Consider the following 142,083-nt stretch of genomic DNA (forward strand, 5'->3'; position numbering starts at 1 on the left):
TAACCCTTTCCACTCAAATGAGTCCATTTGGAATCACTAACATTTCTGTAATCTCTATGATTTGCCTGATGATTCCATTTGGTATCCTTAGAACTAGTTTTCGTTCTTTACCGATAGAGTGCAGCACCTGCCAGTTCCTTGGCCAGCTGTTATTAGGAAGAGGATTGTTTCGTTTTTTTGTTTCTCCATGCTGTCTCTATAGCCTTGTGCACCCATAATTGTGGAAAATTATTAACAAAATTCAGGTCAGAAAGGGTTAACTGAAATAGTACATTATGCAAGGAGCCTATGAGCCTATAATGGTAGTAATTAAGACGCGAGTATGTTTATGAAACGAGCGCAAGCGACTTTCATCATTTTCATACGAGCGTCTTAATTACCATTATAGGCAAGTTTCATACGACTTTTTATGCTGGACCATATTTCTAACTTGAAATTATTCAGAAGTATTCATGTTATTCTTATCTGACTGGGGAAGCGGAACTGACCTTGTGCAATATCTCGTAAGTTGTGAGATGTGCGCAGACGCGAAAGTATTGATTTTTTCCGAGAAAGAAATGTCATTGACCTTGATATAATCTAGAGAGTAAAATAAACATTAATCTTGATATAACTTTGAAATTGATTTAGACATTGAAAAACGAGATGACAAATTGAATTTATTTGAATATTATTTACAATTAACGCTAATTATTATAGTAACAGAACATAACCTTCTGCGACAGTATTGGATTTCCAGCCTCCGTGACGTTTCGCTAGTTGTATTTCGATTGCATATCCGATAATAATCTATACTTGCGCTTTTATATTGCTACAATGGTGTTTTCTGATTGGTGGAACACCTGAACTTTAATGAATAGGTGTACTTTATTGAGGTCCATTAAAAGGCTAGGTGTACTTTATTGAGGTCCATTAAAAGGCTGCTATCAGATGTATAATTACTACATTTCGGCATGGTCGAGCATAAATTAATATTATACATTAACCTACAAATTTAAAACTAGAATTTTTTTTGCTGCTACATCCAGTGCCTTCTCGTGATGTAATGAATAACGACATGCACTCTTAATTTTAAGCAAAATAGACCATCTTATCAATCAAATTACTGAGTTAAGTTACATGGAAATAAGTTCAGTGAATTTACAGATTATGGTACTTACTTTGCATATTCTTCGATGAGCTGTGTGATTTTTTGCTTATCCTCTTCACAGATGTTTGTGATGCGGTATTTTTCCTCTATTTTATTTCCTGTGTTTCCAAATGCCTTTTGATCAGCACTCATCATCAGTGTCTGGTAACTGCATATTGTGATTTCTACTGAAACATTTCTGTTCATTTGTAACACTCATCAAAACCCAACGAATTGAAGAACAGAGCATGAAATGTCATTTGCAATGGAACTACCAATATAACATCTTATTACAAAATAATAATTTATTCTGCTTGCAAGGCAGTTGTATTTTTATTAAGAGGAATGTTTACACAATCTTTTTAAAACATTAATTTTCGGCAGCTATTTATAAATTGAAAGGAATAGGAGTTTCTGTGCAAGGTTATCATTACCTCATTAACAAGAAAATGATTGGTTAATAAAGGAGAAAAATTCTTCTCGGCACCGGGAATCGAACCCAGGACTCCCAGTTCTACGCACTGGGTGCTCTACGTCAAGGCTTAGTAGTAGAGCACCCAGTGTCTTAGAACTGGGGGTATCTGGTGCTGTTGATTGAACCTCGGAGTAGATCAGTGGTAGAGCACCCAGTGCGCAGAACTGGGGGTCCTGGGTTCAATCCTTGGTGCAGAAGCGATTTTTTTCCCGTTATTAGCCAATCATAACCAAATCAGATAATTCTGCAGGTCCAGAAAATTAATAATCTTTATAATTATAAAGAAAATGAATGTAAGTCTTTTCATTTTTTTTTTTAAATTACTTATGCAAACCAATGCGTTTCAGTATAAACTGTTTATTTTCAACTTAAATTTCGGAAGAGCTAACTTCAGTTTCAGAAAATGTAAATTCAATATAGGAAATAATACCAAACTCATAAAGTCAATTTAGGATTTGAAGGTGTTTCTCATTGTTTCAACTATATTGTAGGCTAACATTATATTATAGTCGCGACGCTGTTATTCCCGGCGTGACTCCTACTCTTTGCTTACGTCTTAGGAAGTCAAGGCTCTTTAAAGTCTAGGTAGATAGTATCGTTCGCCGTTTTTGTTCTTTCGTTGTCGAGCTACCAGACGAGGAATCTATTTGCCACACCGTTAAACATTATCATGTCGTAGCTCCTATGATAATAAATCAAACGCTCTGTAATTCAGCAAATAATTGAGCGGCAAATAATGTCCTCGTGTGCTTTCTGCGAACGCCAACGAAAGAGCCAAAATGGCGGACGATTATATTAAGTATTAATGCTAAGTATAACATCCCTCTCTTCAATTGGTCAGTGACAGGTTTATTTTTTGGTGCTCGGAGTTCTTTACCAAAATTTACATATCATTTTTTAAAACAATGATCAATATCATCTTTTGAAATTCAAAAAATCATCTCGCAAATTCTCAAAGATTCCCTGCAGATTATACAATTTCATTTATACCACTCAGAAGGCCTTAATTAAGGATATGCTAATTTTACATAAAATCTTTTATTTATCAGTATAATTTTATAGTCATCTTCTAAGATTTTATTTTATAATTGGTAATCAATGGTGCTTAATTATTACACTTTATTTTTACAACAATATTCATATTTAACTAATTATATTTGTTTGCTATTAATTTCCGGATCCTCGTGGTCATCCTTAATTAAGGCCGGATGAGATTTTTTTTTCTCTCTCTCTCCAGCCTTAAGAAATGAATAACGTCTTCATCAGCGAATCACAAGACCCACACGTTTAAATGTAGCCGACCTGCAACGTGATTGGCTGCCGGAAATTAGAGCGACGGGACTATATATATATATATATATATATATATATATATATATATATATAAGTATGTATGTATATATATATACATACATACTTACAGTATATAAACATGTTACTGTTAAAACCTGAAATCCATCAAAACCAGTTTCAACTAGTAAAAACTAGTTTTAAAAATGTGGATAGGCTAGATAGGAAGCGAGTTTTCGTAAGATACGGAATCAATGACAGGTTAAGTTTGGTTTGTTTAGGCTTTTACCAAACAGAAACCTTAAACTAGTTTTTACTAGTTTAGACTGAATTTGACGGATTTCGGGTTTTAACGGTAACATATAGGGTCTATTATATAATTTATTTAGGATAGCAATGACAAAGGAAGCTTTTAATAGAAAATGGAGTATCTTCTGCGGATTTGTGGGAAAAGAACTAAGGGAAAAACTAGTCAAGTGCTTTGTGTGGAGAGTGGCACTCTATGGAGCAGAAACATGGACATAATGACGAAGTGAAGAGAAACGACTGGAAGCATTTTAAATATGGTTATGAAGACGAATGGAGCGTGTGAAATAGGCTGACAGAATAAGAAATGAAGCTGTGCTAGAAATAATGGGTGAAGAAAGAATAATGCTGAAACTGATCAGGAAGAGAGAAAGAAATTAGCTGAGCCACTGGCGAATAAGAAACTGCCTACTGAAGGATGCACTGGAAGGAATGGTGCACGGGAGAAGAGTTCGGGGCAGTAGAAGATATCAGATGATAGACGACATTAAGATATATGGATCATGTGCAGAGAGTAAGAGGAATGCGGGAAATAAGAAAGATTGGAGGATGCTGGATTTGCAGTGAAAGACCTGTCTAGGGAGAAAACTATGAATGAGTGAATTAAATTGCAAAGGTTAAATATCGGTTCTATCAGAGTTTTTGACCCGATCAGAGACTGAATCCTCGGTCTTAGTAATTTCGTAGTTTCTAGTACCTCAATTGGTAGGGTACTGATTTACGACAACAGCCGACCGGAGTTCAAATCTCGGCAATAGTGGTGTTGTATTTGTGGACAAAGCCAGTATTGTGACCGTTTTTCTCGAGGTTCTTCTGTTTACCCCCTCGTTATTTCTCTAACTCTCGCTACAAAACTCTTTTTATTATAATCTCCGTCTCGAAAAATAGGGCACCACTTGTGTTTGCGTGACGCCAAATCGATCGCCCGCCATAGCGGGTGTTCCCCGCGGTCTGTCCAAAACCGTGCCGTAACGTTTCGAGAAATGGAGGCCAACTCTGTGTGATCTGTGAGGCCAATTGTACGGAGAAGTGTATTTCCTTTCATTTGCTGATTTTTTTTCTTTGGTACAAAGGAAAGTACAATTTTTTTGGTCCAGGGAAAACACTAGTACTTGTCTTTATTCGCTGTTCAAACACATTACTTATTTTAACTTGATATTTTGCAGCAACATCTACTAAGTTAGCCAAGCGAAAAAAAGTGTCTAATTAAATATTTTTCTCGCTATACAGAGTGATTCACGAGGATTTACCATCCTTTACGGAGCTTATTTCCGAAGACATTCTGAGCAAAAAAGTCATATAAACATTTGTCCTAATCTCGATATTTTCAGAATTACACTAATTTGAAGTTATTTGTGAAATACCATTATTCTTGAGTTTTAAGGGTAAAATAATATTATAGAAAAATAATTATCTATACAGGAGTATCATTTCTTTAATTTGCTAGTATTCTGAAGTATAAATGTGTTGTGAATTCCATAATTGCTTCGTACAGATATTGTTTTCGATTTTTTACTACAAAATTACATTTTCTTACGTATTTATTACAACAATTGTTACAAATCACGCCACTCTGGTAAATTCTTTAAGACTGTACATTAGGATGCATAATTAAACTGTAAAGAATCAAGTTCCTAAAGTCGTATGATTTGTAACAATTTTTGTGACAAGTGCGTAAGAATGATGTCATTTTTAGTGCAAAATTGAAAAAATCTGTACAAAGCAATTATTAACAACACATTTTTAGCTTCAGAACACTAACCAAATGAAGAAATGACACTTCTGAACTTAGTTCATTCTCTATTTGTATTATTTTTTTTACCCTTAAAACTAAAGGAAAAAGGTATTTTACAAACAACTTCAAATTAGTGTAAGTCTGAAAATATTGAGATTAGGACAAATGTTTATATGTCATATTTTTTTTACTCAGAAAGTTGTCGGAAATAAGTTCCGTAAGGGACGGTAAATCCTCGTGAATCACCCTGTATTTTAGAATATCGCATTAGTACAAAGACTGTGCAAATAAAAAATATTTAAAACATATTTTTTTATTTATGGCATAATAGTAAATAAATACATAAATAAAAAGATATGTCCCGTAGACCAAAAATAAATAATTAAATGAAGCAATAACGACATGTACTTACGCAATATTCTGAAGTTGTTTCTTTTTTCTTATCAATTATAGTTTATTTCTTGTAAATCTCTTTCCCCAGTCCATACATCCCTTAACATACCAGACAGTCCCGGATTTCAGCTTCCTCTCCCGTGTTGTATAGGAGATGTTCCGGAATTTGACAATTTTTTTTTAATTGTTGAATAATTAGTAAGCGTTGTAACAATAACAATTTATCAATAATTTGTCTTTATTACTACGAGACGTAAATGAGCTTCTTCACAGAACCTTCATCCTAGACGTGTTATTGTTGCAGGAAGAGTCCAATCCAGTAGCGGTGAGGAAAATATATTCCACAAGGTTCAAGTTATAATAATATTCATCTAAGTTTTCAATCCAAATTAAAAATAATTAATTTACTACAAAAAAATTGAAATATCTTATGAGCAAATATCTCTGTACTACTTCTTCACAAGAATTTTAAGTTCAAAAACAAGTTTACTGGCAGCTCACAAATGTCGCTTCATGCGATTAATTGCTTATGTACCAAAACTAACCTAGTATACCGGTACCATCAAAATGGATTGTTAACATGAATCAGTACATTTTTGACAAACATAAATTTGAACTCCTAGTGTATGCAGAAGTAGGCTAGCTACTGTATTTTAATTCAGAAAATCATTACATTTTGACAAATAAAACTTTGAATTCTTCTGTATATGTAGTTACTTTAATGGAGAGAACATTACATTGTATAAAAGTTTCAGAAAAAAATATTATATTGAAACATTACGTGCTTTTTAATGCTGATATACGGAAAACTTACTATGGCTGAATTTTTACGTTAATCATTCCACATGCTTTGACAGTATTCGCTTCGTAACATCGGTAATAATACAGTAATTATGTGATATCTGACCTTTATTCTAGTGATAGGCTATGTTTAATCTTAATAAATATGTTAAACGTGTAGGTAACGGTAGTACAAATACTAATATTTACCTGAACTGATAAAAATATAGCCGTTACAGCACGATGTTATATAATAACCACTGCCTGCTGGATCGCATCCTATAGCTGCGTAAACTGCCTGCTCAATCAAAGTTATTTTGCCGCTAGATGGCAGGCAGTGCCCACCACTATTAACATTATCAGTATATAGCAATATTCTTGTTAAGGCAAGGGTCCATGTGACCTGGAAGTTATAATGACATGTGTCTTTATTGACACCACGAAATAAATAAATAAATAAATAAATAAATAAATAAATAAATAAATAAATAAATAAATAAATAAATAAATAAATAAATAAATATATGCAAAGTCCTTACCTGCCACCTAGCGGCTACTCGCGCATAAGCGTTGATTGGGCAGGCAGTGTAAGGAGCCATAGGATGTGATCCAGCAGGCAGTGATAATTACTGAAATATTTAAAATTCTTTCACAAATGACAAGTTTTCTTCTTCTTTGTTTCTTATTTCCTATTTTTTTTTATCTTCTTCTCTTTACAAAATACAGACCTAATCTTAGGAATTGTTTATCTTCAGATCCAGAATTCTTTGCATTACAAAAACAAGGATGATGATGATGATCGTAATAATAATAATAATAATAATAATAATAATAATAATAATAATAATAATAATAATAATACTGAAGACATTACGTACTAAACAAACAATGTTATACGAAATCTTTATATCATTACGTAATATTTGCCATTTATTCGTAATAATTTAAAGTATATATTTTTCAAAAGAAGATTTTAATAGAAAAAGGAGCATCTTCTGCGGATCTCTGGAAAAATAACCAAGGAAGAGCCTAGTAAGTGCTTTGTATGGAGTGTGGCATTGTATGTGGCAAATACATGGACATTACGACGAAGTGAATAGCAACTAGATGGATTTGAAATGTGGATATGGAGAAAAATGGAGCTTGTGAAATGGACGGAATAAGAAATGAAGCTGTGTTGGAAAGAGTGGGGGAAAGAATGATGCTGAAACTGATCGGGAAGAGAAAAAGGAATTGATTGGATCACTGGTTGAGAAGAAACTGCCTACTGAAGGATGCACTGGAAGGAATTGTGAACGGGAGGAGAGTTGGGGGCAGAAGAAGATATCAGATGATAGACGACATTAAGATATATGGATCATATGAGGAGACAAAAGAGGAAGGCAGAAAGTAGGAAAGATTGGAGAAAGCTGGATTTGCCCTTATTATTATTATTATTATTATTATTATTATTATTATTATTATTATTATTATTATTATTATTATTAAAAAGATATTCCATAACAAATTCCCATCTTCCGCATTTCATCTCTCGTGTTTCCCAGTTCTGATGTTACATTCGCTCTGTGATTGTCGAGAATGACGTAAGACGGTTAGTTCTGTATTTTGCCGATACGGTTGGACGTCTAGTCACGTAATAGTTCTCTACTTTACCACATGTGCACGAGTACGTTTGTCAGTGAACAACGAAGTTTCCATGTTTTGTGCTGTGCTCCTGTTATTGTAAGTAATAATTACAGTGCTATTGTAAACTGAGAGTTTGATAAAGTAATAATATTTGTGTTATTTGTGTCTGTCTTTTTGTATAGTGTCAAACATTTCAGTAAAGCTTCTTATAAATTGTAAACAAGGAATTCATGTGTACCCATAGCGATTCCTCGTGCATTTGAGGCTAGAACATATGGGGCATCATTAACTTATCTTAGTATTCCATAAAAATTATGCAGATTGAAATTGATTATTGATTTAATCCAATGAATTAATTTTACGTTCATAAACAGGCATAAGTAATACACACGTGTATTTGTAAACGAAAAATATGAACCGAAAATATCTTAACAATATATTTTATTTTCGAATACCCATGAAATAGGCCGAACAGATGCATTACAGGAGCCACCCATCACACATTATACGCAAAAAAAGTCAGCGGAAGTAATGGTTCGATTAGCGGTTTTAGCATTCGATATTCGATAAGCATTAAATACTACCAAATTAAAAAATTAAATAACTTTTAAACAGTTTATTACTACTGATGTGATTTTAGTCAATTTGTATTATATTTTTGGCTCAGGAAAAATATATTTCACTATTACTGCCGTTTACTATTACGTTTGAGATGGGCAGGGCATGTAGCACGTATGGGCGAATTCAGAAATGCGTATAGAGTGTTAGTTGGGAGGCCGGAGGGAAAAAGACCTTTAGGGAGGCCGAGACGTAGATGGGAAGATAATATTAAAATGGATTTGAGGGAGGTGGGATATGATGATAGAGAATGGATTAATCTTGCTCAGGATAGGGACCAATGGCGGGCTTATGTGAGGGCGGCAATGAACCTCCGGGTTCCTTAAAAGCCAGTAAGTAAGTATTGCTGCCGTTATTTCCATTTTGAAGTAGGCTACAAGTCAACAATATAAAACTGACTGTTAATTTAGAAGTTGGCAACATAATTTATGTCGATTATAACAACAATACATATCGATAGTAGCATTCATACCATTCAACCAATAAGGAGATTGGCCCCTATAATGTATCTGTGCCATGCCAATAGGTTACTGCGAAATGAGCTACCTCTGATTGAGGTTATGGCTTATATATATATATATATATATATATATATATATATATATATATGTATATATACAGGGTGTTTCAAAAATACGGGGCATAATTTCAGGTATGTATTTCCCACATGTAGACAATCAAAATAGTTCATTACAACATGTGTCCGGAAATGCTTTATTTCCGAGTTATGGCCTTCACAACATTGAAATTCACCGGAACGTTTTTCTTTCCGCAGGTTTTTGCCGTCAAAGGAGACATTGAGAGGGCACTCTGACAGTTCATTCCGAGGCGAAGGTTACATTCAGTGTTGTGTAGGTACTTGGATCGAAGGTTTCCTGATCGATGGATAGGTAGAGGTGGCCCAATTGCTTGGCCTCCACCCTCACCTGATATGAACCCTCTCGATTTCTACTTGTGGGGCCATTTAAAATCATTCGTTTATTCGTCTCCGGTGCCTGATTTGGAATCCCTTCGGAATCGAACTGTGGCATGTTCTGAGGACATACGCAATACTCCTGGAGTTTGGGATCGTGTTCGCAGGTCAATGAGGCATGGATGTGAGGTCTGTATTCAAGCAGGAGGTGGACATTTTGAACATCTTCTATAATGACAACGACCTGCGGAAAGAAAAACGTTCCGGTGTATTTCAATGTTGTGAAGGCCATAACTCGGAAATGAAGCATTTCCGGACACATGTTGTAATGAACTATTTTGATTGTCTACATGTGGGAAATACACACCTGAAATTATGCCCCGTATTTTTGAAACACCCTATATATATATATATATATATATATATATATATATATACATATACACACATATATACACACATCAGTGGCGGCCGGTGAGACATTCTGGTGGTGGTGCCAAAAATGAAAAAAGTTGTACGCAAATTACCCTAGTGAAATTAATAATAACAGTTCACGTTTGCATTATATTAAATAAAACACATTAATTAAACCAGCTATTTTACCAGGTGTACAGTTAATAATGTATCTAGTAACAGTTACTATAACATTTCTGAAACTAATAACGGAATTTACAGATACAGATAATCAAAACTTTCACAGTATTGTTAGTCAAGTACAAATAACTTTTATAACTAGTAAAATTACTGGCAAAAACACACGAGATAAACAATAGCATAGATAATAAACAAACACGTTTGCACTTTATTTAACAGGCCGATGAATCCAAGGCAGCGGCCTGAATAACACATGTTCATGTCCTGCACAGATCTCATGTATCGTTAACAGAAGCATCAATACTGTAGCAACAGTGTAGCGATATTTAGTTGCCGCAAAATAAAACAAATATTACACAACATTAACAAACAGTTTTACATAATATGAAAAAAAATATTTATCTTTCTAAAAAGAACCATGACTATCTCTGCGTTCAATATAGCTAAATGGATAATAATTTACACATTCAAATCCAAGTTATGTGCATTAGTTTTGAATTGGCAAAATTACATTAACATTTGGCGCGGAACTCTAACTCATAGACAAATAACGTCTCCAACAACCCTGCCATCTAGCGAAATTTCTGCATTACTATGCTCTAGCGGGCGGAATATTAACTACTGAGTCAAATTGAATTCGGCTCAAAGTCAGCCATAAGAAACGCATATAAACTAGAAGCAGTAGCCTTTTGTACAGTGTTATATGGACGCAGGTAGTGCCTCAGCGAAGTGGCTCCAACGTTCGGAAAAACGCTGCAAGAGTGCGTCCGGATATGTGCGCGCTCGTTCAAATGAAATACGAATAAAATGTATAAACTATTACAACTGCTTTCTAGGATATTATTTTTGTTTCTTTCATTGGTGGTGTCATGGCACACTGGCACTACTCCAAAAGCCGCCCCTGATCTATATATATATATATATATATATATATATATATATATATATATATATATATATATTATCAGGAAGTACATCTTACATGACGATATGTTGTGTCCGAGAAAGAACGATTTTACTGAACTACAGAGCGTTTGCTTACATAATGTAGGCGTCGAGCATACGGGAGACGGTTTGCCACGTATTTAAATGGCCTTCGTGTTGGTCGCGCGCCGCCCTGTGAACCAACATCATGTAAAAGCGAATGCTCTGTGTGTTACTAGCCAGAGATACGTGCAGTGGAGGGAGAAAGAAACTGCCAACCCTACCCCATCACATTATCTCCTGGCTTAGTTGCCTTATTGATATCACTTCTGAGATTCCAACCAGTTTTCGGACCGCTGACTAAACATACATACTAAACGAGCAATTAGTGTATATTTGTACATTTTATCTTGAAAACGGGCGTAAGAATTTTAATCGAATGGGGTGAACAAATAGTTTTCAGGTGCGTGAAAGCGATTTAGTTAGGTCTAAAAAATTTTACTAAAGTATTGAAAATGTAACTAGAAGTTATAACGCTGTGTTGTTAACAATTTTAAAAGTATTACCGTGGTTATTTTTGATTTGTTTAAATTCCACATCGCTCGAAAGATTGCAGAATAAGCAATGCCAATATTTGGGAGCACTTGTGCGAACATTTTTTTTTACAAATGAATCTCAACAAAATGAGGCGAAGACAGATTCTCAGCTATGAGAATAGTTTCCAACGAGACTGACATCGGAAGAATTATTTCTAGAGAATAAACACAGAAGTTTGCGCCCAGGTTACCAAATGGGATCATTCACAATTATTCACATAAACGCTGACATTAACATTGCCGTTAGACGTTAACATGAAAGTTTGCGAACTCCAAACTTTCATGCTTATGCTTACGTGATTTGCAAACAGAACACAATCGTGGAGCGCTGAAGTATACGACAGAATATGAGGAAATGGCGTCGTTGTTATGTTTCCATGGTTACGAAGTATCTTCGCGGTTATGTTTATGATGGTATGACTTTTTGGTTTTATGGTAACGTTTACATTCTTAAGTTATGCTTAATTTTCATTGTGAATGGGCCTTTACTTCGCCCGTGTCCCTGACATTCCTGGTCTAAAATGACAGGCGTTTCATAGTGTGATCATTCATAAAACATCAGACCTTAAAATACGTACATTATGACAAAATAGACCAAGGGAAAAAAGTAAATAGGGCGTTGTTTTACATGCTTTGTTGTTAAACAAAATAATATCAAAATATTTGCACGTATGTCCCTATCACTCTGTATATGTTAATAAAGGAATAAAAAAAAAGAAAGGAGAAACAAAGAGGGAAATGTGAAGGACAATGTAAATAGAAAATAAACATACAAAAGAGAGGGAAAATGGAAAGGAAGAGGGGGTTATATCTTTAGCTTATCGAATTAGCTGGAATTACATGGATACAGAGATACTCTTTTATCTTCCCCCTTTGTTTTTCATGGTGATGGGAATGTTATGTCATGAAGATGTTTCGATATCAGTTTGTTTGGAGTGATACGCACTACAGACGTGCACTGTTGTTCCTAACCTGCCTCAGTCTATATTACTTGTTGATTTTGTACAGGCCTATGTACAATAGTTACTGTGTGATGGGTGACGAGAAAATGTTGCGAATGTCAAGTTGCAATATTTAAATTTTCGAAGAATGTTACTGGTTTATCTCATACAATCACTTTCAGAATAACGTGCTATTTACAATCTTGGTATTATTGGAGATGACTTGCAATGATCTCGAATTTAGTTCCTGGTCTAAATGTAAATAATTAGTATTGTACTAGTGGGAATACTGAACGTGATACAAAGTGAAATACTGTGATTTATTAATAAATAAAACAGTTTGTTTATGGAAGCCACATATCTTACGGTAGGTTTTGTTCACATTTTTAATAATAATAATAATAATAATAATAATAATAATAATAATAATAATAATAATAAAAAATTATACAGGGTGATTCACGAGCATTTACCGTCCCTTATGGAGCTTATTTCCGAAGACATTTTGAGCAAAAAAGTCATATAAATATTTGTCCTAATCTCAATATTTTCAGAGTTACATTAATTTGAAGTTGTTAGTAAAATACCTTTTTTTATTTAGTTTTGAGGGTAAAAAAATATTACAAATAGAGAATGAACTATTCAGAAGTATCATTTCTTTAATTGGCTAATGTTCTGGAGCTGTGTTGTTAATTGCTTTGTACAATTTTATTTTTCAATTTTTAAGTAAAAATGATATTTTTGTTACGGACTTGTCTCATACGACTTTAGTAACTTGATTCTTTACAGTTTAATTATGCATCCTAATGTACAGTCTTAAAGAATTTACAAGAGTGGCGTGATTTGTAACAATTATGATAAATACGTAAGAAAATGTAATTTTGTAGTTAAAAAAAAAAATCTGTACGAAGCAACTATGGATTTAACAACACATTTCTAGCTTCAGAATATTAGTTAAGAATAATGGTATTTTACAAACAACTTCAAATTAGTGTAGTTCTGAAAATATTGGGTGCTATTCATAGATATTTCGCTAGCCCGCGCTACGAGCGTGCTAAACTAGCCCCGGCTATCGACTGATTACTTGTACAGGATTCATATCATATCATATATCACATCATATCATATATCACACATCACACATCATCACATATCACACATCACACATCATCACACATCGCTAACACTGGTTTATGAATACGAAAAACCTTAGTTTGCTGATCATCCACCGGAAGCCCGCGCTAAGAATGTCTGTGAATATGGCCCATTGAGATTAGGACACATGTTTATATGACATTTTTTGCTCAGTATGTCTTCGGAAATAAGCTCTATAATTGACTGTAAATCCTTGTGAATCATCCTGCATGTAATATATAATAATATAGATGGAAAGAAAAATGGATGCAATGTTTGGCTTGTAGTTCCAAACAAAGAAGAAAGAAAAGCTGATTTTCTGCACAGTATCACGGATACACAGACACTTAGAATACGCAATTTATGTGAGTGGAACTAGTTGTGCTAGTTTGAAGGTTTAATTTTTGTTTCGGTTTACAAATAGAGAGTATGGGTTTTCGTGAAACAATGTTTTCTGAAGCGCCGTTTAAAAGTTACGCGACAGCGAAGAAAAGACAGGTTTTAGTGGCATTTACAATTAATGAAATTATTAAATTCATTTTTTTCTCAAATACCCTTGCGGACTGGTTACATAATGTCATTCTGAACATCTATTGTACCGTCCTAGCAATCATTGTCGGATTCTGTCGAATGTTTCAGGTATGTCTCCGGCAAAGGTTTACTGCAAACATCAGGGCTGGTTTTGCTAGTGATCATTTGCTGGGACTTGTCATTTTGCTGCCCCGTTTGAATGGAGCAACTTACTCTGAGGTCCTTCGAACACGTTTCCACTGCTCGTGGAGCATGTATCCTGCTTGTTTTTCTTATCAGTACACAGTAGTGTTATATACTACAGTAGATCACATAAATGCACATTCAAATTCCTATGTATTCTACGGCATGACTTCTGATAATGACTTTGTAGAGTCGAAAACGTTAAAACTTATTAAACAATGTGTACAAATAAGTTTTAGTTATTTTGTTTCAAAGATAAGTATAGACGGACTTTGTTTAACCCAATTTAATATATTAACTGCTTATCGGGCTCAATATGATTTTTAAAGTACACAATGAGTTCACGCAGGAGAACATCTTTAAACATCTGCATTTGTACCAGAAATATACATAATGAGCTCTTATCATTTTTTAAATTTGGGAGCTTTTCATCAACACCTTTCAATAGGTCCTCCACCTAAATTTTATTTAAATGTTTTGATTTTAAAATTTCCTTCAATTCACCATCTTGTTTAGAATTCAGAACATTTTTCGCAATTATGATCTCATCAAACAAGTGAGATTCAACATTATTTGATCTGGTAGCAGTTTGCTTCGTAGTATGAACTGTTTTAAGAACATTTTATATGTTCAGAGTCGCCTTCAAAACTGTGCTGTAACCTTAGAGAAAATGCTGCTGCCTCTGTTCGGAAGCGCGTCCAACCAGACCAGTTGATAAAGCGTCGTAAAATAACCAACTTAAAAATAATTTGGAATACTTTATTCTGGGCCAAACTGTATATATAAGCGTATACTTTTGAAGACTCTTATGATATTATTTACCAGAAGTGTTATTTAGGAAATGAAAAATAATGTAGAATAATCAAATTAAATACGTCGTATTAAGGAGAGAACATTTAAATCATTACCACATTCCAAACTATGTTTAAACTGGTATGTTGCTGTTACATCTACTGTAAATACTCTTATATTTATTGAACGTCATGAGTGGTTTAAACCCACTTGACTGATTAGGCATACACTAAGAATTATTTCGTAACTTGTCTTCTGCATTGAATCCTGGATTATCGTGGCATTATCCATGTAAATAGGACTCTGTTTTAAAGTTCTTATCACAGCTTCAGATCTTTATCTTCACTACTGTAGTACTTGCTGTACAAAATTTGTTAGCAACAGTTAACAGAACCTCCTACCATGGTAAATGTCTAAGAGTTAAGACAAATGAAAATTACATACATAAAGCTGTAACTAATCCATTCTCATACATCTGTTTTTAATCGATTTTCATTTCATACGGAGCTTTGGTCATAGTTTTCTAACAATCCACTATGCGCTCATGTAGGTCTTAACAATTATCTCTGGTACAAGTGAAATTACTTTGTTTCAGAATTCAAAACCAAATAAAGGGAGAAAACACACGAGTAATTTATATTGCATAAGCAAACAAGCAATGAACAGTACTCTCTTAAAAAACTCACATTCCTCAAACATTTTACGTGAAAGGTAATTTAAATAAAGTTGATGAATTGTCAGTGATCATTTCCATAAAGTAGTTTTCGTATTATAGCAAGGATTATTTCTTATTTATATCTTGAAACTTGTAGGAATGTTATTTTTTGCGGAAAATAGAAGAATGTACATTACAAATAAGTTATGAGCATAGTTTGTACGAAATAGAATAGTGTATATTTTGTGTAAGTTATGAATATTTAAAGAAAATATAATCGTACCTATATATTTTGTGTAAATTATCACCTTTTTTCTATAAACTCGAATAGTACATATTTCGTATACCGGTAAGTTTTAAGTTATATTTGTACTTATTGTTAGAGGAGAAAGGGGTGAAGTTCGGTTTCCTCACGCAACTTTCAATTTGTTTACGTGATTTTTGATTCACCAATTTTTTATGTAGGTTATGTTTACTTTTACCGTGCTACTTTTTGTTTGTTGACGTGATTTTTAATCCACCAATTTTTGCTGTAGGATACGTTTGCTTTTACCGTGCTACTTTTTTGTTTGTTTACGTGCTTTTAATCCATCAATTTTTGCTGTAGGCTACGTTTGCTTTTACCATGCTACTTTTTGTTTGTTGACGTGATTTTTAATCCAACAATTTTTGCTGTAGGATACGTTTGCTTTTACCGTGCTACTTTTTTGTTTGTTTACGTGCTTTTAATCCATCAATTTTTGCTGTAGGCTACGTTTGCTTTTACCATGCTACTTTTTGTTTGTTGACGTGATTTTTAATCCACCAAATTTTACTGTAGGCTTCGTTTGCTTTTACCGTGCTACTTTTTGTTTGTTGACGTGATTTTTAATCCAACAATTTTTGCTGTAGGCTACGTTTGCTTTTACCATGCTACTTTTTGTTTGTTGACGTGATTTTTAATCCAACAATTTTTGCTGTAGGATACGTTTGCTTTTACCGTGCTACTTTTTTGTTTGTTTACGTGCTTTTAATCCATCAATTTTTGCTGTAGGCTACGTTTGCTTTTACCATGCTACTTTTTGTTTGTTGACGTGATTTTTAATCCAACAATTTTTGCTGTAGGATACGTTTGCTTTTACCGTGCTACTTTTTTGTTTGTTTACGTGCTTTTAATCCATCAATTTTTGCTGTAGGCTACGTTTGCTTTTACCATGCTACTTTTTGTTTGTTGACGTGATTTTTAATCCAACAATTTTTGCTGTAGGATACGTTTGCTTTTACCGTGCTACTTTTTTGTTTGTTTACGTGCTTTTAATCCATCAATTTTTGCTGTAGGCTACGTTTGCTTTTACCATGCTACTTTTTGTTTGTTGACGTGATTTTTAATCCACCAAATTTTACTGTAGGCTTCGTTTGCTTTTACCATGCTACTTTTTGTTTGTTGACGTGATTTTAATCCAACAATTTTTGCTGTAGGATACGTTTGCTTTTACCATGCTACTTTTTGTTTGTTGACGTGATTTTTAATCCAACAATTTTTGCTGTAGGCTACGTTTGCTTTTACCATGCTACTTTTTGTTTGTTGACGTGATTTTTAATCCAACAATTTTTGCTGTAGGATACGTTTGCTTTTACCGTGCTACTTTTTTGTTTGTTTACGTGCTTTTAATCCATCAATTTTTGCTGTAGGCTACGTTTGCTTTTACCATGCTACTTTTTGTTTGTTGACGTGATTTTTAATCCACCAAATTTTACTGTAGGCTTCGTTTGCTTTTACCATGCTACTTTTTGTTTGTTGACGTGATTTTTAATCCAACAATTTTTGCTGTAGGCTACGTTTGCTTTTACCATGCTACTTTTTGTTTGTTGACGTGATTTTTAATCCACCAAATTTTACTGTAGGCTTCGTTTGCTTTTACCATGCTACTTTTTGTTTGTTGACGTGATTTTTAATCCAACAATTTTTGCTGTAGGATACGTTTGCTTTTACCATGCTACTTTTTGATTGTTGACGTGATTTTTAATCCAACAATTTTTGCTGTAGGCTACGTTTGCTTTTACCATGCTACTTTTTGTTTGTTGACGTGATTTTTAATCCAACAATTTTTGCTGTAGGATACGTTTGCTTTTACCATGCTACTTTTTGTTTGTTGACGTGATTTTTAATCCAACAATTTTTGCTGTAGGATACGTTTGCTTTTACCGTGCTACTTTTTGTTTGTTGACGTGATTTTTAATCCAACAATTTTTGCTGTAGGCTAAGTTTGCTTTTACCATGCTACTTTTTGTTTGTTGACGTGATTTTTAATCCAACAATTTTTGCTGTAGGATACGTTTGCTTTTACCATGCTACTTTTTGTTTGTTGACGTGATTTTTAATCCACCAAATTTTACTGTAGGCTTCGTTTGCTTTTACCATGCTACTTTTTGTTTGTTGACGTGATTTTTAATCCAACAATTTTTGCTGTAGGATACGTTTGCTTTTACCGTGCTACTTTTTGTTTCTTGACGTGATTTTTAATCCACCAAATTTTACTGTAGGCTTCGTTTGCTTTTACCATGCTACTTTTTGTTTGTTGACGTGATTTTTAATCCAACAATTTTTGCTGTGGGATACGTTTGCTTTTACCATGCTACTTTTTGTTTGTTGACGTGATTTTTAATCCAACAATTTTTGCTGTAGGATACGTTTGCTTTTACCGTGCTACTTTTTGTTTGTTGACGTGATTTTTAATCCACCAAATTTTACTGTAGGCTTCGTTTGCTTTTACCATGCTACTTTTTGTTTGTTGACGTGATTTTTAATCCAACAATTTTTGCTGTAGGCTACGTTTGCTTTTACCATGCTACTTTTTGTTTGTTGACGTGATTTTTAATCCACCAAATTTTACTGTAGGCTTCGTTTGCTTTTACCATGCTACTTTTTGTTTGTTGACGTGATTTTTAATCCAACAATTTTTGCTGTAGGATACGTTTGCTTTTACCATGCTACTTTTTGTTTGTTGACGTGATTTTTAATCCAACAATTTTTGTTGTAGGCTACGTTTGCTTTTACCGTGCTACTTTTTGTTTGTTGACGTGATTTTTAATCCACCAAATTTTACTGTAGGCTTCGTTTGCTTTTACCATGCTACTTTTTGTTTGTTGACGTGATTTTTAATCCAACAATTTTTGCTGTAGGATACGTTTGCTTTTACCGTGCTACTTTTTTGTTTGTTTACGTGCTTTTAATCCATCAATTTTTGCTGTAGGCTACGTTTGCTTTTACCGTGCTACTTTTTGTTTGTTTACGTGATTTTTAATCCAACAATTTTTGCTGAAAGCTAAGTTTGCTTTTCCCATGCTACTTTTTGTTTATTTACTTGATTTTTAATCCAACAATTTTTGCTGTAGGCTACGTTTGCTTTTATCATGCTACTTTTTGTTTCTTTACTTGATTTTTAATCCAACAATTTTTGCTGTAGGCTACATTTGCTTTTACCATGCCACTTTTTGTTTCGTTACTTGATTTTTAATCCAACAATTTTTGCTGTAGGCTACGTTTGCTTCTACCGTACCACTTTTCGTTTGTTTACTCGAGTTTTGATCCACCAATTTTTTGCTGTAGGCTACCTTTGCTTTTACCATGCTACTTTTGGTTTGTTTACTCAATTTTTGATCCATCAATTTTTACTGCAGGCTACATTTGCTTTTTACCATGCTACGTTTTGTTTGTTCACATGATTTTTAATCCACCAATTTCTTCTGTAAGGTACGTTTGCTTTTACCATGCTACTTTTTGTTTGTTTACGTTTTTCTTGATCCACTTTTTTTTTTTTTTGTAAGCTACGTTTGCTTTTACCGTGTTACTCTTTGTTTGCACGTGATTTTTGATCCACCAATTATTTCAAAGATAAAGAGGAAAGGAGCTGGCTAACTTTCCCCATTTTCTCCTTACTTAGTTGTCTCATCAGTGATGCTTCATTGGTGTCAATTATGAGGTGCCAACCTGTCTTTGAATAAATTTCTGGGCCATGTTTAATAAATTCAAGATAATAATGAGAATATTCAGATAATTGAATTAATTCGGACCTGATGATAATGATGGTGCTTTTGTTTCCTCGCTTGATTGTTATGACGCAACTTTACATACAGTAGACAAACCCTTAAAAATGTTATCAATATTATTTACAGATCTTTGTTCGGAGCCTTTGGCTGCTGGAGATCGTAATGCTACAGCTGGTACGGACCGAACAGAAAATACAAAGAGATGCAGCTTGTGATCTAAATGCATTATGTGACCTCAGTCTCTTACATGTAAAAGAAGATGCTCTGAACGAAGAAGCCATAAAAATATCAGAGTGCTTACATAACAATATTGAATTCAGCGTTAAAAACTCGGAATTGTTAACGTGTGTAGTGTCGGATATAAGAAGAAAATTCCAGTGTGCGACCAGAGGAGATGAGAATGACAAAATGAGACATCTGTTTTGTGACAGTGCTTTAGAAAGTGGAATAAACGAGTCAAAAAGTGATTTTGGGTGTATTTTGTGCTTACTGACTCAGGTTCATTTGAACGTTGGTCACATATCTGACAATCAATCAGTGACTGATATTTCTGACAATCATTTGAAGCATATCGTAGAAAAGGAGAATTTCTATAAACTTATGTTTGTAACAAACTTAATATTGACACAGAATATCACCTATAACTACAGCCTCAACAACTGGATAGAACGCTTCTTCAATGTAAGGAATTGGGATACACATTACTTGAATAAAGAGACAGAAATACTTCTTGAGAAACTGCTAAAGAAATATCTAGGAATGGAATATTATACGCCAGACGATAACTTACAGACAGTATTTAATACAATTTGCTTAACTATAATAAGCATAAGCATAATTATCAATGGCGTGTTGTTACACATTTTCGTACGTAACAAGGCACTGCGAACTGATCAAAATTTGATGATCTTTAATTTAACAATCGCCAACTTGATCAACGTGATGGTCTGTTCTGTTATGTTTTTTCTTCCCTCTGTGTGGGTTGTCGATTGGTATCATAATGTGACGTCACTAAGCTATGCTTATATTATAAACATAACAATTGGAGTTTCCGCTTACTCTGTCACGATCCTCAGTATTCAGAGGTATATAGCAGTTGCCTCATTGAGGAGGGTTCATAACCCGAATTGCTGCATGTTCAGAAGATTCCGCCTTGGACTTATGTACGTGTCTTGGCTGTTTTCTTGCATTATCTCTCTTCTTGTATTGTTGTTATTTGCAACGTTCCCTACCGAAAATCATGTAGTATTTTCTATAATCGGTTTCTTTGTTTATTCATTCATCCCTGTCGTTGCGGTAACTTCTCTATCTGTGGCGGCTTCTAGACATTTGAAGAAAAGCATTTTGCTCATTCCTGGAGAGCCTGTAGGCATGGAAACCTTAAAACGCGTTCGTGCAAGAAGTGCCAATATGTTGATAGCCTCCAGTATGGTGTTCACTGCCGGGTATCTTCCGTCCTTCATGGTGGATGTCATCAGTAATAGCTTCTTTCAACAAACAGACATGATGTTTTTCTTCCTACAAGAAATGTCGGTAATTCTGTTGCTGTTGAACTCATGTTTCAACCCAATTTCACTTTATATAGTAAGCAAAACCTTTAGGTCCCATATAAATGGATATTTGTCATGTTGTAATAACACTAGGAAGCTGGATAGACAAATCACAGCTCCAAAAGTAAAATACAGAAAGACGTTGATAAAAGATCTCGATGTAATATAATCTACAGGATGATCCGTTTGGGTATGGATAAAATAAAAACACCGTAAAACATTTACTACTGAACTTCATTTGTTGAAACTTTGTGCATACAACACTGAAAGATGGGAGATTCCTCAGAGCTCAACATGACCCCCATTACGCACCCTGCACAACTCATAACGGTGATGCAATTCAGCACATGTCCGTTGTAACATAAGAGGGGTGATTTGTTGAAAAGTTTGAGAAATTTTTACTCTCAGATCATCAATGTTCCTGGGTTTCTGTGACTAGACTATGTCTTTAACAAAACCTCACAAGAAGAAGTAAAGAGGGGGTTAGATCTGGGGAGTTTGGGGGTCAAGCCAAGAGATAGCTGTTTCAGGTACTGGGTTTCGCCAGCGATCTCCTGCATGTTTTTTTTTTTTAACACAGAACCTGTTTCTACAAATGTTCGATAACACAACATTATGGAATCGTATTTAGGTACATTACACACATCATATTCACGTCGAAATTCCCTTTGAACTCTTTTAACACTCTCAAATTTAGCGTACCAAAGAACACATTGTGCCGCTGTTGATTTGTAGTAGCCATTTTAATCATCTACGATTTTCATTTATCCTTTCAGATTATGCATTGTTGATTGTCATATATGGAAACTCCCATCTTTTAATCATAATATAACCAGCAAGAAAATTTTCATATTATAATAATAGCTTTATAATAATTGATTAATATTATCCATACCCAAACGGATCAGACTGTATATTCTATACGATGTCTCGAAATGTGTCATGTCGATATTCACCTTGCTAAATGATGAAGTTAGTTACAAAGAGTCATCTTGGTTGGTGAAATGTTTGTCTTGAAGCCGTTGCTGGACTTTACAGGTTCAAATTCATCTGACGAAATGAATATTTTTGTGATACAGTTTTTTATAATTATTACTTCCTTTGGAAGAAAAATAAATATTCACTAAGGTACACATTTCTTTTTACTGTTCATTATACGTTCACCAGCATGTAATTTCTAATTTATACATTTTTTATTGTTATTTTTATCCCAAAATCATTTAGAACGATGAATATCATTAATTTTTGTTTCTAATATTTCTTAAAGCAGTATTTAATGTGTCATGTTAATTTTTATTTGTATTTATTTACGTATTTGTCAATAAATTAGTATTAAATTCTAACGAAAAAAACACAATCTAATTTAAATCTTGCCCACATTCAACCTCGCACATTTCAAGCGCAATAATTAACAATAGGTCCCTAATAGAAACAACTAAATTTCTTGGCTTACAAATCGATAATATATGTTAAATTGGAAAAATCATATTAAAGAAATTACCCCCAAACTAAATTCAGCATGTTTTGCGATTACATCTATGCAAAGGATAGTAAATATACTTTCCGTATTTCCAGTCGATAAAGAGTTTTGGAATAATATTCTGGGGAAATTCTACAGATAGTAACAGTATATTCATACTACAAAAAAGAGTAATTAGAATAATAGTAGGTGCCAAATCTTGGGAATCGTGTAGAACCATTAAAAACAACTACAAATAATTCCCATAGCTTGTCGGTATATTTTTTTCGTTAATAAACTTTCTCGTAAGTAGTCATGGAAACTTTGTAACTAATTCAACAGTTCATAGCATAAATACACGTCAAAAATGATTTTTATACTCCATCGGCAAGTCTATCGTGCTATCAAAAAGGAGTGCGTTATATGGCAGTAAAAATTTAGAAAAACCTCCCTATGGATATAAAAAATTAAACTCAAAACATAAGATTATTTAGGGTTAATTTAAGAAGTACCTAATTTATCACGTCTTCTAATCTGTAGGTGAATTTATGACATCCAACAACACTGAATTAATATTTCTGTCTTGTATTAAGTATTGATACTAACCCCTTGTGTTGTATCAGTATACTGTAAAACTCTTCTGTATATATTTCAACTGGACTGTGACTATAATTTAAGATTTTGTAGTGCTATCAAGATATTTTTTGACATATTCCATATTCTAGTTGTGAAGCGATGTACGAATACCATGGAATGTAAATAAATACAATACGTAAACAATGTTGAACAATGTGACCAACAGAACAAATTACCTTCTTACACAATTCACGCTATATTCCTATTCATTTGGAGTGATTTATTGAAGAATGCATTTAAGTGACTATATGAATGAATTAATGAATATTTCATCACTGTATAGGACATTCTTGAAGGCCTTCTATTTTCACTTCGCTCACATAATTTGATGAATGGTATGTGCTTACATTTCAGAATGAAATGAATTTTTTACCACAGCCTAGTATATACAGTCACGAAGCTTGAGTTTTGAGGGTGCTGGGAACAATTGACTGTGCCGGTACTATTTCGCATTGTCTGCAATGAGGCGATATTAGCGATCCTAGTGGTTAGCAACTATTTATGGATGCATATTTACTACGTATTGAGCTTCCGTGACTGCATATACTAGACCAGTAATGTCAATTAATGCCCACGGGAGCAAGCGCGCGCTTTAGAGCCCAGGAGAGCCTGAGCGCTTTACAGCGGAAAGGAAAGAGACAGACGAAAGAGATGATATATGCCGCTTGGTCGAGCTATATTCAGAGATGGCCAGCACTGATTCAATAGATAAAGGGAAGAGAACTTATTAAAACTGTATCCATATTAATTTTTAGATTTGCCTGAGAAGTATAAGTGCATTATAAGAATGTAAGTTTTAATTTTAATGCTCATTTTTCACAAGTTTGATTTTTTTATTCAAAAGAAATATTTTCTTAACTTTTCGTATAGAAAAGTGAAATTTATTTATTTAGTAGCCTTACAGAATGTTTTAGTAAATCTAATATACAGTATATACGTATTATTGAAGATAGTTTATTGAAAATTTTGAAAATATTCGCATAGAAATTGTTTGTAAGGAAATGAATTAACAAAGCAACTACTGTTACATCGTAAGCAAAAGATATGTGCCCATGTGTTGTAAAAATGTCAGCTCTATAGCTTCAGCAGATTTCGAGAAAATAATTTAATATTCTGATGATAGAAAGTTGCTCACAAATATCACCTTAAAAGCATAATGCGATAAGACTTTTGTTATGGAATATTAGTTACACTTAAAACAGATACAGTACCTAGGTAACTTTGCTTTGTACACTAATATTGTTTTGATTAGTTTATTGATTACTTTTGTAAGACTAAAGATACCATCAATATAAATTCCAACTTATCATGTCATACTCAATCTCTTTCTTTGGGGGCCTTCTATGCCCAAGGCTGCGGGTTCGATCCCGGGCCAGGTCGATGGCATTTAAGTGTGTTTAAATGCGACTGTCTCATGTCAGTAGATTTAGTGGCATGTAAAAGAACTCCTGCGGGACAAAATTCCGGCACATCCGGCGACGCTGATATAACCTCTGCAGTTGCGAGCGTTGTTAAATAAAACATAACACTTTTCTCTTTCTTTGGAATATCTCTTTCTTTATGAATGATGTATTTCATCCACTTAATACAGTATAATATTATACTACTATGGAATTTAAGTGAATATTCCTTCTTAACTCTCTATTATGTTATTAAGATTTAAAACACAAGTGCAATATTAAGAAATCAGTGTTAGTACTTTTGTTTTACAGACAATATAGATAATATTAAACAGAAAGAAGCCATATAAAAATAACGACATAAAATTTCACGTTCCGTTTGAAGTTTGTGCACCACTGTTTTCTTAATCCAACAGGTTGCTTATTCATATACACAACCCTTCCTCTTTCCGTACTTAGCGCTTGCTGCCCGCGCACGACTTCAAGGTCAGAAAAATGCGTTTGCTTTGACATCAGTGTACTAGACTGTGTTTTTACGACACCTGTGTCTAATTTAAGGTCAAGTCCAGTTACGATCTTGCCACATTGTCTGTTCCTTTTTTAAAAGGCTTGAAAAAACGTTCAAGATTGTTGGTAGATTTACTAACATTGGGTAGGCTATCTGTAGGCGGCTAAACACCAACGCAAACTCGGGAATTTTGGAAGATAAGCGAGATATGTCATGAAACATACTTTTATCTAATCTGCTTTTAGAAAAAAAACACCTTTGCAGCTGTTTTTACACTGTTTGGCTATAGTCACGGTTTTGGAGGATCTACATGTTACATTGTGTGTGATTATTCGTATCAGAGTGTCTCTTACAGCCACTTGGTGATGTACAAACACTACAGGGGCGCGTCTTCAGTGCCTGCCAGCACATCTGAGACCAACTAGGAGTCGGCCTGGGTAGCATAGTGGGTATAGCGCTGACCTTCTGTGCTCGAGGTTGCGAGTTCGATCCCGGCCCAGGTCGATGGCATTTAAGTGTGTTTAAATGCGACAGCCTCATGTCAGTAGATTTACTGGCATGTGAAAAAACTCCTGCGGAACAAAATTCCCACACACCGGCGACGCTGATATAACCTCGGCAGTTGCGAGCGTCGTTAAATAAAACATAATTTCAAATTTTTTTACCAACCAGGAGTAATTCAAGGAATGCGTGTGTTCCTAAGACGTAGGGCAGAGGGATTCATTACAATGAATGGATATTACATTGAGCGCCTTCTATGGATCTATAGTGATGAACAATTGCCCATATCTCTTAATGTATATGTGTTTTAGAACCCATGTTTATTAGAATTTATGTATTCTTTTGTTGAATACTACTTCTCCTCAAAATATTATACTTTTTATAACACCATGTATATAATTATTTATTTATTTATTTATTTAATCTGACATAGCTAAGGCCAGTAGGCATTCTCTTCCGCCCAGCCAGACACTAATTCCAATTGAATATAATTGGTTACATAGTTATTACAATATTTAAACCGTAAAACTACGTGAAAGTGAATGACGAAAGTAAAAGTATATAATGAAAGTTAGATAAGTAATGTTAGTGAGACAATAATAAATAATAGTAAGAAATAGTAATAGTATTAATAATAATAATAATAATAATAATAATAATAATACTAATAATACTTACTGGCTTTTAAGGAAACTGGAGGTTCATTGCCGCCCTCACATAAGCCCGCCATTGATCCCTATCCTGTGCAAGATTAATCCATTCTCTATCATCATATCCCACTTCCCTCAAATCCATTTTAATATTATCCTCCCATCTACGTCTCGGCCTCCCCAAAGGTCTTTTTCCCTCCGACCTCCCAACTAACACTCTATATGCATTTCTGGATTCGCCCATACGTGCTACATGCCCTGCCCATCTCAAACGTCTGGATTTAATGTTCCTAATTATGTCAGGTGAAAAATACAATGCGTGCAGTTCTGCTTTGTGTAACTTTCTCAATTCTCCTGTAACTACATCCCTCTTAGCCCCAAATATTTTCCTAAGCACCTTATTCTCAAATACCCTTAACCTATGTTCCTCTCTCAAAGTGAGAGACCAAGTTTCACAACTACAGTATAAAGAACAACCGGTAATATAACTGTTTTATAAATTCTAACTTTCAGATTTTTTGACAGCAGACTGGTTGATAAAAGCTTCTCAACCGAATAATAACAGGCATTTCCCCTATTTATGCTGTGTTTAATTTCTTCCCGAGTATCATTTATATTTGTTACTGTTGCTACCAGGTATTTTAATTTTTCCACCTCTTCAAAGGATAAATTTCCAATTTTTATATTTCCATTTCGTACAATATTCTGGTCGCGAGACATAATCATATACTTTGACTTTTCGGGGTTTACTTCCAAACCTATTTATTTACTTCAAGTAAAATTCCCGTATTTTCCCTAATGGTTTGTCGATTTTCTCCTAACGTATTCACGTCATCCGCATAGACAAGCAGCTGATGTAACCCGTTCAATTCCAAACCCTCTCTGTTATTCTGGACTTTCCTAATGGCATACTCTAGAGCAAAGTTAAAAAGTAAAGGCGATAGTGCATCTCCTTGCTTTAGCCCACAGTGAATTGGAAATTCATGTGACAGAAACTGACCTATACGAACTCTGCTGTACGTTTCACTGAGACACATTTTAATTAATCGAACTAGTTTAATAATAATAATGATAATAATGATAATAATAATAATAATAAAAATAATAATAAAAATAATAAGATAATTTAAGTATTTATTCTGTGATATATATAACCATTAAACATTGAGAAACTTGTAACAGCTACATTTGTTAACAAGAATTGTTAGAAAAATATGCCATTAGTCTATTCTTAAATTGAGTAGCTTAATATCAAAGACGGACATCTGACCTCAATCCAAATTTAGATAGCTGTGGTTTTTTTATACAATTATTCATGCTCTTTCCAGTTATAGTGAAACCATATGCAAACTCTAACACTACATTTATAAAATAAATTGTCTTAAATATTACAAAGAACACTGTGAATTAAAAAATTGCCTTTAGATCAAAACTATGGAGACGACAGATGTCCGTCTTTAATATTAAGCTACTCAATTGGTTTGATATCTGGCAGTGTCTTACATTACTCGGTAGGGAATTCCAAAGTCGAGGAACAGACACAGTGAAAAAAGATGAATATGAGGATGTTCGGTGGGAGGGAATAGAGGGTGTATGGAAAAGGCTCAACGAAAATTAATATTTGAGGAGAAAAATTCGCTCCGGCGCCGGCGATCGAACCCGGGTCCTTGGTTCTACGTACCAAGCGCTCTGACCACTGAGCTACGCCGAATTCAATCCACAGCACCGGACCGAACTCTCCTCCTACATCGTTTCCCTTTTGTGGCTTGACTCCAAGTTGGACATATATGTTGACGTTAATATTTCAAGTCAACTGCCATTATACTAGGAGCGCACTCAGCTGAGTGACTAATGGCCGGGATTCCGCAGTAAAGTGCACAGCAATCTTGGTCCTTGGTTCTACGTACCAAGTGCTCTGACCACTGAGTCACTCAGCTGAGTGCGCTCCTTGTATAATGACAGTTGTCTTGAAATATAAACGTCAACCCGGGTTCGATCCCTGGCGCCGGAGCGAATTTTTATCCTCAAATATTAATTGTCACTATAACAGATACTGTTCTGTTGGACCAATTAGTAACATCTTTAGTAAAAACTCAACGAAAATGTTTTCCAGAAAGAGAAGTACGGTGGTAGAATAGTGTCATAACACTCCGTAAGAGATGGATGATTTAGAATATGTAAATGTGCAAGATAATTGACAATAGTACATAAATATGTTGCCGGGAAAGATAACGTTCTCAAAGGGATATAGCGCAAGAAGCGGTAATAGAGCCAATATCCTACTGGGTATGACTAAATCAAAGTGAAAAATATATGAGGGTATTTATCTCATACACTTAGTCTGTGAAACCACGCTATATGAGCATTCATTTTTTAAATATGTTATTTTATGACGTTTTATGAAGGTGATAATGTCAGCGAAATGAGTCCAGGGTAAAGCGCCGAAAGTTACCCAGCATTTGCCCTTAATAGGTTGAGGGAAAACTCCGGAAAAGCCTCAACCAAGCAACTTGCCCCAACTAGAATTTGAACTAGCTCGATTCACAGTCAGACATGCTAACCGTTATTCCACAGCGGTGGACATGAGTATTCATTAGAAAATAATTCTTAGCGAAGGAATTTCGGAAAGCCTATGGAATTAAATTAATCACATTAAAATAATTCCTTCATTCATAATCGAATAATTTTCTTACCTTTGGTTAGCTTCAGAATTTCTGTAGACCTAACCCCCACGTTAACTTAGAAACCTAAAACATGTAAACATAATCACATCACACACTTTCCATTGGACTATATGGTTCTCTCGTTAAATTATATAATATGGTGATTTTAATAAATTGAGTTAACACATTTATTTACAGAATATACATAATTATTTACAGAGTGTTTAAAGAACTTTTGGAACAACTGTAGAATCCAAGCGGTACAGCAACGCCGACTATACTCGCTGCAAGTGACCGGGCCATACCGAGCCATGTGAAACAAAAGAGAAGCGATATGTTTTATAGCCAAACAAAATTTAGAACATAGAACTTCCGTTCTCGAGAACGCATGACGTCATTGTTCCACACTCACTAACTGATAACTAGAGGCGTGACAGAGAGGTAGATCATTTTACATTTTAAAATTCATCTGAAGTACCTATACTAACGTAGTAGGAATAGAACAGTGCTATATTACACTATGTAGAGTAAACCGTACTTCACAGGAGCAAATCCGTACATTTCAAGATACTCGAGACAAATTACTTAATTCCAACTCCAGTCTGACCGATAGGAGCATTTGGTTTCTGCTCACTTTGAAATAAATGTTGCCTGGCTATAGTAAAATTCGTAACTATATTGTCGAAGAGTTGACTGCTGTAGTCAAGTGCAAGGTTTAGTGTGTACAGTGACGGTTTTTTGAATGCACTAAAAGAAAATACGGATTTTGAAAGATTTTATATTACGTTATCAGAGCGAAATAAAGGAGAAATATGTGGTTCAGGGAATATCATTGAAATCGACGAAAACAAACTTGGGGACAACCTTCACCAAAGCGGTGAATAATTATTACGGTCACTGCAAGTTTTTTTTTTGCAAACTAGTAGTTATTTCCCCTGAACCAAAAATACAACGCCAAAGCGGTCTTAATTATTTATCTTTGGTGTTGTATTTTTGGTCCAGAAGAAATTAGTCGTTTACGAAAATACTTGCAGCAGCCATAATAATTTACCGCTTTTGTTAAGTTTAGGAGTTTGGGAAACAAAAATATTGTAAGGACAAACATATAGTGTTCTGCCATGTTGGCAACATTGTGTGCTTGGTTGTCATCGTAAGGGCACGGTTCATCGGCTTCACACCAATTCTGCAGTTTAGCCAAACTTTGTGGCCTAATATTTTTAGCTTACAAAAGTAACTTTCATCTCTTGGTTATGATCAAATGTTTGGAATATTATGGCGCCACTGTCGACATGCGGATGAATATTAAATTACTATTCTTAGGTGTAATTTAGTTTTAGAAAATATGAATTACTTGCAGAGTAACCCTAGGATATGTACATCAATACAGGGTTTTCATTTCAAAACATTCCAGTCTAAATAACTATTTACTTAAATCAAATTACATTAAACAAAAACAAAAAACAAAAAACACGTTAATTTAGAAATTGAGAGAGAAGTTTTGAAACTAGAATTAATTCCATTTTAGGTTTCATTCCCTTGACCTCTCGCGTCTTTGAAATTTAAAATGGCACCCCTATATTATGATACTTAAATTTGAAAGAGTATTCAATTGTTTATACATCTCATTCATTTGTTCTCACATCTTTTGTTTTCTATCGTCTCTGGCAAGCTAGATTTTTGTTATTGTTGATCAGAGCGGAGCGGAAAAGAATAAAATTACAAAAACTAATGTTGATTACAAGTCATGTCAGGTAATAACAAAAAATAATATTGAGAAATATTATGGTTGTGTATTATAAGATCAACGCAGCCATCTCACCTTACCTTGAGTAGAAGGCCATTGCCCAATAGGGATTTTATGTCTAATTATAAACCCATTCTTTAAAAAATTAAAACAGAATGGAAAATAATAAAAGGCCAAGTTTGGATTCACGTTATTCACTAGGTAACCATTTTGTATGTGGAACGTAAACAGCGACGCTGCGATCTTATGTTGTAACTCTGTGAGAAAGAGAAAGACATAGTCTATGATTAGAACAAGGGAGAGGTGACGTAACAGCGGCGCGCTGTGTAGTACAAGCAACTACCGTTCCCCAAACAGAATGTGCGGGTAATATGTATGGTTTTGACACTATGGAAATGCTATGTAGAGAAGTTCGGAAATTATGCTTCGTCTGTCTAGTCAACAATGGAGCACATTTTGTACATTTAATTTGGTAAATTTAATTAAATTCAAGAAGTTATCCGAAATAAACTTTTTTCATCTTACAACTGAAAATAACAAAATTCAGGTTGCAAGCAAATACCTTACTATAATAATACCGGACAGCTGTATACTAGTAGCAATGGCGTGAGTGCGAAATATCGCTGACCTGACATCTAGCGGAGCGGGATGGAATTACGTCAACATATACAAATATTAACATAGCGGGATTCGGACTATTGTTTAAAACGTGAGTTACTAATGTGCAATTATATATGAAACACTTGAGAAATGTTGAATAGTATTTAATGTAAAATTATTACCTCATATCAGAGCTGCATATTATGAGAATATTGCATACTTCATATTACTCTCCGTAATTATTGATTGTTACATTTTTTTTTTTTTTTTTTGCTTTAGTGAGACAAAACCAGTTCTGACATTAGGAATGAATTTACAATAATGCTTCATATACCCATTGCTGACAACTGCAAAAATAAAAATGGTAGTATTCTGATGCTTGTAATAATAATTATTAAAGGCATGCAGACAACAATAAAACTTAATTTGCTAAAACCTTAAAAATTTCCAATATATTTTAACTTCTATTCATTTATTAGGCCTAAATAAAAAAAACTAATTTTTATTGTTCTATCAACACAGAGACGAAGGCATTAGGCCTAATAAAGAATTTTGTTGACTCACGTTTTATGAACTCTCGGAAATCGAAAGTACGATGTGGAGCAATTTGTAATGCTGCAATTGTCACAATTATAAACAGTACATATACACCCTGACATTTTAACACAGCACTAATTAATAAAACTATTAACTAGCCCAGCAACAAAAGACATTTCAGTTGATTATAGCTTGTTTCGCGAGTATCTCCACACCGGAAGGTAGGTAGCAGCACCAGCGTCGTTCGCACGCAAAACTGCTAGCTGTCCGGTATTATTATAGTAAGGTATTTGTTGCAAGGCGACGTTAGAAAACAAAAGACGTGAGAACAAATGAATAAGATGTACAAATCACTGCCTGCTGGATCGCTTCGTGTAGCTGCGTAAACTGCCTGCTCAACCAAAGTTATTTTGCCGCTAGGTGGCAGGCAGTGTTCACCGCTATAAATGTTTTTTTTTGAAAGATGGGACATGACAGTTTAGCGGCCGAACTTGGAACTACAGTGCTATGTTGCCAATATGGACTAACATGCTGCCAGCTGATGGAAGGTATCAATTGACGTTACGATGGTTGACGTTAAAACATTCATTGACAATTGACGCAAAGGTAAGAAAACAACACAAAAATTGACAGAGAATCAAAGACGAAACGTACCAATGCTAACACTGTATGCACAATAAATGTCTTAGAAAGCATGATGGAAATATTCAGATTTTCAATTAATATAGATAAACACAATATAATATTTGTTACGCAGTCAAATGACAAATCAATGTAAAATAATGACTTATATTATATGGTCATTAAGTTTTATATACATGAATTATAAATTGCAAACGTTTTCGCCCATTCAGGCATCTTCAGGCACAATTATACAATATCTCAGTATCAAACTGTGTAGCCATTACATTGGTGGTAGCTAAACTGTTTAAGATTAATGATGTACAAAACATAAAACGACACATAATTCATCTCTCATTGGACTCTACTGAACAAGAGTTCCACAGAATATTATGAAGTTTAATTACAACACTACGTGGTTTTTAACATTATTTTAATTTTATGACTTGTAATATTACATTTTAATTATGGAGATATTTTGTACATCATTAATCTTAAACAGTTTATCTACCACCAATGTAATGGTTACACAGTTTGATATTGAGATATTGTATAATTGTGCCTGAAGATGCCTGAATGGGCGAAAACGTTTGCAATTTGTAATTCATGTATATAAAACTTAATGACCATATAATATAAGTCATTATTTTACATTGATTTGTCATTTGACTGCGTAACAAATATTATATTGTGTTTATCTACAATAAATGTCGCCAAGAGAGCTATTAAGCACTCGCTACGTGGGAACTGTAAGTTTGGCAACTCAACCGTTGTTACCATAGCAACAGGTCTACCACGCTATGTGACATTCAATTGTTTTTCCGATCGCAACGCTCCTGTCATGTCCCATCTTTCAAAAAAACAAGTATAAGTAGTACATGCAAAGTCACTAACTGCCACCTAGCGTTTACTCGTGCATAACCGTTGATTGGGCAGGCAGAATAAGCAGCCATGGGATGTGGTCTAGCAGGCAGTGGTATAAACAATTGAATATTCTTCGAAATTTAAGTACTAAAATATAGGGGTGCCATTTTAAATTTCAAGGAGATGGTGGTAAGGAAGATGAAACCTGAAATGCAATTAAAATTGGTTTTAAACTTTCCTCTCTATGTCTCAATTAACGTGCTGTTTGTTTAAATTAAATTTAATGGAAATACACAATTATATTAGCTGGGAAATTTTTAAATGAAAGCCCGGTATTATATTATATTAATTAATTATTAACAGAACATTATTTCCAGTCTTTGCAAGTCGGCATTACTGATAGTTAAGGGGAGAGGATGGTATTTTTTTTAACTTTTTTTTCTATTTGGTGTAAAATATTAATTTTTTGTATGTAGAGAGCTCATAGCTCTGGCAACTCAACCAAATAAAAATATAAGAAAAAAATTTCTTGGGGGCCCAAATTTGAAAAAAAAATATACCCAATGCAGAATTGTACTAAAACCGATATATCTAAACCGTTTTTAAAGATAGATTCAAACAGTTTTTTGCAATGTATTTGCAAAAGTATGTTCTACAAACTGTCTGTAACAGAATTTTGATATTAGTACCTACGTTTGTAAAATAAACAATTGAAATTTAATAACAATTTTCTGATTTCATTTCTTGCAAACAAATGGACGTATTTTTAAAATGAAATCAATTAATAAAATTCTGTTACAGAGAAAAGTTTTCTAATAGTCTAAAGAATACGTGTTCTAAATTTCATGCATGTATGTTTAATAGTTCAGAAATTATATCCATTTTTGTCTGGTAATGTAGCAAAAAAAAAATGAAGTTACTGGAAACCAATAAAAGCGAGCGTGTGATTTAAAAATCCATAGCGCAGGAAGTTTAAAAATGATGTCTCAACATCGGTTAAGGGCACAAATACCCACAAAATGTTATGCAATGCATTCCACACATATGAAAGGGTATTTTAAAGAATTTTTTTTTTTTTGAAAATTTAATTTACCAGAAACAACAATAAAAGTGGGCGAGTGACTTAAAAATTCATAACGCAGGAAGTTTAAAAATGGCGACTCAACATCCGATAAGGGCACAAATGCCCACAAAATGTTATGCTATGCATTCCACACATATCACAGAGTATTTTAAAGAATTTTATGCTCGACCATGCCGAAATGTAGTAATTATACACCTGGTAGCAGTCCTTTAATGCATGTCAATAAAGTACACCTATTCATTAAAGTTCAGGTTTTCGATTATTTTCGGATATACAATCGAAAGACAACGAGGGAAACGTCACGGAGGCTGGAAATCCAATACTGTCGCAGAAGATTATGTTCTGTTACTATAATAATTAGCGTTAATTATAAATAATATTCATATAAATTCAATTTGTCATCTCGTTTTTCAATTCAAGGTCAATGACATTATTGTTCCTCGAAAAAAATCAATACTTTCGCGTCTGCGCACATCTCACAATTTACGAGCTTGCACAAGGTCACTTCTGCTCTTCAGTGAGATGCGAATAAAATGAATACTTCTGAATAATTTCAAGTCAGAAATATGGTCGAGCATAAAAAGTCGTATGAAACTTGCCTATAATTGTAATTAAGACGCTCGTATGAAAATTATGAAACTCGCTTGCGCTCGTTTCATATACAGACATACTCGCATCTTAATTACTATCATTATAGGCTCGTTGCATAATGTACTATTTTTTTGAAAATTTACTCAGCTTTCACCAAAAAATACCATCCTTTCTCCTTAATATATAAATTAAATATCGAATATCTTCTGTTTAAGGCAGAAGAGGACTGTCGTTACTATCACAGTTTTTATCATGTGCGATGAGTGGTGTACAGTCTTTGTGAATAAAATTAGGAGAGAAAATTCTGTTGAAATTGAGGCGAAAGTTCCTGTTGATGACGTACATCGTGATGGGGTTGAGCAAACTGTTCACAACTACCAGTATCAAAGTGGCAGAGAAGGCTATATTGTAAGGAATGCTTCTTAGGTTTCCAGGGCCGAATATATCCACTATAAATATTGGAAAAAAGTTAGTTGAAAATACTATAACCAGTCCGATGACGGCTTTGAGACTTTTCAGAAAAAAATTTTGTTCATTTTTAACAGAAATGCCTGAGTCTTTTCTGGGAGAATTTCTTACATAGTTTACTCCCACAATTATGATGGGAATAAACGTGTAGGCTAAATAATTATAAAGACACTGCACTCTTATATATCGATGCGAATCGTCAACGAACAAGGCTGAGAACGGAAGAGTGGCCAAGCGTGCTAGAAGGTAGGCAAAGAGCACTGTACAAATTCCCAGTTGCGGAGAAAACTTAAACCTTTTCTGTTCCTCTGGAACGTCCGAGAAGCACACTTCGACACTTATCACAGTAGCTAGATACACACATAGTAGTATAATCACTGAACTTGCGAACACCAGGGCATTGCGGCTAGAATTATGTTGGTAATATGAATCCCATATGGAAGGCAGCAGAAATATGAAACTTCCAAAGACGAATGCAAGAACATGTGACAGTGATAGAGAAAATATGGTTAGTCTCGGTTCAGTAAGATATTCATCGATGTTTACAAAGATGGAGAGCAGCACACTGTTTCCAAGGAAACTACAAATGACGATCAGCAAGGCTGCTAATATTATATCCTGCTCAGCTTGTATGTATCTCTCGTTTTTGTATTCGTTTTGTTGTAATTGATCTATTTTAATTTCAATTCTGTCCATGTGTACATTTAAGCAAGTTTTCCAATCCTCATAATTAACAAAACTTTCAATCCAAGGCAAAATAAAGTAATTTGTTTCCCTTTCGTCAATTTTTGAACGCACTAAAAACAAAAGAGTGAGAAACTTCTCTTTGGCTTCCAGTATTTTTCCGTCGTTTCTGTGATTCGATATCGAAACTGTACTATTCAACAAATCAAGACTGTTGGCAACAATGCAGGTAGTACACTCAAATTGTTGAAACGTTTCTTTGTTTTCTTCAAAAACAGTTTCCAATATTTCATTGCAAAACAGTTTTTCAACATTGCTACAATTATTAGCAATACTTTTGTTACACTGAATATTATAGGAAATATTCTTGACAAGGCACATGACGTCATTGACGAGATGTCTTGGGTCTTGTGGAGAGACGGTGCCGGATCTGGTGTAAATGCAGTTCTCGGTTTCTCTCGCTATGTCGTTCAGCTGGTGAAGGTCACTGTTGATCAGATCCAGATCACACAATTGCTGATGGGATCCCAAGTTGCATCTGAGATCCATACTGTTGTTTGTTGCTTCAGAAAGTTGCACGCTTATGACTAAGGCCGAGAGGATGACTCCAGATAGTGCCTGAAAATGACATAAGTTAGTCGGTTATAGACAAATTAGTCTGATAGATTAGAGAAATACTTGGACTGCTACTGTAAGCTACACTACAACAAGCGCTGTACCGTCTTAGAAAAAAATAGTTATTTATACAACAAGATACAAACAGGGGTGTGTTTCAGGCCTCGCAGGCCCAGGCGTGGAAAGAGAGAAGGCTGTTCAGTAAACTTTATATGAAAGTAAAAGTCATGATGGGAGAAGAAATGTCAGAAGGAAGTGAATTAGGGAGAGGAGTACTACCTACACTGTCCAACATCTACTTGGAGTATTTAGTGAAGAACTATTTTCAGAACGTATGAGGAGTGATAGTAGGAGGAAGAAGATTAAAGATTTCCTGATGATATGGCGTTGTTAGCAGAAGAGGATATGATACTAAGGGCCGATTGTGTAAACAATTTAATCTTAGATCAGAGGTTAAATTGATCCTCATTCTAGCTGAACTTGGAATTTTGTGTTGTATAAAGTCTAATCTGAGATTAATTTGTCGTAAACTAAAGTCAACTTTGACTGAAGAAATTTCTCCGATTAAGTTATTTATTTATTTAGATGATCCAAGTTCAGTTATTTCTTTTCTGTTTCAAATATACGAGTGACAGATTGTGCAAAAAGAATAACCATTATTATTAATATTAATAGATACCTATGGTGTGTATATATATATATATATATATATATATATATATATATATATATATTCAATTTCTTGCCTTAATACACAAACATTCTTATATTTTATAAGGCTCTATCGTGTTCAGCAGTATCAAATAACATAACCTATACTTATATTATGTTTATAAAAACCATTGTTATTAATGGATATTTATTTATTTATTTATTATTTTGCTAATAATCGTAACATAAAATATAAAATATACAGAGAAATTTTAGCTCGCCCCTGAAAGAGTAGAACTCGTGCTCAGGGGCGGATTCCTGAATTGAAATTAATAATTATACAATACAATAATAATTAATAATTATACAATACAATTTGCAATTATAGTATACGTGTATAAATTTAAATTTACAATTTTTCAATTTTTATAAAATCCATACTTTTTAAATTTAATACTAGAACTATTCGAATTGACAAGATTAGGATATTTAAATATAAATTTGTTATATATTCTTGGACCTAAATTACTACTATGATTAAGTACTGTAACAGTGTTACATTTTGGTTCAAACAATCTTAAAGAATTCATACCTTTTGTTTCATAACTATGAGAATACAATTCAAAATTATTTCGATTTTTATGTATGAATTTTATTAATACAATATAATAAATTTGTCTTGCGTTAAGTACATTAAAGTCTAGAAACAAATTTTGAGATGGAAAATTTTAATTATTTTCTTTTGTAATAAATAAAGTGGATTAAAATTGGATTTAAATGAGCTACCCCATCCTATAATTCCATACATAATTACCGATTGAAATAAAGTTAAATATATTTTACGTAATAAACTTATTGACAAGTAATTCCTCAATAAAACAAAATAATATACTGTTTTACGTAATTTATTATGATAGGTACATTCATAAATTTTCAATTAACTGTGTTACTAAACGAAAATTGTCGTTTTATAAAGCTTTATTATGTTTAGCAGTATCAAACACCATAACATGATAACAATTTGGAGAACGGTCAACCTTCTTCTTATTGTCCGCCATTATTTACAATGCACAAAACAAACCAGTGTCTCCAACAGAGTGTACGGAAAGTCGCCAAAAAGTAGTTGGAAAGTCGGTACATTTGTCATTATCAACAAAGAAAGATTAAATTTTGTCACTATGGGTGCTAGAAAGGTCGCTAAATCCCTATTTAAGCAATATAAAAGTTAAAAGAAATTGTCGTTGAACAAAGTTAAAGTCGCTAAATTGGTAACACTGAAGAAACGTGTACAACATGGCCCGCGCATCACATACTTCACCTGTTTATGCGATGTTGCCAAATCCTTTCCACGTGAACTTAGATTGCATTTGAACCAAGGTAATATGATCGCAGGAAAGTTTTATACAATAGAAGAAGTGTCTGAACTCGGTTCACTTTCCGATCTTCGATCAAAGTTGATCTTTAGTCAGGGAGTTTTATATAATTGGGCCTAAGAGATATGCTACTGGAGCTAAATGACAGATGTGAGCAATATGGAATGAAGATAAATGCCAACAAGACGAAGACCATGGTCATAGGAAGAAAAGTAAAGAAGGTAAACTTGCGAATTATAAATGAGGTAGTAGAACAATTGAACAGTTTCATATACTTGGGGTGTACTATAAGCAGAAACATGAGCTGCTTTGAAGATGTCAAAAGGAGAATAGCAATGGCAAAGGAAGCTTTTGATAGAAAAAGGAGCATCTTCTGCAGTCCTCTGGAGAAATAACTAAGGAAGAGACTAGTGAAGTGTTTTGTGTGGAGTGTAGCATTGTATGATGCAGAAACATAGTCATTACGACGAAATGAAGAGACGCGACTAGAAGCATTTGAAATGTGGATATAGAGAAGAACGGAGCGTGTGAAATGGACAGAGTAAGAAACGAAGCTGTGTTGGAAAGAGTGGATGAACAAAGAATGAAGCTGAAACTGATCAGGAAGAGGAAAAGGAATTGGCTGGTTGAGAAGAAACTGCCTTCTGAAGGATGTACTGGAAGGAATGGTGAACTGATATTGCATCAAGTGTTAATTGTTATGTTTAATTAATTTAATATCATCTGCTGCAGTAGAAAGACTAAGAAGCTAATTTTACAAATAAAAATAATTACTCTTGAACCTATAATATTTTACCCCCAGTTTATGCTGTATTTGCTTCATTTGTTCACATTTCAAAGTACATGTTCACTTTGCTTTCAACAGAATACTATCACTGCAAAATAATTCTAATTAGAAAATAAATATGTGTTGTATAACTGGGGCTATCCACGAACGCAAGCAATAAACACGAAAAAAAAAATCAATATCTAATTATGAAATACTTACTGGCTTTTAAGGAACTCGGAGGTTCATTGCTGCCCTCACATAAGCCCGCCATGGTCCCTATCCTGAGCAAGATTAATCCAGTCTCTATCATTATATCCCACCTCCCTCAAATCCATTTTAATATTATCTTCCCATCTACGTCTCGGCCTCCCTAAAGGTCTTTCTCCCTCCTTTCTCTATATGCATTTCTGGATTCGCCCATACGTGCTACATGCCCTGCCCATCTCAAACGTCTGGATTTAATGTTCCTAATTATGTCAGGTGAAGAATACAATGCGTGCAGTTCTGCGTTGTGTAACTTTCTCCATTCTCCTGTAACTTCATCCCTCTTAGCCCCAAATATTTTCCTAAGCACTTTATTCTCAAACACCCTTAACCTATGTTCCTCTCTCGAAGTGAGAGTCCAAGTTTCACAACCATAGAGAACAACCGGTAATATAACTGTTTTATAAATTCTAACTTTCAGACTTTTTGACAGCAGACTGGATGACAAAACCTTCTCAACCGAATAATAACAGGCATTTCCCATATTTATTCTGTGTTTAATTTCCTCCCGAGTATCATTTATATTTGTTACTATTGCTCCCAGATACTTGAATTTTTTCACCTCTTCAAAGGATAAATCTCCAAGTTTTATATTTCCATTTCATATAATATTCTGGTCACGATATATAATCACATACTTTGTCTTTTCGGGATTTACTTCCAAACCTATCGCTTTACTTGCTCCAAGTAAAACTCTCGTGTTTTCTCTAATCATTTGTGGATTTTCTCCTAAAATGTTCACGTCATCCGCATAGACAAGAAGCTGATGTAACCCGTTCAATTCCAAACCCTCTCTGTTATCCTGGACTTTCCTAATGGCATACTCTAGAGCAAAGTTAAAAAGTAAAAGTGATAGTGCATCTCCTTGCTTTAGCCCACAGTGAATTAATATTAGTATTAATTAATTAATAAAATTATTATGAAATAATAATTTTAATTGTAAATGAAACTTAAATAAACAAGGATAGCATGTGTATGTTACTGGAACGTTTCGGAGTGTATGGAATAATAAAAGCTGGTGTGGGGTAGGAAAAAAAAAACCCACGTAAGTGTCGTGTGTTAAGCATAGCGAAATTCGAATTGAAAAACCCTATTTTATAGAGAGACACCAACAAGTTCTTTTTATAGATGTAGAGCAAACGGTTGCAATGAAATCTTAGGCACTTTACAGGACTATTACGATAAGACATGAGAACTGGACGGGTTAATTGACGGACAAGATAAGAAAATTAAGAAATGTCCCGTGCAAGGAAGTCTCACTTGAGTAATAGATAATGCGATAAGGAAAGTCCTAATGTCTCTGCAAGTAATAGTTCATTTCTCGGTATCGCTGTATTAAAAGTGCGAGTGGATATTTTCATTTATGGAGGGCCTTTCTGGCGCGTTGACACATTCGTATGATAAGCAAATAGCCTAATACTGAACGTCATCCAGTTCTGTGAACACGATAAGATAAATAGTCCGTCGATTCCTCTTGCAAAATCAAGAGAACGAGCGGTAAAGCTCTTGGGTAATAGCCCATGCATACATGGTCACAAATTGTAACTTGAGTTACAGGAATTCTATGAAACGGGGAAGAAAACTCCAACTTTTCTGAAACTAAAGAGTGAAGTTTGTAAAACAAGAATTGCCTTTAGGAATATAATACAATCTGATCCGTTTGGGTATGGATAATATTTACTTATTATTATAAAGCTACAGACGTGGACAAATTATTAGCAAAATTGGAGATTTTTATTATATATTTTTACAAAGTATGATTCTTAAATTTAGACTACAGTTGACATCTTTGCGTATTTCCAAATTATTAGAAAAATCGAAGATTTGTATTGTATATTTTTACAAAATTTCACTCTTCAATTTAGACTACAATTGATATTTTTGCATATTTACAAATTATTAGCAAAAGTGAAGATATTTTTGTATATTTTTACAAAATTCGACTCTTCAATTTGGACTACAGATGACATTTTGAATATTTCCAAATTATTAGCAAAACTGAAGATTTTTATAAATATATTTTTACAAAATTTGACTCTTCACTTTAGACAGCAGTTGACATTTTTGCACAGTATTTACAAATTATTAGCAAAATTGAAGATTTTATTATATTTTTTATATAAAATTTGACTCTTCAATTTAGAATAGCCTACATTTGACATTTTTGCATATTTCTATCTACTATAATGATAGAAATATGCAAAACTATCAACTGTAGTCTAAATTGAAAATTCAAAATTTTATAAATAGAATTATCATAAAAATCGTCAATTTTGTTAATAATTTGTCCACGTCTGTATTATGATAGTAGGAAAAATTTCTTGCTGGTTATATTATGATTAAAAGATGGGAGTTTCCATATATGACAATCAACAATGCATAATCTGAAAGGACAAATGAAAATCGTAGATGATTAAAATGGCTACTACAGGGATATCATTTTATTTTTATTAACATTTCTAATATTAACCTGGCTATGCCTTATTGAGAACCGAAAATACCGTTTGCTACCCCCTTCCATGACTGGAGTTCGATGATACTGGCGTAATATACAAACAAATCACTTTACTAGGTATAGGAGGGAAGAAAAGTAGTTAATCCATTTACGTGAAATAGGAAATATCACGCTTTTGAGCTTGATAATTTTCATTAGGTTTTTGTTTAATCAAAATACAGTACAGTATTAACAATGAGTGTTTTTACTCACGAACTGAGCTATCCATTCGGACGTATTCATTACGCAGTGTATATTATGCTGTCTACAGCACAATACCGTACAATTTAGAGAATTAATTTAAATTGAAAAATAATCATAATAGGCATATTTATACACATTTTTGAAAATGGTGGCCGTTCATTTCGATACAGGCTTCAGTTCTAATGTGCATATTATCGCACTATAGACTATTGTACCTAATTCCAATTACCAGTTTCGTCCTTCGTATCAGTAACTCATGCTGAAATAATTCTGTACCTACTCTATAAAAGAGTACCTTACGTACTGTAAATTCAATCTTCACTTCTGCCCGATCCGAAAAGATAAAATTACTCAGACATGCTATCTACTGTCCGTCCAAGGGGTTATGTCGCAGGATCGTAGAAGGGGGGGGGATTCACGTGACAGTTAATTACTTAACGAGGCCCTTTTATTTAACTTATTTTAAGCAGTTATATGGGTATAATATTACGTAGACGTTCAATTCCTAACAAAAATTAATGTTCTCAGAAAAGAACTAAGACAACCCAGCCACTAGCCTTTACAGAGAGGCGAATAGAAGCAGGTGGGGGAAACCGGGATGCGACGTAGACAAACGGACGACAGTACCTGTGAGAAAATGATTCAATATTGAAAGCTCTTTCGTCACTGGAAAACGCGAACATATTTTTGGAACGTACTGTTTACTATGACCGTAAGGCTACTATGACTGTATATGCGGACTTGGATCTGTGTGGAGGACGGTTGAACTTCATTAGTAGAAGGGGTAGGAGTGAAGTATATTCAAAAACTCAGGTACAATAAAAATTGAAGTAAAAATAAAATGATGTCCCTGTACAAATCAACAGCGGGCACAATGTGTTCTTTGGTATGCTAAATTTGAGAGTGTTAAAAGAGTTCAAAGGGAATTTCGACGTGAATATGGTGTACGTAATGTACGTAAATACGATTCCATAATGTTGTGGTATCGAACATTTGTAGAAACAGGTTGTGTGTTAAAAAACATGAAGGAGGTCGCAGGCGAAACCCAGTACTAAAAGTAGCTATCTCTTGGCTTGGTCCCCAGACTCCCCAGATCTAACCCCTCCTGACTTCTTCATGTGGGGTTTTGTTAAAGACATTGTCTATTCACAGAAACCCAGGAACATTGATGATCTGAGTGTAAAAATTACTCAAGCTTTTCAACAAATCACCCCTCTTATGTTATAACGGACATGGGCTGAATTGCATCACCGTTATGAGTTGTGCAGGGTGCGCAATGGGGGTCATGTTGAGCTCTGAGGAATCTCCCGTCTTTCAGTGTTGTATGCACAAAGTTTCAACAAATGAAGACCATTGGTAAATGTTTCACGGTGTTTTCATTTTATCCATACCCAAACTGATCACCCTGTATAATAGAAGGGTTTCAAATTCACTAAATGCAAATACAAACGTTTAGTGGACATAGATTGCTACAATACTGTAGAAAGCCGCGAGGCTTGCTTCCAAGCAATAGGACAAAATAAAATGGATTCCAAAAATCTGTGGCCTATAGACCTACAGACCAAATTCTTGTGAACACCCTATTTCATAGAGAGACACAACATGTTTTTTAATAGAAGTAGAGAAGACGGATACAATGAAATCTTAGCTAATCTCAATTAAGCAACTTTTGGCATATTTAGAAGAAGTGATTCTTATTTCCTGTCTCTTGTGAATTTTGTAAAAATTCTGTTGAATGTTTGAATGCCTGAGTTATTCACTCACAAGATAAGATATCTGTGGAATGTATATTGCTGAGATCAGAAAGAGAAATATTTAAAGAGAATACATTATTTTTCTTCAAACTTAAACAGATTTGATCTGGATGAAAGTAGTTTATTTGGCGAAAATTGTTGCTTGAAGAAATTAATTTTCTTCATTTTAGTAGATTATTTTACGGCGCTGTATCAACATCTCAGGTTATTTAGCGTCTGAATGAGATGAAGGTGATGTATGTATGTATGTATGTATTTATTTACACTGCAAGTGGGCAAGCACCCGGTGGCAGTGGTATATACAATATTAACAATACACAATAAAATGATAACCAATACACAATAAAATTTACAATACACAATACAATTTTACAACACATATACAATTTTACACACAATACAATAATAATACACAATACAATTTAACACAATAATAATAAAACATAAAATAAAATACCTAATTTTACAATACAACCTACATAATTATCTGTAGGTCCTACATAAGTTTTAATAGTCTTTCACTTTACTCTCATCTCATTCCCTGTAGTGGCACTATGACGCATTTCACTGACACTTTAGCACACATTTCACTGACACTCTGTAACACATTTCACTGACACTATAGAACACATTTCATTGACGCTATAAATTATCACTGATCGGAACTGTTCACTGCACTGTAAAACCATAACTTCACTGACTCACCTCGCTTCACTGATACAACAGTTCAAATAAGTCAAATAATTACACCCTTATGCATACTTATAAACAGAACTACATTTAAACTAAACATTTCTACGATGAAAGAGTAATGGAACGGAGAAAAATTCTCTCCGGCGCCGGGATTTGAACCCGGGTTTTCAGCTCTACGTGCTGATGCTTTATCCACTAAGCCACACCGGATACAACCTCGGCGTCGGAAAGAATTGTCTCTGATTGAGTTCCAACTCCTGGGTTCCCTCTAGTGGCCGCCCTCTGCACTACGTCATAGATGTCTATGAACATAGGACCGAAGTCCACACATGTGCTAAGGTGCACTCGTTATGAGTGACTAGTTGGCCGGGATCCGACGGAATAAGCGCCGTCTTAAATCACTTCGTGATACAACCGAGGTTGTATCCGGTGTGGCTTAGTGGATAAAGCATCAGCACGTAGAGCTGAAAACCCGGGTTCAAATCCCGGCGCCGGAGAGAATTTTTCTCCGTTCCATTACTCTTTCATCGTATGATGACGCAGAATATCTGCATGGAAATATCATATGTACTTCGGTACATTGAAATAATATATGATATGCGTAATCACGAAGTGATTTAAGACGGCGCTTATTCCGTCGGATCCCGGCCAACTAGTCACTCATAACGAGTGCACCTCAGCACATGTGTGGACTTCGGTCCTATGTTCATAGACATCTATGACGTAGTGCAGAGGGCGGCCACTAGAGGGAACCCAGGAGTTGGAACTCAATCAGAGACAATTCTTTCCGACGCCGAGGTTGTATCCGGTGTGGCTTAGTGGATAAAGTATCAGCACGTAGAGCTGAAAACCCGGGTTCAAATCCCGGCGCCGGAGAGAATTTTTCTCCGTTCCATTACTCTTTCATCGTATGATGACACAGAATATCTGCATGGAAATATCATATGTACTTCGGTACATTGAAATAATATAAACATTTCTAGTCTATTTCTAGTCTAAGGCCCTCTTACACGCTAGTTTTAAATAATTTACAATTCAAAACAAGGAAGTAAACTCGTCAGCCTAGATAAATACATGTCACCTTAAAAAAAATTAAATGTTGAATGTCACCTTAATTTTAATTTTCACTTTATACACAACTTTTTAAATTATTTTTGAATGCGGGTTAAATGAGTCCGGGGTCCAGCACCGAAAATTATCCAGCATTTCCTCATATTTGGGTGAGGGAAAACCCGGGAGAAACCTCAACCAGATTACTTGCCCCGACCGGGAATTGAACCCGGGCCACCTGGTTTCGCGGCCAGACTCGCCAAACGTTACTCCACAGGTGTGGACATTGCTACATTCTCTGAAGTCATATATTTCTTCAAAGTGGAATGAAGAAAATGCTACTCTGTCAAAGTGGAGAGAAATTTTTAAAATTTTCTCTGAGGAAACGATTTCCTGTTCACAACCCCGGAAGTTGATTGAACTTTCTCTGTGACTTCCTGGAAGTAATGCTTCAGTGGAGAGAGTTTCTCCTTCAGTGAACACGATGAGGACGTCCCAAAATTTAAAAATGAGTTTAGAAACTGCTAGTGCCATGCTTGCTATCCTAACCAACTTCAACATTACCTATCAGGAACATGCTGCAAATTTGGGATCCAGAGAAGACCTGCTTAAAAATATGCTCTCTTCCGAAAAAAAAATACCAGTAGTTTTAATAGTAGACAAGTAGAAAGAATACCGATACTTTTATTGTGTAAAGCTAAATAGAATGTCCATGTTGAAACTTTCGTACACTACTTTTAACACTTGAATATAAATGAGTTGACAACAAACACACCTTCAAAATATACAGAAAACCAACCAACCACCACCACACACAAACATAACACATCTAATCACCCTCACACAACACAAACATGCTGCATTCAGGACAATGGTACACAGATTACTCAACATACCCATGAGCCAACAACACTACAATGAAGAAGTGAACACAATCAAATACATAGCACAAGAAAATGGTTACAACCCAAACATAATAGACAACATCATAAGGAAGACAAACAAAAACTCAACAAACACAAAAACACAACACAAACACAAGAAATACATCACACTAACATACGAAAACAAAAACACACACAAGATCGCATCCTCATTCAGAAAACAGAAATACAACATAGCATACAGAACAGAAAACACGCTACAAAGACATCTCAACACACAAACAACACAAACAAATAAATACAACCACACAGCTGTATACAAACTCACATGCAATAGTTGCGACAGTTTCTACATTGGACATACAGGCAGATCATTCCAAACACGCTACAAAGAACACATTAAAGCAATAACCAGAGGAAACAATACATCTACAAATGCCGAACACATAACTAATGCTAACCACATATACAATATCATAAATACAGACGTGGAAATCCTACACATACAACTCAAAACCAAAAACTCAACACACTAGAACAATATACAGACACACTAAAACACACCCTGATCAAAATTCTCAACACACTGATCAATTTCAGAACACACACAATATTTGACACAACTCTTCATCACACGAACGCACCCACACAACAGGCAGCGAAGTTGAGATAGCGCCGAGATCTAAGTAGGCTCTGAGGATGGTGTGAAGAAGCACTGAAACAGCTGTAAGCCGCACATGCTTACGTAGTTAACACGAGTAAGATCGCCATTTAATCAATTATCTAAATAGAATGAGTATGTTTATTCGTTTAATGGTGCTGAAAGAAAACATGCAAATGGAAAACAGAAAGTCGATATCTGTCCCCGGAAATTGTGAAAAAAAATCTGATAACCTTACTTTAGGTAGAGCTGGTCAGAAGTCAAACGAGACCATATGCAGTGAGTACAATGTAATGCAAGTCAGGAAGAAGAGGTATTTATATTGTATTACCTACAATCTGAACGACTTGAGTTCTAACATCCCTTACTACTTACATGCATTTTGGCCGTCTTCTTTTTGCCTCAGTAAGATCTGCTCATAGCAGAAGATGAAGCAAATTGCTGCGAACTCGCGTCGACTCTGCTCAAAGGTGTGTGTGGATTGCATGACTACAAGATGAGCTGCGATAATGTTTATCTACTTCACGGTATTGACTCACGATAAAACACTGACCTCAAGGCACTTCGTGTACTGCGTTATTGAAATTAGGTTTTTTTTGTGAGTCTATTTGAAAAAAATAATCGATAAAAACTGACGGTTATGATCACAGTCACAGTTATCATCGCGACTGTCATCACAATCATCAGTAAAATATCATTACAGCTGCTGTGTAATCACCACCATCATAACCAGTTTTATCATGATTCTCATAAGGATTATCATCAACATCATCATTATCACATCATCACGGCGATGATCTCGATTCGCCAGTAACATTGACAGTACCTATTCGCTGATATTGTAATTTTTCCCCTCTTAATGCATAATATAGACTATCTGTACTTACCTCTGTTTTTAATGCTATTTTTTCTTCAATTTTTTTTGTAAGCTATTGCCTATTGTAATTGGGCTTTGCCCTGTTAGAGGCAAATAATAAATAAATGAATGAATGAATGAATGAATGAATAAATTAATAAATTAATAAATCAATAAATCAATTAGGAAGGATGGGAGGAAGAAATAGAAATACATAAAGAAAAATAAAGACAGAATAATAAATAAATAAATAAATGAAAATAAATACAAATAAAGAAAGAAAAATAAATAACTTAATAAATTAAAAGAATAAATAAATACAAATAAATATAGAAAAATAAATAAAGAAATGAAAATTAATAAATACAAATAAAGAAAGAAAAGTAAATAGATCATGAAATGAAAATAAATAAATACAAGTAAAGAAAGAAAATAAAGAAAGAAATGAAAATAAATAAATACAAATAAAGAAAGACAAATAAATAAATCAAGAAATGAAAATGAATAAATACAAATAAAAACATAAATCAAGAAACGAAAATAAATACAAATAAAGAAAGAAAAATAAAGAAAGAAATGAAAATAAATAAATACAAATAAAGAAAGAAAAATAGATAAATAAATGAAAATAAAGAAAGAAAGAAAAATATATAACTTGATAAATTAAAAGAATAAATAAATACAAATAAAGAAATGAAAATTAATAAATACAAATAAAGGAAGAAAAATAAATAGATCAAAAAATGAAAATAAATAAATACAAGTAAAGAAAGAAAAATAAAGAAAGAAATGAAAATAAATAAAGAAAAATAAATACATTAATCAAGAAATGAAAATGAATAAATACAAATAGAAAAATAAATCAAGAAATGAAAATAAATACAAATAAAGAAAGAAATGAAAATAAATAATACTAATAAAGAAAGAAAAATTAATAAATGAAAATAAATAAATACAAATAAAGATAGAAAAAAATAAAGAAAGGAATATAAATAAAGAAAGGAATGAAAATAAATAAAAATAGAGAAAGAAAAATAAGTAAATAAAGAAACAAATAAATAAATACATAAAATTAAAGAAAGAAAGAAATTAAAAAAGAAAGAAAAGTAAACAAAGAAAGAAATGAAAATAAATAAATAAAAATAAAGAAAAGTAAATAAAGGAATAAATAAACAAATAAATACATAAATTTAAAGAAAGAAATTAAAAAAAGAAAAATAAATAAATAACAAAGTAATTACGTAGCTAAATAAGTCAAAAACTAAGTAACTAAGTAGAAGTAAATAAATATATATGGTATATGTAAATTTTGTTATTTTGACTTATTGATATTCAATAAATTATCTATATTCATAAATAAAAATAAATAAGTAAATAAAAAAATTGATAATTATAAATATAAATGAATAAATGTAATTTAAATTAATAAATAATAGGCAATAGCCAATAAGCAAGCCCATTAAATCCCTGAAGGACAGGATCTCCTACTTATCAGTAGGGCTAGCTCGGCAGAACTCAAAGAGTGAGCTATACCCTGTGAGCTTCTTTTTTTTCTGTGTGTTTTTGCAGATAATAAAAAAATAAAAAATAGGCGTTTATAGTTATAAATATATATTTACATAAATAATAAATAAATAATTTAATTAATAAAAGTGCTTAGTCATTATTATGTAGTAACATACTGTAGTCAAACAGAAGTTAACTAGCGTCAGTGGTCAGTGGATGTGTTGTCCAAACAGCCACAAACATAATTCAGCAGATTTCGAGAACCGCTAGGTCCTGCAGACCTGGACTCTTTGTGTCTCAAATGTATCTCAATCGTGAGCACCACCACAGCGATGAGCACGCCCGACGCAAGAACAACCAAAATGGGCGCCACTTCGCTCACAGTCACGCTGGCTAGCTGGCTGTCTGTGTCGGCTGTATCGTCAGCGAATTCTCTGTGACGGATTGCCTTCAGTATCCCACTGCGGTGCATGTCGCGAATACTGCAACACAAACGTTCAACAATTAGTTATGGGCATAAGGGAGGAGAGGTAAAAACGATCGAATTCACTCCTGTAATATTTCGGACGTAGATGCTGTGCTTACATAACGGGTAACTACTGCACTGTCTTAGAAAAACGTTTTTTGACAGATACTGTTTTGTTTTGTCCCAGTGTGCATGATCAGACATACAACGAAACAAAACTGATTTTATTACCTCAACTAGTCCTTTCCTTTTGAACCAGGTCGCTTGTCCTCTGATCATGCACACTGTCTTCTTTCTGGGACATAAAGTATCTGTGCGACAAAACTTTTTTATAAGACTGTACAAGAACTTCGCTTTTCTTTCGCATAGGGATGTACGAAACTAATACAAATTAATACGATTCCATCTTTTATTTCACTTAACAAAGATGTTTGAACAGTATAACCCCCAGTGCTCAGGTCACTTCGGAGTTTACCAGCGAAAGAAAGGGGATGAGGGAAGTATTAAAAGCAAGTCTCCAGGTCCCGTTACTGTTGTCGCTTGCACGAACAAGTCACGCGTACTTTGAAGTCTCTAATTCCTTTTCACACCCCTCTTTTTGAGACAATACACAGTCGGTTTTTCCCGATCTCTGAAAGAAAGTAGAGACAGTCCTTCTGAAATAAGTTGTTTTAAGTTTGCTCCAATCACTTCAGTAGAAGTAGAAAGATCTTTTTTCCAGCATGAAAAACGTTCTCTGTGACAGGCGGCTCACTATGACAGTTGACAACTTAAAAAAGCATCTTGTTGTGACATGTAACCAAGGAAAGTGAGTACCATATGAGATAGTTTATTAAGTATTTGTCTATTTTTATCTGTTTCCATTAATAATAAATGCATATTTCACTGCCTATTTTTACTATTTTAGTGCCTATTTTAACCAAAATAAATGCCTAAACATCCGGGCTCTATTTATAATGAACGCTAGCCGTAGTGAACATATGAATGCCTGTATTTCGTATTTAACTTTATTTGTATTATATATATTATTTTAATGTACCGAAGTACATATGATATTTCCATGCAGATATTCTGCGTCATCATACGATGAAAGAGTAATGGAACGGAGAGTGCACCTCAGCACATGTGTGGACTTCGGTCCTACGTTCATAGAAATCTATGACGTAGTGCAGAGGGCGGCCACTAGAGGGAACCCAAGAGTTGGAGCTTAATCTGAGACGATTCTATCCGACGCCAGGGTTGTATCCGGTGTGGCTTAGTGGATAAAGCATCAGCACGTAGAGCTGAAAACCCGGGTTCAAATCCCGGCGCCGGAGAGAATTTTTCTCCGTTCCATTACTCTTGGTCAGGATGAGTCTTACTATATTATGGGTAGAATGAATACTATTACTACATAAATGTAGAGCAGTTACGAGATGATAGACCAGGCCTGCAGAACTCGCAAATTAGGGAAACTATGACGTCAGACTCCACTTCTATTGGGGATGATCGACTTCCGCCGCGAGAATGAATGTTGATGCAGCCGAGCGTAACTAGAACGCCGTGACCGCACAGGCAGAAAAGGTGGGTGGGATAAAAGAGGGGAGGAAAGCAGTCGCTCTCAAGAGGTACAGTTATGCAGACCTGTGATAGACTATTAGACGTGTACGCGCAATATTTTTCATCGGACTCATTTTATTAAAAAAAAATTTTTTTGCAGGCAGTCGTGGATTCAAACATTGCCAGCATCTTAGCTGCGAAGTTACGTAAGTTAGGTGACTTTTCGTTAGGTAATAATTAATACAATTCCTTGCCGGTTTTACCTGACATTTGGGAAAAGAGTACACCCCTATTGTTCTCTATGACTCGCTTATGTGTTTGAAATACGATAAATACTGGGTGTTCAGTTCAAAATGTGTCATAGCTCGCTGTATGCCGTCACGTGGCTAGCCGATGAGCCTAGAGAATTCAATCTTCCTACACTTCCGCAGAGGTGTATAACCTAAGAGGCAGAGAAGTTGCCTAGCAAGTACGGCGTTCATTCTGAAGAGTACGTACCGATACGTACGGTAACGCCGGTAGTGGCAGGAATGTGAACTGTTTGGAAATACGTACTGTCGGGATATGGGGAGAGGGTTAAGACGATTGCTTACGTATTTGTTGACATTAATTTCGACGGTCAACATGGACACGGAGCATTTGATTTGTGTTGTGGAATGTTATCGTACGCAACCGATGATAACAAATACCCTGCTTACGACTTGCCGGCGCAAAACACAGTTCGAAAGAGGTTATGGTAGCACACAGATCGTACAGACCGCCATCTGTTGCTACGACGTTCAAGTTATACCGTACACGTTCTCAAGTTCAGATTGAAGAACGCCTTAAATAATAGGCAACTTCTCTAACATATAAGCTGAAACTCGCTTCAAATCGGTGACCCAACAACAGTGATCATGACACACTTTGAAATGAATACCCAGTATATCAGACTGCATTTTCAACTAGTAGTAAAGATGGCTGACAAATATCAATATAACACTAATACTTACGTACGTCTGAATATTCTTAAATATTGACTCCTTTTCTGAAAAACCATTGTAAGCGCGCAAGGGATGTAGGCTTTCTTCACTTTTTGAAGTGCGCACTTGAGCCTCTTTGAATTGTCGAGTGCTACAGTGTCGTAACTAATAGAAGCATAGAATGATTCTTCGCAGATCTTCTCGAGTCCCTGTGACATGTTGATAGGAAGAAATGCCTCGTGGGTGGCTATGTGTTTCAGGTACACATTCCTCAATGTTGGATCGTTGGACATCTGAAACATTTCATAAATGAGATAAAACAGCTGACAAAGTGTGGATTTTTCAACACTGACCGAACATATTATATGATCCCGGATTTATGAATAGTGGTTAGAGCAGGCATGTCAAAACCCTGCACATTGTGCAGTCGCGCACATTGTGCACTTGTCTCTGTGCGATGTGCAGTTCCTATTCCCCTACCTGGAGGGAGTGAATCGGCTTGGAGGGGAACGCGACAGGGCTGTACATTACCTGCAGTAACAGATCAGCTTTGGTTTCAGTAACACAGATCAGTACGGGTGCACATTGAGCTGTGATTGTGAATGCGTTATGAAAAATAAAGTGAGGAGTCCACAGATATGACGAAGAAGAGAAATCACGATCATATAACGTAACTGTTATGATGTTTTCCTCAGCCAACAGTAATTATTTTAAAATGTAAGGCTTTCATCAGCGCATGTGGACCTAATAGTGATGTGAGAATTTAAATCAGATTAGTATTCGCCAGCTCTTATTTCTTAATTAGTACTCTCACGGCAAGACAAACATGACAGTGATGTTGTTTTGGAGTCTGTACTAACACAGCCATCAATGGTTAGACGACTTACAACTTTTATTTGATAAGCTGATAAGTGATGAGAATACTGAGTGAAGAATACTTGTGAGGGTCTTGAGGGTTGTAAGGGAAGGAAGAAAGCAACTATTTGTAAGGCGGAAAATTTTTCTGGAAAAATAATACATAATGGCGAATTTTCCATCTCATGTTACTATATTATCTTAATATACTTACGTTAATAAATCTTTAAACCTGACATAAAGAAAATGTCCTCGCTTCACAGCTTGTGAAGTACTCTTTCAACTCAATTCAGTAACGCTCCCAACTTGCTGATACGTGCTCTCAACGTTTTCCAAATAAACTATATATAAATTTAAATTCAAGCTTAATTTATCCAATTTGTTAATAATAATGTGAATTAATATTAACATATAACATTGTAAAAGCCTCACAATGTCCTGTTGCATGTAATTGGGAGTAAAATATTTTCTTTCTTAGCATTTGTGCACCAATGGTCCCAATAATGCTTGAGTAACAATGAAAGAGTATTACTTTGAAATAATAATTAGTACCTACTACGTAAAATGAAATACTATGTTCGTTTTCTGTTGTTTCGAAATTACTGCAATATTTGTATTTTCTTCAAATTCTGTATACAAATCATGTAAATAAATTATTCTTTACAAACGACTGCATTGTGAATTGTAACTGAGTAAGTCTATTGTTTCTTGTGTTACAATTATTGTCAAATATAGACACTGACAATAATTGTGTTTTTTCTTCTGCTAAGTAGGGTAAACATTGTTAATTTCATGGCAGTGGTTATTACGTGATACTTTTTCTTTGCTCTTTTGTAAACTAACCAATGGTGTTACGAGATCCAAATTTCCGCCAGGGGATTGCATATGTTGTCCAGTTTCCAGAAACATACAGCTAAGCTTTGTGTGACTAATGTAGTTGCTTCAGTGAGCTTTTATGTTTGGAGAGAGCAAGTTTGCGTCGACTTCTCAGGCATAAAAATTTTGTGGATGTTTGTAATTACATTACAGGCTTATTACTAAAGGTAAGCAAATGATATTTGGTACAAAGATTTATTGTATCTTCATGACATTTTAGGAAATGTTTTTGGAATTTTAGATACATCTGTAGTCGCCATATAGGCTTAGCTTTACTGATAGAAATCTTAGCTGTTTGAGGCGAAATTTTGTTGAGTATTAAGTGTTACAATTTTTAAAATAGTATGAAATGTATTACAATAGGAATTTTAGAAATCTGAAGATAAGATGTGATAACAAAAAAGAAAACGGAGACGCAATGGGTTCAGTGTAGCTTCTGTTTGATTTGTTATCATGCTATGTGTTAAGATAAGTGCTAGATGATTTGCAAGAATTGTGACAGAAGATGGAACATGGCTCCACCATTTTGGACCGGAGACAGAGGCAGACAATGGAGTGGCATCATGCAAATTCACCAAAGAAATAGAAATTCAAAACTACACCTTCGGCAGGAAACATTATGGCTACTGTGTTTTTCGATTCAGAATGACTCTTGCTTGTAGACATCATGCCACACGGAACCACCATTAATTCTGACGGGTATGTTGCAACTCTCAAGAAACTTCAAGTTCGACTGAGTCGTGTTCGACGACATCGGGAGAAGCAGGATGTTCTGCTATTGGACGACAACGCACAGCCATATGTCAGTCACAAGACCACAGACCAGATCAGAAAATTCGGATAGACAACAGTGAAACATCCGCCTTACAGTCCTGAACTGGCACCGTGCGATTACCATCTCTTTGGTGAACTGAAGGATCCCTTCGCGGAACGAGGTTAGAAGATGACTCCCTTGTGCACGCTGCTAAAGAGTGGCTCAGACGTGTTGGTCCAGACTTTTACCGTGCTGGTCTACAGGCCCTCGTTCCTAGGTTACGTAAGGCAGTTGAAAGGGACAGGGACTATGTGGAAAAGTGACATTTTGTTCCTTAAGGATGCATCTACATTCTGTGAAAATAGCAAAGCTGTAGGATAAAAATATAATTTTTAAACAAACGTTATGCATTACTTTTGGAGTTACCCTAGTAATATAGGCTATAGTAAAGTCCGTAATAAAAGCGTTCACCCTTTCAGGACAAAGAAGATCCCTTTTCAATTTCAATTTTTCCTTTGATTTCATTCTTATTATGTGTTGATATGTATTTCTATGTTTTCTTGCTATGAATATTAGACGGAATTACTTTGTTTGAAGTCTTGTAACAATAAATGAGAATTTCATTTGACTTTAATGAATTTTTCCACAATTCTTCTACCTCTCACGAAATTATCAATGCAATATCACGAAATTACCAAGGTTATCACGAAATAACCAAACTTTCAGCTTAAGTTGTAAAAGTGGTTTTTGGCACATATTCAAGAACGTATCCAATCTTTCATGTCTCCAGATTTGTACAGCAAGTTATCGTCATTTAGATGAAAAATCGGAATAAGGATATATCTACACATTTTCATTTTAAATTAGTTTTCATGAAATTATCACGAAATTACCCATGTTTACCCTATGTTTATAATGTCCAAATGTCAATTTAATTGAACACTAGAAGCGCAGCATAGATTCTTGTACATCCCTCCCGCTAAGAACTGGTAAGAGCAACACGTGAATGACGCAATCTGCACAGAACGGCGTTCCGCGCACATACACTGCACTTTCAGTGTCTGATTTCTGACATGCCTGAGTTAGAGGAATGACGAAGTTCTCAAATAAGCGAGATAGCGTCGAAAAGGATTGAAAACTTACCTTAAAATACATGAATTGTGCGCCGTTAGCTCTCATCCCTAGCTGATATCTCCCGTCTCTCAAGAATCCTTCGAAGTCCTCAAAAGGCATTTCATACACCTTGATCAGTACATGAGATATGAGAGATGCGGAGTAGCTGGCCATCATGACGACGGATGTGAGGTAAATGGTGAGGTATATGATCCTGCAAGGAAGAGACACTGGGGTTCTGCTATGACCTGCCAAATATAGAAACAGACATAGATTACATATATTTGTATGCCAGGTAACAAAAAACGATCAGCTAATGAATCCAACATGATCGATCGTGGTTTACAAAAAAAGCTAAAGCACGCATAATTTAACATTACAAGCTGGTCATATTTCCTCGTTACAAAAACGGAACGAAGTTCATACAGGGTGTATCAAAACGGATGGCGCATACTAAAACGGTTGAACGTACATGATAATAGAAGCAAAAAAGTCAAACGAGCCGTTTGCGAGAAAATTACGGATGTATGGTTAAAAGCCGTCACTGATGCCATTGTTTTTAACATCGTATGGTTCACTCCTTGCGCACTAGAAGCGATCCTATGCTCTTTGTTTACAAAGCTGAACATTGCCGAGAGGTGGAGCTGTAATCAAACCATACACATATCACCGTCCTTCGCAAGTCTCTCGTGGCTCCGACTTAAAGAACGTAGAACTTTACTCTCTTTGTCTTTACTCTTTCGAATTCTGCACACTTCAACACCAAATTACCTTTCGTCTCGTTTCTCTTATCTATACTCTAACCACGACGTAAATACCAGATCACTTATCTGTGGCACGCTAAGTATACCTCTTCATAGAACATCTTGTTATTCATCATCTTTTACAATATCCACCTCGCGTCAATGGAATTCCTTGTCACAAAGTATTAGGGGCTGCAAGACAATAAACACCTTTAAGAATAGCTTAAAAGATAACCTTATTAGCATTTCACTCCAATCATACTGATTTAAACTATCACTGACTACATTGTTACTTTTTTCTTTAGACATCATCCTGATTGTGCTGTATTTTAATTGTCTCGTAATAATCTCTTTCTATTATCTAATATTATTTGAAATATATTAACATTCTATGTATTTTAGTTTAATTCTGCTACACAGTTTATTTCAGTGTTTAATTAATAGTTCATAGTATTTTATTGTTTAATTTGTAAATAACTTTTGTATACATGTAACTCTCATCTAAATCAAATTGTTGGCTTCTTTGTAAGTTCATGCATATGTATATACACTTTTTGCTGGTTGAGTGGAAGAGAAGGTCTTACGGCCTTAACTCTGCCAGCTAAAATAAATCATTATTATTATTATTATTATTATTATTATTATTATTATTATTATTATTATTATTATTATATACACGCGAAATGTGACTGATACCGTTTGAGACTGTGTACTATATCCGTCCTGTATTTCTGCGTGTATGGTTTGATTATAACTCCACCTCTCGGCAATGTTCAGTTTTGTGAACAAAGAACACAATGCGCAACGAGCAAATCATACGATGTTACAAGCAATGGTCGACCTGGTTGGCGAGTTGGTATAGTGCTGGCCTTCTATGCCCAAGGTTGCGGGTTCGATCCCGGGCCAGGTCGATGGCATTTAAGTGTGCTTAAATGCGACAGGCTCATGTCAGTAGATTTACTGGCATGTAAAAGAACTCCTGCGGGACAAAATTCCGGCACATCCGGCGACGCTGATATAACCTCTACAGTTGCGAGCGTCGTTAAATAAAACATAACATTTTTTTACAAGCAGTGACGTCAGTGACGGCTTGTAACCACACATTCGTAATTTTCTTGCAAACGACTCATTTTTACTGGGACTTTTTTGTTTCTGTTATAGTGTTATAGTGTATTTTGAACCGCCATCCTTGATACATCCTGTATAGCATTCTGTATTCTAGGAAAAAGTGATAAAACGTTCTGTTGCATGGAGAAATAGGTCGAATTGTTAGAAATAGAAGAAGAAAAAACACTTTATGTAGAGAGAGCTTGTTCAATACGAATTTCCATAAACTAGCTATACAAGATGGAAGATAACCACTGCACCAAAATGAAACTGGTAATAGATCGTGAGGAGAGGTTTGAAAAATCTTAACAAGTTTTTTTCTGACATTCATCGTTTTAGAGGAAATCGTTATGTTTCTATAAAGCATTCTGCAACGTCACGGCTACTGCAATAACTCTAGCAAGCGAGGCCTGCGCTGTGGCAGTTCAAGACGATGCAAACCCGCAGCAGACGTAAACAAATGCAACTCCTAGCATTCATCTCCCTCTCTCTTTAGAGAATAATGTACTGTAATGGAATTGTGGCTCTGTAATCTCAATTTTAAACGGATAGACGTATCTTATGATATCAGAAATAAATTGTATTAATTTTTACTGACATGATTTGTCTTATATTAAATAAATAGTCTTGAAAAAAATCATTACAACACACGGTATTATTTACATGTAATTTTAGACTCAAAAAGATTAAATGATGTACCAAATTCAAAAAACAAATCGTGGAAACTGGAAATGAAAGTTAATGTTCTACATCTAGGTCAAATAAGAAAAGGGAAAACAAATAAAAAAGAAACTTTCTCGAAAATATTACACGTAATTACAAGATGTCCTTCCATTGCCAGTGACACATGATCGACAACATAGTAGAAAAACTGTCACTGACTTCTCATACTTCATTTTGAGTGATTTCGTGAGCAGCTTCAAGTACATGTTCTCCCTCTGCTGCACTGTCACAATTACGCAATACTGCGCAGCGTTGCAAGATTTATTTTAACGATTTTCGCAATTATTCAATTTAAATTCATGGCTAAACTTTAATTTGTAAAAAAAAAAAAAAAAAAAAAAGATTCAATGCATTAACTATTCAGATTATTTTTATCTATCTGCCTGTATATCAATCAGCAATTTCTCCCGGACAATTACCGCAATAGAGCGCTGCAAACATTGGGCAAAGACTATTTTTTCCTGCTTAACGGTGCTTCAACGAAAGAAGACTATAATATAAGTTTTGCTGTATTTAGCATGTAGAATCACCTCTTAAATTTTGGTGTATTGTTCCCCTTCCACTCTGTATTATAGATTCATTATTTAAATTATATAGTAAGAAACTGTTGTCATTTACATTGCACTCTTCATCTTTCTACAGGGTGATTCACGAGGAAAGGTAAAAAATTTGGGATGTGAATTCTGAAGTCATTCTGAGTCAAAAAGTTCATATGACTAGAGTTCCGTTTTCGAACGGTTACGGAGATATGGCTCTTTGATTTCACAAAAACTTCTCAGATTCCATTGTACTAACTCGCATTTAGATACAGTTAACGGACAAATTTAAAGTTTATATTCACGTATGCATATATACCTAATATTCTAGACGTCGGGGTCGATGTTTTCGCACATTTTCAAAGGCACCTCCTTCTGCTTCAATGCACTGTTGCGCTCGGGCGTGAATCGCGCTTATCGCTCGGGAGAGTGCACGTGGCTGTCTTTATGCCGCATCCAAAATACGGTCGATTAGCGCCTCTCTCGTTTCCTCGTTCCTTTGCTATGCCAAGTCTTTCATCCAACCCCATAGACAGTAAATACTCTTCGATATGGTACCCTTCTGTTCGGAAAGCGTCGTTCATATTCAGCGACGGCATGCAAGGAACTTCCATCGCACAAATCATAAACATACACAATATCGGCGTATTCCGCAGTCGAAAATTTATAAGGCATCTTGAAAAACACAACTTAACACTTCCGATAACTGTACCTGTATAACTACTGTACTGTAAGTAGCTGACTGAACTGCTGTGAACTGATAAGTGATAGTGTATATGTGTTATGCGCGGGATCTGTGTCATTACATCAGATAAGGGCAGGCGATTGGACATTTGTAATGCCCCATCACCCGGTTTGTGAGGTGAATGAACTTATCCACGTCGCTTACAATGCAGATTCCAATGTTACGTCATTCATTGCGATCGGTGACCTTGTCTCACATCTTACGTCAGCAGCATATGGTAACGTTTGATTCACATTGGGACGAAACGTTTTACCAAAAAAATGCACCTAGCTCCGCCATCGTTCGAAAACGGACCTATGTTCACATGAACTTTTTCACTCAAAATGGCCTAAGACAGCGGTGGCGAAAATGTAATCTTGCGCCGAGCCACTGTGTAACTTTCAACGTGCATAGCACCTATGGAGGGAGGCGGACACCCAAAGGGGAAGTGAAGCAACTGTCTGACTTATTAACGGATTTTCATTTTCCTTACGTCAAGCACTTAAATACAATTTTATACAGTACAAGGCTACAAACTAATGTTTAGTACGTGTAACGAAGAAAGAAATGAACAATATCACAACCTAAAATTAACTGTCTTCAGAATGTCTCTGCGACAAAGTTTCAAAATCAGGAATTATGTCACTTACTGCCAGTCGTAGTTGATCACGAAGGTATTTGTCTGTCAGTCGTGATCTAAATTTGGTTTTTACTATTTTCATTGTTGAAAATAATTTTTCACAATCGTAAGTTGTAGCGAACATGGCTTCAACAGAGCAAGCGAAAGAACGAAGCTTCGGATATTTATTTTTTGGCAAAGATTTGAAAGTTCAACATTTGTCAAGTCCTTACATCTAGCTTTCATTTGACATCACATAGTAAATCAGTGAGTTCAAATTGAAGAGCTAACCGCATTATTCGTACATCTGCTGAAAAAAGGTCGACGTACAGAGATGATGATGATGATGATGATGATAACAACAACAATAACACTTAACCTTTTAATGTTTCATCAGTAACATGTAGTAACTTATAATGCCGTTTTATGTTATACAACCGTTTTCCTCGTAATACTTGTGAACAAATCATACATTTAATATTCTCTTCATATTGACAGCAAAAAAAGTGTCCTCCCATCCTACTTGGAACTTTCGTACATGGTTTCTGGTTTCGAGAGAAACATACGCCACTCGCAGGTCAGAAACAAATACAAATGGAACGAAGTTTGACTCCAGTGAGTGAGAGGGTGGGGGTTGGCGGAGGTTAGAAGCAAGCGAAATGCACAGCTATCACTGCGAGCCAAATGTCTCGCGAGTCACGTTCTCGCCACGGCTGGCCTAAGATATCGTATACTAAATTTTTCATCTTTCCTCGTGAATCACCCTGTATAATCTTTTGCAATTCATTTTATATTTCAGATGTGTCTAGTAATATCATAAAATAATGTTATAAATTTTCAATCAAAGACACAACTAACTGCAAATGTTTATTTGCTACATGAATATAAGCTATATAAACGTTTTCGCCTTGTGGGGCATCATCAGATATATTAAAATTATGTGATCTGAACTTAGATTAAATTAGATTTATAAAAAGCAAAAACGAACAGTGTGTAATACATGGTGATAAAATTTCATGAGTTATACTAATTGTAACAAGAAATAAGATAAAATGATGAATTTCAATGTAGTGTAAATTCAAATATGATTAAAATTGGAATTGTGTGTACATATAACTCATGTTACATTATAATACGTATTTATCAAATAATGTTATGCAAATTATGATCATGTTAAAATGAATAAATGGATAAAATCTTGGGTTAAAGTTATTCAATGTTTAGAAAATGACACGTCTTGGAGAACTGTGTATCATACCGAAGTTTGCAGTAGTCGATGTTGTAGGTTGATTGTGATGTTCGTATAAATTATCATTCATATACTGTAAACATAAAAGTATGATTTGTTTATACAAATTATGAGCATTATTTAGTGATCAAATATTCCATGATTGAAAATTCTTTGATTGAAAATTTATAACATTATTTTATGATACTGTATAATCTTATTGGAGATGAAATAAAACGTGGAGTGAAATAGTTGTACAGCACACCTGTATAGCAGAAAGCGGCAAATGCACAGAGTAATGATTGAAAGAAGCTGAAGTAATTATCCACATGGACCACTGTACTGATGTGCTTGAACCAAATCTTCTCTGTCAGCCACAGCGAGGTGGCCAGGAAGAGCAAGGAGACGCTCCAAGTGAGCCACAGTTCTAGTTGGAAAGGCGTGAAATAGCCGTTCCAAGTTTGTTCAGACGTTTCGGGCTTCTTGATGAACATGTAGCTTCTGAAATGATAGATTTAATAGGGAATCACGAAGGAGAATTTTGGCAAGGCATGAAATCATAGAGGAAAAATTCTTAATCACTCTTTTCTAGATCAAAGAAAACAGGAGTTATTACTTTTCAGAAAGTATCCTAAATGAAAAATGTTAGACATAAAGTCAATAAAAAATCGTTAACCATGAACGTAATATTTTGAGATAAATATTTTGAGCTATTCAGGTTTCTATCAAATTACAATAAACAGTTATGTTATAAAATAGTACATTACGCAACGAGCCTATAATGGTAGTAATTAAGACGCGAGTATGTTTATGAAACGAGCGCAAGCTCGTTTCATAATTTTCAAACGAGCGTCTTAATTACCATTATAGGCAAGTGTCATACGACTTTTTATGCTCGACCATATTTCTAACTTGAAATTATTCATAAGTATTCATGTTATTCTTATCTGACTGGGGAGCGGAACTGACCTTGTGCAATATCTCGTAAATTGTGAGAAGTGCGCAGACGCGAAAGTATTGTTTTTTTCCGAGGGACAAATGGCATTGACCTTGATATAATCTAGAGAGTAAAATGAACATTAATCTTGATATAACCTTGAAATTGATTTAGACATTGAAAAACGAGATGACAAATTGAATTTATTTGAATATTATTTACAATTAACGCTAATTATTATAGTAACAGAACATAACCTTCTGCGACAGTATTGGATTTCCAGCCTCCGTGACGTTTCGCTAGTTGTCTTTCGATTGCATATCCGAGAATAATCGATACTTGGGCTTTCATATTGCTACAATGGTGTTTTCTGATTGGTGGAACACCTGAACTTTACTGAATAGGTGCACTTTAATGAGGTGCATTAAAGGGCTGCTACCAGGTGTATAATTACTACATTTCGGCATGGTCGAGCATAAAATAAATTATAATTATTGAAGCAAGCGGCTTCGAGCTTTTTTGAGAGCAGACTGGATGATAAAGGCTTCTCAACCGAATAATAACAACAGGCATTTCCCATATTTATTCTGCGTTTAATTTCCTCCCGAGTGTCATTTATATCTGTTACTGTTGCTCCGAGATATTGCAATTTTTCCACTTTTTCAAACATCAATAAAATTTTGTTCGTTCATTTGTTTGTACCTACGTGATATTAACAGGAAGTGCATATACAGGGACATCATTTTATTTTTACTGACATTTTTAATATTAACCTGGCTATACCTTTGGATTAACGGTTGAGAACCTGAAACACCGTTTGCTACCCCCTTTCACGATGGAGTTCGATGATACTGGCATAAAATACAAACAAATCACTTTACTAGGTATAGGAGGGAAGAAAAATAGTTCATCCATTTACGTAAACTAGGAAATATCGCGATTTTGAGTTTGATAATTTTCATTAAGTTTTTGTTTAATCAAAATACAGTACAGTATTAACAATGAGTGTTTTTAATCATGGACTGAGTTATTCATTCGAACGTATTCATTATGCAGTGTATATTATACTTCTACAGCACATTAGCGTACAATATAGAGAATGAAGTTGAATTGAAAAATAATCATAATATGGATATTTAAACACATTTTTGAAAATAGTGGCCGTTCATTTCGATATAGGCTTTAGTTCTTTTGTGCATATTATCGCACTATAGACTATTGCATCTAATTCCAATTGCCAGTTTCGTCCTTCGTACTAGTAACTCATGTTGAAATAATTCTGTACCTGCCCTATAAAAGAGTACCTTACGTACTGTAAATTCAATCTTCACTTCTGCCCGATCCGCACAGATACAATTACTCAGACATGCTATCTACTGTCCGTCCAAGTGGTTATGTCGCAGGATCGTAGAAAGGGGGGAAATCACGTGATAGTTAATTACTTAACGATGCCTTTTTGTTTAAGTTATTTTAAACAGTTGTATAATATTATGTAGACGTCCAATTCCTAAAAGAAATTAATGTTTTCAGAAAAGAGCTAAGACTACCCAGCCACTATCCTTCACAGAAGGGCGAGCAGAAACAGGTGGGAGAAATCGGGATGCGACGCAGGCAAACGGACTACAGTACCTGTGGGAAAATATGATCCAATATTGAAAGCTCTTTCGTCACTGCGAAACGCGAACATATTTCTGGAACGTACTATACTCACTAAATCAGTACTGTTTACTATATGCGGCCTTGGTTCTGTGTGGAGGACAGTTGGAACTTCATTAGTAGAAGGGGTGGGAGTGAAGTACATTAAAAAACTCAGGTACAATAAAAATTGAAGTAAAAATAAAATGATATCCCTGTGTATTCGGATCGTATAAGTAGAATAAGAAGTTAAAACTAGGCCTTTGTTTGGAAACTGGAAATGTACTGTTCAAATCCTGCTTGGGACAAGTTACCTCGTTGCGGCTTTTCTCAAAGGTTTTCCCTCAACCCAGTAACATGAAATGCAGGGTAACTTTCGGTGTTGGATCCTGGACTCATTTCGCTAGCGTTATCTATCATCTTCATCTTATTCAGACGTTAGGCCTATATAACCATACGAGTTGAAAAAGCGTCGTAAAATAACCAATTATATATAAAGTATTACGGGTTAGATATCTGTGGTTTTAAGCCAAAAGTTGATATGTCCATAGCTTTATTATTGGACATATCAACTTTTGGCTTAACACCACAGATATATCGGTCACGTTATCCAAAATTAAAAGAAGGCAGATTATCCTAGCCATAGATATAATAATATTTTTACTGCTTATCGACAAGGAAAATAATAATGTTGAGAAGCTTTCATCATCCAGTCTGCTGTCAAAAAATCTGAAAGTTAGAATTTATAAAACAGTTATATTACCGGTTGTTCTTTATGGTTGTGAAACTTGGACTCTCACTTTGAGAGAGGAACAGAGATTAAGGGTGTTTGAGACTAAGGTGCTTAGGAAAATATTTGAGGCTAAGAGGGATGAAGTTACAGGAGATTGCAGAAAGTTACACAACACAGAACTGCACGCATTGTATTCTCCACCTGACATAATTAGGAACATTAAATCCAGACGTTTGAGATGGGCAGGGCATGTAGCGCGTATAGGCGAATCCAGAAATGCATATAGAGTGTTAGTTGGGAGGCCGGAGGGAAAAAGACCTTTAGGGAGGCCGAGACGTAGATAGGAAGATAATATTAAAATGGATTTGAGGTAGGTGGGATATGAAGATAGAGACTGGATTGATCTTGCTCAGGATAGGGACCGATGGCGAGCTTATGTGAGGGCGGCAATGAACCTCCGGGTTCCTTAAAAGTAAGTAAGTAATCCTGTAAATATAATGATGAATATCTTTTCTAATTTTCAACTTAAACTTGTCACCATCCTCATGTCATTCTATCGTCGGAATAATGAATTTCTCCAATTCCGTAAAAATTAAGTTCTGCCAGGCTGTCTGAATTTCCAGATATGTTGTAGGGGACATGTCTTAAGGCATTCGAAAATGAAGCAGGCACTTAAGGACGAGTTCACACCTATATTGATTTACTTCAGTAACGAAGTTCACATAAGGCATCCGGTCTCCATTCCAGATGAAGTCAGCATTCGTCACCTCCACCACGTTCCTCATGACGAGGCCCATCAGTCCGTTCCAGGAGCCGTTCGCTTGGTACGCGCCGTACGTGTGCTTGTCTGGCTTGTAGTAGTCGGATCTGTGGACAAACCGTTCATGAATTATTAACAAGTGTTGTACTGGTGTTACACTGATCATTTAAGTCCTTTAACTTTGTTAAGAAGCAAGACCAACCGATCACTTAATTAGCTAGCCATCTTCCCACTCAGTTAATTAGTCAGCACACAAACCAACAATTGAACCAAACACCCAATCTATCAGTTAACCAAATGATTCATTAACCAAACACCTATCCAGTCAGCCACTTACCTACCCAACCGGCTGATCATCAAATCAACAAATCAAAAATAAATCAACAATTGAACCAAACAGTCAATAAACCAACCAAATAACCAATCAGCCAACTAACCAAACGACTAACCGATCATCTAACTAGCCAGTCACTTACCTACAAAACCAATTGATCATCAAATGAACCAACAAATCAACAATTGAACAAACAATCAATAAACTAACGAAACGATGAACCAAATAACCAATCAGCAAACTAACCAAACGATCTAACCGATCATCTAACTAGTCAGTCACTTACCTACAAAAACTAACTGATCATTAGATGAACCAACAAATCTACAATTGAAGGAATCAATAAACTAATCAAACAACCAACAAATAAGGAATCAGCCAACTAACCAAACGACCTAACCGATCATCCAACTAGCCAGCCACTTACGTAAATAATAAGCTGATCATCAAATCAACCAATAAATCAGCAATTGAACCAGTGAATAAACTAACCAAACCATCAATCAAGTAATCAATCAGACAATTAACTAAACGATATAACCAATCATCTAACTAGCCAGCCACTTACCTACACAACCAACTGATCATCAAATCAACCAATGAACCAACAAACCAACAATTGAACCAAACAACCAACCAAATAACCAATCAGTGAATTAACCAAACAACCTAACCGGTTATCTAACTAGCTAACTATTTATCCATCCAACCAATCGATTAGCAAACCAAACCAAGCTAAACGAACCAAGTAAAGAACTAATCAGCTAATAAACCAAATAACCAATCAACCAACTAGCAAAATAACCGAACGGCCGATTATGTCACTAGCTAGATATCTACTCACTGAGGCAATTGACGACCTAACATTCTAAAATGTGCTAAGTGCCAAAAACAATTTTCTGAGATATTGATGAAAAAAACACTGCGAAATGCATGTTGAGATACCCACAACACCGTCTTTTGACGCACGAATGAGTCACTTACAGTTGAGCTAAGACAAAGACAATTATTTAATATGATATTCTCGTATGGATGTTCCTCCCATAGATTGACTGAAATTAAATTTGAAAAATTGGCGCTTACCACATTTAGAATGTTAGGTCTTCAAATGGTCAACAATTAAAGCAAATATAATCATTTACAATTCATGTTGGAAAATGTTCAGCTAAGCCTCGTGTTAATAACATATATCAAAATATGATTAATTATGTATTCCGTCAATATGGCTTAAGCATTAAATTACATATGAAAGAAAAACATATGATAGAAAATACTGATGTGTTACATCCTATTTAATCTTGATACTAACGTTTTCGCCCCTAATTCTTCAGGTACAAGATATAAATATCATCAAAAATCAATTACAAACAAGTTTTACATTTGAAAATGCCATGGCTAGAATAAAATATGACATAGTGACAATATTATCCATACCAACATTAAATGTCCTGTCAAAATATTAAAAACAAATTTAATTAAAAAAAAATGTGAATTTGTTTAGCTATACAAAGTAGATCCCCTTGTATGGTATCTCAAATATATTGTGTTGTTGCCACATTTAATAATATTAGGTTTTAATTTAGTATTTTTATTGACTTTATTGGCAACAACACAATATATTTGAGATACCATACAAGGGGATCTACTTTGTATAGCTAAGCAAATTCACATTGTTTTAAATTAAATTTGTTTTTAATATTTTGACAGGACATTTAATGTTGGTATGGATAATATTGTCACTATGTCATATTTTATTTTAGTCGTGGGATTTTCAAATATAAAACTTGTATTGTAATTGATTTTATGCTCGACCATGCCGAAATGTAGTAATTATACACCTAGTAGCAGCCCTTTAATGGACCTCATTAAAATACACCTATTCATTAAAGTTCAGGTGTTCCACCAATCAGAAAATACCATTGTAGCAATATGAAAGCGCAAGTATAGATTATTCTCGGATATGCAATCGAAACACAACTAGTTCTGTTACTATAATAATTAGCGTTAATTGTAAATAATATTCAAATAAATTCAATTTGTCATCTCGTTTTTCAATGTCTAAATCAATTTCAAGGTTATATCAAGATTAATATTTCTTTTACTCTCTAGGTTATATCAAGATCAATGTCGACATTTGTTTCTCGGAAAAAATCAATACTTTCGCGTCTGCGCACATCTCACAATTTACGAGGTATTGCACAAGGTCAGTTCCGCTCCTCAGTCAGATAAGAATAACATGAATAACATAATTTCAAGTTAGAAATATGGTCGAGCATAAAAAGTCGTATGAAACTTGACTATAATGGTAATTAAGACGCTCGTATGAAAATTATGAAACGAGCGCAAGCGAGTTTCATAAACATACTCGCGTCTTAATTACTACCATTATAGGCTCGTTGCATAATGTACTATTAGATGATACTTATATCTTGTACATGAAGATGCCCCATTAGGGGCGAAAACGTTAGTATCAAGATTAAATAAGATGTGACACATCAGTATTTTCTATCATATGTTTGTCTTTCATATGTAATTCAATGCTTAAGCCATATTGACGGAATAAATAATTAATCATATTTTGATATATGTAATTACAAATATAATCAGCCAATGAAACAATTGACTAATCAACCAAGCGACTGACGAATTGATCATCTAACTAGTGAGCCACTTACCCACCCAGCCAATTAGTCAGCAAACCAACCAAAACCAACCAATTAATAATTTTCCCAACCAGGCAGCCATTAGCCAAGTAATCAGCCAGCCAATCGGCCAGCCTCCGATCTACCGAACCAGTGATCAACCGACTGTCCACATTGCTAAATAAAATAGTTTTAATCATTAAATTTTGAATGCGTTGAAAATGTTGATGATTGTGCTGTACGGCATTACAATGGCGGTGATGATCACACTTATGATGTACCTGAAGTTCAGTCTGTTCTCCAGATTTGTCCAGATAGCTCCAAATATCCCTCCAACTTCCACAGGCTTGTTGTTAATTTCTTTCTTAATTTTTATGTATTCTCCCTGCAAAAGAAGTAAATTAAAAGTTCATAATTAATTATTACAGGTCATTCATAATGGGGGGATTTCTTACTGAAATCCTAGATAATATATGTAACAGATAACTCCTCGCTACGTTAAAATCGGCAGCACTTTAAAGAGAACAACCGCCAGGATCGCCACCCGTCCGCCGTAAACGAACACGAGATGGCAGCACAGTCGCTAGTGCAATTCAAATGGGAATTATGACGTGACTCCTTACGTAACAACTAGATGGCAGCGTAGTAAACCTGACAAAAGTTGTTAACCTCAAAGCCTATAAACCCGATATATCTGTTATAATCCGACCATCGGTTCTGTGCCCCCGTAAGATATGCGAACTGAACCTTAATTCCTTTTCAGCCTCGGCAATTCATTTCTCTCCCTGTATTCCTATTTCTCTCTTTTCTATCTCTCTCTCTCTTTCTCTTCCCCACTACTCACAATTTTGAGCCTTCTTGCGGGACAGTTTATTTGCACTTGCAGTCCAGTGTTGTCAACTCAACATGAATACTGTAGTACGGAGTGGTGAAAGAAATATTATTACGCAAGTAATAGCATTTTGCATAAGTCAATCACCGTCATTAGACCTACTTAAATTAAATTATGAATAAGTAATAATTAACCTTACAGTATTATAAGCAATATTCAAGAGACATGACGCTGTTTGACGGAAGTTTGGCAACATCCCTATTCGGCAAGGTTCGTGGCCTTCTGTTTGACGTAGTGGGAGAGAAACGGGTGGAATGGGGTGAGTAGAGGCGTTAACTTTTCCAAGAACGATGACAGCGCTGAAGGGGCATAGATCCGATGGTACGACAATACATATATGATCTAGGCTGAAATCAATAAATATGAGTTTTTTAAGTTAAAAAGATTTCAATTATGATTCATTTAACGACGCTCGCAACTCCCGAGGTTATATCAGCGTCGTCGGTATGCCGGAATTTTGTAGGAGTTCTTTTACATGCCAGTAAATCCAAATCTACTGACATGAGCCTGTCGCATTTAAACACACTTAAATACCATCGACCTGGGCCGGAATCGAACCCACATCCTCGGGCACAGAAGGCCAGCACTACCGACTGCGCCATCCATGCCGATATGATGCTATGGCACGTGGTAAATCCCCACCCTTTTTTTTATCTTAATATTTTTCTTATCTGAAATTCATTATGGCTACTATTGTTTTCTTTCTCGTTTTCTTTTTTTCTTTATTACTACAGAAAAAAGTATTAAAAATCTGTTTAAAAAAGCAGGAAGATTACTCAACTGAATTGTTGTTTAAACATTTCAAAGTTTTCGACATTAAACAAATTTATTATTTTATTTTAAAAAATATTTTCACAAAAATCTGAGTAACTTTGAAAGGTATATACTGAAATATAGAACTAAAATATGAATTCTCTGCGTTTGTCTGAACCAAAATGTGAAACCAATGCAGCTTTTTATCATAGCATGAGTCAAGGACCCAGATTATTAAACAAATTTTATTCTAATATAATTTTAACCATGAATCCTCTCCAAATTAATGAAAAATAAAAAAAAAATTGTATTGGATTTCTAGTTAGTTCTTAAACATATTAAACACTTTTTAATCTGTATTCTCTCTCAATTTTAATTTTATTTTTGTCTGTATTGGAATCCCCTCCTGAGCACGAGTCTTACTCATTCAGGAGTGGGCTAGTTTATCTTACATTGTATTAACTTGTATTCATTTCAAACTTACTAGCAATAAAATAAATAAATAAATAAATAAATAGATAAATAAATAAATAAATAAATAAATAAATAAATAAATAAATAAATAAATAAATAAATAAGTAAATAAGTAAATAAGTAAATAAATAAATAAATAAGTAAATAAATAATTTAAATTATGGTTTATTTAGCGACGCTCACAACTGCAGACGTTATATCAACGTCGTCGGTGTGCCGAAATTTTGTCCCGCAGGAGTTCTTTTACATGCCAGTAAATCTACTGACATGAGCCTGTCGCATTTAAACACACTTAAATGCCATCGACCTGGGCCGGGATAGAACCCGCAACCTCGAGCACAGAAGGCCAGCGCTATTCCGACTACGCTACCCAGGCCGACACTGTAGAGCTAAGCTATAACTTCAACCATGCAAGAAATCTCTAGCCTGTAACTGTCATTACTTACGTTCATTGTGCCGGTCCTGAGTGCAACGCCATGGAGGTTGTTTCTTCTCTGATACAGTCCAAGAGACGGTCTGGCGAGCCCTTTGTGTTCAGTCCAGTTGCCGAAATGCTCGGTCCTTAATGGAAGAGCGGCACTGACTTGATAGACTTCTGTGAGGGCGACAACTCTGTCGTCCTGTTGTTGAGCCACCAGAAATTCACAGTCGAAGGGAATGTTGATACCAACGAAGAAGCCGTTTACCGGCATCTTTGTATCCAAGAACAGTAGCCAGAAAAAGTCGGACAAATGTGTTTTGTCTGCTATCTGATTAACAATAGGAGAGAAATGCATTTTGACTCACTTAAAATCTTTTGATAAGTATGTTATTAATTTTGAATGTGAAGTACATTAATGTTTGTGCTCAAGGTGAATATTATGTTCATTACCGTTGTCACCATTACTATATACGAGTTGATTGAATTTTTAATTCAAATTAATTCAATTTATTAAGTCACAAACAGAATTGGTAACTACTACAAACCCAAACATCATCAAATATATACTGTATATATATATGTATATATATATATATGTATATATATATATATATATATATATATATATATATATATATATATATATACACATAAAGGGATTTCGTTTCAAAACTTTAAAGTCTAAATAACTGTTTATTTCAATTAAATTACATTTAAAAATATGTCAATTTAGATATTAAGGGGAAGTTTAAAACCAGTGTTAATTGCATTGAATCCAGACTGGTTACTGATAAAGTTAAAAAACTGACAGAATTAAAAAGATATAATATTAGCATCAAAAATCCTTCAATTATATAATGGGTTATTGACTGACCAATTTTATCTACAGTAATCTCACTAGAGGTTTTGATTTATCTAGAGAAAATTAACACTCGAGTGGAATTTAATTGACTGATACACGATTAGAAGAAAGAAATAAAGTACTCTAATACACAAAATTATTAATTGACTTACTAAAGTACTGTTTTTAAAATGTATTATTGTACCATCTCATTATTACAAATATTCCGCTAGATGGCAGAAGTGTTATAATCAGCTGTTCTCTTGTTACAAGTTGTGCCAACTATACGATTTTCATAGAACTCTATGGACAATTACTAGTCAAGGAGTTTTTGTTGATTCAGTTTCATTTTTAATAAAGCAGTTGCATTCCACTTCAATTATCAATATTATATTAAACAATCTCTGATACGTGACTATCCTTAATCTCATACAGCAGAAGCTGTAACATAACCTAGATAATATAAACAAGATAAATGGTAGAAAAGTTTTAAATAAGGATGATAAATAAACATGAATCATTTTAAAAGGTACAATTATTGAAAGTACAATGTTGGCAAAGAAAGAAACAAATGTTAAGGAGATGATAAAAACAAATGCTACGGAGATAATAAAAATTGTAGGATAAGCAGCCATGATTGGTTGAAACACATCGTTCCGGACCGTTTTATTGGCCAAAATGTATATACTGTAGTTTGGGCCTCAACAGGATTTTTGTTGAACATAATTAACAGTTGTGAAGTCATACCACTTTTAGTTTAGCCAATCTGGCTTCATTTGAACATGAAAAATAATTTAATTTTGTGGAATAAAGATGCACTCCGAATATATATAATACTCATTTAAGTTCTTCTTCATTCCCAACAAACACTTGAATATATACAGGATGTAAACAATATAAGCTGCCAAAGATACAGCTGGTAGAGCATAAATAACTCAAGAAAAAAGTCAGATGTTTTTTTTCTGTCACTATCACGGTTTTTCCAGAAAAAAATTGTTTTGTGAGCCTACATTTTTGGAAAAGAGAATAAACAGTCATTATTTAGGCTTCTTTGCCCATACGCTGGAGCAGTCGTTTGTTACTGTGTTGTGTTTTCCTTTGTGTTGGGTGTTGCGTGCAAGGTTATTGATAATAATCAGGGAACGGATTTATATGGACTAAAAATATATGAAATATGTAAATATATATGTAGTTATTTTTACCAAAATATGGAATTAAATATGGATTTTTACCAAAATATGGAATTAAATATGGACTTAAAATTATAAAAAAAATGACTATGTACGTTAAATATTGGTACATTTTAATCAAACTAAACAAAAAATATAATGGACGTACCTTATCTTCCAATGTAGTTTCAACAAAACACAATTTTTATTGTCTGTTACCATAACAATAGGTTACAAACATTTCTTTCAAGTGCTGAAAAGTGAATCTTCTTCTATTGTCTCTGAGGATAGATTTATACTGACTAAAAGAGCGTTCGACGTCACAAGAAGTAACTGGTACATAATTCAATTTCACAATGTCTGCTGGGGATAAGTCCAAGTTAATCTTCACTGTTGATTCACCACTCATCACAGCAACAACCTTTTGTAGTTCTTCATATCCAGGGTTTTTTGAAAGTACAGTGTCCACCTTAGCTCTTACTGCATCTGCAACTTTACCTCTACCACGATTCAGTTGTTCCACAGTACTATTTATAATTTCAAAACTTTCAGATAGTGAAAGGTGCCTATTTTGGAGACTTTTGAGCGTTTTTATGATGCATGAAAATGTATGCTGAATGTGAGCTAAGTCATTCTTCACACTTATGTCACAGGTAACTGTTTTCGCAGTATCAATTGAGACTGCATCTTCAGAGTCCAATGCAAGGAGAACATTGTTAATAGAGTCTATATGTTCGGCATAATATTCAACTGCTTCTAGCCATGTACCCCATCTAGTTAAAATTGGCTTTGGTGGCAATGGAATTTCAGGGTACATTTCTTTCAACACGTTAACTCTACTGGGAGCTTTGAGAAATACTTTTTTCACTGATGAAATCAACAAATCTACTTTAGGGAAATTGTCTCTGACCACTTCTGCCACACGATGAAATGCATGCGCCACACAAGTAAAATGAGTCAATTTAGGATATACAACAGATAATGCTTGTCCAGCTTTGACCATATAAGGGGCAGCATCGCTAATAAAGAATAACACATTATCGTACATAATACCCTTTGGCCACAGGATACCCATAGCTTCGTTGAACAGTTTAACTATAGTTTTGTTATTGCACTTTTCTAGAACATCACAATGTAAAAGAATTCGTTCAGAATATTGTTCACTTAACAAACCGATAACTACATTACCAACAAGTCTACCTTCTTTGTCGGGAGTCTCATCAATGGAAACCCAAATTGAACTATCTTTAATTTCATCTCTTATCTTCTGTATTGTCTCATCGTAGATGGATGGAGCATACGTCTTCCTAAGTGTTGACTCATCCGGGATTGTATGTTGAGTATATTTTTCAAGGAATTCCCTGAAGACCTTATTCTTTAGTTTGTAGAGAGGAATATCAGCAGAGATGAGAGAACGGCACAGGTCGATGTTAAACTCAGATCTTACATTCGATGTTGTTGGTTGTGTTAAAAACAATTGTCTCTGCTTGGAATTTAGTTGTTTGTTGGCCTGATGTTTACTAGTTGTAATGTGTTGTTGCACCAGGAACTTTTGTGTAGATGATACTGCACACTGACACAAATTACAAAATAATATTTTATTGTCAGTTGATAAACCATCTTCTTTAAATTCTGAAATGTAACTTGTTAGTTTTGATTTTAAATTGACTGAATGACGTACTTTTGGCATATTTACCGTCTTTATAGTATGATTTACAAAACTGAACCTATGTGTACTCTGACTGGCATTTAACTGTTGAGCTGCACAACTGAAGTCTGTTAAAAATTTTAAATTAAATTAATACAGTTTTGTAACTTACTTTCCCATTGTTGATAGGACTGCTAATTTTCAAATAACTCTGATGTTAAAGGGATTACTGAACATGTGTTTAAATCTCTATTGTTGAAATGTATTTTTAAAAGTTAATGGAATTTTGTTTTGTTTTATTGTTAAACCTAATATAATATGGACTGTTTTATATGAAATATGGAAAATATATGGAAATTAACGAAAATATGTACTAAACTCTAAAATATGGAAAAATATGGAAAATAAAAGTAGGATTTTTCAACCCTACACATTGTGAAACATGAAGATAATGCAAAATATAAATTATATTAGCTTTATAAGTAAATATGTATTTACATATAAATCCTTTCCCTGATAATAATATTCAAGTTCAGTAGAAATGTGAACAAATAATAAACTACTATCAAACTTAAAAACATGATATTTTGCAAATTAAATCAAAATTATAAGAAATAACTAAATTATCTAGATATTTGAATAATTTCGAGGGAAAAATTGTTCCGGAGCCGGGTATCGAGCCCGGGACCTTTGGTTTAACGTACCAACGCTCTACCACTGAGCTACCCGGGAACTCTAACCGACACCGATCCAATTTTACCCCTCTATATCCACAGACCTCAAAGTGGGCTGACAACTGTCAAGCAACCAACTTCGAGTGCACACTTACTCCGTGTGACTTAAATTGTGGTTTTCTGTTAACGAACAGTGACGTGTATTATGCAAATCAAGATTTCAGGTATAACTCCCTGTAAAGTTGATTTGAATAATTTCGAGGGAAAAATTGTTCCGGAGCCGGGTATCGAACCCGGGACCTTTGGTTTAACGTACCAACGCTCTATTCAAATCAACTTTACAGGGAGTTATACCTGAAATCTTGATTTGCGTTATCTAGATATTTGTTAATTTCACCGATATGAACTGCCTAAATAATTTTGGCAGTTTATGTCGTTTACACCCTGTATATATATGTATGTTTATTTATTTATTTTGGGGCTTTGAGGAAGTACATAACGCATTTCTACAGGGTGTATTTGAATGTTTTGTGTATGTTTGCTTGTAGGAATATGTCGTTTGTTTTTATTTTCTGGTACGTATCCGGATTCTTATAATGCAGTGATTTGTGAAATTTAAGCACACTCACCTCTCTTAAATAGGCATTTAATCCGTGAGTAGAGCCTGATATGACTAGGATCGGTCTGTTTCTATGACACTGTACTAGAGTGAAGTCATGTTGAAGTGGAAGTCTCGCTACTGTCACGTGATAGTTTGAGAAAAGTTTTATTTCTGTGTTCAGAACATTGTAAAGAGATCCTAGGATAAAAAACAAAATATTATTTATTAAGGAAATTGGATATTTTACAGTAGATGACCAAAAATTATATTTTCACATTCTAGTTTTAAAATATTAAATATTTTTTTGTGAAATAAAAATATCTGTATTTATACTGTTACGAGTATTTTTGGGCCGTAGAGCTGTTTAATAGATCTCGGGTACATTTCAGTAGAAATTATAATAGTACATTATGCAACGAGCCTATAATGGTACTAATTAAGACGCGAGTATGTTTATGAAACGAGCGCAAGCGAGTTTCATAATTTTCATACGAGCGTCTTAATTACCATTATAGTCAAGTTTCATACGACTTTTTATGCTCGACCTTATTTCTAACTTTAAATTATTCATAAGTATTCATGTTATTCTTATCTGATCGAGGAGCGAAACGGACCTTGTGCAATACCTCGTAAATTGCGAGATGTGCGCAGACGCGAAAGTATTGATTTTTTCCGAGAAATAAATGTCATTGGCCTTGATATAATCTAGAGAGTAAAAAGAAATTAATCTTGATATAACCTTGAAATTGAATTAGACTTTACTTTGTCTAATCTCGCGCTAGTTGTCTTTCGATTGCATATCCGAGAATAATCGATACTTGCATCCACACCTGGCTGCGAAACCAGGTGGCCCGGGTACGAATCCCGATCGGGTCAAGTTACCTGGTTGAGGTTTTTTCCGGGGTTTTCCCTCAACCCAATACGAGCAAATGCTGGGTAACTTTCGGTGCTGGACCCCAGACTCATTTCACCGGCATTATCACCTTCATATCATTCAGACGCTAAATAACCTAGATGTTGATACAGCGTCGTAAAATAACCCAATCAATTACTTGCGCTTACATATTGCTACAATGGTATTTTCTGATTGGTGGATTGCTACATTTCGGCATGATCGAGCATAAATTATATTTAAAATTTTTAGAAACATATTTATATTTCGGTGTCTCAGAAATGCTTAAAGTTAGAGTTCTGAAACTTCGTATGTGTTCGCTAAGCATTTTATTGAAATACGGACAATTTTTTTTGTTAATATGATACAAATATTTATTCGGAAGTGACAAAATTAGTACCGGTATGTAAAAATTTTAGTTTGTTTTGTTCACATGGCATATTAATCTGAATCTTTATCATTTTTAATCCGAATCTTTGATAGTTTGTGTTGAAAATAGGTAATTTTGAGGTAATGTTTTTCATGATAAGATTTTTGCATTAATTAAAAAAAATGTAGCAACTAGGCACTTAGAAATTTGAATGTTTAATTTTTATAAAATGTACAACAATTTCATGAAAATCACGTAGTGGCTGATAAGATATCAATTTACAAAAGTCAGTGTGATTACATTTACAGTTTCACTTAAATGGTTGCGTAATAACAGATCTACGATTAAAAGCAGATTTCGCTTAGCACGGCGCCACTTGAAAAGTGACATGGTCAAGTAACAGCGCGCTTAGCGGTTATTCAGTGCGTAAGCTTTCGGAAATAAAATTTTCCACTTTTATTACATTATAATGAGATGATTTAAAAAATGTGAAGAATTACATTAATTACATATATTTTTGAAATATCTATATATAATTTGAACTAACCCAGAAAAATGTTTATAATTATCATAATTAAATGTCTGTAGGCTTTGCAAAAAGAATCATTTAAATCCTTCCACTAGTTTGTGAGAAAATTTGGCACTTATATATTAGTGTTCTCAATTTTTTTTTCACAAGATTTTTTTGAAAATATTTTATTGACATTTTTATATGTTCACTAGAATATTGAAATTTATAGGGAACTAGTGGCTTGTGCAGCAACTGCTGCAAACTAAGTTCATTAGACGTTCAAATAAACATTTTTCATATTTATTTTCAATGAAGAATACCAGACATTCTGAAAGTTATTTGCTTCCATAATAATGAAAGATACTCTCTCTCGAGCCAATACTGAAGAGAACCACGCATATAAATATCTACACCACACCGCCATTAAATTATGAAAAAGACTCAACCCACTTGATTAATAACTATAAAAATATTTGATTTTTAATAATATTATTGTCTTACGTAAGTTTTATAGCTTTCAGTAACATATACTATATATACTATATAGCCGCCACTCAGTAAAATATAGAAATCAAAATCTAATTTAAGTTATTCTCTACATCTACTTATATAACCCCAAAACGTTTCACTTTCATATCATCAATATAGCATTAATATGTATAATTAATTAAAAATAGTCACATCATGGCATTAACTGCAATAATATTTCATTTCTAATGGTAATAATGTCATCAAACTACCTCACGTTTTGTATTTTTTAATATCGAATACACAGCTGTACCCAGAAAATTACACACCACAGAATCGAACCTGTAAATTATTTTCAGTAAATTAAGTTTTTAATAACCAATTCAATTTGAGCTCTAAATATGTCAGCATTCTTGCAGATCATGGCCTTCGTATAATATTGTTTACTGTAGTGTGTGTTTTGTTTTATTCTGAAATGCTAGTTTAGCTAGTTCTCAAAACTGACGACAAATGGATTTTGGAAAATTATGTTGATAAATTGACATTTCACTGAAAACTAGTATTTTTCTAAAAAACGTTGAGTTCCAAGCTTCAAAATGAGGGATCATTTATTAAAATCCGTTCAACCGTTTTCCCGTAATTTCCATTACCAGTTCAAATTATATATAATAGATGTTCATCAGACTTTCCTTAATCTATTTTAAACATTTCAAATGAATAGTCGTAAAAGTTGATGAGATACAAAGAAAAATAAGTATTTCATAGTGGATTTACATTTCCTTGTTACCTTAAGAATCCATTACATCTGACAGGTTTGGAACATGCGAACTTCGGATATAATAGCAATGAAAATAGTGTTTCCTATTTACTGAATGAATTACTGAAACGAATAAGTTGATAGGTCAAACAAATGAATAACTGGGAAGTTAATTTTTACGCTTCTAGGCAACAGTTACATTGTTAGCATTGAAATATTAACATTACCTTCAATATCTTGAGAATCCCGCTGCAGAATGTACACACAACCAGAATGGAAGTATATTTTCAGAGATACAGTGATCTGAACACGGTTCAACATGGATATTCCATCACATTTGAGACACTGTAGAATTGTCGAACAGCATAAATACAAGAACAACCTCAATGGCATTTTTATATCTCTTCTCTTAGCTGTTGAAATATAAATACATATTATTTTGTGAGCACTGAATATATATTAATTGGAGATGCCTTTCCAAAGATGCTAAGTGCCAATTTTTCGAGTTAATTTTATTCAATCTAAGGAAGGTACATGCATATGAGCATATCATACCAAGTGGACTCCGTCGTTGTTCACCTGTAAGTCACTCATTCGTGCGCCGAAAGATGATGTTGGAGGTAGTCTTTCTCAGTGAGGCTTATACCATGGATAAATATATAATAGGATGCGAAACTGCGGTCAGCACCATCTGGCGTCAGGGGGCTCAAATAAGATTTTTATTATTTTTTTTATTTTAATAGGTTATTTTACGACGCTTTATCAACATCTAAGGTTATTTAGCGTCTGAATGAGATGGTGATAATGCCGGTGAAATGAGTCCGGGGTCCAACACCGAAAGTTACCCAGCATTTGCTCATATTGGGTTTAGGGAAAACCCCGGAAAAACCTCAACCAGGTAACTTGCCCCGACCGGGAATCGAAGCCGGGCCACCTGGTTTCGCGGCCAAACGCGCTGACCGTTACTCCACAGGTGTGGACTCAAATAAGATGATCAGCGCCCGACGTCGTAGGTGATGAACATTAGAACTACGTGTTGAGTACATTACCCAGAGTTCTCTATTTATCCGTTCGAGACGTTGCTCGAGAAGACAAGATGGCAACCAGAAACTTGCTAATAAGTGAACATAAAGTGATACTACGTGTGTATATAAGCAGTGTATGTTAAACAGTGATGTTTATGGACGTTGTAAAAATAGTGTTGTTGAATGTATTGTAAAGTAATAGTAATATAATAAATTGAACTATCTAAGTAGTTCTTGCAGACTTTTCCATTGCGCTGTACAATAAATACCCAAAGAATACAATCCCAATTATCTAACCTTTTGCTTTATTTTTTGTCTCTGTCTGGTTATATTTTAATTGGGTAGTGTAAAACAGATCGTCTCTTTTATCTTCCTGTTGGCTCAGGTAAGAATTTTCAGTAGAAGTTGCTGTGAGGAATAAAAATGTAAATGTTTTATTTTAAATTGGGTTAGTTTTGAATATCGATGAGGGCGGGAGGGAATACTTTCTGCACAGTTTAACACTTTCGTCACCAGGTGCGCTGCTAAATGCATGGAGTAATTAGTTTTCATTTTTTGTACTTGGTGCGCTGCTAGATGTAATAAGTTCGCCTACTCCCAATAGGTGGCAGAAAGATCAATTTCTACATTAGCGCCTCTAGCATGTGTTACGGAAAACTCAGTAACTCCTATTATATATTTATTCATGTCTATACTGGCCTATCTTAAGGGCCCCATTCACGCAAATCTATCAATGCTATCATACAATGCTATCTTTATTATAGGAGAGACCTACCGCCTAGTACATACCTTGTAATAAAATGAAATTTACACAGTATGAAATTTAATTTGTTGCGAAACAAATATTAAAATGGTTGTTTTGACAGTTCCGCAGTATAGATGTTAAATATTATGCATTGTCGATTTTAAACTCATTTTAAGAGCGGTATTAATCCGTTCATTAGTCTGAGTTCTTTTTGTTGTGAAACGTTCGTTTAACGTTTTGTGCATTTGACAGTTCATATTTTTAATATAAACTTCACATTATCGTTCCGGATACTTTGATATGTCTAAGCGACCACAAAGCTCAATTTTACAATTTTTTTTAGCAAAAAGTCGCATAGTGATTTTCGCGAGATTAGTGAAAATTTCACATTGACAAATGTTTCTTTGCAGGAACTAGTTTCACATCTCCCTGTGAAAACTCAGTTGGTAATAATAATAATAATAATAATAATAATAATAATACACAAAATTTAAAATACCGATAATGCAAACTGTATAAAAAAATTTAATAATGATTCAATCTTCACATAATTCAGAGTACGCCACTGGGAACCATTTCCATAAATGATATAAAGTCTACTAAAATGTACATATTAATTACCTGCTACACACAAATTATTATGATAATGGATCACACTAACGATGTACATTTCCATTAGCCACGTTCTTCCTCTCAAATAAGTCCACGGGCGAAACTGGTCAACCTGTCAAAGTTACCTCGTTCTCCCCTAATAATTCTGTGTAGCCCTGAGACATTATATCGGTACCATATGCGGAGTTATTGGGGAGTATGGGGGGACACTGTTCCCCCAAGATTGTCAGAACTCTTTTTTCTATTAACGTTAGAAAATATTGATAAGTTTCTGTGCTTAAATAGATGAATTAATGTCTTCAGATCATGTGTCTGGATTATAATATTTATTTTAAATTCCTGAATGTAGGGGAGTAGTGGGTACACTGCGACACAAAATGTTGAGACATATGTATGCAAGTGAAATTTCAAGTATTTTTAAAATCAAGTGCAACAGAAATATACATTAAAATATGGAGTACAATAATACATAAACAGAAATGTTAATAGATAAAGGACATAATATACAATGCGTGTTTGTCAAAAAAATGAAAATGTCTCACTGTTCCCATTCAGGAGGGTACAGTGAGACACCACAGTATCTATTAACGGGCATTGAAATGGTTTACATTTATTTCAAAAGAAAAGAAAGCTTGCTGTCTCTTTATCTTGACATGTTCCGTAGGCTTATTTAGAATCATTTTGATGTCTGACTTCGAAACCATTGAAACATCTGGAATATTTGGAAAAATGTCTCACTGTTCTCCCTATCTCACTGTATCCACTTCTCCCCTATAAGAATTTCTATATCTCATTTGAGGAATGGAAGCACTGTAATGTTTTTTTTTTTTTGTAATAGCCTGTACTCATGAATTAGAAGTAGAGTTGAACAACGCTCGAGAAAGCAAGACTAACAACGCCTGCGAAGTCGGAAACCCGCACGACAATGTTGTATACGTCGTGTCATTGACGTAAAAGCTGCTTGTGAGTATTTCAAGACTTCGGAACTTCGGGAATGATCAACTCTCGAACGTCAAGCAGCTTTGAATCGTCACAGTAGTTTATAACTGACTGAACTTTTATCTACTTTGGCAACGTTATATACAGGCTTCGAGACTTGGGACCCGATACAATAAGTTTACTGTGCATGTACTATAGGTTGTTGACTCGCTACAGGTAGCGAAAGGTAGAGATGTGTTGAGGTAACAACGTTGCTATTTAGAATAGAGTACGGTAGTATGGGGAAACACACATATGTACATTCTGAAAGTAAATATACATTACACAATGACAATGGCAAAAGTATGTGAAAAGCATTTATTCTCCTGTCTTTTATAAGCATTTGTGTTTAATTATACGCAGTATTAGTGGTGGAAATAAACATGTAGCAATTTTAATTTCTTCATTTATCCTATAGGTCGTCTTCAGGAAGTGCAGTTACAGTACCGAATTGCAATGTACTGCAAGATACATTTTCAGTGTCTCAAACGTAAATCTTTTTAGGTTATCTGCCAAAGTTTGTACTGTAGAAAGCTGCGCTCTACGCCGCATGACGTGATAGGAGCAAAACGAAAAAACCTAACATCATTGCAGTCTCTAAGAGACAGTCCTGTATTCTCGGGTGACTCTATGTCCATTAATTTGCTGTTTATGTTACACAATGTTACATAATGTTCCATATCCGTTATTTTTACATAAAATTGATTTCCACTTCTGTTTTACACGTTCAGTAACTGATGTACTTGATGTCTCATTAATTCTCTGCATCATTTTCTAAATTAATTTGAGGGCTTCCGGCATCTCTTGCTCTGACTTTTCTAACCGTATAATAGTTTCAGACACAGTTTGTATGAAAACCAAATTTTTCGTCAGAACCTTCAAATCCAGAGCGTTTTCCTTTGCATATTTGTTGGCATTCATTCTACAGTACCCCCACCCACTGTACGCTTTACCACTATACTCAGTACGCCGTTATGCGGATTTCCCACTGAACTGCTCTATTGGGTCCGAAGTCTCGAAGCCTGATCATGAGCGAGACTCGAAGCGCACGAGAGTTACGAGACGAGACTCGAAAGACAAAAGCAACGAACACAGCGAGCGAGAGCGGCAGTGTTTTGTTCATCTATAGTTAGACGTCTGAGGAGTTCAGGCCGTCACTTAGAGATGTATGAATAACATACTGCAGAACAATGCAGAAAAAAATAAAAGTGATTCCGGAATTATGTATAAACATAAAGACGAGATTATAATAAAATATAATTAGAGTTTACATTTCATATGTTATCTTCAGGAAGGTAAACTTCGTATGAAAAAAAGTTTCTTGTAGCGCTGTTGATGTACGCATGAATTTCTGTATGAGAGAGAGAAAGAGGGAGATTGTTTTAAGTTATGCCCTATTATAATTTGTAGTAGACCTACAGTTCAAGCCCAATACAATTCGGTTCGAAACATCGCGGATATGAATGTAACACTGTAAGAAACATGCCTCCTGGAAATACTTTTATTAAATGACCATATTCTGATATACCTGTAACACGGTCAAGCAACAAGGAGAGGAGGTAAATGATGTCCCCCATAATTCCATTATATGGTGATTCTATGATTTTGCTTTTAAGTAATTGATTAAATGGCGATCTTACTCGTGTTACTTATGTAAGCATTTGCGGCTTACAGCTGTTTCAGTGCTTCTTCACCCATCCTCAGAGACTACTTAGATCTCGGCGCTATCTCAACTTCGCTGCCTGTTGTGTGGGTGCGTTCGTGTGATGAAGAGTTGTGTCAAATATTGTGTGTGTTCTGAAATTGATCAGTGTGTTGAGAATTTTGATCAGGGTGTGTTTTAGTGTGTCTGTATATTGTTCTAGTGTGTTGAGTTTTTGGTTTTGGGTTGTATGTGTAGGATTTCCACGTCTGTATTTATGATATTGTATGTGTGGTTAGCATTAGTTATGTGTTCGGCATATGTAGATGTATTGTGTCCTCTGGTTATTGCTTTAATGTGTTCTTTGTAGCGTGTTTGGAATGATCTGCCTGTATGTCCAATGTAGAAACTGTCGCAACTATTGCATGTGAGTTTGTATACAGCTGTGTGGTTGTATTTATTTGTTTGTGTTGTTTGTGTGTTGAGATGTCTTTGTAGTGTGTTTTCTGTTCTGTATGCTATATTTTATTTCTGTTTTCTGAATGAGGATGCGATCTTGTGTGTGTTTTTGTTTTGGTATGTTAGTGTGATGTATTTCTTGTGTTCTTGTGTTTGTGTTGTGTTTTGTGTGTTTTTGTGTTTGTTGAGTTTTTGTTTTGTCTTCCTTATGATGTTGTCTATTATGTTTGGGTTGTAACCATGTTCTTGTGCTATGTATTTTATTGTGTTCACACGAGTAAGATCGCCATTTAATCAATTATTTATATTCAAGTGTTAAAAGTAGTGTACGAAAGATTCAAAATGGATTTTGCTTTGCTCCCTCCCAAGGAAATTGTTCTCTCTCCACCTATTATCGGTACGTAGATTTACGAATCTTACTCACCTCTCCTTGGTAACGTTCCGTTACTTTTAAGTTAAATGAAACTTGTAATTTCTATATTTACTGATAATACCTCTTTCAGTCACTTGTACTCACAGTCGCTATACAACGAATACTGAGCTAATGAAGAACGGAGAAGCACGTAATCACATCGAGATCTATGGTTTCCATTAACGGTAAATGGACGCCGTGACACTCTTAGCGTGGACATTAATACTTGCCTCTAAGTAACCTTCTCTTTGTAACATAGTGACGATGAAACATTTCATAATACAGTCGACTCCGGATATAGTGAACCTCTGTGGACTTGCATATTTCGTTCACCATATCCGAGGTTCACTGAATCCGAAGTGTCTCTCTCCTAACCTTAAATGACAGAAATTAATGAAATTGTGAACAAGAAAATAAAATATTGTACAGTAAATAAAATATTTCATTTTTGTTGAATGGATTACACTGTAAACTGTTACTCACAGTTGATTTACTTAAACTATGCTGTCGACCCACGTCCGCTTGCGAAAGACCGCGTTCAATGTCACTTATAATATTCGCCTTATCTTCCAAAGAAAACACTTTACGCTTCAACTTCATACAGTACATTCACTGTTCGAACACTAGAAACAGACTGATCAGGTAGAAATGACAAACGTTGTCATGGACTGACTGCGTACTCAGCCTTGGAATTTCCCAGGTCACTTAATGGAAACTGGGAGGGGGTTGATGGAGTTTGAAAGCCATCGGAATCTTACCTTCATTTATGCTCTGGAGATAATGTACGCCGCTTTTTAATAAAAGAAGGCAATTTCATTTTCCGTTGTTTCGATGCTATCCGTCATAATGGAAATGTTTCTGAGAACAAAAGGCAACCCTTTGATGGCGGAGGAGGATTAGAAATAACAGTGGAGTAGTGTGCCTGAGAACATAATGGCAACCCGTCGATGGTGGAGTGGGCAAGGTCGTCACGCGTTATAGTGAGGGTCACATAGAACAGTTCCTAAACAGCAAATATTGTCGTCTTGTCAGTGTTGCTAACTGTTACCAGATATCACACGATCCTTCGTACCAAATGACTTATTTACTTACCTACTTTATGTTGGAAGGTTATTCCAAATAACTCAATAATTTGTAACATATTTTCGTAGGCAAAACTATACGAGATAGGGATCAACATATCAAGTATTTTGTCTGGAAATACGAAATTCATTGGTTTGACTAAACAATTGACTCAAGAGACCTAACCTAAAAATGTATTTTGTTTGACCACATGTTGTTATTAATACTAACTCCGAAAACTTACCTGACTATAGTCTTGAATTATAACCACAACACAACACATAAAATAACTATTATGTATTAATATTATTACTGATATTAATTAATTATTAGTATGTTCAAATTTCACTGGCTTCCAGTAACCGGCTCAGAAATCTAGTACAATTTCAATTTCATGGAACTCCAGTACCGACAATAATATTGTCAATATTTGTCTCAGCTGCCAACATACCAGTTACAAAGTCACTACCATTTGTAGTATTTGTCAGTATCGAAATTCGAAACGAAGTTGGCAAAAGAAAATTCATCCTGCAAACTAGAAAATCACCATAATCCACTAGCATATGTAGTAATGGAGGGAAAATGGTTAGGTTTCACCCTTAGGGTATGAAGAAAGCTGACCAGGAAAGCTGGATTTACAGTACAGCTCATTGTCTAGGAATGACTAATCCTACCTTTGTCCTTTGACTAAAGGAGTAAGAAACTTAGAATGTTGTTTTCTTTCAATTCTATACAAGAAGGCCTGACTTCAAATAAGAATTTGTCAGGATACAACTCTTGTAATTTCAATTTTTAAGGTTCACTATAAACGGAAATATTGATGTACTTTTTAATGTATCCGGGTCGGGACAATGATTTAGTTTCACTGTAGCCCAGGGATGAGACGATATTAGCTCCCAATCATGGTAGAAGAGCTCGACCTTGATCACGAGCGCATAGCGCATCCACTACATAGCGTCGTAACGTAGACATCAGGGGTGTACAGCACATGCAGCGAATAAAGGCAGCAATTATTACAATAACTTGCGTTACTAAATTTCTGGCTATGCAATAGGGCTAATTACTAAGTTATTTAATAAGTTATACACAAAGGGAAGGGTTTTTAGGAACAAAAAGAGAAATAGGAAAAGTTAATTGTATGTAAACCATTTTCTTGTTAAAAGCAATTATTTATTATGTAAATACTTCACTTCATCGGTCTAGGATCTACCTGCTCGACGTGTGTGACCTTTAAGTACTTTTGAGTATTTGTTGAAAAAATAATAATGACAATATTGATTGAAATAGAGTATATTGATTGTGTGATTGTGAAAATGTAGTCCTTACTCTACAGTCGTGATTATGTAATGAATTTTCTTAGAGCGATTTGTGAGATGCGCGTAACACGAAAAAACAAATTGATTAAATTAAGATATTGAGAGCCATCGTAATTTTTGGGGTCAATCATTTAAGAGGATATGTATTATTTTTAAAACTTCCACAATTTTCGGCCAAAATTTGTGAAATTTAAACTATATAAACAGATCTATAATAATATCATCTGTACAAAATTTGGTGTAATTAGGCCTAATAGTTTTGAAATTATATTTTTAAGTATATTTTATATTGACGTTACTAAAAAAGCTCCTTGCATCAAAGTTTTCAAAATGTTTAGTTCACATTTGCTCAAAATCCTGAAAATAGTTATTGGAATAAAAGCGAATTAGATTTTTGAGCTTAGTAATAGTATAAGTTAAAGTGCAATCAAAGATAAAATATTATTTCTAAATTAAAGAAACACGTAGTCTAATAAAAAGTAAATATCCAGAAACAAGCAACAAATAAAACATCAACAATACATTTAAAATAAAGAAATAAAAAAAGGAATCTAGATACAATCTACTGATCCAAATGTAAATTAATTTACCTTCGATATCAATTCCGAAATCAATTTATCTCTCTCTTCTCCTGAATAATGCCTATATTTTTTTCATGTTGCGTCTTATAATGCCGTTTTATGTTGCTTTTTTGCAAATGATATTTTTTACACAACAAACACTGCACTTCATCACCATGTTCGAAGCATAAATATTGTATCTTCCACTCTTCCTTGAAAGCTTTAAGCGCTTCCGTTCCGTCATGATGCTCTGTGTTCTAAGATCTGTACATCCTTCAGCAATGTTTACAGGTAAAAGAGCTCCGCGCGCGCACCGGGCATAAAGGAGCTCTCGCTCGAAAGTACAGGGACATCATTTTATTTTTACTTCAATTTTTATTGTACCTGAGTTTTTGAATGTACTTCACTCCCACCCCTTCTACTAATGAAGTTCAAACTGTCCACACAGAACCAAGGCCGCATGTATAGTAAGCAGTACTGAGTTAGTGAGTATAGTACGTCTCAGAAATATGTTCGCGTTTTCCAGTGACGAAAGAGGTTTCAATATTGAATCATATTTTCGCACAGGTACTGTCCGTTTGCCTACTTCGCATCTCGATTTCCCCCACCTGCTAATGTTCGCCCCTCTGTAAAAGCTGGGCTGTTTTAGCTCTTTTCTGAAAACATTAATTTCTGTTAGGAATTGGACGTTTACGTAATATTATACAACTGTTTAAAATAACTTAAATAAGGGCCTCGTTAAGTAATTAACTGTCACGTGATTTCCCCCCTTTCTACGATCCTGCGGCATAACCACTTGGACGGACAATAGATAGCATGTCTGAGTATTTTTATCTGTGCGGTTCGGGCAGAAGTGAAGATTGAATTCACAGTACGTAAGGTACTCTTTTATAGAGTAGGTACGGAATTATTTCAACATGAGTTACTAGTACGAAGGACGAAACTGGCAATTGGAATTAGATGCAATAGTCTATAGTCCGATAATATGCACAAAAGAACTGAAGCCTGTATCGAAATGAACGGCCGCCATTTTCAAAAATGCGTTTAAATATTGATATTATGATTATTTTTGAATTTATTTTTTTCTCTATATTGTACGCTAATGTGCTGTAGACAGTATAATATACACTGCATAATGAATACGCTTTCATGGATAACTCAGTTCGTGAGTAAAAACACTTATTGTTAATAGTGTACTGTATTTTGATTAAACAAAAACCTAATGAAAATTATCGAACACAAATCGCGATATTTCCTAGTTTACGTAAATGGATGAACTACTTTTCTTCCCTCCTATACCTAGTAAAGTGATTTGTTTGTGTTTTACGCCAGTATCATCGAACTACAGTCGTGGAAGGGGATAGCAAACTGTGTTTCCGGTTCTCTAAAGGTATAGCCAGGTTAATATTAAAAATGTTAGTAAAAATAAAATGATGTCCCTGTACTAGTCACCATAGCAAGATTCTGTAGCCGAATGTTCACTATAACCGAGTTCATAAAGCTATTAGGTATTTTACAATGTGTAGAAATGTATTCTGTATAATAAAGTGTGGCGTAAGTCACGAACCACAGACTAAACAGCGCTTCAGATGATTTGTTCGATATGCTTACCCGTACACACCTAGAGGCTCACACGAGTGACCTAATTATTCCTCACACGTTCCAAGATTTCAGCAGATACCGCCTGATAAGCTTGATTTTTTTTTTGCACGATCGTGTTTTTTGCTGTATTTACAACTATCTTTGTTAGGCCTTGAAAGTTAGAATTTCCACACAGAAACTTGTTGCTACGGAAACCATTCTTCATAACATAAAACTACACTGAAATAGACCCATAAAGCTACGGTTTGTGTACGGCGATCTTCGCCGAACGATCATCGCTGACGTTCTTCGCTGGGATTCCTTCCCGTTGATTTACAGCGAAGATCGTCAACGAAGAACGCTGCGCTCGACGAACATCGTCGGAGTTTGCCTTCGAGGCAAAAACCTGGCTATCATAGCCGAGAAAGCAATTGTAAAATTACAGTAAATCAAGAACTAAACCAGACCTGCAGAACTGTAGCTCCTCAGAGCGATTGCCTTCGTATCCCTTTCTACCCCACCCACCTTTTCTTCCATTGTGGTCATGGTATTCTAGTTGCGCTCGGCTGTATCAACATTTATTCTCGCGGCAGCAGGTACACAATACGCTATCAAGAATTACAAATGAACAGATAATAAAATCTTTAGGAACATCTGGAAAGTAAGAGGAAAAACGAATGAGGGAATTAAATAAGTTAAAAGACATGTAAAACAAATTTTAAAATGTATGTGTGCATATAATGTAAGAAGGTCTACCCAGCGAATAGGGATTATAAAGAATGGACACTGAGCGAATTTGCCTGTGTTTTGTTTCTCTGTGAGCCAGCGTTTAGTTCTACTTTAAAGCGCTAGAGGTTAGTGTAATCGAGCATAGGCTAAGATAATAATTGAGAATAGAGTTGAGACACAGGATTCAAACATCGCCTACCTTATTGCATAATCCAGTGACGCTTTGCTTCAAATAAATTCAAGTTAACCGCTTTTCCTTATTTCTCAGTGACAAACTAGTTGTAATAATAATATTTTATATTTCAGATATCATAAATTGTATTATAAAATAATATAATACATTATAAAATTAAGTATCGAATTCGTTTAATATTTGTATATAATATAATATAGGTATATGGTTTTACTTCTTATAAGAGCTTTGTTTTTCCATTTTCAATGCTATCAAATCATTACATATTTTAATTATTGTTGGGGTCAATGTCTCAATTCTCATTATAAAGGAGCTCTAGAGTCTAGACATTACAGTTAATGAAGGATTTATTATTTTATGGATCCAATTTATTTTATTTGAGTACATAATGTATTAATTATATGTGTTATATTTCCGCTGTGTCGACTGCTAGCTGGTGTGATGTCAGCGCCAACTCTAGGGAGAAAGCAGAATCTCATGCTCTAGTTGGTTTGAAGGTCATTGAAATCAGTCCGGCTACATCAAAGGTACCGAAGCGAAGTGGCCATTCTTTATAATCCCTATTCGCTGGTCTACCTATGTGTATATATATGTTGAAAAGTGGAGTCGAATAGTGTGTGTTTTCTGAAATTGATCTGTGTGTTGCGGATTTGATTAGGGTGTGTTTTGGTGTGTCTGTATATTCCATATTGTTCTAGTGTGTTGGGGTTTTGGTTTTTGGGTTGTATGTGTAGGATAACATAAATACAGACATGGAAATCCTACACATACAACCCAAAAACCAAAGCCCCAACACACTAGAACAATATGGAATATACAGACACACCAAAACACATCCTAATCAAATCCTCAACACACAGATCAATTTCAGAACACACACACACTATTCGACTCCACTTTTCAACACGCAAACGCACCCCTACAACAGGCAGCGAAGTCGAGATGACGCCGGGGATCTAGTAAGCTCTGATGATGGTGTGTAGGATGTACCGAAACAGCTGTAAGCCAACCGTGGTTACAAATTTAACACTAGTAAGTTTTCAATTTAATCAATAATTTACCAAATATTTTGTCAAAGTACTGCCGTACACTCAAAATAGATTTTCTCAAGCGGAGCATAGCCTAAAATGTATTTCACACGTATTTTAGGTAAATAAATATGGTTTTAGGTAAAATGTTACGAGGTATAAATACTAGAAAAATCTGAAGTACATTTCATATAATTACTCAAAAACCCTGGGTGATAGAAAAATTTTGAAAACAAATCTGAAATCAGCACGAAAAATGCTATAAGAATCACCCATTCTTTAACTTTTAACAAAAATATGTTTAATTTTGTTGACCGGTGTCAGAGTGCTGCATTGGAGTTAAATCGCTCGCTTGAATTCGGTCGAGTGTCGCACCCTCGAGTGAGATACGATCGTTCGTCATACGCTCGTAATAAATAGAAGCACAGTACAAGGTCATCTCACCGACACGTCTTATCTTGTATGGAAGGTGACAGATAAGATATACATATGTTTTGTTCACAAGGTAAAAATAAGGCTTTATTTTCTGCGTTTATGACAAACGTTTAATGGAACAGTCAATGGAAAGTACCAAAACAGGAACATTTAGTTGTAAATAAAATAGTATGAAAAACTTCGATATACAGTTATTATTGCTAATTAATGATTATTCAGTACTAGCCTTACCCGTGCGCTCCGCTGCACCCGTTAGAAATAAATATAAAGTAATTACATAATTAAAATAGGACATTTGATCCAGGGAACATTCGTGTTTGATAGAAGGATAAATCGTTTAATATGTTACTTAATTTAAATTGTATTTAAAATATTAAAATGCGATCATTTTGATCCAGAGACCACTCATTTGGTGCAATGACAATTCCTTTAACATGTTATTAATTGTTATTACCAATTATTTTTGGAAAAGCGAAAATTAACAGAAAAATTTTGGCTACAGATTTATTATTATATTATATTATATTATATTATATTATATTATATTATATTATATTATATTATATTATGTAAAAAGTGTGTTGATAACGGATGTACTCGAATTAGAAAGTTTTTAATTTGTTGTGGGAGCTCTTGAATCTCAGGAGGAACAGCTTTTACAACAGCGCAACATAATCTGCTTGGCTCATTAGCCAATTTTTTTGCATTGCATTTATTGCATATATATTTTATGTATTTTAACACGATTCAATTGAGCATAGTTAAAATTTGAATTATAAAATAATGGATTGCTAAGCTAACGTACTATTACTGCATACTAAATCAATACACTCTCGTTGTTCGTTAATTCTCTGAGATTAAAATGAATATGTTCATAAACATTACTTTAAGAAATGCAGGAAATGAATATACAGAATAATCTATCAAGTTTTCTGTGCATAGGAAGCTATTTTAATCTTACCTGTCCTCAATTCACTCGTTACTGTAATAACATTATAGCATTATGTCCGTCCAGAGAAACAACACTTTCCAATGATGAAATAATAATTAATTATACAAATCGGTTAATTTAGCTTCCTATATCACTTCATACAAACACAGAAACATTGTCTGTAGGCTATGTTTCATAGCTTTCGATTCTTGTGTCCAAGGCCCCTTATAGACGAAGTCATTTGTTTTTTATTTCAATACATCGCCTTAGATGGCAGTTATTTTAATTTTAAAACTCATTTATCTCATTAAATATCAGTCCGATCTAAATTTTTCAAAGAACAAAACTTATCAGAAATCATTTTTAAAGAAACTTTTGTCATGTAACATTTTTCACAAAAATCAATATAAGCCAGATATTTCGATTCATTTAATTCAGGCCCCCTTATAACCCCCCTTTTAAATAACGTATTTTGAATCCCATATAGCCTAAAATCTAAGTTACAACGAACTTAATTTATATTCTAATTTTAATCGAAATCCGTTCAGCTATTATCGCGTGAAAAGGTAACAAACATACATACAGACAGACAGACAGACATACAAACAAAAATTAAAAAAAAAACGATTTTCGGTTTCAGGATGGTTAATTATACATGTTAACACCAATTATTTTTAGAAAATCGAAAATTACCAGAAAAATTTTGGCTACAGATTTATTATTAGTATAGATTTGATTTACCACATATATAATAATGATAGGCCCATACATTGTGTTCCGCCTATATACTGCGACAATGTAGAAACGTTTTACAAAATATTATTGATATAGCAGTAGATTAATAACAATATTAGCACAGAAATAACGTCACAGAAAATATAATAAAACGAATAATCATGCTGCATAACTGTTACAGACGCAAAGATTGATACACTAATTATTATTATTATTATTATTATTAGTATTATTATTATTATTATTATTATTATTATTATTATTATTATTATTATTATTATTACTAGAAGACTTGATACAGTTCTTGCATTATCGTGATTGTGTTCTTCGTTTATAATAATTACATTTATATCCAATAACATCTATCAGATGTGGCAAAAACAAAATCACTCCTGTGTGGGGGGGGGGGGGAAATTACCTACAACATTTATATTACATGTTAAAGCAAGTTTTGTAGTTTTACTATGGAGAGGTTAGTTAAACACTGCAAAGTTTTGAAATGATAAACATCTATGATGTTACTACACAGTTTATCACTGTAACAAGAACGAATGTCTAACGCTCGACTTATACCGTTCGAGGATTTATCGCTCGTGACAATTTTACCCATCATGCATGTGCGCTACCTATCGGATTATGCTATGAACTACTTGACACTGGAGCGAAAACGTCTGATGCAGACCTCTGACCAGTGTTATTAGCGTCTCATTTTCAAAATTGTATTCAAATCTTCTGAGTTTATCTTCCCTTGGTTTTTAGTTACAGTTTTGATAGATACGACAGTATTTGTTGGTTTTTGTAAAATTGTGCAATGTCAACAGCCGTGTGGCCTTCACTGGTGACAGCCGTGAGGTTTGCTCCCATCTTCACGAGCAGTTTCACAACATCGAGAGGAGCTCCAAACATGGCCGCTATGTGCAGCGCTGTGTATCCTCTGACATTCATCGCCTGAGGGTCCGCTTTAGCTGCAAGGAGGACGTCTGTTAAGGGTAGATTTCCAAGCCTTGCTGCTATCATGAGGGACGTCAAACCCAACCAACTTTTGGCTGAAGGGTTCATGCCCCTAGAAATCAAGTACTGTACTATCTGCTCTGAACCGTGCCAAGCTGCATAGAACAACGCAGCTCTCCCATAGTCGTCCACATCCATATTTGCACCTCTCTCGACGAGAGACTGCACCATGTGGTGGTCCCCCCACCACGCTGCGTACATCAGGAGTGTTCTCCGACTGTTGTCAACCGAGTTAGCGTTGGTCCCTCGATCCAAGAGTTCTGCTACCACGCCAACGGATGTGGCGATGGCAGGGTGGAAGATATCTATATTGTCTAAAGTTGCTCCAGCGTTGAACAGCAGTTTGGTTACTTCCACGTGACCTCCCTCTACAGCTCGACGAAGCGGGTTGCGAAGCTGTCCCAACTCTCTGTTGCCAGCTCCCAACAAGAGCAGTGTAGATACTGTAATGACGTCATTGAGAAGAGCCGCTTCCTCTAGACGTTTTTGTCTCTCCACAAAATCCAGAGCTGACAGTTCCTGAAAACACAAAAACTACAATAGACTCTCGATAATCCGTCACTTAGTAATCCGGCCTCTCAATTATCCGCCACCCTTCTAGTGTTCTTCGAGCCACCAGCGTAGTTCAGTCGGCTAAGGCTCTTGCCTGTCGATCCGGAGTTGCGCTCTACCCATTCCCACTAATTTATCCATTAGTTTCTGTAAATTGCTAGAAAATCGCAAACATCAATAACTTTATTTATACATATTGATTAACACTGTATCACTTCGGAATATGTATGATAACAACTTTCTTGTGTTAAATTTTTAACTTACCTTGTTAACATGTTTCGACCTGTTTTGGGTCATCTTCAGAACTGGTCGTTGTTGGTCTTGGCGCCTCTTGTTTCCTGTGTGGGTGCGTTCGTAATGTAGAGTCAAAGAGTGTATGTGTTTTGAAATTGAGTTGTGTGTTGAGAATTTCGTTGGGGTGTGTTTTCGTGTGTCTGTATATTTCATATTGTTCTAGTGTGTTGAGTTTCTGGCTTTTTGGTTGGATGTGTAGTATTTCCATGTCTGTGTTGATGTCTCTGTAGGTGTGGTTGGCATTTGAGATGTGTTCTGCATATGTGGAGGTGTTTTGTAATTTTGTTATGGCTGTGATGTGTTCTTTGTAACGTGTTTGAAATGATCTGCCTGTCTGTCCTATGTAGAAGTTGTTGCAGGTGTTACATTTCAGTTTGTATACGTCTGTGTGGTTGTATTTGTTTGTTTGTGTGTTGAGATGTTTTTGTACAGTGTTATTTGTTCTGTATGCGATGTTGTAATTTAATTTCTTGAATGAGGTTGCAATTTTATGTGTGTTTTTGTTTTCGTATGTTAGTGTGATGTATTTTTTGTGTTCTTGTGTCTGTGTTGTATTCTTCTGTTTTTTGTGTTTATGTTTTGTCTTACGTATTATGTTGTCTATTATGTTAGGGTTGTATCCGTTTTCTTGTGCTATGTATTTGATTGTGTTTAGTTCTTCGTTGTAATCCTGTTGGTTCATTGATATGTTGAGTAGTCTGTGTACCATTATTCGGAATGCAGCTTGTTTGTGTTGTGTGGGATGGTTGGATGTATTGTGTATGTGTGTTGTTGTTATTGTGGGTTTTCTGTATACTTTGAATGTGTGTTTGTTGTCTACTTTTGTTATTGTGATGTCTAGAAAATTTATGGATTTGTTTTCAATTTCTAATGTGTAGTGTAGCGAGAAAATAGCAACGTACACAATTCCGCAGTAACAATGCGCAAAGCCCACTTAAAAGTCGATCATAGAATTTTGTTTCACAGCATTCCATTTTACCTGCCATCCGAGAGCTGTATGGGGACGAAAGGTTTTACTTTCAACAAGATAGTGCCCCACTCCACTACCATAATCTTATCAGGGGTTATCTCAACGAAAATCTACCCTCACGATGGATATTCAATTTAATTTATTTTGGCCGTTAGACATACAGTTTTAGGCTTCGTCAGAATACATTGAAAAACATATAATACATTTGAAAATAAAACAGTAATAACAGAAACAATAACATTTAAATAATACAATGCAAATATGAAATAATTTGAGATTGGGTTGCAAGAACACATTTATTTCTTGGTTAGCTGCTAACGGACCAATAAGTTCGAAAGATGCGATGCAAGAAACATCTTCAGTGTTATCGGTCCGTTAAAGGATTCACTAACTGAGAGATCTGATTTCCCTCCTATAATAATATTTATTCCTCCGTTAGACAGCCATCTTACGTACATTTTGTGTATTGGCGAATAGTTAATCTATTTTTACTCATCATAATGTTATCTGTATGAGATTCAGACATGCGATATTTTGTATAATAGGCCTATATACACGATATTAAAATAATATTGCATATCAATGGCTAAAAGTGATATCTCTGTACATTTACAGGTAAATAAAAAAACTGTTTTAGAAAGTAGTTTCTCAAAATAGACAAACTTACTCGTATATATCAGATAAATTTCTTATATATCAGATAAATTCCTGATATATCAGATAAATTCCTTAGAAAGAATCCAGTATAGGGCAGCTAAATTTGTTGAAGGTAAAAGAGAAGATGGGAACGATACGATAAAAGAACTTAAATGGGAAACTTTGGAAAACAGACGTAGGAAAACTAGAATAACATCATTGTATAGAGCACATCTAGGTCAGAAAGCATGGGTAGACATAACGGCTCGGTTAGAAAAGCCAACGTACTATGGTAGGAACGATCATGATTTTAAAATCAAATGTAGGAAACAGAAAACGGATGTAGGTAAATTCTCATTTTTAAATAGAACTTTAAATGATTGGAATGACCTACCTGCAGCGGTCTTTGAGGGCTGTCCTTCCTTAAGGAGAATCAATAATAATTTAAAAAAGTTGTGTATAAAGTGCAAATTAAAATTAAGGCGACATTTAACATTTAATTTTTTAAGGAGACATGTATTTATTTAGCCTGACGAGTTACTTCCTTGGTTTGAATTGTAAATTATTTAAAAATAGCGTGTAAGAGGGTCTTAGACTAGAAATGTTTAATTTAAATGTAGTTCTATTTATAAGTACAGTATGCATAAGGGTGTAATTATTTGTCTTATTTGAACTGTTGTATCAGTGAAGCGAGGTGAGTCAGTGAAGTTATGGTTTTACAGTGCAGTGAATAGTTCCGATCAGTGATAATTTACGGCGTCAATGAAATGTGTTCTATAGTGTCAGTGAAATGTGTTCTATAGTGTCAGTGAAATGTGTGCTAAAGTTTCAGTGAAATGCGTCATAGTGCCACTACAGTGAGTGAGATGAGAATAAAGTGAAAGACTATTGAAACTTATGTAGGGCCTATACATAATAATGTAGGTTGTAATGTAAAATTAGGTATTTTATTTATGTTTTATTATTATTGTGTTAAATTATATTGTGTATTCTTATTGTATTGTGTATAAAATTGTAAGCCTATTGTGTATTGTATAATTGTATTGTGTATTGTAAATTTATTGTGTATTGCTTATCATTTCTTTATTGTGTATTGTTTATATTGTGTATACCACTGCCACCGGGTGCATGCCCACTTGCAGTGTAAATAAATACATACATACATACATACATACATACATACATACATACATACATACATACATACATATATGTTTCTGCTTTCGAAGATCTTCTATTCCAGAACAAAATATTAGTACACTGTCAAATTTTGTGAACACAATAATAATAATAATAATAATAATAATAATAATAATAATAATAATAATAATAATAATAATGTAGTTGAACTGAATTACCAATTTTATAGATGCGAGGTATCTTCTCTTAGCCATCGATGTACGGTAATTTGATTACTTATTTATTTATTTATTTATTTATTTATTCATTCATTCTTCGAATAGTGAAGTTATTAGTTACTTCTTTATTACAGGATCTAGTTCAGGCATGCCAAAACCCTGCACATTGTGCAGTCACGCACATTGTGCACTTGTCTCTGTGCAATGTGCAGTTCCTATTCCCCTACGTGGAGGGAGTGAATCGGCTTGGAGGGGAACGCGACAGGGCTGTACATTACCTGCAGTAGTAGAACAGCTTTGGTTTCAGTAACACAGATCAGTACGGGTGCTCATTGAGCTGTGATTGTGAATGCGTTATGGAAAATAAAGTGAGGAGTCCACAGATATAACGAAGAAGAGAAATCACGAATCATATAACATAACTGTTATGATGTTTTCCTCAGCCAACAGTAATTATTTTAAAATGAAAGGCTTTCATCATATCATGTGGACCTAATAGTGATGTGAGAATTTAAATCATATTAGTAAAGTTTTCAAAATATGATATTCGCCAGCTCTTATTTCTTAATCAGTACTCTCACGGCAAAACAAACATAACAATGATCATGTTTTGGAGTCTGTACTAACAAAGCCATCAATGATTAGACGACTTACAACTTTTATTTGATAAGCGGATAAGTGATGACAATATTGAGTGAAGAATACATGTGAGGGTCTTGAGGTTGTAAGGGAAGGAAGGAAGCAACTCTTTGTAAGGCGGAAAATTTTTCTGGAAAAATAATACATAATGGCGAATTTTCCATCTCCCGTTACTATATTATCTTAATATACTTGTCCACACCTGTGGAGTAACGGTCAGCGCGTCTGGCCGCGAAACCAGGTGGCCCGGGTTCGAATCCCGGTCGGGGCAAGTTACCTGATTGAGGTTTTTTCCGGAGTTTTCCCTCAACCCAATACGAGTAAATGCTGGGTAACTTTCGGTGTTGGACCCCGGACTCATTTCACCGGCATTATCACCTTCATTTCATTCAGACGCTAAATAACCTAGATGTTGATACAGCGTCGTAAAATAACCCAATAAAAAATAAAATTAATATACTTACGTTAATAAATCTTTAAACCTGACATAAAGAAAATGTCCTCGCTTCACAGCTTGTGAAGTACCTACTCTTTTAACTCAATTCAGTAACGCTCCCAACTTGCTGATACGTGCTCTCAACGTTTTCCAAATAAACTATATATAAATTTAAATTCGAGCTTAATTTATCCAATTTATTAATAACAATGTGAATTTATATTAATATACAGCAAGGAAATGATTCCAGTGTAAAAGCCTCACAATGTCCTATTGCATGTAATTGGGAGTAAAATATTTTCTTTCTCAGCATTTGTGCACCAATTGTCCCAATAATGCTTGAGGAACAATGAAAGAGTATTACTTTGAAATAATCAGTACTTACTACGTAAAATGAAATATTGTGTACGTTTTTTGTTGTTTCGAAATTACTGCAATATTTATATTTTCTTCAAATACTGTGTACAAATCATGTAAATAAATGATTCTTTACAAACGACTGCATTGTGAATTGTAACTGAGTAAGTCTATTGTTTCTTGTGTTACAATTATTGTCAAATATAGACACTGACAATAATTGTGTTTTTTCCTTCTGCTAAGTATGTTTATAATGTCCAAATGTCGATTTAATTGAACACTAGAAGTGCAGAATAGATTCTTGTACATCCCTCCCGCTAAGAACTGGTAAGAGCAACACGTGAATGACGCAATCTGCGCAGACCGGCGTTCCGCGCACATACACTGCACTTTCAGTGTCTGATTTCTGACTTGCCTGCTCTAGTTCATCGACTGACGACGAGGTTATATGCTCTGTAGTTTGTCTTGTTATTTTCTATAAAATTAATGCACTCGTGCGCTATTTCTAATAACGAATAGGCATATTTATCTTTCTCAATAAAAATTCTGTTCCTGATTTTTTCTGGTTCGTATTAGGCTAAATTTATTGCAAATTTTGACAACAATAAAAGTATTTTCTTACATCAGTCCAGCAGCCGATGTTCACATTTTATTCATTCACGCCACTTGTGAAATCCTAAGATGCTTGGTTAACAATTTAATAACTAGTGGCCCGTTAAATTCCTCTTCTGCAACCCGACAATCCACTAACTTTAAAGGTCCACTAACTAATGAGGGAATACATTATTTATAGGTCTGCTTTCTTGCAACCCAGCTTGAAACTTTTAAATTAAAGAAAACAGTTAAACCTTAATGTATTAGTTGTAACTAAATGCAATTAAATGTATTTATTAAACAACAATTTCATGTAAGTTTGTGTTGGAAAACTCACCAGCAGAATAAAAAGGATTATTTAATAACCAATATTGTAAAATCTAGTTTCGAAGCTATTGATTGATAATTTATAATTTTGACTGGGGAGCTTATATAATTTCATCCCCATAATTAAAAAGTTCGTGTTGCTCTTGTGTAATCTACGATATGGAATATTAATTACTTCACTATTTTTAATTTCATGAACATGTATATTGGCCACTAATGAGTAATTGTCGATATTTCGTCGAGTGTAAAGTACTAGATCGTATATATACAAAATAATTTATGATGGTTAAAATCTGTGATTGTTTTAAAAGTGGCCGACAATGTTCCACATAGTTTGATTTACATAAAATTCTAATGGTTGTCTTTTGCAAAATCAAGACACTTCCAATTTTGGTTTCATTTCCCCAGAAAATTAAGGCATATCGGATTATCGACTGGAAGAAAGAAAAGTAGGCACATCTTAAATGATTTTGAGAAACGCAAGTCGTTAATTTCTTGAAGAAATATAAAACTCTTTATAGCTTTGTGCATATGTATTTGATGTGGTTATCCCATGTTAAACTGGAGTCTATAAACAGTCCTAGGAATTTTGTATAGTTGAGTCTGTTGTCCTTCTTTATTAGATAATTTAGGCTAAAAGTTATGTTGATAGTTTTTTTCTTGATTAAGCAAGAAATAATTAAATTCAAACCATAAAGTCATCTGTGATAGATAGATCGAAGAGGTGCTGTCGAGTATCCACCACGTTCCCCAGACTTAACACTTCTGGACGTGTATCTATGGGGACCACTAAAGGATGTCGTTTATCGACAAAAACCACGCACATTGGATGAGCTATGAGAATTCATCATACTTTCCTGTGCAGATATCCAACTGGACTCAGTCGATAGTTCGTGCAACAGTTCAGCGGAATCGCCTCTGTATGATTGTTAATGGTGACCACTTCGAACAGCTACACTGATTTCAATACTTTGAGCATTAAGCTACATTTTCACCGGAAATGAGACCTTTTCGTCAATTAATTTGAATGTTATTGGGAATTAAACAATGTACACATTTTTTAGACCACTCTGTATAATATTCCTATGAACTTTTGCTCAAAAGATCTCATTAATAAATCTAGAAAGTTTCGATCTGACTTCCTGATTCACAACGTATTTTACCATGCAGTGGCGAACAGCGGGTTAAATGTAAAATTAGAAGAAATTTAGCTACTCACCGCGCACTTATTGAACTGTGTGATGATTTTGCCCTGTGTGCGCCTGATGGTAACGTTACAGCCGCAGTGCTCCCAAGTGACGTCATCGTAGTAGTTCGCTTTACAAGACAATTCAGGGTTTTCCTGATTCACGTATAAGTGAGAAACAGCCTCCGTACCGATGTGTTGGAACACAACCACTGCAATGAAATCACCAACGATCTGAGAACAGCAATGTTAATGCATTTATCGATAATAGTAATATACGTTACAAGAGCGGTATGTTGACGTTTTCATGTTCGAGGAAAAGATTGAAAAAGCGAAACGTAGTTGAGCTTTTTTAATTTCCGAGAACATGAAAACAAACATACCGCTCGTGTATCGTACATTATTTTGTGCGAAGATCGTTTATTACCAGGGAACGGATTTATATGGACTAAAAATATATGAAATATGTAAATATATATGTAGTTATTTTTACCAAAATATGGAATTAAATATGGATTTTTACCAAAATATGGAATTAAATATGGACTTAAAATTATAAAAAAATGACTATGTACGTTAAATATTGGTACATTTTAATCAAACTAAACAAAATATATAATGGACGTACCTTATCTTCCAATGTAGTTTCAACAAAACACAATTTTTATTGTCTGTTACCATAACAATAGGTTACAAACATTTCTTTCAAGTGCTGAAAAGTGAATCTTCTTCTATTGTCTCTGAGGATAGATTTATACTGACTAAAAGAGCGTTCGACGTCACAAGAAGTAACTGGTACATAATTCAATTTCACAATGTCTGCTGGGGATAAGTCCAAGTTAATCTTCACTGTTGATTCACCACTCATCACAGCAACAACCTTTTGTAGTTCTTCATATCCAGGGTTTTTTGAAAGTACAGTGTCCACCTTAGCTCTTACTGCATCTGCAACTTTACCTCTACCACGATTCAGTTGTTCCACAGTACTATTTATAATTTCAAAACTTTCAGATAGTGAAAGGTGCCTATTTTGGAGACTTTTGAGCGTTTTTATGATGCATGAAAATGTATGCTGAATGTGAGCTAAGTCATTCTTCACACTTATGTCACAGGTAACTGTTTTCGCAGTATCAATTGAGACTGCATCTTCAGAGTCCAATGCAAGGAGAACATTGTTAATAGAGTCTATATGTTCGGCATAATATTCAACTGCTTCTAGCCATGTACCCCATCTAGTTAAAATTGGCTTTGGTGGCAATGGAATTTCAGGGTACATTTCTTTCAACACGTTAACTCTACTGGGAGCTTTGAGAAATACTTTTTTCACTGATGAAATCAACAAATCTACTTTAGGGAAATTGTCTCTGACCACTTCTGCCACACGATGAAATGCATGCGCCACACAAGTAAAATGAGTCAATTTAGGATATACAACAGATAATGCTTGTCCAGCTTTGACCATATAAGGGGCAGCATCGCTAATAAAGAATAACACATTATCGTACATAATACCCTTTGGCCACAGGATACCCATAGCTTCGTTGAACAGTTTAACTATAGTTTTGTTATTGCACTTTTCTAGAACATCACAATGTAAAAGAATTCGTTCAGAATATTGTTCACTTAACAAACCGATAACTACATTACCAACAAGTCTACCTTCTTTGTCGGGAGTCTCATCAATGGAAACCCAAATTGAACTATCTTTAATTTCATCTCTTATCTTCTGTATTGTCTCATCGTAGATGGATGGAGCATACGTCTTCCTAAGTGTTGACTCATCCGGGATTGTATGTTGAGTATATTTTTCAAGGAATTCCCTGAAGACCTTATTCTTTAGTTTGTAGAGAGGAATATCAGCAGAGATGAGAGAACGGCACAGGTCGATGTTAAACTCAGATCTTACATTCGATGTTGTTGGTTGTGTTAAAAACAATTGTCTCTGCTTGGAATTTAGTTGTTTGTTGGCCTGATGTTTACTAGTTGTAATGTGTTGTTGCACCAGGAACTTTTGTGTAGATGATACTGCACACTGACACAAATTACAAAATAATATTTTATTGTCAGTTGATAAACCATCTTCTTTAAATTCTGAAATGTAACTTGTTAGTTTTGATTTTAAATTGACTGAATGACGTACTTTTGGCATATTTACCGTCTTTATAGTATGATTTACAAAACTGAACCTATGTGTACTCTGACTGGCATTTAACTGTTGAGCTGCACAACTGAAGTCTGTTAAAAATTTTAAATTAAATTAATACAGTTTTGTAACTTACTTTCCCATTGTTGATAGGACTGCTAATTTTCAAATAACTCTGATGTTAAAGGGATTACTGAACATGTGTTTAAATCTCTATTGTTGAAATGTATTTTTAAAAGTTAATGGAATTTTGTTTTGTTTTATTGTTAAACCTAATATAATATGGACTGTTTTATATGAAATATGGAAAATATATGGAAATTAACGAAAATATGTACTAAACTCTAAAATATGGAAAAATATGGAAAATAAAAGTAGGATTTTTCAACCCTACACATTGTGAAACATAAAGATAATGCAAAATATAAATTATATTAGCTTTATAAGTAAATATGTATTTACATATAAATCCTTTCCCTGTTTATTACATACCTGAAAGACGAATTTCTAATTAGTTGCAATGAAATCTCCATTTTGGTTTCTGTTTAATGACGGCAACTTCGGAAAACCAAAATATCTTTCTTCTACATTGTTGCTATAAAATGTTTTCTGTGTTTACTATACTCCAGCAGGCCGTGATATACGTCTGTCTTTTTTCCCCCCAGTCTATAAATGCGAACTTAAAACAAACGGTAAGGTTATGTAATGATTTATTTTTCATTTTAATATTTTAACAATATTATTTATATAACATATTGCAGTAATAACATCGGTATCTGGAATCTTGTTGATTTTTTCACGGCTTCCTTAATGTTACTTGTATCAGGAATGCAATAAGTTTTACTTAATTTTTGCAAATATTTAAAAACAATAATTAACATTGCAATTTAGGTGAAATTGCAGTGGTAAGTTTCCAATTTATAATTATTACTATGTTAAACGTCTCTAAAAATAATATGTTAAAAGTCTAAAGCAGTAAAATGAATGTGGCGCTTAAGCGGTAAGAAGAGGGAAATTGTTATGTGTGTTACGTTGGGAATACTGAATGTGGTATTTCACACTTACCGCGTATTGCTTCTGTGCGGAAAACAAGCAAATACGCACGATCTCGCACAAACATATTTTAACATTAAGTACCTTGTATAGAAGAGTTATTCGAGAAATCCGGGTAAAGGATCTGGTAACAAAAAGTGCGATTTCTATGTGTAACAGTCCAAGTGTGTCGTGATTTTCGCCACGGTCCGCGCCACTCCATTAATACAGCTCTGCACATCTCTTAATTTCTAAAATACCGTTAAGCCTATACATCTCTCAGAATATTAGTCTTTATGTTAAAAAAAAAGACTTATAGCAAGTTTATATTGTATCTGTATTCTGTATATAAAATAATACCCAATCTGTACTAATAATAAATCTGTAGCCGAAATTTTTCTGGTAATTTTAGATTTTCCAAAAATAATTGGTCCTAACATATATAATTAACCACCCTGAAACCGAAAATCGCTTTTTTGAAATTTTTGTTTGTATGTCTGTCTGTCTGTCTGTCTGCATGTTTGTTATCTTTTCACGCGATAATGGCTGAACGGATTTCGATGAAAATTTAAATATAAATTAAGTTCGTTGTATCTTAGATTTTAGGCTATATGGCATTCAAAATACATTATTCAAAAGGGGGGGTTATAAGGGGGTTTGAATTAAATAAATCGAAATATCTCGCTTATTATTGATTTTTGTGAAAAATATTACATAAAAAAGGTTTCTTTAAAAATAATTTGCGATAAGTTTTATTCCTAGAAACATTTTGATAGGACTGATATTTAATGAGATAAATGAGTTTTAAAATTAAAATAACTGCCATCTAAGGCCGTGTAATGAATTAAAAAACAATATACAACAGTTTGCCTGATGACATCAAATATACAAAAAATTCTCTGAAATTTAAGAATTATATAAAAACGAAATTAATAAAATTGTGTCCCTACAGTCTTGAGGATGCACGCATGGGCCGTTGAAATGAATAATGTTTTTTTTATATATTTGACTTATTTTACATTAAATTGTAATTGTATATATTTGACCATGTCTATGCATACATTATGCCATCGACAATAAAGTTTTAAAAAAAAAAAATACAAATATAATATAGGTTGATTAATTCACACACATAGGCTATAAATTTATTTATGAAATTGAAGATATTAACACGTTTCTAATTTTCTTGTTATATGTTAGTGGGTTACATGTTAGAAGTTCTGGGTGTAATTTAGCTAAAGAATTATACAAACGAGGGCCAAAATTAATGCTATGCTTTAGACCAGCAGATTTGAGACATTTAGATTCTACTAATGTTAAATTAATATTTCGTCTTGTGTCATAATTATGTGTCTGTAATACAGACATTACGATTTTTATGATGAAATTTTAACAGCGTATACTAATAAATTTGTTCAATATTAACTCGTTGGATAATCGAAACGTTTCTTCAAACAAATTTTAATTATTCGTTTTTGTAGTAAATTTAAAGGACTAAGATTGATTTTTGTACTTCCACCCCAAACAATTATACCATAAGCCTATTCAACACATTTTTTGTGCCTTTCGGTATTGCAGTGTCTTTCAGTGCATTGTTTTTGTCACTTTTAGGTTTATTTTACACAATTTATATGTAAGGTTGTCTCTATTGACAGTGAAAATATTAGTTCAAATATCTTTAACTATACCCTGCAATATTACGAGCTTGAGCGTCGTACCTAAGGCATTTTATCTCTGCAATGAGCCTTCAATCAGCCACAAACATGTGGTTATTTAAATAATACGACTAGTAAGGGCAGTGATTGATAAGACTACTCACTATGACTGCGTCTAGAAGAGGGCACAGGATGCGCAACTATTTTGCATACGAACGTACCTGTACCTACCGTAGGATACAGAGTGACGTCACTTTCTTAGTCATAACATGGCCAACATTGAACAAGTTTATATATAAATGTACTTTTAACATGAGTTTAATACAGCAATTCCTTTGTTTTTTAGAACTTTGAACATGTGTTTATATTAGGCGATTGTCAAGATGGCCATCAAGATGCCGCCCAATCAAGTTGAACGTTGACCTATTCACACGAGGAAAGTATTGCCTTGGCAGTAGGTGACGAAAAATGACTGTGTGCAGCGTCTGTGATGCCTGGGTTGATGTAAATAAATAAATAAATAAATAAATAAGTAAATAAATAAATAAATAAATAAGTAAATAAATAAATAAGTAAATAAATAAGTAAATAAATAAATAAGTAAATAAATAAATAAGTAAATAAATAAATACGTAAATAAATAATAAATAAGTAAATAAATAAGTAAATAAATAGAGTAGTAAATACATAAGTAAATAAATAAATAAGTAAATAAATTAATTAATAAATTAATAATTTAATAAATAAATCAATAAATAAATTAATAAACTCATAAAAATATTTTTGAATAATGAATCAATAAATAAATAAGTAAATAAGTAAATAAATAAATAAGTAAATAAATAAATAAGTAAATAAATAAATCAGAAATAAATAAGTAAATAAATAGATAAATAAATAAATAAGTAAAAAAACAAATAAATAAATAAGTAAATAAATAAATAAGTAAATAAATAAATAAATTAATTAATAATTTAATAAATAAATTAATAAACTGACAAATAAATTAATGAATAATGAATAAATAAATAAATAAATAAGTAAATAAATAAGCAAATAAATAAATAAGTAAATAAATAAATACGTAAATAAATAAATACGTAAATAAATAAATAAGTAAATAAATAAATAAGTAAATAAATAAATAAGTAAATAAATAAACAAGTAAATAAGTAAATAAATAAATAAGAAATAAATAAATAAACAAGTAAATAAATAGATAAATAAATAAATAAGTAAATAAATAAATAAGTAAATAAATAAATACGCAAATAAATAAATAAGTAAATAAATAAATAATAAATAAATAAGTAAATAAATAAGTAGATAAGTAAATAAATAAGTAAATATATAAATAAGTAAATAAATAAATAAATTAATTAATAATTTAATAAATAAATAAATTAATTAATTAATTAATTAATAAACTCATAAATAAATTAATGAATAATGAATAAATAAATAAATAAATAAGTAAATAAATAAATTAATTAATAAATTAATAATTTAAATAAATAAATAAATATTATCATCGTACTCTCTCCGCAGTATATTCAATAATTGCGCCCTTTTCAAGGCGTTGAATAACATTTACTTTGTCAGAAATACTCAGACGTGAACGTGTTTATGACATGATGCCTTACCCTATGCGTGGGCTTGGATTCTCGTCACAGCAGACCACGGTGTACTGTTTTGCTGCTTTCTTTAGATTCAAACGCATTCTACTAAATAGGCGGAACAGTGTATAACTATCGGCTCTAGAAAGATTGACTCACCTTCAACTATCACTTTGAAGTCCAGTTTCTCAAGGTCCCACGAATCGACGCCTCTGAGGTAATACATTCCAGAGCGGAATATATTCGCATTAGATATGTGCAGGCGGATCACGTTCTTTTCTAGAGAGATTGTCACGTGGCGATCTATGATGTTGAGGATTCTGTTTCCTGGTCCAAACCACACTAGCAAAGGTCGTTCACTCGAAGCCACCCGCACGTCTATGATGAGGTCTCTGTTTTCCGGGACCCGAATAACTTTCCCCGTCATTCGCGTCAATTGCAATGCGTGTCCTGTAACAGAAATTAGTACGGTCAGTCCTTCACCATGAATAATATTCGCCAGTCACGGCCATGTTCCGTGTTTTAAAAAGGACTGTTTATTGATCGGGAAGAACATGATTTTTTCATAATATACTGGGTCTTCAGTTCAAAATGTGTCATGGCTCGCTGTATGTCGTCATGTGGCTAGCCGATGAGCCTAGAGAATTCAATCTTCCTACACTTCCGCAGAGGCGTATTACCTAAATGCGAAAGAAGTTGCCTAGCAAGTACGGCGTTCATTCTGAAGATTACTTACCGATACGTACGGTAACGCCAGTAGTGGCAAGAATGTGAACTGTTTGGAAACACGTACTGAAGTGAGTTTTTTTTTTCTTACTGTCGGGATATGGGAAGAGGGTTAAGACGATTACTTACGTATTTGTTGACATTATCTTGGACGGTCAACATGGACACGGAGCATTTGATTTGTGTTGTGGAATGTTGCCGTACGCAATCGATGATAACAAATACCCTGCGTACGGCTTTCCCGCGCAAAACACAGTTCGAAAGAGGTTATGGTAGAACACAGACTTTACAGACCACCATCTGTTGCTACGACGTTCAAGTTATACCGTACACGTTCTCAAGTTCAGATTGAACGCCTTGATTAATAGGCAACTTCTCTGATATATAAGCTGAAACTCTCTTCAAATCGCTGACTCACAACAGTGACGTCATGACACACTTTGAAATGAACACCCAGTATAACGCATACATTTTATCTTTCCACACTTACGGACGTAGAACGGAAGCAGAAGTGCACAGTGCAGCTCATCACATTCGAGCGTGGTAAGATAAACTGTGTATAATCTAGTTTGTAATATCCCTTTTAATAGTGAGAAGGTAATATGTCCATCGTAGAATGTCCAATGCTGGCGACTTCTTGACCCCCGTGAGACAAGAACGAAATGAAACACATCAGATATTGAAAATACAGGCTGGTCATGTGAATGTCAGACGCCCAATAAACAAGAAATACGAACCAAATCAACGAAAGGTGTTTATGATCTTATCAGCAGTATAAGGACCAGGGGAATGTGAAGCTTTACCTCAGAGCAATATCACATAATAATAATAATAATAATAATAATAATAATAATAATAATAATAATAATAATAATAATAATAAGATCAGCAAATATTTTATATTGCGCGTAACTCTCATTTTCTGTAGTATTTTTATTTATTTATTTATTTACTTATATTTAATGTGCTGTACAACAGCCAGTGGCCAATTACAGTTCAGCACAAATATAACAAAAACATAAAACAAAAATAATTATTACACAAGGATACAATTACAATTAATTGCAATAATGACGATGAATGGATAAATAATGGATGACTTTAAAATACATAACTAAGAATACTATGAGAAAATGATAATTGAGTATAATGCCTAAAAGAATACATAAATGATAAATCCTTGCCAAGAGCAAACTAAATCTATACATTGAAGGGATCGAATTCGCAGCCATGCATGTTGGCATATAATAATAATAATAATAATAATAATAATAATAATAATAATAATAATAATATGATCAGCAAATATTTTATATTGCGCGTAACTCTCATTTTAATAATTTATTTTATTTTATTTATTTATTTATTTAGAATATTAACGTGCAAAAACAACAGCACAAGGCCAATTACAGTTTTGCACGATACAAAACAGAACAAAACAACAAATGATGATGAGAATGAATGATAGAAAATGGCAATGAGATGAAATACAAACAATATAATGGTCTACATCAATCATTGATCAAAAAATAATTATAAAATTATAAAATTAGTACAATGAGAATTGAAATAATGGAATGGTCTACATGAATCAATAGACCAAATGCAAGAAATATATGGACAAATAATTATTAAAATTAGATCAGTGAGTTAAAACTCAAAGATATACTACACATTAAATGGATCCAAGTTGAATCCATGCAAATTAGCATATTTAATGCATCTGCAGACCGGAGAGAGAGATTTAGGATTCTTATTATAAAACAATTTATGAAATCTTAAACCATTAGCAGGAATACGAAGACTGATATTGCTTATGAAAGATTCACAATCAATATCACCCTTAATGACTTTGCAAAAAAATAAATAATCAAGATCCTGACGTCTGGTGAACAAACTACCGCAATTGAAATAATTGCATTTAATCTCATAGTTATAATCGGAATTTGGTAAAAATCTATAAGAACACAAGGAAATAAATTTTCTTTGGATATTCTCCAATTTAGCCGAGTCAGTGGAAGTAATGGAGTTCCATACAACAGATGCATATTCAAGCTTGGATCTAACCAACGTATAGTATAAAATTAATAAACACATAGGAGTGGAAAAAGAATAAGTTATAGACCTAATTAGACCAAGCATTCTTAACGAAAGGGTATAAATATATTGCACATGATCATGGAAATATAATTTTGAATCAAGTAGGACACCAAGATCTCTAATACAATCTCTCCTAGTAATTACGACATTACTGAGAGAATAGTTAAATTTTAGGGAGATAGTTTTCCGTGAAAAGGAAATAACAAAAGTTTTGGATTGATTAATTTTCATTCCATTTTCAACAGACCATTGTGAAATTGAATTAATGTCATTTTGAAGAATTTGACAATCAACCAAACTATTAATTTTACGAAAGATTTTGAGATCATCCGCAAACAAAAGGCAGCTAGAACTTATTCTTTTACTTATATCATTTATAAATAATAAAAATAAGAGAGGTCCCAATGTAGACCCTTGAGGAACACCGCATAAACTATTAAATGGAACCGAGAGAGAATTACCTAGTCGAACACAAGACTGTCTATCTGTTAAATAATTTTCAAACCAATTAACGTAGCTAGTGGAGAGACCAAAATTTCTTAATTTATTTAATAAAATTTTGTGAGGAACAACATCAAATGCTTTGCTAAAATCAAAATAAATTGAGTCAATTTGACCTTGATTTTCAACTATAGGCATTAAGAGATTAAGATAGGAAACTAAATTAGTAGTAGTAGATTTCCCTCTTGTAAATCCATGTTGGGCCGAATTGATCTTATTTTTAACATAAAATGAAATGTGTTTGTGGATAATTTTTTCAAAAATTTTAGAAAAATTGTTTAGGATAGAAATGGGTCTATAATTAGTAACACTGTTTTTATTACCATTTTTGAAAACTGGAATAATGGATGCTTCCTTCCAAAGTGACGGGTAAATTCCTGTTTTTAAGCTAAGATTGAACAAAAAAGTTAAAACAGGCAAGAAAATATTAGAGCAACCCTTGATTATAAAATTAGGAATGCTATCAGTACCTTTACATTAATTAGGCTTTAGCTTTTTAATAGCTTTATTTACATCATCGAATGTAATATTAGGCAGGGACAAACAGTCAGTAATATTAGAATCATAAGTAATGAAATTAGAGTTACAATTTTGTTGAACAGATTTAAATTGACTAGCAAATGCATTTGCAATTTCTTTTTCATCTGTGATGTGAAGGCCATTTATTATTAGTTCTGTGGGATTACTATTAGTTTTTCGAAAAGAGTCTACATATTTACAAAATTTATTTGGTTCATGCTTTAGGTTATCATCAATTGATTGTAACCATTTGAATTTATCAGATTTAATCATGGCTTTGACTTGTTTTCTAAGATTAGAAAAAATTTGATAATGATGATCAGTTTTATATTTTTTGTAATTTTTATGAGCTTTATTTTTTTTCTTTATAAGCTGACGTAAATCGTTTGAAAACCATTTAGGATAGTGCGATTTTTTAACAAAGGTGACAGGGACACAAAGGGATATAGCATTGTTTATAATTTGAGACAAGGAATTTGCAGCAGTGTTTACATCAGTAGTCTGATATATGCTAGTCCAATCATAATTGTATAGAATAGAATAAAGGTTCACATAATCACCTTGAGAATAATTTAAATAAGAACTGATTAGAGAGTGTTCCGGTAACGATAATTTTACTTCAATATAAATAGAGATAGATGGGTGATAAGTATCCTCTAAAACTAGAGAGTGATCAGCAAGTTTAACTGTACTGTTTTTATCATTAGTAAAAACCAAATCAAGAAGCTTTTTACTCGTAACGGTAGAGTTAATTTGAATTAATCCAAGAAGGCAGGACGAGGAATATAAATCCTTAGCCTTAATTTTAGAGTAATAATGAGTATCATTAAGATTGGAACCAGTTGACCAGTCCATACCAGGAGTATTAAAATCACCAAGGATTACTATTCTAAAATTATGAGTGTCGAGATTTTTTTCAAGAAAATTAAGATCAGATTTTAAGTGAATGTGATCTGTATCAGGAGAGAAATAATGGTTACCTAATAACAGATTAAAACCATCAGTCATTCTAAGTTCAACCCAAACGCATTCACTAATAATTTCTAAGTCAAAACGTCTTTTTGTAAAAGGTAACTGGTTGCTAATCGCTGTTAGGACACCACCACCTCTTTTTTTGTTAGTGTCTTCAAACAGTCTATCTGCACGAAACACAGTATAGTTATTTGGAAATAAATTAGAATTAATAACTGACTCAGATAACCATGTTTCAGTGAGACAGATAATGAGATCATTATTACTCACTATATTCTGAAAAATTTCATCAGCTTTAGTGTTAAGTCCACGAACATTTTGGTAGAAAATCTCAAGATGATTAATAGAACTGAACATTGAAAATGAGAGCGAGCAAGACTAAGACTAAGAGGCATTTCCCTGAGAATCAACAGAGTTCGAATTAGCAGAATGCGCAAAGTGCTGCTCAGGCTTTAATTTACCATAAAATGGTGCAATTAGACAACCAGCAGGCCAAACTTCAGGTTTGTTAATGGAATCGAAATCCCTCACATCAACAGTGATGTGAAAGGAAGAATATGATTGATATTTGGTTTTTAGTTTAGTTACAACAAGAGATCTTAGCTGAAGTTGATTCTTCAGGGAGTCCTCTATACTGTTTGTGTTGACTTTGGAACTAAATCTCGAAACAAATAGAGATTTAGTTTTAATTCTCTCAGGGGCCATTTCAATGCTACTCATGGCCAATGTTCCAACTTTAGGTTCTCTTTTTTTATATTTTTTGCGAGTAACTAATTGAAAACCATCCGATACGTTGGCAGAAGTTGAAGCATTGGCCTGATTTAGTTCAATATTGTTATGTCTATCATTAGCAGGAGGAGTTGTTGACACAGATTTGCTTGTTGCTGACGCATCAGAATTGCAAGTATGCAAGTTGTCAGCAGCTTTGTTCACAGACACTACCTTGCTATATGATTTCTTAATGGGGTCATTAGACTGACCCATAGGAGAAATACTATGAGATGATTTCGGGGGGCAGCACCCCTTTGATAACATTTTTGCCATTTGGACATTTAGGATCGAATTTTCATTAGCAAGTTCAGCGTAAGACTTCCTAGGGCCCTTAGCTTGCACAGATTCATATTGCATTGATTCAGAAGGGACATTACCCTTTTTAGTGAGTACATTAGAATTAGTTTTCACAAAAATTTCTGCCACCTGAATTTTCAGAGCCGCATTTTCGTTCTTAAGTTCTATCATCTCCTTTTGGAGACTCTTCACATATTCCAAAATGTCACTCACTGTGTCCAGAATGTTCACACTATTTAAACGAACAGTTTCAAGCTGGACGGAAAGTGAATCTACTGAAGGCAGGCTCGGTAGGTTGAGATCCCTTGTGGGTGAAACGACTTTCTTTGTAGGTGAGATCACCTTCTTCTCACCTGGAGCAGTAGGACGCACTGGCGTGTTGTCCCCCTGTGTTGATTTCATTACACTCACACACTTTTTACACTTAAAAGTAGAACTGCCACTCTGCATGTAGATATCATACTCGGCCTCACCAATATTTAGGCAATCGAGATGATAACGAAGACCACAAGGCCCTGCACACTTCAGAAACTTTTGCCTTCCAAAGAAAGGCAAGTTACACACAAGACAGACGTCTTTACTAGGCGCCATATCCAAATTACAACTTCGATGCACCTGCTGTACGCTGCAAGTTACGGGAGCTACACGCACACACAACCGAACAGCATGACGGCTCACGACCGAATAATAATAATAATAATAATAATAATAATAATAATAATAATAATAATAATATTAATAATTCCTACTTACTGGCTTTAAGAAACCCGGAGGATCATTGCCGCCCTCACATAACCCCGCCACCGGTCCCTATCCTGAGCAAGATTAATCCAGTCTCTATCATCATATCCCACCTCCCTCAAATCCATTTAATATTATCCTCTCATCTACGTCTCGGCCTCCCCAAAGATCTTTTTCCCTCCGGCCTCCCAACTAACACTCTATATGCATTTCTGGATTCGCCCATACGTGCTACATGCTCTGCCTATCTCAAACGTCTGGATTTAATGTTCCTACTTATGTCAGGTGAAGAATACAATACATGCAGTTCTGCGTTGTGTAACTTTCTCAATTCTCCTGTAACTTCATCCCTCTTAGCCTCAAAAATTTTCCTAAGAACCTTATTCTCAAAAACCCTCAGTCTCTGTTCCTCTCTCAAAGTGGGAGTCCAAGTTTCACAGCCATACAGAACAACCGATAATATAACTGTTTTATAAATTCTAACTTTCAGATTTTTTGACAGCAGACTGGATGATGAAAGCTTCTCAACCGAATAATAACATGCATTTCCCATATTTATTCTGTGTTTAATTTCCGCGGACAGCCGATGAGGGGTGGTCCTCCAGCTTGGGGGTTGGGCGAAGGACTAACAACCCATCACCGTAAAAAACAGCTTGTTACGAAACCTTTCAATAAGCTTCGGAATGGGACTGATTCTCTGCCACGACCACAGCAAAGAAATAATAATAATAATAATAATAATAATAATAATAATAATAATAATAATAATAATAATAATTTACCTGAAAAGACGTGTGCGAAAATAATAGCTATGAGTGAGTTACTGGTCATTTTAATGTGCGGAATCCTCGTGTACGGTGTTAGGTTATCGCATTAGCACTGATTTCTTCCCGACAGCCTACGTAATTCTGAGAGCTGTAACGAATGAAATAGCCACTTCCTCTGCTCCTTTCCGTTTACGTCAGTCCAGGAAGAAACTGTACTTTATAACAAAAGACAATCGTGACTGAAATAAGATAGAGCTTTGCGACATGTTAACATAGCCTACTACAGGGACATCATTTTATTTTCACTTCAATTTTTATTGTACCTGCGTTTCTGAATGTACTTGACTCCCACCCCTTTTCACTAATGTCCTTGCTAACGTCAGTCACACAAACTTACGGCCGCTGTTGCTAGCAGTGAAGTAAACAGTACAAAGTACAGTATGTTTCAGAAATATGTTGCGTTTTCTATAGAAGAAAGAGCTTAAATTGTTGAAGTTTATTTTCACACAGGTATGGTGTGTAGCATAACTGAATTTATCTGTGTGGACTGAGCACAAGTGAAGATTAGAGTTACCGAAAGTACGGTACCCTATAATATGGTACGGTACTTAACAGCATTATTTAAACAAGAGTTTTGTTTTACTGTTTGTAGGTATGAAGGACGATTATGGAAACTGGAATTACAATGTAACCGAATGTGAACAACGTTTTTCTTGTTTTTTTTTTCACAATTTCCTGGTTATATCATTACGGAATATTTTCGTAGAAATGCCATTAACCTGGTAGATAAATTTAGAGCAACAGAGTGTACAGAATGGAAGAAAAGTGAAAGATGGCCAATAAAGGTGACAGAAGATGCTGTAGAATATGCTAGAGAAAGGATGCAGCGAGGTCGTAATAAGTCGGTCAAGAAGTTAGTTGTAGAAATTGGGGTTTCTTACGGAAGTGCTCACAAAATTCTCAGGAATAAATTAGGTTAGTAATATGCTGAATAAAGTAGACATTACATAATGTATACAACCGCCTGAAGACTTGAGTTTGTGAAAAAAAATTGTTACTATTCTACTGTTTTTTGATAAATTACTGTAAAGTAATGACCAAACTGAAAATCGTAATACTATATTTCCCTGTAACATAAATGGATACTGCTGGGTAACTTTCGGTGCTGGACCCCGGACTCATTTCACCGGCATTATCACCTTCATTTCATTCAGACGCTAAATAACCTAGATGTTGATACAGCGTCGTAAAATAACCCAATATAGTAAAAAAATAATAAATGGATACACTACTTTTCTCTCCTCTAGCTAGTAAAATGATTTGTTTACATATTGCACTAGCAACTCCGAACTCCTGTAATGGAAGGGGGGTAAAGTTGTTTCCGAGTATAGCCAGGTTAATGTTAAAAATGTTGGTAAAAATAAAGTGATGTCCCTGTATATGCTTAAGCTGTTATACAAAACGTTAAGAGAAGTTTGATCAAAGCCATGCCTCCAAATAGGACAACTTTTTATATATCACTGTAAGGAGTCGTTAATGCTGAAAGAAATTACGAATTATGATGATGTTTATTATTATTATTATTATTATTATTATTATTATTATTATTATTATTGTTATTAATTGGTTGGTTACACGACGCTTTATCAACTGTGATAGGCCTAGTTATCCATCGTCTGAATGAAATTAAAGCAATAATGCCAGCAAAATGAATCCAGGAATCTAGCGTCGAAAATTACCCAGCATTTGCTCTTAATGGGTTCAGAGAAAACTCAGAAAAAACCCACAATCAGATAACTTGTACCCAACCAGGATATGAAGTCGATGATTTTTAGTAGGTTATTTTACGACGCTTTATCAACATCTTTGGTTAAACTCGATAATGGTGGGCTATTATTATTATTATTATTATTATTATCATTATTATTATTATCATTATTTACATATTTCATTGTTGTGTTGATTACGCGTTATTGGAGTCATACCATCTATTCATTCATTCATTTATTATCTTCCATAGATCTTACATGAGCAATGAAGGTTTAAGATGTGGAACAAGTCAAAATTTTACAATATTACAATTACAATTTTTACAAATTTTTACAATATTTTACAATTTTTACAGTTTTACAATGTAGTAATTTTCTACAATGATGAGGTGAGGTCCGAGGATTCGCCAAAAGATTACCCGGCATTTGCCTTTTGGTTGGGGAAAACTTCGGAAAAACCCAACCAGGTAATCAGATCAAAGGGGGAAATGAAGTGATGCCGAGGACTCGTCATAGACCATCCGGCTTCAGTCCCACGGCTGGGGAAAACCTCGGAAGAAACCATTCGATAAGACCAAAGAGGGATCCAACCCAAGCCCGAACGCAGCTCCGGATCAGCAGCCCAGCGGGTCTGCCGACTGAGCTACATCGATTGCTCTACTAAAAATATACAATACATAGCCAATCAGATTATTAAATTTACAAACGCAAACGATCATTCATCAGTTGAGCGATATGTATAATACAAAACAAGTTAATGAAATTTAAGGCATAAACAATTCAATCAGTCGTGATATACAGATGTATCTATGTAGCTCAATTGACAGATAACTGATTTACGATGACCGTGGTTCCGACTTCAAAGCCCGGCGATGCCGATGGTGGAATTGTATATGAATCGGTTTTTTGAGAAACCCCATAAGTCAAATTTTAACAAAATTGCTAATTCCTGTTCTATAGGGTAGACATACTATTTTGTATCAAAATACCACAAGTCAAACGATATTTCTTTTGTGACACGTGCGCTTAAAAATTAGGTTTCGTGGAGAAGGCCCATAAGTCAGTGACAAGGCTGACACAGAATGAACAAAATTATAGCCTAAGCCACCCGTGGCGAAAATGTCACTCACGAGCACATTGTGGCTCGCAATGATAGCTGTGCATTTCCCTTGCTTCCTACCTTCCAAAACCCCCACTCTCTCACTCACTGGAGTCAAACTCCGTTCCATTTGTATTTGTCTCTGACCTGCGAGTGGCGTATCGTCGCAATGTCTCTCACGAAACCATGTACCTGTACAAAAACGAACGTTTCAAGTAGGATGGGAGGACGCAATTTTTTGCTGCCAATATGATGAGAATATTAAATGTATGATTTGTTCACAAGTATTACGAGGAAAACGGTTGTATAACATAAAACAGCATTATAAGTTACTACATGTTACTGATGAAACATTAAAAGGTTAAGTGTTGTTGTTATTATTATTATTATTATTATTATTATTATTATTATTATTATTATTATTATTATTATTATTATTATTATTATCCCTGTACGTCGATCCTTTTTCAGCAGATGTACGAATAATGCGGTTAGATCTTCAATTTAAACTCACAGATTTACAATGTCATGTTAAATGAAAGCTAGATGTAAGGACTTGACAAATGTTCAACCTTTCAAATCTTTGCCAAAAAATAAATATCCGAAGCTTCGTTCTTTCGCTTGCTCTGTTGAAGCCATGTTCGCTACAACTTACGTTTGTGAAAAATTATTTTCAACAATGAAAATAGTAAAAACCAAATTTAGATCACGACTGACAGACAAATACCTTCGTGATCAACTACGACTGGCAGTAAGTGACATAATTCCTGATTTTGAAACTCTGTCGCAGGGACATTCTGAAGACAGTTAATTTTAGATTGTGATAATGTGTCCTATGTTTTCTTATTCATTTCTTTCTTCGTTACACGTACTAAACATTAGTTTGTAGCCTTGTACTGTATAAAATTTTATTTAAGTGCTTGACGTAAGGAAAATGAAAATCCGTTGATAAGTCAGACAGTTGCTTCACTTCCCCTTCGGATGTCCGCCTCCCTCCATAGATGCTATGTACGTTGCAGGTTACACACTGGTTCGGCGCACGATCACATTTTCGCCACGGCTGGCCTAAGCTGTTGTGTTTGGTAAATTATTTTGTGTCTGAATTTTGGATTTGTTAGAATAATCTTGTTGTCTTTTGTGTAATGTATTATTGTATTAGATTATTTAATACAGAACTTTATTATTTATGTCCTTAGTGACATTTGTTACAGGTTAGAGTTCTTAAAATTTGTTCACATGCAGCAAAAAATTATTAATTATGACCGCACTGGTAGAAAAGGTGGGTGGGGTAAGGAGGGGTAAAAGGCAGTCGCTCTGAGGAGCTACAGTTCTGCAGGTCTGGTCTATGTTTCTGCACGATATATTCCCACGCGCCACACAAAGCACTTCACTAGTGTCTGCCGTAGTTTTTTTCCCAGAAGTCCGCAGAAAGTGCTTGTTTTTCTATTAAATTTTTCTTTGCGTTTAATATCAAAATTATAGTTACAAGGTATGCTACCTGAATTACATTTTTGAAGTCCGAGACTTGTTTAGGATTCACGTAACCAGCTGACTGCCAGGAATACTGAAGCATAGGGCGGTATATTGGAGCAGACAACTGGTTATGAATAACAGAGTGTATTTTCATTATAAACACTCGATTTCCCTAGTTAAGTTCTGGATTCTCAGCAAGAGTTCTTACGCAATCTTTTATCCTCCCAGCACATATTTTGTATTGTCTAAGGAAATAGATATCCGGAGGTTAGAAATATTTAGTTTCTCAGGTGGAATAATCATACATTCCATCTCTTAGCCTTGGAATGATTCATTTATTAAGGTTGTGTCCTTATTTAGTGACTCACACAATAGTGTACGTTTTTGATTAGCTGCAATATTTTCAGACAGAACGTTGGAGAAAAATGTTCATAAGAGCCATTCACAATGAAAATTAAACATAAATGTAAGATAAACACAGACGTTTGCGCCCAGGCTACCAAATGGGATCATTCACAATGATTCACATAAGCATTGACATAAACATTGCCAAAACACGTTAACATAAAAGTTTACAGACTACAAACTTTCATGCTTTATGCATACGTGATTTGCAAACAGAACACAATCGTGGAGCGCTGAAGTATACGACAGAATATGAGGAAATGGCGTCGTTGTTATGTTTCCATGGTTACCAAGTATGTTTGCTGTTATGTTTATGTTCCCATCGTGAATGATCTTGATTTTACCGTAACGTTTATATTTTTAAGTTAACGCTTACGTTATGTTTAATTTTCATTGTGAATGAGCCTTTAAATGGGCTCTAGACATTTGACCACTCGCACTAGCTTCTAGGCTAGGCTAGACTAGGCTTACGGGTAAGGTGTCCCACCCCCTTAACTTGTGCAGTGCTCTCCCCACCCCTCAACTTGTGCAGTGCTCTAACAGATAAACCACACATTACACAAACGAATGCTTTTGGGAGCTTTACAGAGATGTAAAGATGGGCCTGTATACAAATTTTGGATACGAAATTCCTGTTCGAGCCGAAACCCTTCCCTTGTTAGATACTCATAGTAAATGTACGGTACTGCATTTTATATTAAACATTAAAATTATAGTTACTTTTTATTGATTAAAACACACTTGGGCAAGTTAAAAGAACCCTTAAGTACACGTAACTCTGAGTTGTATACAATTCAAATCACTTCCCTTCAGTTATGCACAACTCAGATTTTATTATAACTTGGATTAGATGTTTTTGTATTTATCTTCTCTTTGGGACAGTTACAAAAGTAATTCGTGACGTAGTTGGCCGTTGAATTCATTACAAAACAAGCATGCCATTCTCCTTATGCACACAATGCCTTGCATTTGCAGCTGATGCTGATGTTATCGAACTGTTTCATAATACGTAGTGTTGAGCTTGCCATTAGTCACCGGGGATATATGGGCAGGCGTGATGTTTCAGGGCTTTGTGCTTCGATTCAGGAACGAACAAAGATTCGAGCCTTCCTACAGCGTACAATAATTGCATCAGACTTGCCAGTGGCGTACTCTGGAGCTGCCAGTGAGTAAAGTACAGTTCCAGAAAAAAAAAGGCCCGAGTCTTGATTGGAGTCCACCTGTATGTAGGCAACAAGTTTTGCACAAGTGTCCACATGTAACATATATACAGGGACATCATTTTATTTTTACTAACATTTTTACTATTAACCTGGCTATACCTTTAGAGAACCGGAAACACACATTACTACCCCCTTCCACGACTGTAGTTCGATGATACTGGCGTAAAACACAAACAAATCACTCTACTAGATATAGGAGGGAAGAAAAGTAGTTCATCCATTTACGTAAACTAGGAAATATCGCGATTTTGAATTCGATAATTTTCATTAGGTTTTTGTTTAATCTTAATACAGTACTGTATTAAGAATGTGTTTTTACTCACGAACTGAGTTAGTCATGCGAACGTATTCATTATGCAGTGTATATTATACTGTCTACAGCACATTAGCGTACAATATAGAGAAAGAAGTTAAATTGAAAAATAATCATAATATGGATATTTAAACACATTTTTGAAAATGGTGGCCGTTCATTTCGATACAGGCTTCACTTCTAATGTGCATATTATCGCATTATAGACTATTGCATCTAATTCCAATTACCAGTTTCGTCCTTCGTACTAGTAACTCATGTTGAAATAATTTTGTACCTAGTCTATAAAAGAGTACCTTACGTACTGTAAATTCAATCTTCACTTCTGCCCGACCCGCAAAGATAAAATTACTTAGACATGCTATCTACTGTCCGTCCAAGTGGTTATGACGCAGAATCGTAGAAAGGGGGGAAATCACTTGACAGTTAATTACTTAACGAGGCCCTTTTATTTAAGTTATTTTAAACAGTTGTATAATATTACGTAAACGTCCAATTCCTAACAGAAATTAATGTTTTCAGAAAAGAGCTAAGACAGCCCTGCTTTTACAGACGGGCGAACAGAAGCAGGTGGAATAAATAGGGATGCGACGTAGGCAAACGGACGACAGTACCTTTGCGAAAATATGATTCAATATTGAAAGCTCTTTCGTCACTGGAAAACGCGAACATATTTCTGGAACGTACTATACTCACTAACTTAGTCCTGTTTACTATATGCGGTCTTGGATCTGTGTGTAGAGGACAGTTGAAACTTCATTAGTAGAAGGGGTGGGAGTGAAGTACATTAAAAAACTCAGGTACAATAAAAATTGAAGTAAAAATAAAATGATGTCCCTGTATAAGCGGTCTTGCTTATAGACATGAGCAATGCATCATTTATCTGGAACTTCATAAAATTTGGTGGGTCATTTTTTTTTGGGACTGTACATATTTCTAAAGTTCGATTAATTAAAATCTGTATCAGTGAAACGTACAGCAGAGTCCATATAGGCTAGTTTCTGTCTGATGCTTTTCCAATTCATTGCGGGCTAAAGAAAGGAGATGCACTGTCACCTTCACTTTTCAACTTCGCCCTAGAGTATGCCATTAGGAAAGTTCAGGATAACAGAGAGGGTTTGCAATTGAACGGGTTACATCAGCTGCTTGTGTATGACGTGAATATCGTCGTTGTTCCTGCAATAACTCCTACGTGCAAAAAATACAATTTTTCAGTAGGAGGAAAAAAACACATTAATTCATCCTATGGCAGCCGTACATAGGGGACTGCGAATTATTACATTTTCGAAAGAACGAAATATAATTACATATAGGAGATTTTATTATTTACTCTATCACTATCTAAGTTACTTAATGGAGCAAAAGTTTGAAAATCGATAAATATGTCACATAGGAGTTATTGCAGGAACAACGATGATATGTTAGGGGAAAATCCACGAACTATTAGGAAAAACACGGGAATTTTACTTGAAGCAAGTAGAGAGATAGGTTTGGAAGTAAATCCCGAAAAGACAAAGTATATGATTATGTCTCGTGACCAGAACATAGTACGAAATGGAAATATAAAAATTGGAAATTTATCCTTCGAAGTGGTGGAAAAGTTGAAATACCTTGGAGCAACAGTAAATTACACTCGGGAGGAAATTAAACGCAGAATAAATATGGAAAATGCCTATTATTATTCGGTTGAGAAGCTTTTGTCATCCATTCTGCTCTCAAAAAATATAAAAATTAGGAATTAAAACAGTTATATTACCGGTTGTTCTGTATGGTTGTGAAACTTGGACTCTCACTTTGAGAGAGGAACAGAGATTAAGGGTATTTGAGAATAAGGTGCTTAGGAAAATATTTGGGGCTAAGAGGGATGAAGTTACAGGAGAATGGAGAAAGTTACACAACGCAGAACTGCACGCATTTTATTCTTCACCTGACATAATTATAAACATTAAATCCAGGCGTTTGAGATGGACAGGGCATGTAGCACGTATGGGCGAATCCAAAAATGCATATAGAGTGTTAGTTGGGAGGTCAGAGGGAAAAAGACCTTTGGGGAGGCCGAGACGTAGATGGGAGGATAATATTAAAATGAATTTGAGGGAGGTGAAATATGATGGTAGGGACTGGATTAATCTTGCACAGTATAGGAACCGATGGCAGGCTTATGTGAGGACGGCAATGAACGTCCGGGTTCCTTAAGTAAGTTCTCGTTTTCTGTATTCACAAGAAATATTTTGGCAACTTATGTGATGTGAAACTTTTTCGCAAGAGTGGAAGTATTATCAACACGAGCTGTACGTGAATGAAGAAACTTCACGAATAAACAAAATTCACTACAGACACATGTTGCAAACAAAATTTCATTTGTTATCTCATGAGTGATGCTTATTAGTGTTACTTTTGAGGTTTAAAATTGTCTTCAGACAGTAGACTGATAACAACCGCAACAAAAACGCTTGTCACCATAGAAACAGAATTCTATTATTATTAATGTTATATAATATAGTAGGTCATGAAGCGTGCGGTAAAGTTATAGGATGGGATAAAGATAAATGCAACCAAGACTAGGACTATGGGTACTGGAAGAAAAATAAAGAAGGTAAACTTGCGAATTCCAAATGAGTCAGTAGAGCAAGTGGACAGCTTCAATAATAATAATAATAATAATAATAATAATAATAATAATAATAATAATAATAATAATAATAAATCATTTTTAGAAATTTCTAAAATGCTATAGATTTTTCCACCCAAACAAACTTGTAAACCATAAAATATTGCTCAAAATAATATCAATAATAATAATAATAATAATAATAATAATAATAATAATACGGCAAATAAATACTTCGAGTGTGCTATAAGTAGTAACATGAGCTGCTGCCAGGAATTCAAAACAAGGATAGCAATGGCAAAGGAAGCTTATAATACTCGTAGAAAAAGGAGCATCTTCTACGGACCTCTAGAAAAAGAACTAAGGAAGGGACTAGTGAAGCGCTATGTGTGGAGTGTGACATTCTATGGAGCAGAAACATGGACATTACGACGAAGTGAAGAGAAACGATTAGAAGCACTTGAAATGTGGATATGGAGAAGAATGGATCGTGTGAATTAGACAGACAGAATAAGAAATGAAGCTGTGATAGAAACAATGAGTGAAGAAAGAATAATGCTGGAACTGATTAGGAAGAAAAAAGTGAATTGGCTCGCCACTGGCTTAGAAGGAACTGCCTACTGAAGAATGCACTGGAAGGAACGGTGAACGGGAGAAGAGTTCGGGGTAGAAGAAGATATCAGATGATAGACGACATTAAGATATATGGATCATATGCAGAGACTAGGAGGAAGGCGGAAAATAGGAAAGATTGGAGAATGCTGGATTTGCAGTGAAATTCCTACCTTTGGGCAGAATTTTCTGAATGAAAGAATTGGGTTATGTGTAAATAAGATGCGGAAGTAAAATTGAAATTCAATTTAAGATGTACCTTAGACTACTACCTTTAGTCAAGATCGACACAACGCTGAGTTCTTTTTTTATATAGCATTACGTCAGCCGTTAAGGGGTGGTCCTCCAGCTTGGGGGTTGGGCGAAGGGCTAACAACCCATCACCGTAAAAAACAGCTTGTTACGAAATCTAACAATAAGCCTCGGAATGAGACTCATTCTCTGGCACGACCACAGCAAAGGAATAAGGTTATGAGATTTGGTACAATTCAAATATCTTGGAGCAACAGTAACAAATATAAATGACACTCGGGAGGAAATTAAACACAGAATAAATATGAGAAATGCCTGGGTTGAGCAGCTTTTGTCATCTAGTCTGCTGTCAAAGAATCTGAAAGTTAGAATTTATAAAACAGTTATATTGCCGGTTGCTCTGTATGGTTGTGAAACTTTGACTCTCACTTTGAGAGAGGAACAGAGATTAAGAGTGTTTGAGAATAGGGTTCTTAGGAAGATATTTGGGGCTAAGAGGTATGAAGTTGCAGGAGAATTGAGAAAGTTACACAACGCAGAGCTGCACGCATTGTATTCTTTATCTGACATAATTAGGAACTTTAAATCCAGATGTTTGAGATGGGCAGGGCATGTAGCACGTATGGGCGAATCCAGAAATGCATATAGAGTGTTAGTTGGGAGGCCGGCGGGAAAAAGACCTTTGGGGAGGTCGAGACGTAGATGGGAAGATAATATTAAAATGGATTTGAGGGAGGTAGGCTATGATGGTAGAGACTGGATTAATCTTGCACAGGATAGGGATCAATGACGGGCTTATGTGAGGGCGGAAATGAACGTCCGGGTTACTTAAAAGCCAGTAAGTAAGTAAGTAAGTAAGTAAGTAAGTAAGTAAGTAAGTAAGTATTACGTCATATTAGCAACGAATATCCTTTTTACGGAGAAGAGTCAAACTGGCGACATCGCTGCATGTTAACAGTTGCGTACTTGAAGAAAGTAACATGGAAATATTATTAAGATTATGACTTTGCGTGTTGAGTGATAATTGTTTTTAGAGAATAATTATTGTTTCTGTTTCTCCACATATCGACCAGTCGTAATGCGTGCTGCATATGGAAGGGGGATGAGGCAGGTTTAACCACATCATGTCATAACAACGCCTCAACTAAGTGGACTAATTGCGAATCGATTTGCCGTCATGGCAACCGTGACAAATGAAAAGCTTGCTCACAATTTAATCTCGTCCAGTAATTATACCAGCTGCCAGGCACCTGTTAACTCACAATCCGCCATACTCTGTTCCTTCGTGACGAAAGAAATACAGGATTGCGTCAACGGCTGTATCATGTTGAATATGCCGGTTCTCGCGCTATCGTTGAAGTCAAGCGACATTGGGGGTGGTCAGTACTTGATGTCCTATAACAACTAGAGCCAGAAGAGATATTCTTGTTTATGAGGGCTCCCGAAAAAGCTTATAGATGATAACAAATAAAACAAAAGAAATCGTCAGGTTTCTTTGCTTTACTTTCCACATTTCTTTACGTAGACTATGATAAAACTGCCAGCAGGTTCCACGTGTGGCTGCGATCACCTGTGCTGCGTATCTTTGCGTAGAATGGGTTTTTGACTGGTAACGCGCGGAACAAGAGAGAACGAGCGGAATACATGGAAAACGAAGGGAATAGAAGAAGTTTAAGGAAAATTGAAGGAGAATATAAGGAGAAGAGAGGAGTTACAAAGATAACGGAGGAATGCAAGGATAACGGCTGTGAATACAAGGAGAACAAGGTGAATACAAGGAAAACAAGGGAAATTACAAGCAGAACAAGGGAAATACAATGAAAGTGGAATGCAATGATAACAAGCGGAATACAAGGAGGACAAGGGAAATTACAAAGATAACACGGAAATGCAAGGACAACAGTGGGAATGCAAGGATAACAGGGGAAATACAAAGATAACTGTGGGAATACAAGGATAACAGGGGAAATACAAAGATAACTGTGGGAATACAAGGATAACAGGGGAACTACAAGGATAACAGGGGAAATACAAGGATAACAGCGGGAATGCAAGGATAACAGGGAAAATACAAGGATAACTATGGGAATGCAAGGATAACAGTGGGAATGCAAGGATAACAGGGGAAATATAAGGATAACAGCGGGAATGCAAGGATAACAGGGAAAATACAAGGATAACTGTGGGAATGCAAGGATAACAGGGGAACTACAAGGATAACAGGGGAAATAGAAGGATAACAGTGGGAATGCAAGGATGACAGAGGAACTACAAGGATAACAGTGGGAATCCAAGGATAACAGGGGAACTACAGGGATAACAGGGGAAATATAAGGATAACAGCGGGAATGCAAGGATAACAGGGGAAATGAAAGGATAACAGCGGGAATGCAAGGATAACGGGGGAACTGCAAGGATAACAGTGGGAATCCAAGGATAACAGGGGAAATGAAAGGATAACAGCGGGAATGCAAGGATAACAGGGAAACTACAAGGATAACAGTGGGAATCCAAGGATAACAGGGGAAATACAAGGATAACAGTGGGAATAGAAGGATAAGAGGGAAAATACAAGGATAACAGTGGGAATGCAAGGATAACAGTGGGGATAGAAGGATAACAGTGGGAATGCAAGGATAACAGGGGAAATATAAGGATAACAGCGGGAATGCAAGGATAACAGGGAAAATGAAAGGATAACAGCGGGAATGCAAGGATAACAGGGGAACTACAAGGATAACAGTGGGAATAGAAGGATAAGAGGGGGAATGCAAGGATAACAGCAGGAATGCAAGGATAAGAGCGGGAATGCAAGGATAAGAGCGGGAATGCAAGGATAACAGCGAGGAAGTACAAGGATAAGAGCGGGAATGCAAGGATAACAGCGAGGAAATACAAGGATAACAAAGCGGGAATGCAAGGATAAGTGCGGGAATGCAAGGATAACAGTGGAAATACAAGGATAACAGCGGGAATGCAAGGATAAGAGCGGGAATGCAAGGATAACAGCGAGGAAGTACAAGGATAACAGCGGGAATGCAAGGATAACAGCGAGGAAATACAAGGATAACAGCGGGAATGCAAGGATAAGAGCGGGAATGCAAGGATAACAGGGGAAATACAAGGATAACAGTGAAAATGCAAGGATAACAGCGGGAATGCAAGGATAAGAGCGGGAATGCAAGGATAACAGGGGAAATACAAGGATAACAGTGGAAATACAAGGATAACAGCGGGAATGCAAGTATAATAGATGGTAATACAAGAAGAACAAGAGAAATACAAGGAAAACAAGGGAAATTCAAGCATAGCATGGGGGATTGCAAGGATAACAAAGGGGAATACAAGGAGAACAAGGGGAATAGAAGGAGCACAAGGGAAATGCAAGGAGATGAGATAATAGAAAGAGAACAAGGAGAGTATAAGGAGAACTAGGGGAATATAAAGAGTACAATGAAAATGCAAGTGGGACAAGGGAATACAAGTGACGAGAGGAAGACGCGCAGGACAAGGAGCACACAATGCGAACAATGAGAAGATAATGTGAACGAAAGGAGAACCAGGGATTGCAAGTAGAACAAGGGAAATACGATGAGAATAAGCGGAAGACAAAGGGAATAAAGGGGAGACAAGGAGAACACAAGAATAAGGGGAATACAGGGACAACAAGGGGAATAGAAGGGTAAAAGGAGAATAGAAGAATAAGGGGAATAAATGAGGAGGAGGAAATAGAAGGAAACCAAGGAGAAAAAGGGAAAGGCTAGGAGGGAGATATGGGATTGCACTTTTATGTAACACTAAATTCCTAAAAACACACATTTTAAAAATTGGTTTGTATATTTCAAAGACAGTAGTTTTTCTCCTTCCTGTGAAAATAACTGAACGTGAATTAACAGGTTTTGGAAACAAAGCATTCAGTTATGTGCTATGTTGGCGTTAGGCCTCATCCAAGTACCACAGGCTCATCAACATCTATATATATAATTTGAACTAGTAATAGAAATTACGGGAAAACGGCTGAACGGATTTTAATAAATGACCCCTCCTTTTGAAGCTTCGAACCCAAAGTTTTCCAGAGAAATAGTAACTTCCAGTGAGGCGTTAGTTTTCCTGCATAATTTTCCTATTTTCTAAAATCCATCGTTTGTCAGTTTTGAGAACTAATGGCTTTTCGGAATAAAACAAAACACACACCACAATAAGCAATATTACAAGAAGGCTATGAACCGCAGGATTGCTGAAATATTTAGAGCAAATTCTGTGACATCATAATGACAACAATATGTCGATCTTCATTTGTGTAATTTTTTACAATGTCTCTATAATTGGTTATTGAAAACTTTCAAGACTTACTAAAATAATTTACAGGTCTGATTCTGTGGTGTGTAATTTTCTGAGTACAGCTGTGTATTGGATATTAAAAACTACGAAACTTGAGGTGGTTTGATGACATTATTACCATTAAAAGTGAAATATTATTATAGTTAATGTCATGATAAGAGTATTTGTCACTAATATATACATTAATGATATAGCCTATTGATAATATGAAACTCAAACCTTTTGGGGTTATTAGAGGTAGAGAATATCTTAAATTAGATCTTCATTTCTGTAATTTACTGAGTGACGGCTATATAATATATAAAGTATATGTTACTGAAAACTACAAAACTTACGTAAGTTAAAATTATTGTTATTAAAAATGAGATATTTTTATAGTTATTAATGAAGTGGTTTTTTAAATATATTTGATGATGGTGTGGTGTGGATATTTATATGCGTGATTCTCTCCAGTATTGTCTGGAGAGAGCGCAAAAATTACAGTTCTAAAGAAAGACCAAAAGATATTATTTACTGATAAAATAAGAGACCTACAAGATTTTGTAGTCTTCCGACCATTTCAGCAACATCTCTTAGCAGGATAAAATGATTTCTACCCTCTACATTTCAAGGTAGTTCACGAAACATGCAGCAGCTATACCAAGATGCTATGTCTGTTGATCGAAAGCATGGCAAATCTGACATTCTCTTAACTCTCACCTACAATCCACAATGACTTGAAATAGCTACTACTGCTTTACTCCCACATGAAAAATCCACTGATCGTCCTGAAATTGTTACTTGCGTTTTCGCTTTTAAACTCATAAACTGAAGGTGGATAGGTTCAAGAAAAAAGCATTTGGCATAAAAACCATTCAGAGAGAGTATTTTTCATTGTTATGGAAGCGGATAACTTTTAAAATGCCTGATATTCTTCATCTATACTAATAATAAATCTGTAGCCGAAATTTTTGTGGTAATTTTCGATTTTCCAATAATAATTGGTCCTAACATATATAATTAATCACCCTGAAACCGAAAATAGCTTGTTTGAAATTTTTGTTTGTATGTCTGTCTGTCTGTATGTTTGTTACCTTTTCACGCGATAATGGCTGAACGGATTTCGATGAAAATTGGAATATAAATTAAGTTCGTTGTAACTTAGATTATAGGCTATATGGCATTCAAAATACGTTATTTAAAAGGGGGGGTTATAAGGGGGCCTGAATTAAATAAATCGAAATATCTCGCTTATTATTGATTTTTGTGAAATATGTTACATAACGAAAGTTTCTTTAAAAATGATTTCTGATAAGTTTTATTCTCTGAAAAAGTTTTATAGGACTGATATTTAATGAGATAAATGAGTTTTAAAATTAAAATAACTGCCATCTAAGGCCGTGTAATGAATTAAAAAACGACTTCGTCTATAAGGGGCCTTGGACAGCAACAATCGAAAGCTATGAAACATAGCCTACAGAGAATATTTCTGTGTTTGTATGAAGTAATATCGGAAGCTAAATTAACCGATTTGTATAATTAATTATTAATTCACCGTTGGAAAGTGTAGTTTCTCTAGATGGACATAATGCTATAATGTTATTACAGTAACTTCTGAGTAAATCGAGGACAGGTAAGATTAAAATAACTTCTTATGCACAGAAAACTTGATAGGCTATTCTGAATATTCGTTTCCTGTATTTCCTAAAATAATTTTTATGACCAAATGAGTGGTCTCTGGATCAAAATGATCGCATTTTAATTGTGCAAATACAATTTAAATTAAGTAACATAATAAACGATTTATCCTTATATCAAACACGAATGTTCCCTGGATCAAATGTCCTATTTTAATTATGTAATTACTTTATATTTATTTCTAACGGGTGCAGCGGAGCGCACGGTTACGGCTAGTTGAAAATAAATCTTAACAATTTTTATTTGAACTTCTTATTGACTTAATAATGTCAGGAAGCAAGAAAAACCTTCTTCATTAATTCGTAACATTTGTTATGGTACACCCTGTGCAGGCAGATACGTTCCACATCTATAAGCGATGAGTGATGTACTCCGCATGTTCGTTTTGCTGTGTCTAAGCCTCATGGAACACGAAATATAGGAGGCCGAGGACAAGATAGTAGAGTTGGAATGGGAAATAAACGATAGAAACATATTTCCTTTCATTTTAGTGAGTGACTTCAAGGAATTGACATTGTCATTCTGTTTGCTAAAATGTGAAGCGGAGCGCTGCATGCAGGGACGTTTTCTTGCAGGACCGGAGACAGTCGTGATTGAAGCAGCGTTTCCGTATGCACGACTCGTGGGGACTGGAGCAGTGAACGTCTGACGTGCATGGGGCGAAGACGTCACTCGGGTGACGCTGCATCTTGCAGGTGAGTCGCTTAGATTGTGAACACAACATAAAATTCACTAACGGAATTCTTAATTCTATTTTTATTTGGATACTTATGTCTGTGTTAAAGTTTTATACAGTATCTACTTAATTAAAAGCACAAACTTGCGTATAATATCATCATTATCATTATTATCATCGTCGTCATCGTTAGAGTCCGGATTTTTATGTAATATTGACCCTAAAAATATGTAACCATAAACCTCAAAATATATACTAAATGTGTAATATCAAAATGGCACAGGAAGTTTAAATAATTATCATTTATTTTTTTTAAATTTTATTGTAACTAACGATTAATTTCATATACGTTTCAAATACACACAATTTACAATTGAAATGGTACATATGAATAGATACCCGAAATGAGCATATGCTCGTGCTCGGGTATAGTCCAGTAGAGTCTACATAAATTTTACAGATATCAATAATAATGTTGATGATAGAAATAACAGTAATAATAATAATAATAATAATAATAATAATAATAATAATAATAATAATAATAACCGTGACGAAGATAATGCAAAGGTAGTAATAGAAATTAATAAATAATAATAATAATAATAATAATAATAACAATAATAATAATAATAATAATAAGGGCTCAAATTTCTATGATCTAAAACTCTAAAAATATGCATGTCCTCAGCCCTAAACATATCAAAATATGACATAAAAATTGGAAATATGACGCAACATAAATTGTCATAATAATAATAATAATAATAATAATAATAATAATAATTCTTTATTTGTCATAATCACAAGTTTTTTTTTATTTTAGTTGGTTATTTAACGACGCTGTATCAACTACTAGGTTATTTAGCGTCGATGAGATTGGTGATAGCGAGATCATATTTCGCGAGATGAGGTCGAGGATATATTAAATATTTACTTATTTACTTATGTATGTGTGTATGTATGTATGCATGCATGTATTAATTAATTAATTTATTTATTTATTTATTTATTTATTTATTGATTAGTTTATTATTTATTACTTTATTGTTTATTAGTTTATTAGTTAATTAATTAATTAATTATACAGTACCTACTTAATTAAACGCACAAACCTGCGTGCTAATATCGTCATTATCATTATTGTCATCGTCATCATTAGAGTCCGGATTTTTATGTAATATTGACCCTAAAAATATGTAACCAAAAACCTCAAATTATATACTAAATATGTAATATCAAAATTGCACAGGGAGTTTAAATAATTATCATTTATTTAAAAAAAATTGTATTTAACTAAAGATTAATTTCATATACGTTTCAAATTCACACAATTTACAATTGAAATGGTATATATGAATAGATACCCGAAATGAGCATACGGGCTATTCCATCTCAAATCTACCGAAATATAGAGAAAATTGACCTTGCAATTTTTAAATACAATGAAACTTTTTCTGTCCGTTGACAACTGTAATACAATGCTTTGTGCAAAGTTTGAGGCATCAGAACTTCATAGTGTTTAAATTAAAAATATTTTAATTTATCGTATTTTCATAAAATTTACAACTTTAAACTGTTGTGGCTCCGAAACCCTTTCACACAATGATCAAAATCATGGTTTATTTTGATGCTGAGAAATTAAAGTTTATATTGACATGTAAACAGTTTTTCTTACTTTTTATGGAAATGGAGAAATTTAGATTTTTCTTCATTAAGATGCCATTGCCCACGAAAAAATATTTTTAAAATATATGGTTAGATTCCGCATTGAAAGTACAAATAAACACATATTTTTTACTGGTGCACCGTTGATAAAGTATTGAAAATATGAAATAAAGAAAATAAATAGTACGCGCGTGAACTAACCAGCTGACTGTAGGTAGTCGAGACAAGCAAGGCCAGGAGACAAACACGTGATGTGTCGTCTAGCAGTCATGGCTGGACTAGCTTTATCACAAGTTTTCATAAACACAGAGGTAAAATGACTCCCAACGCTCGTTTATCTTCAGCTCTCGGCCAGTGCGTGGGGTACTGCACCGTTCAAGTCTAGGCGTGTGAAAATAATTTATTTAATACCCTAGAAACTTATTGCCGAGCCACTAAGCAAACAATACCGAATCCCTCTTAATAATGCAAGGTTTTTTTCTCAATATTTTTTTAATTTTTACAAATGGGCAAAAAACCTAAAAGGAAGTAAAATAAGATTATCTGTCTCTCTGTATAAAATAAAAATAAGTATTACTTCTTAACATAACCTACTAAATGTCAGCTTCAAAATGTTCTGCAGTAAATGATTCCAGAGTTCTGAGCGCTGAAAGAGGCTGGTTTTTTATAAAATACGCTAAATTTGTCGCTCAATAGTACGAAAACCGTTTGACTTTCGATAGTATATTTTTGAAAATGCACTCTCCTCAGCACCTTGTATAAGTAGGGAAAAAATTAGAGTATAAAAAAAATGCGAGGTTTTTTACTGATCGATTTCATATGGAATAGCCCATATGCTCGTGTTCGGGTACAGTCCAGTAGAATCTACATAAATTTTACAGATATCAATAATAATGTTGATGATAGAAATAGCAGTAACAATAAGTAATAATAATAAAACAAAATATTAACAATAATACAGTAAAATAAATACTAAGACTGATAAAATAAAATGTAAAACCACTTGGCGAGAATTAACACAACTTAAATAAGCATATAATAACCAGAAAAATAATAACGAAACTCGAAAATCAACAAAAAAGTTCGTCGTATCGCAGACGACAGCAACCGCCGTATTGACATTGTGTTATGTATTATTGGTAGGAGAGGGAACCGAAGGTCTACATCCTGACGTTCTCTTCGAAAATCCTGACGTTCTTATTATACGTTTATATATGTCATGATTAGAATCCGGATGTTTAGGCATTTATAACAATTAAAATAGGCAGGCAAAAAAGGCAATAAAAACGTAAAAAAGGCACAATAATCTTCGAAAAAGGCATTATAAATTTTAAAAAGACATAATATATTTTAGCAAGAAATTTAAGTTGTATTAACCTAACTCACATATTTACTTCGTAGTTGATATATGTTGACTTATAAAATACTTTTTTTTCGTGATTAACTGTTTTTTTCACAAACCTTACATAACAAAACTGTTCCATCGGTTGAAAACACATGGGCACCAAATTCACTAACGTAAGCATGAAGTTTACTTTACAATGGTTTACTGAATTTAGGCATTCCAGCTAATCCATCTGTACCTTCTGTCACTCGACAATAACCGACTGTTCCTCACTCAAATTCAGGGGCGGCTTTTGGGGTAGTGCCAGTGTGCCATGGCACCACCAATGAAAGAAACAAAAATAATATCCTAGAAAGCAATTGTAATAGTTTATACATTTTATTCGTATTTCATTTGAACGAGCGTGCGCACATATCCGGACGCACTCTTGCAGCATTTTTCCGAACGTTGGAGCCATTTCGCTGAGGCACTATCTGCGTCCATATAACACCGTACAAAAGGCTACTGCTTCTAGTTTATATGCGTTTCTTATGGCAGACTTTGAGCCGAATTCAGTTTGACTCAGTAGTTAATATTCCGCCCGCTAGAGCACAGTAATGCAGAAATTTCGCTAGATGGCAGGGTTGTTGGAGACGTTATTTGTCTATGAGTTAGAGTTCCGCGCCAAATGTTAATGTAATGTTGCCAATTCAAAACTAATGCACATAACTTGGATTTGAATGTGTAAATTATTATCCATTTAGCTATATTGAACACAGAGATAGTCATGGTTCTTTTTAAAAAGATAAATATTTTTTCATATTATGTAAAACTGTTTGTTAATGTTGTGTAATATTTGTTTTATTTTGCGGCAACTAAATATCGCTACACTGTTCCTACAGTATTGATGCTTCTGTTAACGATACATGAGATCTGTGCAGGACATGAACATGTGTTATTCAGGCCGCTGCCTTGGATTCATTGGCCTGTTAAATAAAGTGCAAACGTGTTTGTTTATTATCTATGCTATTGTTTATCTCGTGTGTTTTTGCCAGTAATTTTACTAGTTATAAAAGTTATTTGTATTTGACTAACAATACTGTGAAAGTTTTGATTGCCTGTATCTGTAAATGTTTTTTTTTTTTATCCAATGCCACCAGGTTGTCTTTTCGACATTTCTGGTCTTCTCTCCTGGCCATGGCTTAGTTGTAACCCACTTCTGAGGTTGGGGCGCCTGGAAGGCGGAGTTACATTACCCCAATGATGTGATAGGCTGATTATGATAATGTGGTGCCAGGAGAGGTGTATCTGTAAATGTAGTTATTAGTTTCGCAAATGTTATTGTAACTGTTACTAGATGTATTATTAACTGTACACCTGGTAAAATAGCTGGTTTAATTAATGTGTTTTATTTAACATAATACAAACGTGAACTGCGATTATTAATTTCACTAGGGTAATTTGCGTAAAACGTTTTTCATTTTTGGCACCACCACTAGAATGTCTCACCGGCCGCCACTGCTCAAATTTCTTTCTACTACAATAATAAACACGTGTAGCACAAAATTGTAACAGTGAGATTTGAAAATGTGAAAGCAAACAATTGAAAATGCGTAGTTCTTTACAATTTGATGGGCAGATAAATTATCATATTGGTGCAAATGTTTGACCCATTATTTACAAAATGAAAACTCAAAACGGAAGAAAACAAATGATGATAGCACAACAAACGGCTTGGCCTGCTGAACTCGTAAGACCATAATGATTAGTTCGGCATAAACGATCTATTTTGCACTGTCTTACAAAAACTAAAAAATAATGTTTAATAAGTGGTAAAAAATTAAATATTACAGTAGTTTCCCGGTCTGAAATTTGCCTGTGAAATAAATTTTCAAGTGAAATAGATTTTTACACTGTTTTCTTATCTTCCTATTAATACTTTAAGGTAAATACGCCTAGGTATTTATCATTGGTGCAATCTGTATTACGTTATGGTACTGCCAGTTGAGGCAGTGTTTGTAAATCTGTAAGAAGACGACTGGAGTTACTACAAAAGGGAAGATCAATATTTGTCTGAAAAAAGTCTATTGATTATCCTAATAAACTTCTTTATTCGCATTTTAACGTTTACAAATTGTATCAGATAGGGTATGTAAATATGTGTTATTAACTTTCTTTCATAAGAAAAAGAAACAAATTTCAATACATATTGGCATAATTATAATAAGAGAAGAAAGACATCATTTCATTTCATAGAGTATAAAAGTTCATCGGCTGCTGGAACGAAACATGGCTTCAACTATGGCTTAAAGATATGTAATACATTCATTTCTCAGTACTATCATTTAGGAAGTATAAGCACAATGAAATTTAAAATTAAAATTAAAGAAATTAAGAACACTTGACATATGATTAAATTAATTGCTAAATATTTACTTACGAATATTAGTTATAAACTCTCTTAATTTTAATCACTTATTTTATCACCTGTTGCTTGTAACCTATACTATTTTTTTACTTAAATTTAGTGGCTATTTGTCTTCTTCTTTGTGCTTACCTACAGTGCAATTTTGAACCCCGAACTTAAAGGCCTACTCTTACTAAGTATAATTCAAATTGTTTGCGTAGGTTAAGCCTCAAAAGCTTCTTAAGAACTTCGCCACAGGTTTTTAATGTATTGAATAATTTTTGCATTCTAATCTTTTGTTTTAATATAATTTCAATATTACTTGTTAAATACTGTGTAAATATGTTAATAAATTAATCTCTTCCTACTACTATCACCCATGTTAGATAACTCACAGTAATTTCATCGCATCTGAACCTCATGAACAAGCTTCGAGACTTCGGACCCGATAGAGCAGTTCAGTGGGAAATCCGCATAACGGCGTACTGAGTATAGTGGTAAAGCGTACAGTGGGTGGGGGTACTGTAGAATGAATGCCAACAAATACGCAAAGGAAAACGCTCTGGATTTGAAGGTTCTGACGAATAATTTGGTTTTCAACAAACCTATGTATTTTCAAACTGTGTTTGAAACTATTAGACGGTTAGAAAAGTCAGAGCAAGAGATGCCGGAAGTCCTGAAATTAATTGAGGAGATGACACAGAAAATTAATGAGACACCAAGTACACCGGTTACTGAACGTGTAAAACAGAAATGGAAATCAATTTTATGTAAAAATAACGTAATGTAAACAGCAAATTAGTGGACATAGTCACCCGAGAATAAAGGACTGTCTCTTAGAGACTGCAATGATGTTAGGTTTTTTTCGTTTTGCTCCTATCACGTCATGCGACGTAGAGCGCAGCTTTTCACAGTACAAACTTTAGCAGATAAGCGAAAAGATTTACGTTTGAGACACTGAGAATGTATCTTGTAGTACATTGCAATTCGGTACTGTAACTGCACTTCCTAAAGACGACCAATAGGATAAATGAAGAAATTAAAATTGCTACATGTTTATTTTCACCATTAAAACTGTATAGAATTAAACACAAATGCTTATAAAAGACAGGAGAATAAATGCTTTTCACATTCTTTTGACATTATCATTGTGTAATGTACAGACGTGGAAAAATTATTAACAAAATTCTTACAATTTTGTATATTTCTATCATTACAGTAGATAGAAATATGCAAAAATGTCAACTGTAGTCTAAATTGAAGAGTCAAATTTTGTAAAAATATATAATAAAAATCTTCAATTTTGCTAATAATTTTAAATATGCAAAATGTCAACTGTAGTCCAAATTAAAGAGTCTAATTTTGTAAAAATGTACAATAAAAATCTTCACTTTTGCTAATAATTTGTAAATATGCAAAATGTCAACTGTAGTCTAAATTGAAGTGTCAAATTTTGTAAAAATATATAATATAAATCTTCAATTTTGCTAATAATTTGTAAATATGCAAAATGTCAACTGTAGTCCAAATTAAAGAGTCTAATTTTGTAAAAATATGTAATAAAAATCTTCAGTTTTGCTAATAATGTGTAAATATGCAAAAATATCAATTGCAGTCTAAATTGAAGAGTTAAATTTTTTTAAATATATAATATAAGTCTTCAATTTTTCTAAAAATTTGGAAATACGCAAACATGTCAACTGTAGTGTAAATTGAAGAATCATATTTTGTAAAAAGTGTATAACAAAACTCTTCAATTTTGCTAATAATTTGTCCACGTCTGTATATTTACTTTCAGAATGTACATATGTGTGTGTTTCCCCATACTACCGTACTCTAAACAGCAACGTTGTTACCTCAACACATCTCTACCTTTCACTATCTACAGCGAGTCAACAACCTATAGTACATGCACAGTAAACTTATTTTATCGGGTCCCAAGTCTCGAAGCCTGCTCATGAATATAACTAGATTAGTTTTATGTACGATTATTGCACCATAGGGAGTCAAACCACCAACATCAAGGTCCTAAAATATAGTAATTTGACCAAGGCAGACATTGGTTATTATTAGGTAACGTATTCTAGCTCAGGGCGTATGGCGACAAGACTATATTTACGTGATGTCATATTTGGCGCGTGTCACATGTACTATGAGGGAAAACTTGCATCTTACTTGTTTAGCAGTTGACGTTCTTTTCATGATTCAAAATAGACTTAGAAGGCTGCCCCACCAATGCTTCTATGCCATATTACACCATCTCTTCACAAAATTGAATATCAAATTCAAAATTGTCGCAAATTTTCTTTCACAATCGGACGCCACATGTCGCTTTGAAGGGTCACTCGTGACTCGAAAGAAGCGAAGCGCTGGTTTCGGAGTGGCGTGTCCCCATCACATCCTCCCTGTGTGCATTGATACATTTGTTTACATGGGAGAGACTCCAAAAAGCCATCATGCCTCCGCCCGATGTCCGAGCCTGTGTGTATTGCGCCTAAAAGTGATCCATGTTTCATTCTGCTCAACTTGATCAAATAGGAGTCGCGTGAGAAGCCAGTCAAGTAGCCAGTTTGCATATGGGCTATTCCATCTCAAATCGACCGAAATATAGAGAAAATTGACCTTGCAATTTTTAAATACAATGAAACTTTTTCTGTCCGTTGATAACTGTGATACAATGCTTTGTGCAAAGTTTGAGGTATCGGAACTTCATAGTGTTTAAATTAAAAATATTTTAATTCATCGTATTTTCATAAAATTAGCAAATTTAAACTGTTGTGGCTCCGAAACCCTTTCACCCAATGATCAAAATCATGGTTTATTTTGATGCTGAGAAATTAAAGTTTATATTGACATATAAACAGTTTTTCTTACTTTTGTGGAAATGGAGAAATTTAGATTTTTCTTCATTAAGACGCCTTTGACCACGAAAAAGTATTTTAAAAATATATGGTTAGATTTCGCATTGAAAGTACAAATAAACACGTATTTTTTTACTGGTGCAACGTTGATAAGAAAGTATTGAAAATATCAAATAAAGAAAATAAATAGTACGCGCGTGAAATAACCACCTAACTGTAAGGCGGGAGCTAGCCGAGACAAGCAAGGCCAGGAGACAAACATGTGATGTTTCGCCTAGTAGCGCATAGCTGGGCTAGCTTTATCACAGGTTTTCATAAACACAGGAGTAAAATGACGCCCAACGCTCGCTTATCTTCAGCTCTCGGTCAGTGCTTGCGGTACTGCGCCGTTCAAGTCTAGGCGTGTGAAAATAATTTATTTAATACCCTCGAAACTTATTGCGAGCCACTAAGCAAACAATACCGAATCCCTCTTAATAATGCAAGGTTTTTTCTCAATATTTTTTACACTTTTACAAATTGGCAAAAAGCCTAAAAGTAAGTAAAATCAGATTATCTGTCTCTCTGTATACAATAAAAATAAGGATTACTTCTTAACATAACCTACCAAATGTCAGCTTCAAAATGAGCTCCAGTTCAATGTTCTGCAGTAAATGGTTCCAGATTTCTGAGCGCTGAAAGAGGCTTGTTTTTATAAAATACGCTAAATTCGTCGCTCAGTAATACGAAAACCGTTTGACTTTCGGTAATATATTTTTGAAAATGCACTGTCCTCAGCACCTTGTATAAATAGGGAAAAAATTGCAGTATAAAAATACGAGGTTTTTTACTGATCGATTTCATATGGAATAACCCACATGCACCCGCGTTGTCCACTTAAAAACTCAAGCAATATTTAATTTGTAGCCTCGTGAGACAAAGTAAGGTCCCTGGTTATTATTTATTACAAAGCTGTTGTATAGGGTCCATTCGGTACTCTTCTGAAGTATGGGTG

The 142,083-nt window shown here is 34.5% G+C and overlaps 4 protein-coding genes and 1 long non-coding RNA gene across 6 annotated transcripts in view; 2 read left to right on the plus strand and 3 right to left on the minus strand.

Annotated features, from left to right (window-relative positions):
• LOC138712983 (uncharacterized) overlaps window positions 1-1,325 on the minus strand; it is a 13,277-nt gene extending 11,952 nt beyond the window's left edge. For both annotated transcript variants that reach the window (XR_011335778.1, XM_069844665.1), the window contains exon 1: window positions 1,161-1,325. Coding sequence is in view for 1 of the 2 variants with exons in the window: in XM_069844665.1 (XP_069700766.1) it covers window positions 1,161-1,285 (125 nt within the window). In the remaining variant the exon portion in view is untranslated. The remainder of the gene's footprint in view (window positions 1-1,160) is intronic.
• A 6,451-nt stretch (window positions 1,326-7,776) lies between these two features.
• LOC138713811 (uncharacterized) lies at window positions 7,777-21,384 on the plus strand. The gene is made up of 2 exons (XR_011335991.1): window positions 7,777-7,830; window positions 19,771-21,384. It is a non-coding gene; the product is annotated as an uncharacterized lncRNA (long non-coding RNA).
• A 28,750-nt stretch (window positions 21,385-50,134) lies between these two features.
• On the minus strand, window positions 50,135-72,205 carry LOC138712984 (glutamate receptor U1-like). Its single transcript, XM_069844667.1, has 7 exons — window positions 71,830-72,205; window positions 69,546-69,649; window positions 66,219-66,395; window positions 62,489-62,724; window positions 56,574-56,791; window positions 52,976-53,238; window positions 50,135-50,460 (listed from the first exon to the last, which is right to left on the minus strand). Exons 1-7 carry the CDS (start codon window positions 72,157-72,159, stop codon window positions 50,181-50,183), a joined length of 1,608 nt encoding a protein of 535 aa, XP_069700768.1. The 5' UTR covers window positions 72,160-72,205; the 3' UTR covers window positions 50,135-50,180.
• A 22,403-nt stretch (window positions 72,206-94,608) lies between these two features.
• On the minus strand, window positions 94,609-116,519 carry LOC138713812 (ankyrin homolog). The gene is made up of 4 exons (XM_069846248.1): window positions 116,394-116,519; window positions 109,144-109,434; window positions 102,572-102,750; window positions 94,609-95,708 (listed from the first exon to the last, which is right to left on the minus strand). The coding sequence occupies exons 1-4, from the start codon at window positions 116,440-116,442 to the stop codon at window positions 94,938-94,940; spliced, it is 1,290 nt and encodes a 429-aa protein (XP_069702349.1). The 5' UTR covers window positions 116,443-116,519; the 3' UTR covers window positions 94,609-94,937.
• Window positions 116,520-132,674: 16,155 nt separating this feature from the next.
• Dhc93AB (Dynein heavy chain at 93AB) overlaps window positions 132,675-142,083 on the plus strand; it is a 312,580-nt gene continuing 303,171 nt past the window's right edge. The window contains exon 1 of the mRNA XM_069846249.1: window positions 132,675-132,848. The gene's annotated coding sequence lies outside the window, so the exon portion shown is untranslated. The remainder of the gene's footprint in view (window positions 132,849-142,083) is intronic.

Source organism: Periplaneta americana, chromosome 14 (assembly GCF_040183065.1).
Source record: "Periplaneta americana isolate PAMFEO1 chromosome 14, P.americana_PAMFEO1_priV1, whole genome shotgun sequence".
Classification (NCBI taxonomy): domain Eukaryota; kingdom Metazoa; phylum Arthropoda; class Insecta; order Blattodea; family Blattidae; genus Periplaneta; species Periplaneta americana.

Excerpts from the sequence above, each read along its gene's own strand:
- LOC138712984 (XM_069844667.1), bottom strand. The coding sequence starts at position 72,159 with ATGCATTTCTCTCCTATTGTTAATCAGATAGCAGACAAAACACATTTG. Across the intron at positions 62,725-66,218 it reads ACTGAAGTAAATCAATATAG|AAGCTACATGTTCATCAAGA; the intron begins GTGTGAACTCGT and ends CTATCATTTCAG. Across the intron at positions 50,461-52,975 it reads TTAAGAATATTCAGACGTAC|TATTCGCGACATGCACCGCA; the intron begins GTAAGTATTAGT and ends TTTGTGTTGCAG.
- LOC138713812 (XM_069846248.1), bottom strand. The coding sequence starts at position 116,442 with ATGACCAGTAACTCACTCATAGCTATTATTTTCGCACACGTCTTTTCA. Across the intron at positions 109,435-116,393 it reads TTTCGCACACGTCTTTTCAG|GACACGCATTGCAATTGACG; the intron begins GTAAATTATTAT and ends TTTCTGTTACAG. Across the intron at positions 102,751-109,143 it reads CTTCAAAGTGATAGTTGAAG|TGGTTGTGTTCCAACACATC; the intron begins GTGAGTCAATCT and ends ATTTCATTGCAG.